We start from the raw sequence: 114800 nt of genomic DNA, 5'->3' as shown, positions 1-114800 counted from the left end.
AGGTAGAGCTTTCATAGCATGTTGCCATTATCCCTAAACTTTTTTTTTTTTTTCCTTCACTCTTAGGGCAAAATGTCACCTTTCACAACAGTGGTCTTCCAGGTGAAATCGTTCCCTAGAAATAAGCCAATTATCACAGCAGTTGCTTGGCTGAATCGGCTCCTACCAGTTTACATTGGTCACAGTGTAGCCAGAATCAGTGGCCTAACTATGAAAGGTTTTAAACCTGCTTCATTCTCCTACTGAACTAAGAGTGGGGCTTTATTTCTGTCTTTGCTTTACCTGTACACATCTCTTTGAACAATACACAGGTGTGGTCCCTGCTTTTCATTGGCAGTTGTTTTAGTGATGGAGATCTACTGTAACTTCAGCTGGATACCGTGCACTGCATCCCACGAGTGATCTGAAACCTGTAAGAGAAGGGCTGGTGGTGTGTTGTCTGCCAATCTGGGGCATGGTCACAGCAAATCTCACCTCCCAAGCGAAGGGAGAGGGCACATTGGTCATTTTCAGTCATCTAAAAGACTGAAAAGTGACAAAGAGCAGCTGTGAAATCAGTGTATTATAGGTGCTATTGGTGAGAAGTGATGATAAAAGAGTTAAAGAAGGGAATGCACTATTGTTTTTTCTGTTTGCTTTTCCCATTTTTAGGACCGTGGTCTAACGTGATGTGTGTACAGCTCAGGCTTTGCTATCTGTTGGTTTCTACCACTAAAGACATGAAGGAAATCGGCACACCTGCAGGTTTTGTAGCAAGTAATGGGAGGAACTTGGATCAAGGTAGGTACTGTGTGGGAGTTATTGCACCAAGCAGGTGTGCTAGATGCCTGTAAGCCCCCTTGGCCCCGATGCTGTTCAGCCAGCATTTCGGGGGGCACTGGGGCGTGGAAGAGCTGCTGTCTGTGGCATGTCACCAGTCACTGCAGCCAGACTTGTGCCAGGGGCCTTGCCTGTTGCCAGAAGCTTTTGACAGGCTTCCACACTAAGCAGGAGCAAGGAAGGCTGATAGGCATGGAAACAGGGAAGCAAGAGCTTGGGGAGAATTCAAGTGTGAATGCGCCTGAGGTTTCCAAAAGTGGAATGGCAGAGAGTAGGGCAACACTATTTTCAGAGTCCTGTAGCATCAGCACTGTCAGGTATCTGATAAAAATCAGCAGCTTTCTTTAAAACACTGCACCAAGACTTGCTGCCTGCATCCCCAGCTCCCCCTGGAAACAGGCTGGGTAAATTCATGTGTAAGAAGTCCATAAACAAATCTCTTCTTGATTTTTACTTTTTGAAATATGAATTATCCTAAAAAAAAAAAAAAAAAAAATCTGAGGAAGCAACAGCTGCAAGGGGGAGGGAGGAGAACAATGAAGAGGGAGATCCCAGGGCCAAAACTGTAAAATGCTGGGGAGCAGCCTTGTCAGTGCCCACTGTCTCTGTGAAGGCATCTCTGTGGCTTCTGCCTTGTGGAAAGAGACGGGCCACAGCCAAAAGCATTTCTTCCCTCCTCCCCCTGCGGCATCCTCCTCTGCTGCTGTGTGTGGCCACCATCCCATAACTTGGCATGAGGTCAGGGCACAGCTGCTGTAAATAAACTCTCCATTTATTTACCTTCCCACTTCCTAGGGGAAAGTGCACCCTGCTGCATCCCCAGGCACACGTGTGCATGAGGGAATGCTGGCTTAGGTGCATTTTCGGTTTGCCGCATTAAAGGAGTTTTTGCTGTATTTTTTGATGCTTGAGTAGGAGCTTCGTATCCTGGAATGTGTACTCTGGGGATGAGAGGTTTCTTTTTCCTTTACCGAGCTTTTCTATCTGCTAGAGTTGTTCTGCAGCTTGAGACTGACTTGAATAAATGTTACTTCAGGAACATCTGTCCTCTTGTTGGAAAGTTAAAAATGCAAAGCAATAAAATAACTTCACTGTAGAGCTATGTTTTATGTTCCAAATGTCCATAGAGCTAATACTTATATCACTGAAAACCGATAAACTACCCTGTGGGCCAGGGATGTAATGCTTTGTATGTTTTGAATGTCACATTCCAGCAGTGTCCTAAGCAGAAGATCACAGTGCATCACAGAGGTGCTTGTCCATGTACCAGCTAACCTGAGAAGCCACAGGCCTGTGTTGTGCTGTGCCTCGGGTGCAGCTTGGCCACCTGGCTTGGCCTCTGCTGCACATTCCCCTTGGCTACAGGAAAAGTTCAGCTGCCTGATTGTGATGAAGGAACCTGTAGGAGCTCCCACGTGGACTGGCAATTACACCACCTCATGTTCTTGTTGTCTTAAAGGGAAGCAGCATGCTCTCCTGAGAACCCTTTTGTTTGGCTTGAGAAGTGGCGTCTAGAACAGTTTTATTCTTTGACAATCCTATAAGAGCTCTGAAGACTTGGGGGAACCGCTCCATGATGGGATCTGCACCTTTCCATGATGGTATCTGGTGCCTGCCCCACCTCCCTGGTGTCCCATCCTAGTGCCTAACCACCCCTCCCATGAAGAAATCCTTCCTGGCTTCTAATCTAAGCCTCCTCTGGTGCGGTTTGAGCCTTTCCCTTGTGTCCTATCGCTTCAATCAATACGTTTGGGAGTCCAAACACCTTTCCAGCTGGGGTGATGTGAACGCTGGCCACAGTGCATGACGTTTGGCACAGTTGGCAGGATCCCAGTGAGCTCTGGCAAAGGGAGAAAAGGGAGAGCGAGGAACAGACTGGGTGGCTGGCTGGCACACAGCCACAGCACTCGGCCAGGATGACCTCCCTGTGGAGTTGGGAAAATAAGACAGAATTACCAGGATGCCTCACCTCAGCTGAAATAGTCTCAAAAAAAAACCAACAGGGAAAAAAAAATCAGCAAGATTTGCATTGTGCTTGGTTGTCACCAAGATGCTTGAAATGAATATGCTACTGTTTTACTGTGAGGCAAGAAGTGTGAGAGCTGCAAATACAGCAGCTCAGAGGCAGCCGGGGCTGGTGTGCCTGGTGCTGGGGTGTGCAGAGCGGGAGGGAAATCTGAGACACCAGGGGGTGTGTGGTGGGAGGGAGATCTGCAGGACTTCACGCTCAGGAGTAGGCAGACAAGTCAGATAGTGGGATGTGGTAACAGCATCATTAATCCTTTGGGGATTAACAAAGCACAGAGGACCTCAGGGGCATCACAGTGAATGTGCTCGGTTACATGGAGTCATAAAACTCTGCAGAAATAAACTAGCAAAGGCTGTGAGAGCAGTTATAGTGAGCATGGGAGCTTGGAGGAAACAGCACCCATTCGAATCCTCATGAATTAGTGTGTTTGGGTGCTGTCTTGCAAAACCCTGTGGCTGCCCAGGGGCTGAGAGCACTGGATCTTCTGTGGAAGTACTACTCCCTGTGAACGGGGCTGCAGGAAGCCTTAAAACTAGAGGATTCCTCGCCCTTTCATTGGGACAGTGATGTAGTACCTTGGAAAAGCATAGCTGAGGCTGGTTGGTATTTACTGGAACTAGCCACGTGGTGAAGCATGTGTTCTCTGAATTTTGTAAGCACTGACAGGGAAGCTGTCACCCTGGGCATACAAACCCATGTGTAAGGCAAGCGTCCCCCTTGCTTTGAAAGGACCATGAACATCCCTGCAAAGAGCTGCACTTGGAAAAGAGGGCAGAGGTATTACTGTACTAGTGGGGCAGCATTGTTGGGCTGGAAAGGTGTCCTAAAGCACGTGCGCTGCAGAGAAAGGCTCCTCAGAAAGAGCAGTTCCTGGCGCACCTAGGGAAGAGATGGATGGCAACCTAGCCCCTTACTTGCAGGGTTTGTATAAAAAAGCAAAGGGTTAAAGGCCAAGGGATGCTGAAGCTGTGCCTCTTTTACTTGCCCCCCAGGCTGCCTGGCTGGCAGCAGGGCTTGGGAAGGTGTTGTCCCTCTCTGTTGTAATAACAGGAGGCAATTGCTGGGGCTGTTGCCCCTGTGTCTGCCTTGTAACGCACTGCAGCTGCTATAATAAACAACAGGGTATAGCTATTTTAGATGACAAGTCAGGGGTAACCCTAATTTGTGGAACCCTGTCCCGGTTCCTCCAGAATAAATTAATAAATATTCAAATGGGGAAGGGGAGGCAGTTTGGTTCGTAAAGAAACTGTATGTGCCCTGGCATGCAAAAGTAGGTTAACAGCTATTGTATGCAGGTGTCCTTCCTCAGGCTGCAGGAGCTTCTGTCACCCTGTCAGGCCGGGCAGAGGCAAGCACCAGGCAAGGTGCTACCACCCTGCTGCGTGCCTTCTTTGCTGCAGCTGTTGGTAAGTCACAGGATCAGTGCTCCTTTTCCTGGGAAGCCCTTCAAGTTCAAGGGTACCCGCACAGGCACGTGATTTCTCGTGGGATTGTGCCTCAGTGCTTGGAGGACTGCGGTTTGTGCCCAAGGTGCAAAGCTGTCCTGCTGCATGGGTGCCATCCTGCTACCTGGGCTTACTGAGTGAGGGAGGTGGGGGCACAGGGTGTCGTGGGTGATAAAGCACAGCGGAAAATATGACAACCCAGCATTCTAAAATTGACATGGTCAGGTGATGAATTTAACGGGTTGCCCAGGGAGGTGGTGGCCTCACCGTCCCTGGGGGTGCTCAAGGAGAGGCTGGACGTGGTGCTTGGGGACATGGCTTAGTGGGTGACAGTGGTGGTAGGGGGATGGTTGGACCAGATGATCTTGGAGGTCTTTTCCAACCTTAACGACTCTGTGATTTATTTCCATGGGGGCAAAGCGAGGTCCCCACAGCATCAGAGCCTCATGGGGACGGGCGGTGCCCACAGCGATTCCCCCCTCAGCAGACCCCCTCAGCCCTCTGAGGCGGGGCGAGGGCAGGGCTGACATGGCACCGCGCCCAGCCAATAGCAGGGCCGATCGCGGTCCCGCCTCCGCCGCGCGGACCAATGGGAAGGCGGGAGGGGGAGCGGGGCGGTGCTGTCCGTGAAGGTGACGGGGCCGGCGGCAAAATGGCGGGCGCGGCGGGGTTGGGCCGGCGACGCGCGGCGGTGGCCGGGCTGCTGCGGGTGAGGCACGGGGCGGGGGGGGCGGCGGGAGGGGAGTGGGGGACGCTGCGCGGCTCCGTCCTGTCACAGGCCCGGCACCGCTGTGCGGCCCCGGGGGCTCAGCCAAGGTCATGGCTGTGTCTGAGGAGGAGGAGGAGAAGGAGAAGGAGAAAGAGGAGGAGAAAAAGGGAGGAGGAGGAGGAGAAGGGAGGGAGGGAGGAGGTGAGGTAGGGGTAGGGGCAGGGGCAGGGGCAGGGGGAGTGAGGTGCTGTGAGGGGCGCTGTGAGGAGCTGTGAGGCAGCTCCCCGCCGCCCGGGAAGTCTGGTTTTGTTCTTATTATTATTTTAAATAACAAGCCTTTTGTCGGCACGGAGCATGGCCGCGGCTGGCAGGAGGCGGCTGCAGCGCTGTCTCCTTCCCTTGCGGTGCGCCTCAAAGGCGGGGGCCGGGCGGGATCTGGTGAGCAGCGGGATCCAGTGCGGGGCCCTGCAGGGGGGATCCTGCCAGCACACGCGGTGATCTGGTGGGGGAGGGTCCGGGAGGGATCCTGGGGGCACGGGTGTGGGGGGGGTGAGGGTGCTGTGAGGGGTTTGGTGCCAGCGAAGCCTTCACAGCCCGTGCTGGAGCCCGGTGCGGGTGGAGGGCGCTTTGAGAGGAATTTTGTTCAAAATTCTGCGTTGGAAACCCTACGCTGAGCTGGGAGGGGGGAAAATAATGTAAAAACAATCGGAAAAAGGGCTTTTGTTAGTTGGAGCTCGTCAGGTGGAGAGAGAAACAGGCTGTGCTTTGAGCTGTCAGCGCAGTACAGCGGGCTTGACTTTGAGGTGGATGGTGCCTCTGGTGTCTGGGGGTGGTTTTTACTTTTAATTAGCAGTCCTTCAGCTCATCCAGCGGTCAGAGTGCCATCAGTGTGCTGGAATGTCATCTGAGTAAATGGCTCGACCTCTTTGTGTTTTAAATGGCTGGTTTCTGCTGGAAGATAGCTCCCAGCATTTGCAGTAACACCTGCGGGTGTATCTCTGCCCATAGCACTGCTGCTCACATGGAGCTCCCTGCCCGTGGGTCATTATGTCCAGGTGTGGTTTCTGTCCTTTCCTTGGTTTCATTGGCATCTCTTGTAGCATTCTGAGCTTGCTATTCCCATTTTGCTCACGAAATGCCAATGAAACGATGCTGTAGGTGTGAACTGCCACCATTTAAAAAGCAGTGAATTTAATGAAAGCAGTGGATGGACGGAAGTCCGGAGAAGCAGACAGACTGTTGCTGTATTGCTGTAGACAGACTAATGCTTCTCAAGATGGGTAGCTCCCTGGCTGTCGGACTGCTTGTAAGTGTACATAGCCAGGCACTAGGACGGGTTGCCCAGGGAGGTGGTGGAGTCACCATCCCTGGGGGTGTTCAAGGAAAGCTTGGATGTGGTGCTTGGGGACAGGGTTTGGTGGGTGACAGTGGTGGTAGGTTGGTGGCTGGACCAGATGATCTTGGAGGTCTCTTCCAACCTTAATGAGTCTATAACAGATTTTCCAAAAATAAAATGCTTTTTGTTTTTGAAAGAGTATCTGATTATTTTTTCAGAAGATATTTTTATCATAGATGTTATGGTGAGACTTTGTATTAGATGATATATAAAAAAGGCGTTTTTTGTGTTTTAATAGTCTTTGCTTCTAAGAGTACTTTTTGGGGAAAAATACTTCTGTGGAAATGGTACTTCACTGAAATGTATTGGCTTTCTTCATATGAAATTAAGAGGTCTTTATTTTTCAGGCTTTGAAGTATACAAGCCGTGGCTATGCATCACAGCGTACTTTAAATGTAAGTATAAAGTACCATCTGAGCACAGTAAATCCCTGCTATATTTGCTTCTTAACCTCTGAAGTTCAGAAAGTTATCACAAGAAACCTGCATTGTTGACAGCGTGTCTCTTGCCCAAGTCACGTTACTGCAAAAATTGGAATAAAGGTCAAATTTCCCAATATTTTTTTGCTTTGCTGACTGTTAATGTGGAACAGAACTGGTTAGAAATACATCAGGTAACTTAAATTTAATGTAGCTCTCTACCATTTGTTGGAGAATACAGATGATGTCAATACAGATGATGCTCTTTGAAATGATTTGTGTGCTATTCCCCCTCCTGTGCTGTTGTAATGTGAACGATTAATACATTAACAATTAACATTATTATCACTTAAGTCAATCACGGCTCCAAAGAAGGAGATACAGGAACAGACCAAATATAACTTGTCCTTTTTTTTTCTGGTTTAAATATTTTCTAGTGTTTTGTTTCTTTGCTTGTCCCTGAATAAAGAAGTCAAGGTGAGACCCTGTGAAGTTTGACCAAACTTCCATTTAAACCAGCACAGTTGGAGTTTTTGCTGATTGTTATCAGTAGCTGTCCAGGATAACCAGAGATCAGAAACGTGCATCTTTGTGGTGCCAGGTCATCGTGCTGCTCTTCCAGGGTTAGCAGGTAGTCACGCTGATGTAACATCAAAGCCAAGAGGCAAAATAAAATAAATCTGTTTCAAGAGACTACTAAGCATGGATTGAATGTCGTACCATGTCTTAAACCACTGTTTACACATAAGCAGATCTTTAATCTGATGGAGTTTTAGCAAAGCCTGGTAGGTTTCTTGCTCTTCCAAGGCCCAAGGTGGTACTTCACTAAGCGTGGGGTTAATGTTCATATAACTGCAGTGGAATCGGGAGGGAAGCTCCAGTGATGACAGTACTGTCTGTGGGGTACAGACCCTGTCAGTACACTGCTGTTAAACTCCCTGGCATTTGGTAGGACACCTTTATGCCTTAGTGCAGTGGGTTTGAGGAGCTGACCAAATGGAGGTTGCTTAAGCAGGGTCACCTTGAGCGTATTTCCCAGGACAATTTCCAGGTGGCTTCTGAGGATCCCCGAGGAGGAGACCCCACAGCCTCTCTGGGCAGCCTGTGCCAGGGCTCCGTCACCCGCCCAGCACAGCAGTGCTGCCTGGTGCTCAGAGGGAGCCTCCTGGGTGCCCGGCTGTGCCCATGGCCTCCTGTCCTGGCACTGGGCACCACTGAGCAGAGCCTGGCTCCGGCCTCTCTGCACCCTCCCTTCAGGGATTTAGGGACACGGATGAGATCCCCCTGAGCCTCCTCTTCTCCAGGCTGAGCAGCCCCAGCTCTCCCAGCCTCTGCTCAGAGCAGAGATGCTCCAGTGCCTTCATCGTTCTGGTGGCCCTGCTTTGGGCTCTCCCCAGTGTGCCCAGGTCCCTCTGGTATTGGGGAGCCCAGAACTGGACCCAGCACTCCAGGTGTGGCCCCACCAGTGCTGAATAAAGGGGATGAATCACTTCCCTTGACCTGCTGGCAACACTTTATGCAGCCCAGGTTGTCCTCAGCCTTCTTAGCAGCAAGGGCACGTTGTTGCCTCAAGTTCAAGCTGGTGTCCACCAGGATCCCCAGGCCCTTCCTCAGTGCTGGGATGCATTGCTCCTGAGCTGGGAGGAGGGGATCCTGGAATATTAACCATCTCTCTCGGGCCCCTCTTCCCTCCAGGGCCCTGGGACTCTTCCAGGTGTCGCCCACCCCAGGGCAGAGCTCAGTGCATTCCAGCTGTCCTCTCGTATAAAGGGCAACCCCACACCTCCACTTCCCAGCCTGTCCTCCCTAAAGAGCCTGTGTCCCTTCACTGCAGTGCCCCAGCCATCAGAGCCACCCTGCCCCAACTCTGTCCTCCCACAAGACTGTGGCCCTGCACCTGTGCCCAGATCCCCAGTTCCTCATGTATTTGTTATTCCTCCTGCTGCATGCATTCATAGAGATAATTCTGGTGCTGTGAGCTACTTGCAGGATAAAAGGGAAGCTGGGACATAAATAAAGTGAACAAATTTAAAACATTGCTATGTGTGTGCATGTATAATGATGCTGACTTTCACTCCATGCTTTTCCTCTTAGGAAGTGGTGATAGCGAGTGCTGCAAGGACGCCAATTGGCTCTTTCCAAGGATCTCTGTCATCACTGCCAGCCACCAAACTGGGATCCATTGCAATTAAAGGAGCAATTGACAGAGCTGGTAAATATGAATATTATTTATTTTTTTCATGAGAAAACATCAGACAGCTCTGAATGTTGTCAGTCTGGGTCTTCTGGTTTTAAGTTGCTTGTTAAACAGAAGGCTCTGGTGTCTTGTTTTGTTTTTACTTCTAGCGCTTTTATATCTTTATCCACAAATGGTATTTAAATAAACCTGCTTCAGTCTGAATTAAATGCTGCTTCTAAGAGCAGAATATGATTTAGGAATATCCGTGCTAATCCAAATCCCACTGAACAAGCTAATTGTCTGGCTGTAGTTCTGTGACACCCCTAAGCTACTTGCTGCTGAAACCAGGGCTCTGTCCTTGTCCTCTCCATTTCTTGACATGGGTACTCACACTTGTCTGACACCCCTGTGAGCCTTTTCATAGACTTTTAAATCAGGCAAAAAGTCACTTTGGAGAAGAGGAGGGTTAATTTTCTACAGATTTGGCTTCTTGAAATAGCAAATTACAAGAACTTTACACCAGGGCTGTTGCAAGAGAAGCAGTGGGAGAGCAGGCCCCTTCCATGTGGTGGCAGCTGGCTGTTAGCTTGGCTCGCAGACGTTAAACCAACCAACCCGTTTCTTTGGACATAATTCTTGGAGGTAGAAAGCTTTGTGGATCTGGGATCCCCAGTTCCTCATGTCCCAAGAATGTGGGGATCCAGATCTGGAAGGCACCAGACCTGGAGTGCTTTCAGCACACGGGTTGGATGTGGCATGCTTTGTCCCTTTACTATGGGAAACTGTAATGGGAAGGCTCGTAAAAGGGAATCACAGCTTTTGTGAGAAGAATCTCAAATCAGGAGTTTTGTTTTATAGGTATCCCCGTGGAAGAAGTGAAAGAAGTGTACATGGGGAATGTCTTGCAGGCTGGGCAAGGACAAGCTCCGGCAAGACAAGCAGTCCTGGGCGCAGGTACGCAGTGTCCTGACAGGGCTCAGGGTGGTCTCACCTTTCTGCAGAGAGCTGCTGGTGAACTGGAGGGGTTGGAGCCCTCAGCTAAGGTGGGGTCTGGATCTGAGCCCAGCCCTTCAGCAAGACAGGCTGCACATGCTGCTCTTCCTGTGGGGGGAAAGGCTCTGTTGTAGCCATGTAAGTGAGCCGACAGTGCCAGTGCTCAGGAATCAGTTTTCGCATGACTATATTGACTACAGCACAAATTTCTTCTCCCTTTTGCTGTAGGGCTGGCTTTCCATGCCTTAGTACGGTTCTAAAAAAATGTATGGGTCCAGGCAGAACTGGGTGCTTCCTTGTCTATGTCCCTGTACTTGTTTGAAAGAGAAGGAACCCCTGCTACCAGGGGCAAAGGGATGGATATGGCTCTTTTCTCTCCCCTGGCCAGTTTCCCCACCTCATGGCTGGCATGGAGGTGATGTGCTGGTAGCGGAGCCGTAGGACAGAGGCACCCATGCAGGGCTTTGGAGCCCAGCTGTAAGAAAGAGAACGCAAAGCTGTTGTCCTGAACACTCAGTAGCAGTAATAACATCTCAGTGACTATGTTGGTGACACCTAATAAGTTTGGTCGTGTTCGGTACTGCATAGGTTGAGAGTTCCTGTACTGCTGGGATAATTTCTTGTAGGATTTAGCAACTGGCAGCAGCTTGTTCGTGGCTTTTCAGTTGTGTGCTTCTTAGAGTCAGGGGTCGGGCTGTGAGGAGGAGGAATAGTGCTGTTCTCTGATCTGCTGCTGTCTGAATCCTCACTTGCTTCCTCTCGTCACCTGAGTCTGTTGCCTGAAGGAGAGAAGTGACAGAAGTCTCCAAGGACAGTAATCAGGGGTGAAGGTGGGCAGGCCAAATAATGCTAGCTGGATACCCTGGGGTTACATAAAAATTAGTCCCATATGAAATATTGTTGAAACACCAACACAGAGGTAGTCTGCCCTTAAATAATAGCTGTTTGTGTAACTTACTTGACTTAGGTCTGCCCATCTGCACTCCTACTACAACTGTCAATAAGGTCTGTGCTTCAGGAATGAAATCAATCATGATGGCAGCACAAAGCCTGATGTGTGGGAGTCAGGTATGTGAATTTTGGTGCTGTTTTATGGAAAAAACACACAACTGATGTTGTAGATCCCATCCTGCTGATGGCTGGGGTCCTTGATTTGGGGCTGTGTTTTGACTTGCAATAATGGAGCTAATTAGCGAGGTTTTATTTAGGTCATGCAACCTTAATGTTATAGTTACTCAAATATGTTTTGGTTTAAGTCAGGACAAAAAAAAAAGTGTTGTAGTTAGGGAACTGTCAGATTAATTTTTAGAGCTGTGCAAGTAGGGTAGATTTTGGTTTATGGTATTTGCATCCTCTCCTTATTGTACCTCCTTCCCCCCCCCAAAAAAAAAAAATAAAATAATAAAGGAGCTTCAAGCTTTCTGATTTGAAAATTCAAGATTTTTTTCCCCTAAATTTAGATTTTGTTGAAAGAGATTTAATCTTGCCTTTCAGATCCTTTTACCACATAAATGAATTAAATGTACATATTAAAACAATCTTGTTTCAAAGTACATTAAAGATGTTTCAGGCTTTTTATTGCTACCAAAGAAGCTGAAACTATTGTTGCTGAACAGCATTTTCATTGAAAAGCTTGTTGGAGGGGAATTACTCATATCTGCCAACTGTATTCTAAGATTTTCTGTATGAATAGGAAAAATTCTGTACTTGAATGGAAGGATGAGACAATGCACCGTTTTCACCAAGCTGCTAAATGCTCGGCAGCAAAGAATAATACAGAAGTGTGAATTAGAAACAGTTTTGCTTTTAATTCTGAATCTAAAACATTTGGCAACATCCTTTCTCTAAAGTGCAGATACTGTGAGTTCAACATATATTTTTGGCTTACAAAATAAATGGCTCATAAGTGAGAAATATACTTACCTCTGTATACATTATCCCCCATGTGAAAATAGCATTTTTTTAAGCTGGGCAGCTGCATGCTGCTTTGGGCTCGCTGTGCAGGGAGCAGCACTTCACCCAGTGCCTGCTGAACTCGGTGGAAGTCCTCCCGCTGGACTTTGAATCAGGTCCAGCTGTGGAAACAGCCACGTTTTGGATTTAGTAACGTGCCTCCAGCGAGTTCACTGCAGTGGGCACGGATGTGGTTGGTTTGACAGCCACAGGCCGTGCGCTCTGAAGGGAGCTGGGCTTTGAGCTGAGTTTGGCACTGCTCTGCCACCAGCCCAAGCAAAAGCAGACCTGCTGCACAGTTAGTGCTCTCAGAGCTATAAATAATGCCTTTTTTTTTTTTTTTTTTGGGGGGGGGGTTGTTTTTCTTGGCTGCAGACTTCGAGGTATCTGTGGTGGGAACCAGGGATAGATCCCAGAGGCTTGAGTCAGTGCGCATTTAGCATTGTACAAACAACTGCTTTAACTCCAAGTCTCTCACGTGATGGAGCTGAAATGCACACGACTCCTGTGCCTTTGCTCTATTGCTGCTCCCGTGCCTCAGCTGCCTTTCCCATTTCCCTGCCTTTCCATTTGTCTGCAGCCTCATTTGTTTTATTACTCCATGCTGCTGTTCCTGTATCCAAACCATTATTTTTGTCTCAATTGTGAGACCTAATTATTACTCTTTTGATATAAAATATCTTTTCTAGTTATATTATCAGTCTCAAAGACTAATGCTACTTTTTTTTTTTAATTTTTCTTGCAATTTTTTGTATCTCAAAATTGCCATTAATCACAGCTGAGAGTCTGTTCTTCACACGCTGAGGTGCCAGGGCTTTTACGGGTTGTAGCCTGATGAAGAGCAGATATGTGTATGGCCCTCATAGCTGTTTGTATTTGTTCTGTCTCAGCTTGGAAAATAAACTGATTTATCAACACCCACAATGATTCAGCTTAATTCAAGTTCAGTGATCTTTATTTTTTAAAGTCACTTTTTTTTTTTTCTGGAATTTCAGATGAAAAAACCTGAAGTCATCTCTCTTTAGGTAGTGAGGTGTAACAATATTACATAAAACTGCAGGTACTTCTAAACTTCTGTCTCTTGATTGATCTCTTAGATTCTGGCTGCTGCTTGTTCCATAGGGAGCTGCTAACGAAGAGCAAAAATGAGAAATTTAGAGGAGAAAGAAACTGTTTAAAGTAAAACTTACAATCTGATCTTGGAAGCTTTTGGAGTAAAAGTGCAAGAGACCAACGTGGCTCTTGCAGCTTTCCAAAATTACATTCCAGGTAAAAGTCCAGCTGCTCTGTCAGCACAGATTAGCTCTCTTCAGCTGTTGTCCCTGCTGTTTGCCTTCAAAATGCATAAGTTTTTTTTTTTCCCTTTTTCTCTAAGACTCTTCAGAAATACAAAGTGTCCACTCTTAAGCTTTTCTTAGTATCTGTTCCCAGAAGTCGTGTAGAACACGCTGCATTATTAATAATTTGAACGTGTTTTGTTTGAGCAGGATGTAATGGTTGCTGGTGGAATGGAGAGCATGTCTAACGTTCCCTATACAATGAGCAGAGGAGCAACACCGTACGGAGGAGTAAAACTGGAAGATCTGATAGTAAAAGATGGACTCACAGATGTCTATAACCATATCCATATGGTAAATATTCCTGCAGAATTCTGAATTATCCACCATATACCTCATGCTGCTTTGAAGACATTTATTATTAGGCTGCTTCATGTAGCAGACCTAGAAGTTAGGAACATTGAGGGAGGAGAATGTTTTCCATTTCTAGGCTTCCTGCAGTAACTGTGATGGACAGACTACACAGAAGGTCAAAACAGAGTAGAAAATTGTGTTAATGTTTATTTGTCTCTCATTGAAGCCTGAACAGCCTAGAACAGGGATTGAAAAAACCAACCACCCCACAATTTCTGCCACTGCTTTCTCTCTTGGTGTAGGAGAGAGCAGTCGAGTTACTTGTGTTTGGGGGTAACCACTTCTTAGGGCTTGGTGGGCTCTCATGTTTGCTTTCCCTCCCATGTACGTACCTCCTATCTTCTGTTAGAAGGTTGGAGTCAGCTGATGCACTTGGCTCATCGGCACGGTAACTTACATCAGACAAACAGCTGCAAACTGGGGATGGGTGTGGAAAAATTCTGATGTGAAGATAGTGAAGAGCAAGCATCAGGAAAGAACATTTTGAAAGGAGAGGAACTATTTTCAGCGTACCAACATTTCTGAACCTTGCCTCTAGTAATTCACAGTTGTAGGGTGTTATTTACTGCCAAGTTAGTGTTCTTGCTACTATCCCTGAAAACATCTCATGAAGAATGTTCTGCAGTCTGTAGCTGTTCCATGTCCTTGGTACAGACCTCACTGCTTTTGCTGTATTGGTTTTGCAGTAACGTGCATGCTGCTTAGGCTATTGGTTGAAAACCATTCATGAATTTCAGCTAAAATGGTTTTTGACCATGAGGATTTTTTTTTTTTTTATAGGAATGCAAACACTGACTTCGCTAGTTCCTGGTGGGCAGGGGGAAACCTCTGGGAGCTTGGTGTAATACACAAAGTTTTAATAGACTGGGACGCTATTTCAGAAATGTGTGTTTTTATTATAGGAGCTGTAGGTTGCTTGGAGAATCTTAATGGTCTGTGAGAGAAAATAAAGGAAGGACCATCCGATGGCTTTAGGAACTCACCCGTGTCTGTGTTCTGGCAGTAGGCCAAGTTGCTGGTGCTGTGAACACTTCATGTGTGCAAAGTGTGCAGAAGTGAACTTGTTTGAGGAACTGGGGGAACAGTACTAGAGGGTTTTGTGGTGATTGAGTTTTCTGCAGAAATGAGAGGCCGAACAAAATCTCATTCAGAATAAATCTTTTACGTTGACTGAATGAGTATCCTTTTTATTTATTTATTTTTAAATTTTGTTCCCAGGTGTTGGGCCAACGTTGATAACAAATAAGGATTATATAATTTTGATGGATTAATCTATTTATGATTTGATTATTTCATTCTAATTATTTAATTCCAGTTATTAGACAAAAAGTATTCAGGCAGGTATTTGTTGACCCATTCCTGTAACCTTTGGAATAGACCAGCCAGCAGTGGCATGGGAACGCTAGGAAGATGATGCAAACACACTGCTCTGTGGCTGAGCAGTGTTCTTCAGTCTCTGAAGAAGTCAGCCTAAGCACTTTAAAACTTGCTTTGCATGCAGTTCTTTAATTTACTCAAAAGCCTTGTAAGGAGTGTTCCTTCCCAGCTGGATTATCTGGATCCAGAGAACAGGTGCTAAATCTGAAGTTCACACTTTAAAGGCAGAAGCTTCTGGTTGATCATGATTGTAGAAATGAACACCAAATATTAGCCACGTTCAATTCTGAAAATCTGCTGTCTTTTTTATTTAAGTTTCTAGTTCACCTCTCCAGAAATACCAAACATAACGTGTCTGATTTTACTCCAAGGGCAACTGTGCTGAGAATACGGCGAAGAAGTTCACCATTTCACGAGAGGAACAAGACACTTATGCCATAGGCTCTTACACAAGGAGCAAAACAGCCTGGGATTCGGGAATACTCAAAAATGAAATAGTTCCTGTCACTGTTTCAAAAAAAGGTATTATGGAAAGGTGTGATAAAATGAGTTGTTTCTCATTGAAAGCCGTAATGTCTGTATTTAGTAGAAATGATGCTGCGTAAATATGCAGATCTCAAGAACATACAAAACCCCTACCTGTGTATGTATATCTATATTATTACTTCAGAAGAGCTAAGAATTTTCTGCTATGCAGACTTTCTGGTGACCAGCAGTCAATCACCTGTAATCTGATTTTATTTTAATTTTTCTCTAATGTTACATACTATATTTTTTTTGTATGTTGGATGACTAGGTATTGAATCTAGCTAGAACAGCTTGATGACATGTTCTAATTTCTCTGTAAATCACCTTAAAAATATGTTTTGTCCCTTTCATTCACCCATCAAAGAGTATAAATGGATTTGCTGTGAATAAATGGAATTGAAGAATATATATTTTTTTTTCATTTTCACACACTTTTGAGATGCATAAATTAGTTACATTTTTCAGCTAAAATGAATTGTTTAAATAAGGCAGCATTTAATTGAAGAACGTGTTAAAAATGGACTGTACTACAAAAATCTCAACTGAATTTGAATTTCAGGAAAGCCGGATACAGAAGTGACAGAAGATGAAGAATATAAACGTGTGGATTTTAGTAAAGTTCCAAAGCTGAAAGCTGTTTTCCAAAAAGAAAATGGTAAATATTGTTAAATCAACTGCTTAATTGTTTACCAGGTACACAGATTCTTTGTTAGAGTGAAGGGTACTGCTCACAAGAGCTTGATTGCACTGACAGTGAACCATTAACTTTTAAATGCCTGCGAAGGAAATATCCTACCAAGAAATTCAAACCTTGTTTTCACACCAGTATAAGCTGGCCTGAGTGAAAAGAGGTGGTCCAAGAGCCTGTAGAACAGCGAGAACCTTAAGTTGGTGTTCACTCGCAGCCACGTCTTAACTGGAATCCTGCATTAATGCTGGTGGTGCTGCTGGCGTGGAACACGTGAACTCCCATTTTGATAAAGCGTATGAATACATGGGGCTATATTTGTTCAATCAAACTCATCTGAAAAAAAATAATAATAATGAAAAATTGCTAGTTAACTCAGTGCAGTATCTATTACCAAGGGCCTGGGCGATGTACCTGGGCTGTGCCATTTTCCCGTGTTTAAACAACGCATTACCTTTTCTAGGAACGGTTACAGCTGCTAACGCCAGCACTCTGAATGACGGAGCAGCTGCCCTGGTTCTGATGACTACAGAGGCAGCCAAGAGACTAAAAGTTAAACCTCTGGCACGGATAGTTGGTGAGTTTTTTCTTACCTTTTGACTACAGCACTGGAAAATATCCTTCTAGCATATTTATACTTTGACTGAGAATCCTGTTTGTCCTGTTAGCCTTCATAGGACAGAAAAGATGAGGCCTCAGGCATATGGCTGTATCTTCTTAATACAGTCCTTGATATCTTAAGTGTCATACCAGCAAGCTGTTAGTCATAAACAGTTTTCTATGTGGAATAACATCAAACATCTGCAAAAAAATGTTACTAAGCAACTCATTTGAGACATTACACTTCAGGTGTATCTGTTTTCAGGGACCATCATATTCAGAATTCTGCCTTGACTGGGATTGCTGTTTGCACAAATGAAAATTGTATATGCTAAAAATAAAAGGTGTTTAAACATCTTTTTTGACTTTTTTTTGTGTACAGCTTTTGCAGATGCTGCTGTCGATCCTATTGACTTTCCTATTGCACCTGCATATGCTGTTCCCAAGGTAGGAATCAAACTGCTCGTTTTCTGAAAGACAGCAAAATTCCTCAGTGCTGGATCGTTGGTTGAAACCTTGGTGTATCTTCCTGAAATTAACACTGAAACTATGATTTTTTCATAAATACAAACTATAGGTGTTTTTCAGGGGATCAAGGCTAGAGTGTACATCTTCAAATTCACAAACTTAGAATTTTTCTTGGAAAAGAATATTGCTTTCTACTGCTTTCACCAACTTTGGCCTTGTTTACACTTCTGCAATTAAGCAGCTGGTGTGGCTAAAAGGCAAAATAAATATGGTTATACAGGTATAGACTAGTTCAGAACGAAACTATTGGCAGCTGTATGGCAGTACTGTCTGACTTTAAATGTACTTTGTGTATCAGTGGTCTTTGTATAAATGTGAGGAAAACATGTTCCCGTCATAGGATACTCTCCATTTCTTCCTTCTCAAAAACTAAATTTGTGCTCCAGTACCTCAGTTTTGCTTTTTTCCATCTGAAAATAGACCTAATTAGTTCTGTAAAGTACTTTTAGCTTCCTATTTTTTTCACAGAAATTATTATTCTGATAAATATTTCTAGATTCTAAGTGAGACAGGCCTGAAAAAAGAAGACATTGCAATGTGGGAAATCAACGAAGCCTTCAGTGTCGTGGTGCTGGCCAACATTAAAATGCTGGGCATCGATCCGCAAAAAGTAAACATTAATGGAGGTGCCGTCTCTCTCGGGCATCCAATAGGGTATGTAAAAGAAGCATTGGTTTTTGTTTTGCATTGTTTTTTATTCTTCATGGAGGCGCTGCCTTCTACATGCTGCTAACATACTCAATTTTATTCTCAAATTTAATGCAAGTAGGAAGAGGCGTAAGAAATTAAACAGCAAGTGCATGTGTACTTGCATTAATTCAGGTGTTAGATGTCAGGGTACTTTGAAAAGAGTATGATCACAGTTTTGTTTTCACAAGTAGCTACCACCTTTTATAAAAGCTTGCTTGTTACCACAGCTATCCAGGTTTACGAAGCTTTGAAAAAAATCACTGCTAACGTGAGAAAATAAACAGTAATAATTAATCAACCAGTTAAGCTAGTAAAATGTACAGATAAAGTTTTGAAAATAGCCTAAGGACTTTAAGTACAGGGACTTGAATTTCCTTGTATCAGCAAAGCGAAATTCCTAGTCTTGTCCCAAGTATTCCCTGCAGGGAAGCCAAATGTTGTCCATCACCTAATGCAGCAGATGGGGAAACCCTGAGGGATGTCCGTGGGGCTATTGTGTGCTCTGAAGTTCCTTCACCTGCCTGAATTCCCTGCTGTGTTCTCCAGGAGCTGTAATTTACTCAGGACTCAAGTATATCTCATTAGGCCTTCTTAAGGGCGGTGAGGCTGCAAGCTCCAGGGCTGCGAAGACAAATCCATGTCAGATCTGCTAGCTACACGTAGGTGAGAAGGAGCCACGCTGTACAGCTGGAAGCAGTTGGAGTACTTTGTGGTTCAGAAGTTTGCCTTCACTAGATCTTTGCCAGCATAATCTGTCAAGATATGCTGATGTCTCCTGTAGAATAGCAGCTTCCTCTGATAAGGGAATAGGAATTTTTGTCTTAAAACACAATTTCTACAGCCTGATGACAGCATTTACATGTCTTAACTTGGCATGAGCTGGATGAGTGTACTGTACTGTATTATAGCAAGTTGTAACCAAAGAAACTGAAATGAATCATTAGGTTTTTTTTTGTTTGTTTGTTTTTAATAGTAGAGACTTAACATTACTTTCTTTGAAAGATCTTTGATACTGGCAGAGATGCTATGTAATATATGGAACACCTAGAGGTGACTTCCTTTTTCAGAAGAAACGTGGAGGTTCTGTTTGTGCATATGCAGAAATCTTTCTGCTCGTTAATACTGTAGCTAAAGAAAAACAGCCCACACTGCTTCTAAATGTAGGTTTGTTCTTTTTGTTGGCTTTATGTTCTTAGTTTTGTTTCTTTCCAAGGAATCAGTTCTATATATTCTGCCAATGATCTTGTTTGAGCCAAATTTCCTTCAACCTAAGGTGTGCATATTCTTTCTTTTAATCAGAATGTCTGGAGCGAGAATTGTTGTTCACATGGCCCACGCCTTGAAACAAGGTCAGTACGGGCTGGCAGGAATCTGCAACGGTGGAGGTGGTGCTTCTGCCATACTCATTGAGAAGTTGTAGGCCCACACAGCTGCTGGAAACAAAGCCTTAACCATGCTGACGTGAGTGATGAGCAGCACCTGTTACATCCCACCTCTGAGTGGTGGAATTCCTTAATGGCTGTTGTAAAATTTCTAAAACATCACCAATACAGACAATGGGGCTTTTGTAACTTTGACTCAATGCAAGTTTTTATACAGCACAAGAAAAAAATAAGAAATTATGATGATGTATCGAGACCTGACAATAAAGAATGTCTATGTCAACTGTGCTCCTGTCACTTCCTTCTCAAATGCCACTGAAACTGACTTCTCTGGGTAGGTCATGTAATGCTGCTAGTAGAACAACTACCTTCTTAGAGTGCAGTTGCTTAATTTGCTATTTTAAAGTTATTAATTACTTCAAGCCTGCTTAGCACACAGCTTTCACAAGAGATAAACACTTAAACCCCAGCTGAAAGAACTTTGAAGTGTTTAAGATACCTGGAATAAGAAAAAAAAATTTCTTATTTTGCCATTAATTTCATCAGGAAGTCCTCTTTATCAGATGCTTGAAGACGTAGCAAATGAGCAATGGTGTTTAAATGCTACAAATAAAAAAAAGTGGATGAAGGTTGATTTTTATTAATCTAAAAAAAAAAAACATTCACCCAAATTACAGCAGCTTAGGCGCTGAAAAAGCTTTTTTTTCGCTTGCTTGCTCTAGCCCCTGCCAATTGCTGCTGTTACAGCTGAGTGTTTAATACTGAAGCCCTTGTTTTCAGACATGACTGGGTTATGGCAACACAACACTTCTATACAGTATCCCCGAAGTTGCTTAGCTGATGTAAAACTATTAAACGAGACACACTTTTCATTAAAACAAAAATATTTATTCAAGCTGTAAATGCTATGCAGTATTCAGTTACTGGATGGGTTTAATATAAACATCTACTGCATAATACTGGTTCCTTAGGAATCCTTGTATACTGTCTGAAACATTGCCCTGTTGCTGTACAGAACTCTTAAAAGAGAACTTGCGTTAAGAACTCAACAACTGGAGAACAAAGGGAAGAAACACCAGTAAAGGAAATTCTGCAGTACTGGAGCAAGGCTTAGAGGGGTCGTTTTCTGCCATGCTAATTCGTACTGAAAATGTAGCTCGAGCATCTCTTTATTTGAACAATCCATATAATAGCTATGAGGAGGTCTATGTTCAACAGAAGGATGCAAATTTTACTGTGTCTGATTAAAAGCATAATAACAAATGCTTTCTTAACAACAAAAGTGACGGATGAAAGAACTTGTGTTTGCAGTAGAACACTTTGAAATCCTTGTCCAGCTGCAGCTGAACTATGCATACTGGAAGTACTTTGAAAATAGCTTTTGCATTCAAAATACATCCTAAAAGTACTTTAAACATGTGGACTATACAAATGAAAAATCTTATCTCAAAGACTGGTTGGGAAAAGCTTCATGAGATCAGAAGTGCTTTTGGGTGGCTTTTTTTTTGGCCTCACATTTAGCTACTGGTGTTTTTGTTAACTCATTTTGTTAACTCATTTAAAGCCTTACAACCGGGGTTTGACAGTTCCAAGAGAACAGAATTTTAGTACCAGCCAGTTTTAGCTGAAGAGTAAGTTACTGTAGGATTCAACAAGACAATGGAAATTGACCAAGTCAACTGTCAGGTGTCAGAACAGCAAATTCCAAACAGCGCCTTCAAATCCACAACCTTTTTGTAAATCGACTGAGCAATTCATGTGGTGAACAGAGAACGCAGCAGAACACAGACAACACGGTGTAACAGGAAACATACAACCTTTCTTACATTACATTTATACAAATTTACAACTTTGCAAGTTAAATGGCTCTGTAATTATGCAAGTGCTTTTTCAAAAATAAACATATACCAACGCAATATTTACACTTAGCAACCTGCTTCAGAAAGAGCATGATTTTGCTATAAAGTGAAACTTCAGTGCACTGGAAGTGCAACTCACCCTTTAGAATTACATGTAAGTTCTCATGCAAATCCTCAGCATAACAATACCTAGCTTTATCTGGTCACAGTTCACGTTGCCTTTTTTTCATTCATCATAATGCAAAGATAACAAGAACTTGTCCACATCCATTCCCTCTGGGAAAGAATTCGGTAGCTTCTTTTTCTGTAGGAGAGGAAAAGAAGAGCTGTGTTAAATGCGAAGAACCTGGGCACGCAGAACCAGTCTGTGAGCCTTCCTTTTTCCTCATCCTTCCATGCACTTTGTAGAAATAACCATGCAAAGCTCACTCAGAAACCAGGCAGTGAGCTGTGTAAACACTCGTGTGCCCCTGGTGTAACAAGTGCCTGACTGCAGGCCAGGAGTGACTGCAGTTCTCAGCTTGAGCAGCAGCCCACCCACACTTCTGACAGGCCCGCCTCCTCTGGCTCTTGTAATGCACACAGCATGGGTGAGCGAACATTCTGCATTTGTAGTGGCTCAGGGGTATGCTACAGCTAGGTATGGCCACTACAATGCTTTACCGTGTCTCCTGTTTGGTTACTTCCATATACAACCTTCTCTTGTCTCACTGCACCTCTGCTATTTACCACTCAATCAAATCCCTGAGACAAAGGCAAGGTTCCATGCTACGAGGACTGGGAACACACAAAATGTGGGTTCACAGTCCTGGTGGGGAGTGAGGATGCAAGAACAGCCTGGAGTTTAGTAAGGCCTAGGTTGAGTTTGGTCTGATTTCCAACTTCAATCTAGAAACTTTGAATTTCTAAACTCTAACTTCAATCTTTTATGAGAATTCATTTAATTTTCATAGACATGTGCAATGCGAGTTAGTTACATGTATCTGCAGGTACACTAAGCTTAAGAAAACTGTTAGTTCAGAACCGGCTTGAGGCAAAGTTAGTAACTGACAAGCATAAACAGGGTATCAGGGACTTGGACTAGCACCTCTGAACCACTATAGATTAGATCTGTATGTCTAACATATTTAAAACTTTAAATCAGATAATGCCCGTACTTGCCTTTATTTTCTTCTTCTTTGACGGTGTGGGAGAGCTTTGAAGGTCTTTTCTGTTTGCAGAACGAGAATTCCTCTCACCCTCACTCAAGTCCTCCAGTTTCCTCTTCTTGACCGTGCTCCTTAAGGACCTGAACTGCTGCATGTTGTCCTTCAGAGGGGTCGCGGCGCTAGTCCTTGCGATGGCAGCCCGCGACAGGATCATCAGCGTGTGCGCAGCCATGCTGACGCTGTTCTCACTGCCCGTTTCGCTGGCGGGGCTGCAGGCGGGCAGGTCCGGTGTGGCAGGAGGGACCATGATCCGAGGGGTTGCGCTGTCCTCGTTGAAGCGCCGACAGGTCGGCGTCCTCACGCTGTCTGCAGGGTCATCCATGTGCCTGTCCCCAACTCCGGACGGTGTACGGGGCACTGGCAACTCTCTGTTTTCAACCGCCTTACTCGTAGGGCTGTGCCACTGGATGTCCGGCAACATCTCCACGCACTGCTTAGTGAACGGACTTGGCAGGCAGAGGCTCTGGCTGGCAGCTTTAGCTGCTTCTCGCTTTGGCTCCTTCGAGGACAGAGAAGCGGGGGCTGCAGGTTTGCTGTTCCCGTTTGAGAGCGACCCTTGCTTTTTGTTCAGGTCCTGCACCGCAGCGACCGTCTTCTCGTTCCACAGGCTGACGCTCTGCTGACCATTCGAGAGTTTGGCCGGGTCCTGGTTCTTCTGCTTCTCATCAGCATCTCTCCGCAGTTCATTCTCTTTATTTGCTGTGGTCTTGTGGAAGGGATCTAAGGGGAGCCCCGCAGCTACCACCTTCCGCTCAGGCTGCGGATCCTTTGTGGATGTGCTTCTGTTGCTTACTTCTGGCTTACACAGAATTCTCGGCAGTGTCTTATCCTTCTCTCGCTTTGCAGCCTGTGCTTTAGCCGAGGATGGTGCGGAGTCAACAGCAAGCAGGGTGTTTTCACTTCTTTCTTTTTGGGGCAAACTTTTAGCAGTCTGAACCTGGGTGTTCCCTCCTGGAGTCGGTAGGACGGTATCAAAGCAAAGCACTCTCCTGTGACTTTCTTGTCTTGAATTGGAGCTTGTGCTCTCTACCGGTACCGCAAGCAAGTTCTCCTCCACCTTCCTTCCTAGTTCTGCAGGGATAAGCTTGTCTGGGTTTCCTGTCCTGAAAGTGAGATGAAAATACCTCAGCAACACACTTGTTCCTACTGCACCAGTTCATTTCAGCTGGCTAGAAGTTGACCCCAAAATCTGTTTAAAGCCCTCCCCATTATGTAAATAAACATAGGGTTTGGTCTCCACCTGACAACAGCCCCAACAGAGTGAAAAAATTACCAGATGTCCAAAGAAAGACGCTTCTGCTGTGCCAGCTCATACCACTGCTGTGTTTGTGCCCTCTTCCTGGCTTATTCTGCATTCCCAAAAAAGGCTTATGCTTATTTAGGTGTGTGAATAATTCTCTCCCATGAAAACATAAACTCTAATGGCTTATAAGAGGAAAAGCCATACTGGGATGGTAACTTTGGGATCTCTGGCACGGTCCAGAAGGTGTGAGTGGTAGTAGTTTGATTTATTTCTATGAAATTTGAGATAGGACAAAGGACAGAGCAGAAATGACAAATTACATTTCTTTGCAAGAAACATTTTCCTCCCTCTGCTATGCAAACCATGTCTGGAGATTGGTTACAATTAACAGGAAGCTGAATTATCAAAACATTATGTCAAATCTTTTGCTTTTGTGGTTTTCCTAAAAGCGCTAATTTTCACATGCGTGAATTTCACGTGTATGCCTGGGTATGTTTATTTTTAATAAGCTGACTTACTTTAGCACGGCAGGAAAAAGAAGCAGGTTTGAATACCGAGTGCTACTCACCGCTGCGTTTGAGAACTCGTATGGTTCAAAGTCTCTGATACACTTGCTACCAGTTTTCCTGGAACAGATAAACCATTAGTAAACTACAATGTTTGGAGATTATCTCACAGTCGGTACAATTTACATTTCACCTGACAGAATCAATAAAAACACAGCAACAACACTGCAACTTTTTCATAATTTTAACATTTACAGATACCTAGCTCAGCAAAGGTATTACCAACTAAGTGTAAACGAGAAGCTTGCTGTCTACGCCTGGGTAACAGACAGGCCTGGCAAGACAAAAACAGTTAAACTGGACTTACAAATGCAGAGCCAACATTTCCAAGCAGAAGGGAAGTAATTACAGAGAACTCTCAGTTATCCATCAGCGAACCTGAATGCAGCCTCACTACGCCATCCTAGGCTTTTTCTTAATTTGTGACTTCATTCTGTTTTCATTTTTTATCCCTAAGCCCATCCTTTTTAACAAGAGGTAGATCGGCTAATATGCCGGGTGTCCTTATAACTCAATTTATTTTTTATTTTAAAGTATTTTTCTTACCCTCCTCCCAATACTAAGAAATAACTCTAACTCTAGTCTTGTTTGAATTTGCTATCAATGAAGGAACGTTTCAATAAAACGAATACGCAGAAGTGTACACCTGAAACCAGAAAGAGAAAACAGGCAGCAGAATACAGTTTTGGTAATAGATATGCAACATATCTATTAAACATTTTTCCTTAATAAATGATTAAGATAGTTGCTCTTCTAATGAAGTCCATATTTTCTGTGGCTTGGTTTCAGTGGCAGCAGTAGGCTGTACTTACAACCCAGGAGATGAAAAAGAATCAGAAATATAAAGAAAACTATTGTTCTTAAACTGCAATAGTCTTTAAACATTAAATTTCCAAAATAGGCTCGATCCCAAATCTGGAACAATCCAATATGCTGGGAGTTTTTCTTTGTAAATGCAGCAGATATAATTACTGCTCACAGGTATGGGCCTCTCTCAAAGCCATCCCAGCAGTTACTGGGCAGAGAAGCATTGACATTTACAAAAATGTAATCACTCAGAACTGACACGTTTTTGGAGCCTAAAGTTTTCTTCTGCCTTTCTCAAGAACACAAGGTGAGTACCTGTACTGGTCTTGTTTCTTGCTCCAGGAATCTTCTGTGATTTGGGAGGGATGGGAAGTTTGGGGATGCTTCTATTGCACACCGGATTAGCGACAGGCATATGCAGAACCTTAGAAGAATCAAAATATTCCACTATGATTCACCAAAAGGCTTCAGCTTTAATTTTGATGAGAAAAAGATTCCTTTATGACACAGTACCTGGCGGGCAGGGGCTGAGAAAGCATTTCCATTTTGTCCTACCACCGAGAGAGGGATCATTCCCACCATGCCTTGCAGAACCGGCTGCACTGGGGATGCAATTATGATGGCAGAACCTAAAAAATATCAAAGTATTAACACCGTACAGAAACTAAAATATTTGTGAAGGTGACAAGAAAGCAAAAAGAAAAGTTTTAAAACAGGATTTCCTAAAAGTTATGCATGGTTACACCTGTAGCAAGAAAAGCTCTGTCTTTTCAGAAGAAAAATCATTGTTGTTAGTGTATATTACTACCAGAAAACAGGCTGTGGACGAGTTATTTCTAGTTTCAACTGAATTCTTCAATTAAACTCTGGTTTTCTTTGTAAGAAATGGTTCAAAATTCAGCTTGAAGTATAACACATCTATGTTAAGGCTTGAACTTTGAATTAAAGTAACTTACAAAAAGCAGAAAAACTAACACTGAATAGTTTGTTTTGCTGCTTAGCAAAAGGAAACTATTATTTGCATCCTGTTGCATACAATTACCATGCTTGCAAGTCGTTAGCAGCATTTTTTCCCTTCCGTTGTACCCACAACACCTTCCCTGTACAAGCACACACAAGCTGGGGAAGGCTAGTTTGGTCTGCATATACGTATCTGATGTTTATTCTGCCTGGTAAGAGGTGTTACATATGGCGCATGAAGACTGGAGTCAATTAGTGGTTTAAGATCATTTAATAAAGCCCAGCAAGACTTATTTGGGCTATTTAACCTCAAGTTCCTATTTAAATCATGATTAAAATAGAAGGTATTTTGAGCAAGTTTGCTGATGACACCAAACTTGGAGGAGTTGTGGACTCGAATGAGGGTGGAAAGGCCTTGCAGAGGGATCTGGATAGGTTGGAGAGCTGGGCGATCGCCAACCGCATGAAGTTCAATAAGAGCAAGTGCCGGGTCCTGCACCTGGGACGGGGAAACCCTGGCTGCACGTACAGACTGGGCGATGAGATGCTCTAGAGCAGCCTAGAAGAGAGGGATCTGGGGGTCGTGGTAGACAGCAAGTTGAATATGAGCCAGCAGTGTGCCCTGGCAGCCAGGAGGGCCAACCGTGTCCTGGGGTGCATCAAGCACGGCATCGCTAGTAGGTCGAGGGAGGTGATTGTCCCGCTCTACTCTGCGCTGGTGCGGCCTCACCTCAAGTACTGTGTGCAGTTCTGGGCACCACAGTATAAAAAGGACATGAAACTGTTGGAGAGTGTCCAGAGGAGGGCTACGAAGATGGTGAAAGGCCTGGAGGGGAAGACGTACGAGGAACGGCTGAGGGCACTGGGCCTGTTCAGCCTGGAGAAGAGGAGGCTGAGGGGAGACCTCATCGCAATCTACAACTTCCTCGTAAGGGGGTGTCGAGAGGCAGGAGACCTTTTCTCCATTAACACCAGTGACAGGACCCGCGGGAACGGGGTTAAACTGAGGCAGGGGAAATTTAGGCTTGACATCAGGAGGGGGTTCTTCACAGAGAGGGTGGTTGCACACTGGAACAGGCTCCCCAGGGAAGTGGTCACTGCACCGAGCCTGTCTGAATTTAAGAAGAGATTGGACTGTGCACTTAGTCACATGGTCTGAACTTTTGGGTAGACCTGTGCGGTGTCAAGAGTTGGACTTGATGATCCTTAAGGGTCCCTTCCAACTCAGGATATTCTATGATTCTATGAAAATAGTTCTTTTAAATCAGTTCTGCTAGTAAGTTGTGTTTCCAGCTGCCAGACATATGGGAATTATAAAAAGTGAAAGAAAAATTTATTCCACGGTTCTTTGCTTACATGAGTATCACCAGGAAAAAACTAAAGTAAAATGCAGAAGAATTAAACTTATTTCTCTCTATGAAAAACAACAACAACAAAAAACAACTAAATATAACTAATAGCTGCATTAAGAAGCCCTAATGATTTGAAACGCCAGCAATCTTAAGACCCTGCACACCGATCAACACCTGTTGAACCGATCTCTGACCACAAGAAATGACTATGCACAGAAATAACTGGGACAAGCTTTCAGTTTTGGAAAAAAATAATAATGTGAATGTGCTGATTATAACTAGTTTATGGTTAGCTTAACATTTTTAGAAGCATTTTAAAAACGTTAAGTAATGTAGCAATACAAACGCCCACACCAGGAAAAAAAATTGATTATGGAAAGAAATAATGTTATACTTCTATTTGTATTACTTATATTCATAATTTAATCTACTAATATATATACACTATATATATATTTATTATACATTATATTATGCTTGTAATTATTATCTTTTTTTTTATACTCTCATTTACATTTATTTGTCTAAATACACTTCCACTGTATTTTAGGCCTTTGGAAAAATGAAACAATATAAAACAAGGCAGTAATTTTAGAAGGACTGTCTTCATCTAGGCAGTTACCTAAGGTAAACATGGATATCCCTAACATTCTACTTATAGCAACTATCTTATTAAAACAAATAAAAAGCCCGCTTTATTTAGCAAGTTAAGGCAAAGTTAGCAGAAAAAAAAACCAAGCATCTTATCTAGTGCAAGCCAAGGTACCCCTCCTAAATTTAGCACTGCTAAATTTACGTGATTTAAACTTCTGAAATGTGAGGATGTTTTTTTTCAAAGCAGCATAGTCAATGACACTGCCTTATCTTTATTTCATTTTTAATAGCAATTAACATACAACATATTAGTTTCAAGGGGCAGACAGAGCAGTCTTTAAAAATTCAGTTTACTTCTAATGCACTTACAAAAAAAGAGAACAGAAATGCTACATAGAGAACACGCTTCCAGTTGTTTTTACTAATGAACTTACCTTGTGGGAAGTTTGGGGAGACGGTCTGGTTTGCTGCAAAGGTGCTGCTGGATCTGGGAGGAGTCCGTAACTGCTGTACTGCTGCTGGAGCTTGGGCAGCAAGAGGCATGGAATTGCCAGGCAGTACAACCACATTTGATGGTGTTACAGCTGTGCCCAAGGTAGCTGGATCAGTCACACAGGTGGCAATATAAAGGTTGTTGGAATTGCCAAACGCTGTGCTTGTTGCTGGCATCAACTGTATAAATCCCCCTTCCTTGGAAAGATTACTTGTACCTGCAACTGAAAGAACCGTGCAGTCCTCACTCGGAGTGCTAACAGAGGTGGCCACGGGATCCTTCGGTCTGAGCACGAGAAGATTCTGCTCCGCCGAGTCCACACCTTTTTCTGCATCCTCTGAAGTGAGGCATTTGGACAGGCCTGTAGTTTTAGTTGGGGATTTGGCTGGGGAAGACAGTATGATGGTTGGCAAGTTTTCTCCTGTGATGCTGGAAACAGCATTATTTAACTCCGTGTCTGAAGAAATAAAGGGATCATCGCTGATGATGATCTTCAGGGACATTATATTAGAAGGATCAACATCCATTGGTTGGCTACTGGAAGATACACCACTTACGCTTTTGGCTTCAGTACCCGACTCATCTGTTGAGGAAGCCATTTCTGGGAGAGGAGAGTGGCATATTTCCGATGTAGTAAGGTTATTTTCAGTGGATACTACAGGAATTTCTGTACACGCCTCAGCACCAGGAGAGAAATATATATTATCAGCATCTACTTTTGTAGAAGACGAAGGTTCCTGCATTTCCACTTGTGCTCCCTCTGAGTTTGAGGGTCCTGAAGGGAGGTTAAAATCCTTCTTAGGATTATCGAGCTGATCACGTGAGTATGGTTTGTTAGAAGTGTCAACAACTTCAAGCTGCAACTCCGTTTTGGCAAGATCTGGAATTTTCACTGCAGATCTTGCAGCACAGTCTGACTGCATACTCCGCTCCTGCTGATTGGCATGGTGGCTGGAGTTCTCCTGTAAAATACTAGGCAGTGGAGCTGTCTCGTTTGTTACAGGCTGTTCTTTTCCTGCATCTGCTGACGGGCCAGAAATTGGTGCATTATTTTTTCTCAGCAGTACACTGTGACCAGGGCTTCCATCAGAAGGGCTTTTACTAAGTGTTTTTTCAGATATTGACGTATCTGGTGATAAGCAACATTTACTTCCAGATTGCATTCTGTTTTCACTGGCTGTAGAACCTTCTTCCAATGGAATCAAAGAAATCTGCGGACTACCAGAATGAACGTATTCTAAATTAGGACTATTTTGTACACTATGACTTAGTGTGCCCTTTCCAATTTCCATCGGTTTTTCACTTTCAGAAACTAGTGCAGGCAACTCTTTTTTATCATAAGCATCTCCACAGTGTTCGCTACACTCACTGTCAGGAATCTGCCTCTTGTCAGGCTCAGTCAAAACAGGCACAGAGTCAAAAGCAATTTCAAGCTCGCCAATATGTTCAGGGGTAACAGTTTTAAGTACATCAGCCTGCTTCCTTGGTCTACAACTTCCATGCAATTGTTCACTGGTTGCATTTTTCTTTGCTGTATCGTCAACACTAACGGTGTTCTTCAAGGCACATGACGCTTCTTCTAACTGAAAACCTTTACAGGATAGTGCTTCTCTAGAATTATCACCTGAAAAACAGAGACTACGTTGGTTTCATATTTATTACAACAGATGATCCTTTTACAGGGTTTTAGAATTGATTACTCACTTCAATGGAAAGATGTGTCACACAAAACTAAGTAGGTATAATGCTGCTCAACCTTACTTTTGAGCCAAGTGAAAAATATATGAAACATACAGAAAGATTACACATATTGGGCAACCTGGTAACTCATTTTGAGCATAAATAATAAGCACATACATAGTAAGTAAATGGCTCAGGTCATTAAATCAGATTTCCAGAAGCTCAAAGAGCATCTCAGGATAAAAACCTTTTGGCTCTATTTCTAAACATACCTTTTGTCCAGAGTATGACTATTTGGGGGATTAATTAACCAACAGATTTCAGAAAAGAGAGAAAATAGTTATATGGCTAGACAAAAAAACATTATCTTTGTATTTATGTGCTCCACGGTGAGAACTGCAATGTGTCTCTGTTCTGAATGAGAAAACAATTTTACAGATATTCTGATTTCATTTAGGAGCTTAACCACTTGTAAGTACACTGATGGTCTGCTGTTAAATTCAATAGCCTGAAACTTTCTACCAGACCAGGTACATGTGTATGTCCATGCAATGTAAACATTACCACTGAAAATATAAAGATTTTGAAATGTACAATCGGATTGTCTGAAAATACTCTCATAATGAAAAATGAACAGACTAAGAGAGACTCTAGGGGAAACGAGGGGAAAAAACAAGAACAGATAAACCTATACTTACTAGTTTCTTCTGTTCCTAAAGAACTTTCAAGTGATTCCAGGTTATCCTCATCCACCAGGATTGTATTTTCTACCCCACTCTGACCAGAGATACCAGCAGGTAAATTCTTGTTTACCTTGTTCTTCCCTATTTTAAAAATAACGCATGAAGAATGATTAGGAATGTCATTTTACACACATGTAATTATTGCATTTTAAATGAAGCGCATAGATTTCAAATTCAAGAAATGCCATCCTAAACTCAAAGGAAAACATTTTTCTGGATTCATTACAAATCCACCAATAGCATGGAAACTTCCTTCAATTTTATGTGAGGATATCCCTGATAAAACAAATAGAAAAAAAATTACAGTAGAATAGAAAAAACAAGTATGGACTATCAACCTTTATACCAGAAGAGTCTAAGTAACAGGAATAACACACTAAGCCAGCACAAAACCAGAATTTCAGCTACATGAAACTGTACGATTGAGAGTAATACAGCCTACCATAATCAAACAAGTCAAAGAGTGCCTGAAAAGCTGGATCTGATTCTGTCTGTTCCAGAATGTCCTGTATAGCCTCTTCTGACATATGAATTTCACCCTGAGAAAAGACAAGACAGAGAGAACTGTTAGACAATTAAAAACCAGATACCTCTATTTCATAAACATACAACTGGCTTGAACTCTCCATATGCAAGGGAAGTTGTGGGGTAGCCCCTCAGGCAGAATTTATCCTTTAAATGGGCTTAGCTGTGTTTCAAAGTGTGAGAGGGAGAAGAGGAGGGCGATCTGATACTGGACAGTAGGCAGAAGTTCAGCACAGTCCCTGTAACTGTTCATTCTCATATGGCTGGTCTTCAAAAAATGTAAATAGGGCAATCCACACCTACCTGAAGTCCAAGAATTTCATCAATTGATGTCTCTTGTTCTGCTGGGCCACTGTCTGTCTGTTTGGGTGCCTGAGTGACGCTGCCATCACTGGAACACAGCCATTGTTAGTTCAGAACTCCAAAATAAATATAATGAATGTACATATGAAGGTTGGAGGTCCTTTTTATTACCTGCCCAGGATTTTGTTGATGTTCTCAGCTAGCTTCTCCTGAAGAGATTTGTTGCTCAGGATCTTTTCTCTGGCATTTTCAATAACCAGTTGCTGAAACACAGAGTTTTAAAGCTGTCAGGTTTCACTCTTATTATTACCAGAAATTGAATTTCCAACTTACTTGTAAAATCAATCAACTCAACACACAGAACACTCTTTGAAACAGCAGACAGCGATAACAAACTATTTTAACCATTTATTGTGTTACTAGTACAAACTCCTCCTCTTTCTGAAGGAACTGACTGACTTCTGCCCGTTTCATCTTTACACTCCACCAGGACAGCCGATCTATGACTGCATGACACCTCTATGAGAAGCATCACAAAACATTCCTCTTCTTCTGCTCTCCTCAAGTGCAGCAAGTCTTATTGTGGTTTCTGGTTTTCATTTTCTAAATAAGTACTGCATTCTGACAGCTTAGAGGTGTCTTAGCAAAGCCAGTAAGTCAAGGAAAGAAGCCTCTACCTACCCATGCCACACTTGCTAGCTCAGCACATAGAGCTGGTTCAAATATAAAACAATGAATTATTTAACTTCTAAAGTTAACTCCTATAATACTGATGATAAATGACACATAGAAGACTAGTTCTCCTTTCTGAAATTAGTTCTTAAATGTAAATACCTTCCATAAGCATATACTCACTGGGAAGTTACCATCTATAAATTCTTCAAGTGGCTCACTTTCTTTTTCTGTTACTACTTCATCGGGGTCTTGAGAAGTTCTACTTGCTGAAGGAGGCCCAGAGGTCGCGATAGTTTTCCTCTTCTGAGATTCACTGAAACATTCCAAGACATTTATGGCATGTTTTGTGAGAACATAGCAAACAACAGAGCTAACAGTCACTAAATCAAGTATCTCTCTTCCTTATTAGCAAATCAAAGATTTTAATCAACATAAAATTAACTACATATTGGAAATACAATAAAGCCCTATGCTTGCTTCAACATGTTGTATGTATATATTGCGTCTGAATTCATAAAGGTTACAAGCAAACACACAAAAATCGTGGATAAACAGCACAATGGCAAATTGCATTTCATGCCCACTGGTCACTATTTTTTCCCTCCAGTACACACTACTTTAACTGGTGGCACAAGTTCTAATTTACTGGCACTTATGAAAAATATTTTGGCATCACCACTGAAAGTAATGAGGTACAGCTGTGGTCAAAAAGGCAACCAAATGTTAGTTTGCATAAGCATTTAGATGGCAAATATGGAACATAATATTTTTTTACATGAGACCTATGTGAGTGTACATGTATATGAGTGTAGACTATTTTGAAACCATCGATCAACATCAGCATTAAATCACATATAAAGAACTTAAACAGGAATCAAGAGGATACTGACAAGGTAACAATGAGTAAGGATCTGGAAAACTGATAAGCAACTGACAACCCTGATAAGATATTTTACACCACTTTTAGTATGATTATGAAAAATTTTACTGAATTTTTGTAGCCAACAGTTTTTCTAAGTACAGACCAAACATACATTTACAACAATATTTAGAATTTTCATAATTGGTAAGGATATTTTGGAGGGAGTACTAAGTCTCAGTCTTCATGTTTATTTGTCTATCTCAGAAACTAAACCAATGATCATATAGATCAACCAATGCATACAGATCAGCTATATGCAAGGAGCACAGGCAGCCTCGCACCAGTCTAGGATTAAGTTCTTAGACTTGACTTTCCTTGGTGAAACACCAGACACTGGCCACTGTCTTAAATTTGGTCTTAAATCTGAAAGAATTCACCACCTGGAAAAAATTACACTAAAGATTACAACACTACCTAATCTCTAAGTCATCCAGAAGAGCTGCTTACCTTTTCCGTCTTCCTGGAGAAAGCAAATTTGAATGGAGCTTTCGTTCCTGTGTTGTTGGAACTTGAATGTGTATGAAATCTCCTGCTTTATAAGGGAAGAAAACAACCATGATGCCAGTATTTCTTCCCGCGACATTCTTAAGGCACTGAAGAAATCTACATATAATATGTTCCAGGGAACTCCTGGGTGTTCATCGAAAATAATTTGGTATTGTCATGGAAATGAGGCACTACTTTTAAACACATCCTGAGAAGAATCACATCTTCTCTGCTAAAACAAGTGTTTTGGGGGAGGGTGATTACTCATAATACAATAACGACAAATTGATGCACTTCTGATCTCTGAACCTGCATCAGTAAGCAAGGATGCAAGAGCCACTTCTCTTTTGGGTACTCCTTTTATTTTAATCTCCTGAACTATTCTGAAGAGCCAGGGAACAAAGCAGGAATTTTCTAAAACTTTTTCAGTGGAAGATGATTAGTGCCAGTTCTGCAAAAATTCACCTATATCCATAGACTTTTCACAGAAAAATAAAAAAAAAACAAAACACATTTTAGAGAAAAATAGAGTGCAACTTACTGTTGATTTTGTTTTCTTGGGTTTGTGACTGGTGTACAAGCAACGTATTCAGTCTTGCCTGTGATATATTCTGATTTATTGCTGGCCTGTGAATAACTTGAGGAGGTACAATAGAAGAGGAATTCTGTGGCACTGACTGATGGGCTACAGATAATAATCCTGGATTTGGAGGGGCTGATTGCTGAAGCATTCTCTGTCTTTTCATTTCTACTATTCCACTTCTAGTACGTGCTGGAGAAAGTAAAGACAAGATGTAAACATATGATAAACGATCTTAAAAAGGCTGTTGGAATTCCAATAATTAGTCCTTGAATATAGTAATTTTAGACCTAATTACAGATGCTCTATTTGAACTTTTCTGTGCTTCAACAACTAGTTTATGAAACTTAACATGTAAGGAATATGTGCCTTTGTCTTCTGTGTTACAGGTTTGACATAAAATAATTCACGAAGTACAGACAACTTATACAAGCATGGTTACAATTTCTGTCACTGCTTAAATATTTACAAGAGTAAATCATGCCAAAATGACATTTTCCTACATAATATTCAACTCACTTAACTGACCTTAACTGAAATAGTTAAGCCAATAGATGTCTGCATTTATCAGACCAAATCTCACAAATTTAAATAAGAGCATGCTGCCCAACGCAGTGAACCTCAGATCCAAAAGCAATCACTACCTATATCTCACGTTCTCTTTCCCCATACTGGTTACTCAGCTGTACTACAGAGAGAAAATCTATTTTCAAGTTAAATAACTTTGCCCTTTTAACTGTTCATTTGGCAGTTTTTGTATTGAAAGAAACAATTCTAGACAGAGCAAGTATCTTTTTTGTTACAAAGAACACTATATTCATATTTTATTTAGGCGTATATTTGTATGTATATAACAGATTTTAAATTTGGCATTCATTTTTATATTCACCTTCTACAGAATTGAAACTGTATCATAAGGCCTTATGGTTATGTTTTCAGTTCCTCTGTGAACCACAATTTAAATCAACAGCTGCAGCACTGAAGCAGCAGTTTTCAGACTTTTTAACCGTGTAAATTTCTAAAAAGTTTTCAGCAGAGAAAAGAATGCTATATAGCGAATTTAAGCCCCTTGCAAAAGGCTTGTTTTTTCTGATTTCCCTTTCCTGACCATCACAGTAATCCATGAACTGTACTGGCGACAGCAGACATGTTGAAAAACCACTGCATTAGAGATTGGGCAATATTTTAAGGGTAAAGATGAGTTATTGACTGCTGCAGCATTCCCTCATTCTTCACCAAAACAGATCATTCAAACATAAAGCCTACTAATCCCATGCAATTGGTTCAGTTACTTACTCCTTTGATTAGCAGAAAATCCTGTGGAATTCTGCATGCTCCTATAAAATAAAACAGGCGATATAAATTAAAGAAGCACCATGAAAGCACTCAACTACATGTTGTGATGATATCATGCAATAAATGTCAGTCTGGTCCCAGTCAAGCATTTCTTCAGAGAGCTTCAATCTACTAGTGTTATTTTTATTATTTTAAACAATGGTCACAAATTCTTCAAATGACACTTACTGATGTGTTTTTGATCAAGTAACCACAATGGTATCGGATTCTATATGACTCATAGCATATTGCTTTATGGCAGGAAGGCCACGTATAAAACCGTACTAATGCCCTCCTTATCAGCTGTCTTGAAACATACACGCAATTACCAGCTCTCACATACCTCCTATCTCTCACCATCTTTCAGAGGCAATAAATATCAAAACCATTCTCATACAATAAGGAGAGTTGATCAACATAGGACCTCAATCTTACAGTACATTTTACTTTTTTTGGTTTCAAAATTTTATTACCTGATCTGAGAAAGTGTGTAATCTAGTTTTTTCCACAGAGATGACATCATCGCTGGAACTTCATGTGTTGTTTCTAACGCAAAAGATAAAAAACAAAAACAAATAAGCAACAACAACGAAAAAACACAAACCAAACAAAAAAAAACAACACACATTTTAAGTGTCTAAAACAGGTAACACACTCAGAAAAAGTGAAATCATAATCAAAATAATAATAATGGTGTGATTCAGGCATCATTTAGTTTTAGGTATCTTCTTGCCTTCTCAATATTCTGGTAATTAGAGAGCTCTCCTAATTTAACAAAATTAATTTGATGTGATCATACACTCATCATGCATGGATATACTTCTCAGTTTCAGAAGCCTAAATGAAACTGAGGAAAGTCTTTCAAAATAGTAATCCTCAATGGAATCTGCATGCGGTTTTGGTATCTGGACAAACACATGCTAACCTAACTTTCTAACTTAATTCTGAAAATGGGATTTATATTCTGAATTCACTTATGTGATTTTGAAAATTGTAACTTTGCACATGGCCCTTTAAAAGTAAAGGTTTCTTTTAAGTTGTCACCCAAACAAGTAAAAACACTTGGTACTTCTGACATACATAACGTTGAAGTATAAATGTATGGAAGTAAGCACATTCATTTAAGTGTTTTTCAAGGTGCCAAGTGCAAATGATTGTAAAGAAAGTGTGTTTGTGTCTTAATTGCCATTTCTATTAAACACGGTTTGAAAGGAAAAACACACTTGAAAGAAATGCAAACATGCTATTTCTTAAATTCGTCTTGAATCTAAGCACTGCTAAAAATCTAATCACAAAACATATATCAGAAGTTTTAAGATTAGGCAACAGAAGCTCAATAACCATTTTAAAAAACTGAATAGAAAAAGTTCTCTCTCTTTAATATTCAAATATAAAAAAGTTACTATGAATTCATTTTAATCAGTTTTAAAAACAAGACAAGAAGCATTTCACACCGTAGGATTCTTCCTCATTATTTATCTCACAATAAACCGTTCAACTTTACAAACATAATCTTCCATATTCTGAACACTTCATTATATTTCCGTGCTTTATTCAAATTTGAAACAAGAATACTTAGGCTGGAAACTGCAAAGAAAGATAATTTGCTCACATGATGCTGTTCTAATTGGTAATCTGCATAACAGGGAAACCTTGAACTTCAAGCATAGATGGGGGTCGCTCAAAGTCCAAATCTAGGTGGAGGTACTACCCTTTTCCTCAAGGATGTTCACAACAAATAAACACAAAGATTTTTAAAAGAATCTCACCCCAAAGACTTACCTTTTGTTTTCATGGCTACATATTCATTCAGAATAGTTGTCAAGTTTTTTCCACACAAGGACTGGAAAAAAAAAAATACAGATCTTAGAATCTTCACTTCTACTTGTACTTCAGCTGCTGCATCACATTATATTCAGGTAGTTCTTCAGAAGACTATACTATGCTGACCCTCAACACAAGAACTATGCTCTCAGCTGGTACTGAGTTGTCCCAAACTAGGCAGAGAGCAATCTATGGAGCAAAATGCCATTGCAAACACAAAATTTGCAGCAGATGATATTATTGCACAACGAAGGTAGAGCAGTCAGACCTGCGTACCCTCTGGTCATCCTTGTTATTACGGAATAAAGACACAAGCAGATGATGAAGAAGAGCTCTGACAGATTAATGAGTAGGTACCACACTGGAACACTTCACATTACGATGCAAACGTGAAAAGAACTTCTGCCTCAAGTAAAATTCTTAACAGTCACACCAAATTAACTTTTGTATCATATTTACTTATTCTGTTACTTTAAGAGAAATGAAGAGAATTAAGATTTTCATGTTATCACTGTCATTTGTTGTACCTTCTTGTCTTGTTTGCTAGAGGGAACTCTGTAGTGCAAGAAAAAAACTAATCCCTTTATTGCAAGTATTTTGAGCTCCAGTGAAACTTTTTTCTTAGACACTATTGTATTACCACTTTCCTATGAAAAACATGAAAAATCTTTCCACTGACAACAATAATAGTAATAAAACAAACAAACAAAAACACCTGCATAATCTCTATTTACCACTGTTTTCTTTCCTAACTCTTGCTGGCCATAGGTTTGTCTCCACTCCATCCCACCACAGTACAGTTGACCAAACATTTGTAAATGAAACAGGTTCAAATGTCTGTTTTGAACAGACACATCGAGACCTCAAACATCAGAAAAAACATTCCACACATTTTGAATATTGTGGATAAAACACCAGACCACAATATAACTGGTATATTATTAGAATGAAATGGAAAACAGGAAAACATACAACCATTAAAGGCTGATATGCAAAACCCACAATTTGCATGCTATATTAAAAATCTCGTTTTATATACATTAAAAATACAAAGTATCTAGTCACCCTGCAGCTAAATGCACAGATCTACATATATAGCTACCCCCTGTATTTTGATTCCTCCCCAAAGTTCCACATTTCACCTGGGACAAAACACATGATACTGAGCAAAAAGGAACATGAAAAAAACATCTGTCATCAAAATTTGGTGCTCTCAGATAAAACTGAGTTAGCTTGCTTAAATTAGTATTTACATGAAATGGCACATTACGGGCTGCTATATCTAGGATAAGAAAGCAGTCTTCAGTAAATAACAAGAGCAGCCCTGAAATGAGTAAAACCCTCACAACACCCTTATATCAATCAATCCTCAAAGCTGCAAAGCAGATTTAATGTAAAATGTCAAACACAATTTGCGTATTTTACACTTAAAAAGGAGAAAACAAGTAACTGCTGATACCATTGGATGCCAAAAAATAGAACAAATGATCATTATTTTAAATGGCATTCAAGAAGCAATTGTCACATTGAAAAATGTCAATATACTTTTCCACAGATGTAGGATAATTTAAGTTGCTGCTCTGCAAATAAAAACTCACCAGCAAGCAGGCTGGAATAAACCCATCCTCTGTACAGTGCTCCGCGTATTCTTTCAAATCCGAGCTTTCTAAAATAAATTCACGGCAGGTAGCTATAAGTTTTTCCTGTTGTAAATACCCTGCAACAAATCAGATTAAAAAAATGTTCTATTTCATTCATTATCTCTGTTCCATAGGTATCAAAACATTAAAATAACCAGTTGCGTACAATGCTGAAATAATTTGGTAAGATCTGTATGTTGGACAAGGAAAGCAGAATTAGTATAGAAGAGTGTGTATCTCACAAAATACTCCTTTAATAGTTATAACAAGAAAGGACAAAAACCATTATTGACACTACACCGTATTTACGAACATTGAAGACTGGAAAGGGGGCACTATCAACAATTTTGGATTCTTGGCTTAACAGGCTGGCAGATTAAACATTCAATGGGCTGAGCACCCACCTCAGTTTCATAATTAAAAGGAATTATACAGTACTTTACTAATAAAATGCAGTGCTATATAACAATACCTCTGCACCCACCTTCCTATCTCAAAACAGGTAAAATATGCAGTCGTTACAGTTGTATTTCATTTTTTCAAATAATCGCATTGTATGAAAATTAACAACAACAAAAAAGGCTTTTACCCCTCAATTACAATAATTTCACTTTGAATAGATGCACTAGCTGCCATTTGAACAGTATACATCCCAGGACTCAATAGTTATGCTAACAGGAAGAATACTGAAAAAAAATTACTTTTCCAAAATTACAATCCTCAGCAAATATGTTTGGTTTCAATCAAGCTTTTTGAGTTTGCTTTAATCTTCACGTACTCTACGCACTAAAAGATAAAAATAGCTCAATCTGAATGATGGATTCTAGAACAAAGACCCACAAAGAAAATGTCTTTTCTTTCTTGTCTGTAGCAGAACTGAACATGAAATGTTTGAAAGAGTTGTTAAAATACGGAACTCGTTATACAATGTAAAATATGTGTATTTATGTAGAAACCCCAATTGGTCTGCCTCAGTTCAAGAATGCCTACAGAAAAGTGCTGCCTGGAGTTTGTATGAGGACACAACATCTTTTGGAAGATCTAAGTATAGAAAGAAAAAACCATCCCACTTGAGACATAAAGCTCTTGTCTGTGTTTCCAACAAATAAGCAAACTTTAAAAGCAGTCTGGGAATAAAAACCATGAGTTTAATCATGATGTGTGAGCTGGCCTACCTGGCAAAAAAAGGTGTTTGGACCTGCAGAAATGGAAGGGCTGTCCAATTTCATTTTTCAAACCCATTTTGCTAGAAAACTCTCAAACTTGCTAAAAGCTGTAAGCATATTTTGGGGAAATACAGTTATCTGCTAGCCTCGTTCATACCCACTAAACCATGAGGATAAGGTATTAGGTCAGAAGGAGCTTTGATCTGTGCTGGTCTGGCTGTTCTTACAATCAAACTCCACTGGACAATTACATAAAAAGTTGCATTTGTTCTTTCTCAAACCTACTGCTACTACACTACGCAAGGGATGACAGCCGCATACACCAACGTCCTGCTTAATAAGGCCTTCCAAACTTTAAAAAATGTCTGTATCAATTTTTTTCTGGGCATCTGAGCTTAAACGCTTACGTGTTTTACAATTCCGTAACATCACACAGCCTTCAACACTGCCAAAACCAAATTAAAGGCACAAAAGGCTGAGTACCTTCTGAACTAGGAATGAGTCAATATTTTGTTCCATCTTAAGAAACATAAACACACGTCTAACCCATAGTACTAACTCTCTCTCACATTAATTAGAAAAAAATAGTTTTCTTCTGCATTTTTCTCCGGGTGATCTTTTCTTATCAATTTAGTTTTGTTTCTTAACCTAATATTCACCACCCTTCACAGCAACAGAAAGGCTTGGCTAGAGAAAAAAATAAGATGGAAGAACTGCACTGGAAGCCTGTTTGTCCTCTCACAACCCAGGGATGCCTCATGGATGAGGAATCCCTGTTAGAGGACAAAAATAACTACGGGGCACGTCCTGTTCTACAACTTCGGCTGCTCAGAAGCTTTCTGGGCACGATGCACACACCGTGGCACAGCAGGCACGGGATGGGATGGGATGGGATGGGATGGACCGTCCCTAGGATGTGACATTGCCCAGATTCTCTACCGAGTATGTTTGTGGGCCTCTGTTAAGCCTACGAAATAAGGTGTTTGCCCAGGCACCTGTAACTCAACCAATTTGTGATAGGAAAGCTCAGTGACAGATCTTTATTGGGTAATTTGAGTTCTTCGTTTACAATGCAGGGAGTTTATAAAAATCCTCTGTGAGTTCACCACCACAAGGCATCTCTTACTAGCCTCACTTCTCAACACATTGGGCAGCATTTATAATAAACAGAGCCATGGGAACACTGCAGAAAAGACTCAGCTTTAATGGGTTTAGATAGGAAAAACGCTGGACATCTGGATACAAGACGTGACAATGCAGACACTAAGAAATCCTAGTGACCCGTGCCAACAGGTGCTCAGAGCTTACCTACCTCATACTGCAGAGGTCTAATTTTTGGATTTCTGCCTGTTTGCTCCCATTTTCCCATTACCCAGACACCCCAAGCCATAAGGTCCTTTAAAAACCACCCATGCCCTGGCACCCTTACTGTAAGGCTCCAGTAAACACCAACCGAGCTGAGTGCTGCCTCCCCAGCCACCAGCACCGTGTGGGGGAGGAATAAACCCCCCTCATCTCCCTTTTGGTTCCCCAAACCTCCCTCAGCGGGGACACACCGGGAGCCACCGCCCCCTCTCCAGCCTGAGGGGGACCCGCCCGGTCCCCCCGAGCCCCCCAACGATGCCCCCGGCCCCGGGCGGGCGCCCCCTCCCTCCGCCCTCCCGCACTCACCTAGCACCAGCCGGGCCACGTCGGACGGCAGCAGCATGGCCCGAGGAGGAGGAGGAGGAGCAGGAGGAGGAAGGCTCGGGTCCCCTCGGGGGGGCTCAGCGCGGCTCGGAGGAGGGCAAGGCGCCGAAACTCCTCCGTCCCCAGCGCCCCGCCCGGCCCTTTCCGCCGGAACCCGCCGTCCTCCTGCATCCGTTTCCAGCTCCGCCCCGCTCACCCGTTTCGCTCCGGTTTCGCTCCGGATTCGCTCCGCGGCCGTTGCTGCCCGCTAGAGGTGGGCGCCCAGGCCTGGTGGGGGCTCTGAGGGGCAGGGGGGAGCTGCTGGGGGTGAGGGGGCTGGCGGCTCGGCCCCCTCAGGGCCCCGCAACGTGCGCGCCCTCAGCCGCCCTGCACCGCGGGGGCACGAACACGTTGTGAGGCTTTAAAGTCCTGCCTCGCTTTCTGGTGAATGCCCGGGGGGATGGATGCGGGCTAAGGCAGCAGGTCTTTAAAGTTTTAATTGCCTTGTTTGTCTAAACGGGTGTTTCTGTGCTCTCAGCTCAGGAGGCAGTGAGCGGGGTGCCCGTTCCCAGCGGCTGGGGGTGGCTCAGCGGGTCTGCCTGGCGTTCTCAGGCAGAGCTCCTCTGTATCTGGCCTCAAGTGGTAAAAAGCAGAAGCGTGAAGTTGTATTCAGCGCCATTTTCATGATCAGCATAATCTTCCAAAAAAGAGAAATACAAGATTTAGCAAATTCCTATCTCTGGTAAAGGAGATAAGGCATACTTTTAAGCAGTCACTGAAGCAGAAAGTTGTTTCCCCGTATGATTGGTACTCAAACATCCTTTGGCAAGGCAAGACCTAAAGGGCTAGCTGATATGGTGGTGTGTACCCATAGAAATGGAGGATATTCAAGAGGAAGAGACTTTTCACAGTGCTCCCCTCTCCGGGCAGCTGGTTAAGAGTGCTTCTGGTAATGGCCAACTGCTGAAAATGAGGAATTTGTCTGATTGTCTTCAGCTGTGTTATTCTATTACCCTTGATAGTTCACTCAGTATTGTCTGACCAGCTCTGCTCTGCTGTCACTCACAGAAACAAAATAAGTCAGAGTGGTGTGAAGGGGGCCTCTGCTCTTATTATCTAGGACAGTTTGCTGTGGGAATAGCCTCCATTCCTGACATCAGATTTTCTACTTCAGTCTCATGACCAGTAAGACTGACCCAGAGATGAATCACGTTGTTAGTGAAGTAACACCATAGTTGTGTTTGAACATTGAATTTTAAATATATAATATATGTTCCCACTTTTTGAACTGGTTGGCTTGGCTTTGTATTAAATAAAATAATTACTGTTTTATCCTTTTCTTTTGATTGCAGACACAAATGTTAAGCTGAACCATGAGTATTGCATTGCATGATCTGCTTGCATGCTGTCGTCGCCTTGAAAATGAGAGAGCTACAGAGCGAAGGGTAACAAGTTTTCTTCTGGTGTGTGTGCCTAAAGCAACGAAGGGAACCATTAATAATTCCTCTTCTTGAAATAAATTTTCAGAATGAAATCGAAAATTTCAAGCGACTCCTCCGTGATCCTGGAACAGTTCTCCGGCTGGACCAGAATTCTGATTCTGGGCAAGGAAACCAACTCAACTGGGATGCTGTGTTTAGGTAGTTTCCTTTTCCTGTCCAGATCAAAGTTCTCTTGCATGGAACATCGTTATTTTGTTCATCAGGCTTATATTAATACTTCTGCAGATTGATTCAGATTTCTTTTTGGTTTGTAAACAAGAAATGACTTATGTTAGTCTCTCTCACAAGGAGCTAAAGTTAAATTAGCCAAAAATTCATAAAGTGGTTCAGTGCAACACGTACCAGACGCAGACGGTGCTGCAGATCTAACCACTAGGAAACTAATCATTAATTAGGTAGTTGATTTTTCATACAAAAATAGTAGTTACTTTTGTTTATTGAAATTCTCTGTGTCTGATTTTCAGTGTATAGTTTGTATGTAGATTGGAGATAGCTCATCAGAATTGTTAGTGTTACTTAATTCTTCAAAACACAATGGAAGGTCTGTGGCTTTTCAATTAAAGTTGTGCTGTGCGGTTTGTAGAGGCCCATGTTGGAAATAGTCTGCTTTAGGTATACTACAAGGAAAGACTGAGTGGGATTTTGTTAAGTTCTTAGAGCAGTTGAGCCCAATGTTAATTTCATGTTAGAAGTACATCTAAAGTATTAGTTTTCATAAGCTGATGTCTAGGCAGCTTTCCAGCGTGTTTTTTAGTTGGACAATATTTCAATAGTTCTCATTTCTTAGATGTTCCACTAATAGTGTGAGAAGTATTTGACAATTTTTTTATGTTGCTTTTGGGATGACCAGTAACATATGAGAATACAAAACTATACTTTCAACTAAATACAAGTAGTAGGACAGAAATTCTACAGTAGTTGGCAGTAACAAAACGAGTGAAAAGTTTATTCATGCTGTATTTTAATTGCAAATGATAGAGAACTAGGACTTGAAGGGACTATTATTATTTTGTGGTATAATTTTGTATCATAAATAAAAACTTGGTATTGCATTTTTTCTAATTAAAAATGTTGTATGTAATATCATGCAAAGATAATAGGAAAGTTTGGTTCCTGTACATGTTGCTTTTGAGTTATCTTAAAAAAATAAACCAGTTTTTGTTGTTTTTAGTTTTTAATAATTAGAAATGTGAAAAGGTTAAGCGCCAATGTTCTGGCTTAAAACATTTACCTGTTTTATTAGTCATAAATTTGCAGATCTTTCACTGGTATCTCTTATATTTTTGAAGTGTCTTGAAGAAATATTTTGAGAAAGAAATGGAAAATCTCAGACTGACAAAACCAAATGCATCTGCTTCAACCCAAAGTGCCAGACAGAAGAGAATGCAAGAGATTGGCAGCCTGCTCAAATATTTCATCAGACATGCTAATAGAAGTCAGTAATAAATGGTTGTATAAAATTGTTTTGTTTTGATGCCTTACCTGAAACTTCAAATTCCTTCCCTGAAATGAGTTGCCAGGGTGGGATCCATCTTGGTTGCTTCCAGACATTTATAATTCAAATATCTTCATGTGAGTTAGCCCTTTGTGTCTCTGTCCTTGTTCATGATTAGTGGTGCCTTTTTCTGATTATTCAGTGTGCTTATAACTGGTGTATCCTCTCCTCTCTCATGCATAATTTCATTCTTAGAAGCAATTTAAGTGGATGTTCTCTAACAGAATGGTTTCTGAACTGTAGTTTTATTTTTAAGTAAACACGGAAATGTTCATTTTACAAGCAATTCATTCCACGTTTATTTGGCACGCTCTGGATTAATTAGAGTCTACCGTTGTTTTTTCCCATAGGAGGACCCAGACTGGAATGCCAGGAACTTATGAATTATGTCTTTCAAATTATAAAAGATCCAACAAGTTGTGCTGCTTATGGCTCTGACTGTAGTAGTATACTCCTAAAAGACATCCTCTCAGTAAGGAAGTATTGGTGTGAGATATACCAGCAACAGTGGCCAGGTAACATTTGCAAGCCTTCTTAGAAATGTCTTTTACTAGTATGGAAGTATGTTTAGGGGCATTCTAATTGTTTGATGCTTTTCCTGCAATGCCATGTTGTATGAAGTTCTACACAAACCTTTATTAAATTTAGTGTCAGCACTGAAGGCTTGCGGTTGAAATATACAGAGCAGCAAGGATTAGGAATTGATTTATTTCTGCTTACTGTTTGTATATTGCTTGCTGAAACATGCACTTATAACAAATGGATTTATGTGCAAGTTCTCTACAGGGTTTAACATGTATAATGATTTTATTATGTATAAAGAATCCATGGAACATGAGTACAGGAAATAGCCTCTGTAATACTGATGTTGGTGTGCAGTTGTTTACAAGTTACTAGGTACTGGCTAGTATCATTTTGGAATATTTCATGTACTAATGTCAGATTTTATTATTTGAGTTTTGTTGGCTCATGGAAGTCTAAAAAAGCATTGATTCACTGTTGTTAGGCAAAAGAAGGGGGTAGAAATTTCATAGTTTAGTATGTTGAATGTGTAATTCTGGAGAAAGTGTAGAAGTGAAGCATAGAACTTTGCATTATTTGTATGGTGTAGTGTTTTAGAGGTAGTTGTTTTTTGAGAAAATGCTCTGCTCTGTAGCTTAAATAGTTGCTTAACTCCAGGATGGAAATAAATTTGCAGAGGACTCAGAGAGGAGTCTTGTAATACTGGGAGGCAAAATGGAGGCCAAAAATTCTATGTAAGGTTGGCAAAGCTATGAGGCTGAACTGAACCAGTATGGTATGGGAGATGTGATAAGAAAATTGGAGAGACTGAGGGTGGGATCAGAGAAGCTAAAGAAGATGGTAGCATTTGGCTGTAGAGGTAGAACTGGAAATTGGAGGTCAGAGTGGAAGCTTGAAATATTTGCGGGAGCTTCCTGAGGCTAGAAGCCAGTGAGGTGGGGGGAAAAGACAAAGGGGGCTGCCAACCCACAGGTAAGAACTGGGAGCTCTGGTAAGATTGAGAATAGACAGATGGGGGAATGGGACAAGAAGTCAAGGGTGTTGGAGGCAGATATTGAAGAAGACAAAGAAAGGAAATGGAGTCTGAACGTCACTGGAAGGGTTTGTACAGGTTGCATGAGGAGCCTGTGGAAGTTGTTGTGTAGCAGTTAGGTAGCGTAGGAACACGTGAGCTGAGTCTATCGGAATATGGCCAGAAGCTCCTAAGGGAGGGGCACAATGGAATGCAGTCACTGAAGTGAGGCAGGACGGAAGGCCATAAATCTAGGGGAGGTTAAATCTGTTATATGAAGCAAGTTGCTTTATTAGAGGAGGAATATATGAGCTTTATAAAGGTTATTGTAACCTTTGCTAGTGATTCCAACTTAATGTTTGTTTATAAAATCTCAGAGTACAATTGATAAGTTTGTTTTCTGTTGATAAAATCAGTGATGTGGTACAGGAGTTGAGGATTTGAATGGAATAGAATAGTTCAGTTGGAAGGGACCATCGGAGACCATCAAGTCCAACTGCTTGGCCACTTCAGGACTAACCAAAAGTTAAAGGATATTCATGAGGGCATTGTTCATTTGACGCTTGAACATTGACAGGTGTGGGGCATTAGCCACCTCTCTAGGAAGCCTGTGTTTGACCACCCTCACCATAAAAATTTTTTTCCTAGTGCCTAATCTGACCCTCCCCAGCATAGCTTTGTGCTGTTCTCACATGTCCTGTCAGCAGTTACCAGGGAGAAGACGCCAACACCTCCCTCTGTGCTTCCCTCCTCAGGATTAGAACATAGATTCCAGCTGTTGCTCCAAAGCAGTTAGATTTGGCAAACAAATAACTACTTAATGAGGCCTTTATCTTTTGAAAGTTCTGAGCTTCTTGATGTAGATAATCATCGTTTTAAAAATTATGAGGAGCTCTCACATTGGTGTATATTGTCTGCATTGTCAAAGGACTCACCAAACTCCAGTAGAAGCAGTATTTCAGTAGAAGCTGAATGCAGCCTTACTAAAGGAAACCAGAAGACCCATGAGGTGCTCATGGGGCTGTGCACCCCATGCATCTTGGGCACTGGCTTGTTAATGAGTGGATATTTTAGAGACCCATGAGGACATCAATGGGCATTTGATATTATCACTCTAGAAATGACCCTGCAAACTTACTGAGGGTGCACTCAATTCCCTCATCCAAGTTATCAGTAAAGATATTAAAAAGGATGGGCCCCAACACTGACCCCTGGGGAACACCACCGGTGACCGGTCGCCAGCTGGATTTCACTCCGTTTACCACCACTCTCTGGGCTTGGCTATCCAGACAGTTTTTAACCCAGTAAAGCGTGTATCTGTCCAAGCCGTGGGCTGCCAGCTTCTCCAGGAGAATACTATGGGAGACCGTGTCAAAGACCTTGCTGAAATCTAGGTAGACTACATCAGCAGCCTTTCCCTCATCCACCTAAGGACCTGGCACTGAGGTCAGGCTGACAGGCCTGTAATTCCCCGGGTCCTCCTTACGACCCTTCTTATAGATGGGAATCACATTAGCAAGTCTCCAGTCATGCAGGACCTCTCTGGATGACCATGACTGGTGAGAGATGATGGAAAGCAGCCCAGCAATCACATCTGCCAGCTCCCTCTGCACCCTTGGGTGGATCCCATCTGGCCCCATGGATTTGATAGTGATAGTTCAGGTGGAGCAGCAGGTCTCTAGCTGTTTCCACCTGAACTGTGAGGGGTTCTTCTGCTCCTCATCCCATACTTCCAGGTTGTGAGGATGAGCACCCTGAGGATAAGTGGTGGATAAGAGTGGGAAGAGGAGATGGAGGACAGCATGAAAGCTGTGTTTGAAAGGATCATGAAGGGTCTTGGCTCACTTAGATGAGGCCTGATGGGGGCTTGGGAACATGAAAATCTAGAGAGGTGGCAGAAACAGAAGTTCCATTATGAAAAGACACTAGACAATGCTCTTTAGCAGTGACTCATGTGCAGCCTATTGGACTTGGAGAAAAAAGCCGAGTCAAGCAGTGAGGAGGACTGCAACTCCTCCAATGACTTGTGTGGAGGACTGGTTCACAAAGTGTCTATCCTATAAGTAGAGCTAGGAGGATGGTGCATGACAGTGGGGTTTAGAGATGATTTTTACAGTTTAGGCTTTTGTCTCTCCATGAATGGAGGTGGTGTGCCTGCTTGTTTAGTTTGGTCACGTTAATAAAATTTTGTTATTGGTAGTTTTCAGTAGACCCTGATGGCCTCCAGAAGACAGATTGTATCACTGGCTGCTATACTCCCTTTCCTATATTCAGATCTTGATTTTTAAAAAATCATATGTGGTATTTGTCTTCTTACCTGTGCATCTCTGTGTACATTATGGCTGTATTTGCTTTCCCAGGGAATCACAGAAGCAGTATTTGTAGTCCAACCTTCTTGAAGGAAGTTCAGCTATGAGATCAGCTGGTGATGTGGGATCAAATTTTTTTTTTTAAGCTTTTTGTTGACTAGCTTGTTTTGCTGCATGTCTTACTCTTCAGATTCTTGGCTTTGTGTAAATCTGTCTGCTTTCCTTCCGTGTGTGTTCTTTGAGGCTAGGTCAGCAGGGAGCACAGAGAGTTGCTATGAATAGAATTCAACCAGAAAGTGCTCTGTGGGTGTGACAGCAGGAGTGTTTTTCCAACCTGAGGACGTTCCAGTACAGAAATCCCCCCGGGTTAGGGAGCTTTGTGCTATTGTGGCCTTGACCTGCTGTGCAATTGGCAATTGTGTAGGACTCCCAGTTTTGAGAGTGTTGGAAATGCTGGCTTCAAGTTTCTTCCTGAGGGTCCATTATCTTGCAGTGAGATCACTGATGCCCATTCCACTTCCACCTTTTATGTAGAAGAGACACAGTTAAATCAGGTGTCGGCACTGTTGTCTCCAGCTTAAAGGTGTGTGACCCAGTAATGTAGGGCTATGAGGCAACCCTGACTCCCATGATGCAGTCACCTGAGCGCTGCAAATGGCCCTATGCCTGCTTGGGAAGAATGTGTTGGTATTCCTTTTGAATAAGAGGTCAGAGTCATGAAAGACCTGGTGAAGGTGGCATTTTGAGCTCCTATAGGAGACTGCTAAGATGTCCGTAAGTCTACCAAGGCCTGCACAACAGTGAAACAGTAGCCCTTGCAATTTATTTGTAGTTGTCCTGAGCTGGCTCCTCCACAGTTCAGGAATCTGAGATCAAAACTCTGGATGAAGTCATTGATATCAGCCCTTCACAGAGCATTCAAGAGCATTCATATTTTGAATACCTCAGAGGCCTTGATCTTGACTCTGTCTGTCAAGAGCTCACTCACCTTAAACTGATGAACTACTCACCCATAGAGCTGAGTTTTGTCAGACTCATCCAGGTGATAGTCAGTCTAGCGAACAGAACTACAGGCTCCTGAAGTTCATTCAAGTGTGGTGAAAGTATGGGGTCAGTTCTTGACAGAAGGCCCCAGTGGTTTCCCTTCCATTGGGAAGTTCAGTGGTAATTGGTCATTCTGAATCCCAAGGACTATATGAACTCAGAGCATGACTGTGAGCTAAGTAGTCATAGTGGCTGGGATTCCCAAAAGATCGTTCTGCCTATGTGTTTTCTTAGAGAAGAGGCCTGAGAGAGGTGGATGTACCTTCATTCAAAGTGTCCTCCCAGCACAGCTGCTAAAGTCATAGGACTGAGTCAGTATTTCTTCCTGGTGAGGATGTTTGCATTGGCTACTGTCCATCCAAGGACTGAGGGACAGTATCACATCACTTGTAGATGGCATAAAGCAAATAGTAATAAGGCTTTTGTATCTGTCATGTTAAACTCATGATGATGGTGGATCAGTAATGTGCTACTCTGATACTCGTGATGCTCATGGTGTGGTAATTCTTAAATGGGCCTTGAGATAAGAAAGCAAAAATCTGTGGAAGGGACCTTTCCTTCAGGAAAAAAAAAATTAAATGAATGCAAAGTATGGATGTGTGGCTTTGGGGCCTGGAGTAAACTATCTGAACTGCTTCTGAAGGAAATATGGTGAGTCTCAGTACCAATTGCTCTGATCCATTGACCTGTTCCTGCTGCACCAAATTCTCTGTTAATGTATTTGTAGCTGTAAATTGCTTCTGAGTACTTTTATTGTGTATTCCACAGCAAATCGAGCCCACTGTGCTATAAGCAGTCAATGTAGAGTGGAAGGAGTTGAATCTAGAAGTAGTTGTGAAAGTTGGCCATGTGGCTGTAGCCACTTTGCTCTGTGTAACACAAAACAGATTTTATCCCAGCTCAAAATGAGTATAACTTTACTTCTAGTGCCCACAAGACCACGTATATTTTCTGTCTTTTTTTTCTTCCTGGTTAACTTTAGTGGATAATGACATACAGCTGAATTCCGAAAGGTGGTTTATGTATATTTAATGTAATATTTTGCTTCCAGCATTTTTAAAGTAGTCTTCTTAAATATATGTCTGTATATGTATAATTGTGTATTTATAACATCTCTATGCTATTACATATACTTTCAAAATACATTTGCAGATCTGCTGATGCTGTATGGACAATTTTACCTTACGCCTTCTGGGAAGATGAATAGAGTCTTGGTGGCTAGGATAATTCACACACTAATGAGGGGATATTGCTTCCAAACTGATGAGTTGAAATATGATATGTTTAACTTCTTTTCAAGAGCAATGCAGTGTGCAAGGTATGTTGCAAGTGTTCCTTTTTTATGTTAATACCTGCTTTTATAGATAATAACTATTTAAAGTATTTTGGATTAAACTCGTGTAGTAGCAGGTAATCCTCTTTAGGCGTATTTCATTGTTCTGTCTTTGAACGCTTTTAATAAATTCTTTATTAACAACTTCTGCACTTAATGTTATATATACAAATAATATTCAGATTAGAGTTACATGCTAGTATTTAGTTTTAAATAATTCATGTGAAAAGAAATATGATTATTTGTTCTGGAAGTTTGAGTCTTTGGTTTATATTGCAGGCAAGACAGAAATATTGCGGGCCTGGATCATATTATTGCAGCAATGAATATCTTCTTCAATACATTTGCTGTTAACTGTCGCAAACGGATTTGTAAAATTGGAGAAGAAATTTTGCCTACAGTGCTTTATATATGGACTCAGTATAGACCAAAAGATTCCTTGAAGGAATCAATAATTGAGTTATTTCGTCTCCAAGTTCATATGCATCATCCAAAGGGTGCAAAATCTCAGGAAAAAGGTACTATCGAAAGCTCCCTGTTTTGTTTCTAGCACTGTATAGCTCAAATTATTGTGCTAATTTTCTGAATTTTGTTACCGAGTCTTGGAAATACTGATGGAAATGATGATTACTTGCCAGTAGTTTTATTTTATAGATCTACACGGAAAATAAGCTTGCAAATTGTGTGCATTACAATTTCAATTTGTGTGCAAATTGTATGCATTAATTTTATTAAGTCCTGTAAATTTTGGTTGTTGTTATCCTAAAGTTATTACTAAATCAAAGCACAAAGTCTTTGTCAAAGGGAATAGTAGTTCAGATTGAATTTAGATTGCCATGTGTATCATATAATCATGAGTGTTAGGAAATGATTGCAGTCTGACTTACTATATAATACTGTCCAGAAAACATCACTCAGTAATTTCTGTTTGCCTGTCATGGGCCAGTTTGGTTATAGCATCATTATTTTTTAAAAAAGATGGCTATTTTTGACTTTGGCTACAAATGCCAAAGAGTTTAAAATTAGTCAATACAATAGCTTACCCACAGCATTTCACTGTAGTCTTCTTAGTTAGATAAAGAATTGAATATTTCAAAATTCTTCCCTATGCTTATTATATACTATGATTAAGTTGTCTTTTAATTGTTTTCACTTTTTTACTTCATTCATTCTCCATTATAAGACTTATTCTGCAGGCCTGCATTTGTTGTTAAGTTTTGTGTGCTCTGCTCTGATTTTTGCTATATTTTGTATTGTCTAAGTAGGTTTATATATTGTATGAAGTGAGTGGCACGTGTTATCTTTTAATTTTTTGCATGTACAGGTGCATATGACTCCAAAAAATGGCAAAGTATCTTACATAACCTATATGATTTGCTGGTGAATGAAATAAATCTCATAGGCAGTAGAGGAAAGTATTCTTCAGGCTCACGAACTATTGCTGTGAAGGAAAATTTGATTGGATTAATGGCTGATATTTGTCATCAGGTAACATTTTTATCTGAATATAAATTTGTTGTATGTACTTATGGTATTGTACATTTTGCTTTTTAAGCTGATACGGCTTTAACATTTCCTCAAAATCATTTACTGAAGTATTAGTTCCTTTTGTCTGTGTTCTGTTGTTAGTTTTTAGTTTTTGTGCAGGTTAGAACATTTGGACTTCTAAGTTACACTATTTTTCACTAGTGTTCCATATTAGAATGGAAGCATAAGTTCTTTCGTAGTAAGAAATGGTAACCAATGCCACTCTTAAGAGGCTTTAAACAGTAAAAATGGACCAGTTAAGTTTGACATTTCAATTTTCCTGTAAATACTTCTCTTTATTTTCTTACTTTCTAATTTCTCTCCATTAAGGTATTTACAGAGGATACAAAAGCTCTGGAAATTACCCAGTCGTATACGGTTTCACAGTCCAGTGATGAACCAGTACCAAGCAAGCGCAGGAGGATTGAACTAGACTGGGAGGTAATTCGGGAAAACCTACAAAGATCGCAGAAGGATTTTGATGTCATACCTTGGTAATAACATCTTTACATGAACCAAATACCACTACAGACATCTTAATGTGTTAAATTATTTTCCTGCATACACTGTGCTTTCAAATTAGGTGTCTGAAGGTGCTGTAATTACATATCTAAGCAGTAAGCTTAGATTCTCACAGCATTTGGAAAGTAGTGAGTGGTATCTTGCTTTAAAAATTTGATACCTTTGGTTTCCTGAGAAATAACAAATAGGGTCTGGTAGATTGTGTTGCAGTGTGTAACATATTACAGCCTCTTATTTTTTATCTGTCTTTTGTGCTAGATATTACCAGTCATCATGTAGGTGAATGTGTCATCCAGCTCTTGAGTATTAGGAAATGAAGCTGAGGTTTACTGCTGCCTTAAGCTGGCTGGGTCACGGAACAGCAACTGTTAACAGTTTGGCTGTTCTGAACTACTTCTCGCAGTTTGCCTTAATACCTTGCCTAAAAATTGTTGAAGTGCAAGGCCTGGCATCTTAGCTTGGACACCAATGAAGGTGAATTTTTGTTGACATTAGGGACCTCTGAACAGGAGGTTCAGAAAAATCTTCCACTGGCTGCCCCAGGAGAAGGAATCTGTAACAGAAAGTAGAGAGAGATTTTTCTAGGACTTGCCAACTGTAAGCTCAAGAATGTCGAATTTTTAGCTTCAGTAGATTACACTAAATGATTTTGCTGTTACCGTTCCTCCATTTTTTACTTTTCTTGGAAATTGCTGTACAGGGTACTAGAATAGTGTAGCTGCTAGTGAATTGGGTTGTGAGCAGGGGCACGGTGTGTGTGTCTAATGCTCACTCTTAAGACAAGGTGACTGTTTAGGACCTGACTGAGAAGTTAGCCCACTGTTCTGAGGAGAGGTAGCAGTCTCCAAGAAGTACTGTGAGTACTATGGAGTTGCATCCATTGCTGTGAAAAAAATCCTTTCAAAATTCACCATTCCCAGCTTAACTTTTTGTGCATTTGATGAATCTTAATTTTCATATCTGCTGAAGTGTTGTCATTTTTATGTAGTTTCTTCCTGGAAGTCACTTCCTGAGTCAGAGTGTGTAACAAGCTAGTCTAGCGAAAGGACAAAAATAATTTTTGTCTGATTTTTTCTTTTTCATGGTCAGAAGCTAATGAAGTCAGCTTTTAAGAACTTCTAGTGATAGTGAGGCTAGACAGGCAGACTTCCCAAGTGAAAAAGTAGAACTAGTTTATTATCAAATTTAACATTTGATAATAAACAAATCAGCTGAATACTAGAAAATATGTGTGAAATGGCAATCAGAGAATACAGCGTTTATTAACTTTTGAAGACACATTTATGTATGCTTCATATTGATTGCTTCACGTTGTGTTTTTAAGGTTACAGATTACAACTCGATTACTATCAAAGTATCCCATGAGTCTTCCCAACTGTGAGCTACCTCCCTTACTCAACATACTTCACCAGTTACTGCCTCAGCAGCGACGTGGAGAAAGGACCCCTTATGTGCTGAAGTGTCTTAAAGAGGTAGCTTTGTGTCAAAGCCAGAAAACTGATTTGAAAAGCACCTACAAGTTAGAGCTCAAGAGAACCTGGGCAAAAGTTTGGTCTCTTACCATTCGTAGCGTAAGTTTTCAGCAAATTGAAGTGGAGAGCTTTGGGTTACTTGGAGCTATGATTCAAGGAAACCTTGTTGTAACAGATAAAGAACTCTGGAAGATATTTTCAGGACCTCCATTGAAACCTTCAAGGTAAAAGTGGAAGCAAAGATATTAGTTCATGTCTGATTCACATTGCATTTTACTGTGTAACCAAAACCACTGCATTATTCAAAGTATTATTATTGTTGTTTTTGTGGCTGCATTTCTAGTTAAGAACTAGCCATGTCTGTGTTTTAAGCATTTTAAATTGATGTAAATATGAGCGTAAGTGTAAAAGCAGAGGTGGAAGAGGAGAGGCAAACGTCTTCAAATGTTAAATCTGACTAAAAATATAAAATCTGACTGAAAGAGATGTGGTTTAGTTGATTTTTTGAAGTTAAAAAGTATGATTTTTTCTAAATATATATTTGATTCTGAAATCAGTGTCCGGAAACAGTCTTTAAAATAAACAGGAAACATCTGTATTAGCAAAAATATGGCTTTTAAAAATGCAGGTTCTAATAAAGGAGTTTTCTAGTATGTATGCTATTAAATTGTTTGTGCATTTGATGCTCCCCAAAAGTGCAAAAATACTGACTTTGCTCTCTCAAATACCCATTTGTTTTTTTCTCATAAATGCCCTCTGTTCCTTTTTTTATTATAGCTCTGCAGTGTGTTGTTTAGCATTACTGATGTCTGCCTATTCAGTGCCAGAAAATTTGGACATAGGAATGGATCAGAGTAATTGTGAAAGAAATCTGGTTTCTGTATTAAAGGAGGCAATAATGAAATGGGTACTGTCCTGCTGTTTGGAGGAAGAAATGGAAGAATGTGTGAAGTTGCCTCCTGTACTCTGCAGGTAGAGTCTTCATGGCATAATTTTATATGTAAACTTGCCCTGTAATGCAGAAGACTGTCCGGGGGAAAGTGGATTTGCAGACCTGTATGATGGTAATGCTTTGGTAGAGGTAGGTTTTTTAAGCTTACTGTAGGATATCATTTTTGGGGACATAGTTTAGTCATCTACCCAGAGCATAGTACATACAGGAAGTATGTGTTAGAAATCTTAAGTGAAAATTTAAGCCACTTTGAAGGTACACAGTGAATCTTGTCAGTGTTTGTGCACACTACAGGAAACCCAAGAGCATGTCTGATCGAAAGAAAAAACAAAATAATTTTCTTTTTTTTTTTTTCAGTGATTTTCCTCATCTTATGATACAAAAAATTCTTGTGAGCCTTACAATGAAGAACAGTAAAGCTGCTATGATTTTTTTCCTAAATGATGCTAAGTGGTATGTTTTTAAATCAATCATAATAAATATTTATGCTTATATTTGCTATTTTATCAATCAGAGACAATGAAATGCATAAATGTTCCTTGAGCTCTTTTGCATCCTTCTGTACAACATCTTCAATACCCCATAGAAAAAAGAGTTTTTGCAATTTGTTAAGATGCTTCAAGCAGATGTTGAAATATCAGCAGATGTTGCTGACAGAGTCAAAGATTCATGTACTGAACAAAATATCTTAGGAGGAATAAGTTTCTCAAGCAATACAGCTAAATATTTGTCTCTTTACACACAAATACATGAGATACTTTTAACTCCGTAATATCATATTTTTCAAATAATTTGTAACTTTATACAAATATATATTCGTGCTTGTTAACATTAACTTCCAGTCTAAAGGACGCATATGGTGTAGGATTTTTCATGAAGATCAGAGGAAATCTGTAAAGGTTAGGTGATTAATTTCTGTGTCCTCAGGCTACTCAGTATTTGTGGCCCAGCTACATGTTACTTGAGTCTCTTGGAGTAATTCTAAGAATGCTGTTGCGTCTTTCACTGATGCGTATGTTCAAGTTCCTGGACTATATCCAGCTTGCTCTTAATGAAATTAAAGTGTGTATAACTTCTTGTAATGAAAGATAAAACCATTAGTTTCAGGCTTCTTTTGAATTTATGCTTCAGTTATGTGAAGCAGATTGATGTCAGCTATCTCAACACAAACCAGTTGCTGGTACGTGAGCTGCAATAGAACTTATGATGCATATACAGGCTTTATTTTTCCTTGTAGTTTCTTCAGACAGAGCTGAAATGGTAAGTATCCATTCCACAGTGAAAGTCACCTCAGAAATAAAAGATTAACTAGTTTCATTAACTTTTTAACAGAAGTTAAAATTTAAAATTAAAAAAATTTATTTTGCCTCTTTTTTAATGTTTAAATAACAGTGTTAAAGACCTGTGTTCATATATTGGCTGCTAAAGTAAAAAACAATGTCTCTTCTTCAAGTGTGCAGCACTTCCAAGGAAAAGAGGAAAGCGATTTTTCTGATGTTGAAGAGCTTTATCTACAGACAACATTTGATGAAATGGATATTTTCACTAACTTTGCAGTAAACGTTGCAGATAAAAATGTGACTGGTTCAAGACTTGCCATCAACCAAAATCTTAGGGAAACACTGGAGCACTGCCTTTCGACAATGTCAGAAAAGCTTTTAAGCAGCTATGCTCCTGAGGTAAGTTAGAAATTAGTGTTTCATCCTTATAAATGTGTTCTTAAACAATATATTTTCAATGATAAGTGTAGAGATTTTCATTTCTTTCGTTGCAAAAAATGAACTGCAAACATTTTAAAAACTGTTTTCAATAATTTGAAACAGAGAGCTCTATGCTTTTGTACATCATTGGCAAACTGTAATTTCCTTAAGCACATGTATGTGGGAAGCTACTTACAAGCTGTGTAGAAGTGGAAGTATGTGTGAAGTTACCACACAGATCTTTGTTATGCTACTTTTTGAGATGTTTGCTTCAACTTCTGTGTCCCTGTAATGCTTTAAGCTCTTGCCAGTTTTCAACCAAGATTGAGGCACAGAGGTCTCACATAGGTTTTGTAAAAAGAGGCAGCAGTATAAAGGCAAACACAGGCTGTATTAACAAGAACACAGCCAGTGCTCAAGCCAAATGATTATCCTCCTCTTTTTGGTGCCCTCTAACTGTGTCTAGAATGCTGCATCTAGTTTTGGGCCTCCCAGGACAAGACAGTGAAGGCCACTGAGGTGATTAAGAGCTAAAGCCCTTAAAAAATAGCCCTTAATCTTTAAGGGCTAAAGACCTGTGAGCAGACACGGAGGGAGCTGGGTTTGTTCAGCCTGGAGCAGAGATGGCTCTGGGGGGACCTAACAGGCTTTGAGGGAGCCTCCCAGTGCCTATAAAGTTATCTGGAAGACAGCCCGGCTCATCGCAGTGGTGCATTGCAGGAGGGCCAGGGACAGCAGGCATAAACTGAAACAACAAATTAACACTGATGCAAGGAAAGTTTTATAGCTTGAGGACAGTCAAGCAGTGCCACAGCTTGCCCAGGGAGATTGTGTAGTTTTCATCCTTGAAAAGTTGATGAAGACAAAAGCAGCAGGCTTTTTAAGCTTCCCGTTCCATTGACAGGCTAGCTTTGATTTTGATACAGTGCTGTGCCTCCTTGGCAACTTGTTGTTAAGGTCCTATAATATTTGGTGAGACAAAAGAGGGAATGTTACGGTTTGAAACAAGATATGTCAATTAGGCACTGTAAAACCTCTTCCTGGTTTTGCATATGTAAACAGTGTGAATGCATGAGTTTCTTCATCTTTTTATAGGTACATGTTTTTAAAGAACGTGGTAGCAAATCCTCTTTGGTCTCTCTCCCAGAGAAAGTAAAACTATTTATCTTCTCTTTCTTCTCCTTTGATCCAAAGAAGTTAGACAGGTAAAAAGGGGTCTCCAGAATGTTCCTGCAGTAGATTTGCGGGCATTCACAACCCTACATGCCATTTGTTTGTTGAAATTTGTTGCTGCTAAGAAGAAACATAAATTTACTAAGATAGCAAGAGGCAGTGGTAGGAATGTGTTGTAGTCCATGTCTAGGCTCATACTACTGCTTGTCCTGATGTGGTGGTTTTACTCAGCTGGGCAGCTCAGCTCCACCACAGTTGTTCTCTCATTCTCCCTCCTTACACATGAGGAGAGCTGAAATTATTACTGTGATGGAACCTAAAGGACAGGGAGAATTTAAACTATTGTGAAGGAGGGAGGCATAAGGGCCACAGGAGATGCAGAGAATATTATAACATGGAGAGCCAAAAGGATTTGCTAGGGAGCTAAGACAAATGCAAGATGCAGAACACTAGAATGCAAAGCTTCATTCATGCTGACAAAATATGTATATACAAGTGTTGAAAAGAGACTAAAGAATTTGTATTTTGCTGAAAAAAAAACATATTAAACCACTGGTGCTTATACTGTGTGTTTAATTTAGTCTAAGCTTGTTGCTGCAGAACATCTTGTTCGATGTGTCAGTCTCTCAGTTGGTGTTCTCGGCTGCTATTGCTACACTGGTTTATTTACAGAAGAGGATGCCTGTAAATCAGAGTTGTTCCAGAAAGCTAAGGTAAGCACCAATGCATTTGCAAACAACTTAAAGTAGATTATTAAATATAAAATCATTAAAAAAACTCTATTCATATTAACACACCTTCAGACCATGAATATTTCCCCTGATTTATGCTTAAAAAAAAAAAAAGGCAGAGAGGTTTAAATATGTTACTGCTGCTGAAAAAGTCAATGAATTCTGTCAATATACCAATATAGCAAATTTACAGATTCTAAATATTGGTATGTTTCTCTATCACCCCTTTTAGAAAGATAAAAATTCCTTTCATTTATAGGTATTTCATGCAGAATTTTTTTAATATGGGCTAAGCCAGTATGAAGACAGTTATTGTTGTTTTTATTGTTGTGTGAGGTGCTTTTGCACTTAAATATGGAATCCCGAAACTTTGCATTATGGACAGATACCATATTTTCCTTTCATGATGAAAATATCAGTGTTTCAGGCAAGTCTGTGCCATTTACTTGTTGCTTCTGGAGCAGAATGTTTGGGGAAGAAAAGGAAAAGAAATGTGCCCAAACTCGCTGATGCACACTGTAAATATCAAAGCTGTATGAATCAGAATGTATGAATGATAATTATGTCCTTTTGTCCGTGTGTGTGCTGTGCATGTGCCAACATATAAAGGAATTTAACTGAACTATTTGTTGTATTTTTATTAGTCTCTCATTCATTATGCCGGAGAAAGCATTTCTAACTCAAGAAAGAAACTAAATGAAGATGCCCAGATCAACTCACTGAGGACTTTGATAATGCAGTGTACAAAATGCTTATGCAATTGTACCAAGGTAAAGCTTATAAAGTAATTTTTGTTTCTTTTCTCATTAATGAGATCACAAAGTTGTATATCACGTGTCATACGAGAAAAAAAATGAATTAACCTATCTGTACATCTTACTTTCTTACAGAACAGTGCTAATAAGATGCTGTCTAATATATTCCTGCGTTTGTTAACATCAAAATTTATGAATGATCTTGTAGATATTTGCAAAAATCTGGTAAGTACATTCCCTGTGTTTCTGAATGCAGAAATGATATATTTCTTATGGTATAATAGTTTGGAGGCAAACAAAATAAGACACTTAATTCTATTTAACATTTGTATATTTTGAACACAGGCATAGGGGAAAAATGAGGACAAGTAGATAATATTTGATCAATATTAGCATGCCTGTTCATATTTAAAAAATGCTATTTTGGGAATTTTTTAATACTTTATTAATGTTAAATGATATATAGATTTTACGCCATAGAAAGAATTTCTGTAACATGACATTTAACTTTAATGCATGTGGAAATGTTAAGAACTTTTTTTTTTTTTTTAGTTTGTTGGGTTTATGTGTCTTAAAAAACACTGTAGAGATGTTTTTATGTAGATGTTAAATGTTTGAGCTGTAACTGGCTCTCTTCTCAATGACAAAAGTAATAGGATGGCACATCACTGTGTTTACTACAACTTTTGAAACTTCTCATTTTGGCAGATTGTGCTGTAGTCAGGTCTAGGTAGGCAAAATCCTTTTTTTTTTTTTCTTTTTTTTTTTTTTTTCAGGTTAGGAAAACCTGAGGAATTTACCTTCTGTTAGCTTCTCATCTAGTAGGGAAAATAGTAATTCCTGTGCCCTCAAAAAGGCCCTACGCTGCCTTTTCATTTCTGTGTAATTATGAAGTATGGTGGGAAGTTTGGTGTCTTCCAGAGAATTGTTTTTCAACTACTAACAATGTCCTTGGCACCATCTAAAACACAAAAACGTGTGTCTGTCTCAGGAAGCTTACGTCTTGAAGAGAATAGTTCAAATACAATTTACATGTTTATAAGACAGTTTTATCACAAAGAGTGAAATGCATCGCTTCAGTGTAGCCCTTATTTTCTTCACCTGTTTGAGTTGACTGGAAAACTGTAGTGTCTTTCCTCGTTCTATGCTTATGTGTTTTCTCCGGTCGTTAAAAGCCAACTTTAAAAGAATATTGTGTTTTTTTCAGATGACATTTACTGGAAAACCAAGTGACTTAGGAGAAATGGATGTAGTGGGGCATGATCCTGAGGAGAGTATAATGGAAGCAGATAACCAGGTGTCTGATAATCTATTTGACGGTCATTCAGTGACTGACGTCAGTGGTACAAACGAATCTGGTGACATGCAAAATGTAACAGGTAAGCTTTCTCTCTGTCCAAAACTATCTGCAAAAGATTAAGACCCCTCTCTCCTGCCTTGTTTTTACAAATTGTTCTTTCCTTGAATGACAGGTAGGTACCATATTGTTCTGCTTTTAGTCAGGTAATAGTTGAACGAGGTACATTCTAAACAACTTTTGTACTTCAGTAATGTTTTAAAGATATTAATCAAGTACTCTAGCTCATCTGGAAATGAGAAGTTTATTTTTTATTTCACAAATAGTGAAATGCAGGAAACTAGTTAACTTGCTCAAAGTCAGAAGTTTTAGAAAAGAAGAGAAGATGTGTCTGTAGACAACCTGTCTCTGTCATTAGGTTGTGCTTCATTTTCTTAAAAGTAGTCCTCTTTCATTTCTTTTGCTGATCAGTAATTCCTGGCAAGGTCAGCTTTCTTTTATCTCTGGACCAGTAGGAGGAGGAACATGAATTTGTATTTTCTTAGGACAGGTTTTTTTTTGCTGTTAAGACCTATAAGTACTGATGTTCTCTTTCATTTTTATTTCTTTCTTAAAATGATGCGTATTTTAGTTTCTAATCAGGACTATGGTTTCTGTTTTGTTATTGGAAAGGAAATCATGGTGTTATACTACTGCAACAAAGATGGTCTGTTTTCTCCATTGTGTTGAATAAATGTGTTTAGAAATATCTTCTCCAGCCATCCAATAAATGGTTCTAAAGTTTGGGATTGCAGAAAGTTACTTTAAATGTGGCACAGCTCTAAATGTGACAGGAAATGACATTTGTAACTATTTCTTTTAGGTTATAATTGAAATTTGGATGAGGACATTAATATAGTTGTAATTGTCGTAATTTCACTGTTGGGGAAGCTTTGAATCTGTAGTTTAAAATACATCCTAAGTAATAGTGAACAGCACAAAAAAAATGGTTCTGTTGTGTTCATTGTACTTTGACAGGAGAAATAATCCATCTGTATGAGCACGTAACATTGAAAGCATCTGTTTTGAAGAGGGTCTTTTTAGATGTAGGAAGCATTCAAGAAACTACTTACTGTTGCAGTATCTGCTCAATAACAAATAAAGGTTTCTAGCACTGTCTATTATAAGAACTTAGTTTTGTAAAGACATAAAATGTTATAAAGCTTTTTTGTTGTACTTGGAGAGACATTTCTTACATGTGAACCTTATTTTCAGGTGCTGTGAGTCCATTAGCTGAAGAACAGTTGACAAAGCAGGATTTACTCCTCCTTGAAATTTTGAGGTTCTTATGTATTTGTGCAACTACAGTCCAAACTCGCACAGTGAGCTTCCGAGCCTCTGATATACGGAGGAAGCTGTTGATGTTAACTGATAGGAGTGTCTTTGACAGTGCTAAGCCATTGCATCTGCACACGGTGAGTGTGAGATTATTTTACAGAAGACTCACCTCTGTTCCAGTACTGTTTTTAAAATTGTAAATTCTTAGTGCCCTTTCTCTTGTCATCAGTCCTCTGAGAAGACCAGAAAAAAGCTACTTCTGATATTTTGAAGCGTGCTGGGATAGGCGGGGAAGGAGCAGTTAGAATTTGTTGTAAATTAGAAAATAAACGGCTGAGAAGTATAAACATCTTGCCTTTGTCATTAATTATTTGTTAAATACCTAAAAGTGGTCTCTGTCATAGAATAGGATCTGTGTTTTAGTTTACAAAGGAAATATTTTTGGTTGCCAAACACAAAAATTTCATAAGCAATATTACTGTGACAGTGTGCATAAAAAGATGGTAGGATTCTAATACATAAGAGCTGACATTAGGTATCCTTACTGCATGATGGCATTCTATGTGACAGTTACTGAAAACGGCTTCTAGTTTTTCTTGTAGTCTACTTACTTTCTTAAGAATTATTTTCCATTTTGGTTCTTTTGTTGTTGTTGTTGTTGTCTTCCCCAGTACTTGGTCCTTTTGAAGGAGCTTCCTACTGAAGAAAACCTCTTGCCTGAAGATGAAATTCTTATGCTTCTTAAACCTCTTTCGTAAGAGAAAAACTATTTTAGCATTATTAGAGCTATTTTAGTTCAACAGCTACAGGATTTGAGAACTGCTTAGTGGTTCAAGATTTTTTTTTTCTTTCTTTGTTTCACAGTGCTGTGTGTTCCTTCTACCGTCGAGACCAAGATGTTTGTAAAGTAATTTTAAACAACTTGCTGCCTATAGCAGTAAGTTTGGGCCAGTCCAGTGCACATGCAGAAGAGACAGGGGATGCTCAAGGGCAATTTTTGACAATTATTGGAGCCTTTTGGTATGTTTTATCTATTTAATGCAGAAGTCTGTTTGCTGGGCATAAGATTTTTAACTTCATTATCCACGTGATGACTGTGTGTCTTCCTATTGGTATCCCATGAGTCCATGTGCTTTTCCTTTATCCAGCATTTAACTTTCCAGATTTCTATGTCATATTTGTATCAAAGTGTCTTTATAGTCCGTAAGATGATAGTGTTATAGAAATAAATACTACACGTTTGTATATTAACAAAGATTTTACTCTCAACTGGATAAGTATCACAAGTACTGGATAACAAATGATAACTTGAGCAATCAAAAATAAATATTACTTATTATTGTAGATTACCAGGAAAATCATGAAATCCTGCCAAACTTACCTGTTAAGCACAAAAGAATGAACTGCAAGCAGCAGAAACTAACTTGTTAGACTTTTTCTCAAAATAGTTGGCAACTTTTTCATTTATTCAAATGTTCTGTATTTCAGGAAGCTATCTCAAGGAAAGAGATGCACGGCACCAGTAAGAGTAGCGCTTTTAAACTGCATGAAAGCCCTGCTTGAGGTAATCCCATTTTTATTTAAATTCATTAGCATAATACATATATACTTACGATGTGCTTGAAAACAGTTTCTAAAGATTTTTGTGCATACATCAGTAAGTATATCACTGTAAGTATTCTGTATATTTTAAACCTCAATGTTCATTTTTTTCAGGCTGATCCTTATTCCAAGTGGGCTATCCTTAATTTAAAAGATGGAGATCTTCCTGTGTGCGATGCTTTCCCACATTTTCTTGCCGATAGTCACCATCAAGTTTGCATTCTTGCTGCAAAGTCGATTACCAGGTGATAATGTAGATATATTTTCTGTTTATAAGAATAACAGTAATTTTAACTTTAATTGGGTCTTACTTCTGCTACTGTATACCTGCTGTTTCTAGTAGTTCTGGGGGAACTTGATCTTGAGGGAATATAAAAGCCTATGAAGTATTCTGTGTATATATATGTGTGTGTGTGTATATATAAATATATGTGTATATATATGTATATATATAAGTATATATATATAAAATTATGTACATATATATAAACTGCGTATAATTGTAATTTTTGCATTAGATGTATTATGCAAAACTTGAATATGAAATAGTTGTTTATCCTCTAGGAATAAGTTGGTCACATTGTGTAGCATGGAAACTATTTTAAAGGATCTTGTATATTTGAATACCATGTACAGTTCTTTCTCCATTTCTCAAAAAAAAATAATATAATGGAACTGGAGTAGGAGTGGAGAAGGGATGTTCAAAAGTAAGGAACACTTTACACACATCAGTTGGTTGTATAAATTGTAGCCCTTCAGCATAAAAGGAATTGAATTGCAGGAGATACTACATTACAAAATCTGGAGTGGGATAAAATGAAGATTGATAGTCTTTTCCAGTTTCAAGACTAGGGTACATCAAGTGAAGCTAACATGTTCATGATTCTAAGAAAATATGGTTTACTTCATACAATATTCAATTATGGTGATTATTACCCTACTATGTTAACTGTCTAGATGCCCAAAGTTTACAGGGGCTCAAAAAGTGACTGGACAAATTCATGAAAGAGAAAATCATTGAAGGATACTAAATATAATCACCACTTCTAACCCATGACTTCTAATGACTTTTAACTAGGTCCCTAGTCGTCAAATATTAGGATACATTCAAGGGTGTTATTCTACATACAAAGCAAACATATGGTGATCATTCTTAGGTATCTGTTGTTGGTCACTTAGAAATAGCTAGAATGATGTTTGGCCCAATCCACTATGATGTTCCAATTTTTGTAGCAGAGTAAGTTGGGCCTTTACCTAAACATATATATATATATATATTTAATATGTATAATATATGTATATAAACATATGTATATATAAACACATATCTATATATAAATTGTATACTGTGTGTGTGTATATATAAATATGTATATATGTATTTGAGAAACTCTTTATACATGTACATTTGTTTAGTAAATGTATTCCCAACATATTTCATGAGGTGGAATGTTCCATTGTGACAACTAATTGAAGTTTGGATTCCTGCACTGGCAGAGATTGGGGAACTTTCATTTCAGCTTTTAGCCCCAGCAGATAATCTTCCTGTTACTGAAAAAAGTTTGAGGGAGAGGAAGGAAGGACTGCTATATACAAGAAAATTAAGAAGAAAATTAGAGTGTATAGAAAAGCAGAATCTTATTATTTGCTTTGCACAATATGCACCAATTCTGTAGACTAAGTGTTATGCTAATAATTATTCTTTTTTTGAAGTTTGTTTCAAGATGTGAAACAGAAAGATTCTTCTGGATTGTCAAAACCTCTTCCCTTGAAGCTCCAGCAAAAGGCTTTTGAGAATGCCTATCTCAGAGTTCAGGAAGGAATGAGCAATCTGGTAACAAGATCTAATCATTAGTTTTGCCAAATTTTCAGGTTATGAATATGATGACTTTTGAAATAAGTGTGTTTAGCTTTCCAAGAATATTAATTCTTCATGGTTTCTGGTAATCTGAGGTGGTGGAACAACGTGGTAATCCTTTATACATTCAGTCAGTCTGTTTTGTCCATGTTAAAAATCTGTCAGCTTTTTCAGTGTATGCTTTGGACTGTATAATGCTACTTGTTGCAGATTTCACTACTGTAGCACTTACGAATCAAAGGAAAATGTAACCATACTATTCTAGACAATATATAAATAGTGAATAGGCAGCAAGGTAAATTTAAATAATGTACTTTTACAGTTCTGTTTTTATACTACATATTTCGGTAAGGTAATGTTTCCAGTGGTATTAGGACACTGATTTCCACAAAATTAAAATTTGCTTAAAATATAAAATATTCAGATGAAAATTCAAGTAAAAGAAAAGTATTTTTTTTAATAGCAGTAACTGGAAATGTAGTGGTGTATATTACTGCAGAATTTCTTTAACTGTTAATATTTCTATTAGTGTCTCATTTTTCCCTCTTCCTTGCTACCATGCCTACTCATCCACACTTTCCATAATATTTTGTTTGTTTGTCAATCATATTTCCACCTGCTGTCTCTATTTGTTGTGTTTTCTCTCTTTGTTGCACTGGGTTGCTGTCCTGTAGCTTGGGCTTGCTGTTGAGGCCTCATCCCTGTGATCTCATTCCATCTGTTGCCTACAGACTTCTGTTGCTCCAGCTCTTCGTTGTTTCATCTATTTTCTCTGTTGCCCCAGCTCTCTGCTCTGTCACCTCTCCTTGCTGTCATCTCTCATTAGCTTTTGTCCTTGGTTCAGTTTCATGTTACTTTTATTCAGTATTTGTCACTAGTCAACACTGTGCATTAGGAAAGGAAGAACTGTATTTGAATCACAAGGTGGCTCTTGCATGTATGCATTAGTGGTTTGTGCTTTTCTCCTCACATGGTAATACATATGTTATTATTAAGAAATTAATAAAAAAATAATAATTAAAAAAAAAAAAAAAACTTGAGGAAAATCCTGCTGCTGTGTCTGCTTTAGAGGAAGTAAATTTTGCAAAGGAGCAAGAGGAGACTTGTTAGTATCTCAGTTATTTATCTGCTAAGTGTGTTGCCTTTGTCTGAGTTGCTAATACTACATGTGAACTAAAGTATATGAGATACAAGCTTGTATGCTAACATGCTGGAGGCAGTAAATTCTGGTTGAGAGGTGGAGCAGACAGCTGGGGGATTTAATTTTTAAGCAACCAAAGCAATATTTTCAGAAGTGTTTGTATCAGCACCCTTTGTTCTAACTTATTAATTTAGTTCTTCAGATATTTGATTGTTTTAACAATCAGTTTGTTTTAACAGCATTAGATTATTTTAACAGAATTTTTATGTATGTTCTTCATTATTTCTTCCTGCAGGTTAGTGGCGATGCAAGTTCTGAAGATCTCTTGGATAAGCAGTGTAATAGAAAAGCAGTTTTGCTGATGTTTGTAACCATGGTTCTGTGCTGCAGTCCTGTATGCGAAAAGCAAGCCTTGTTTGCTATTTGCCAGTCTGTGAAAGAGAATGGGTTAGAACTTCACCTTGTGAAAAAGGCAAGTAAAAAAATCTGGTTTATATTTAGGTTATAAATGAAGCAAAGCAAAATTGTAATGGTGCAAAATGCTTTTGTCAATTTTGAAAGTTGTTATTTTTTTTAATGCATGGCTAATGTGAGATTTAAATATCTGAATGAGTTTGTAATTAAATCTAATGATCTGTTTAATGTTAACACAGAAGTAATGATATCATAAAAAGCAATTTTAACAGTAAATCCTGTGCCTTAAAAGCACAGATCTAAAACACGAATAGATTTTTGAACATTAAAGATTTCAGAACTCATTAAAAATTCTTTCTATCCTCTAAAAGTAAGTTGAGTTTTCCAATGTGGAAAATATGTAAAGTAAATGCAGTATATTGGAAGGTGATATGTGTCTTGATGAACTTTTATGTTGCTGTTCATAAGGGTGTACTGAAATAATTGCTGTTCATACGACAGTCTATCATGCTGGTCATTTTTTTGGTGTGTGTGTTCTCTCGTTTTTATCACTTTCTACTCAATGTCTCTTGTTCTATGTGCAGTCTTTACCCAGCAAAATATATACCAGTTTGTCCTTTCTTTGCATGCTACTTCTTCCAAGGCAGGTATAGTTCTTGATTGCCTTCTTAGAAGAAACAGAAATTAAAAAAAAAAAAAAAAAGATTGTGCTAAGTAGGAACTGAATTACATTAATAAGCGTTAAAAGGGTAGGGGGGTGGACAAGTAGTACTTTCACTATGCCATTGTATCATGTATTGTTTGTGCTACTTTATAATCTTATTTAATGCACAGGTTTTGAAAAAAGTATCTGACATTTTTGGCTATAAAAGTATAGAAGACTTCATGACATCACATTTAGACTATTTGGTGGTGGAGTGGCTGAAAATAAATGACAGTGGATACAACTTGTCTGCGTTCCCTTACGTTCTTCTGAACTATACTAGCCTTGAGGAATTCTACAGGTAAATTTGCTATGTCAAAGCAGTTTATCTAGATTTATTTACAATTATGACACAAGGTTTCAAATATCTAAATGTAGTTACGCATCAAGATTTTACTGTAGGAAAAAGTATTGAGAGTTTTTCTAATGTATTCTTAGCATCTTGTATACTATAGTTATGCTGCAAAGACTTTTTGTGTAGCAGTAGCTAGACAATAATTAACAAGCTTAGTTATAGAGGAATCTAGTGGGGGAATGATATTTGCTGTATTATGCTTGAGATTTTTTCAAAAATGCAATTCAAGGACATTCTGGAAATGTATTTACTACATGTAGGTCTTGTTACAAAGTTTTGGTTCCACACCTGGTCATTAGAAGTCAATTTGAAGATGTGAAATCACTGGCCAACAAGATTGAAAAAGACTGGAGGCAGGTTTTGGCAGACTGTTTCCCAAAGATACTTGTGAACATCCTCCCATATTTTGCCTATCAAAGCCACGGAAAGAGTGAAGTAGCACAGCAAAGAGAACCAGCTTCTAAAGTGTATGATGTGCTTAAGGATGAAGACTGCTTAGGGAAACAGGTAGCAGTTTTAAATGCATAAATTTTGTTGTATGACGTGAAGGAAACTCCTATATATATACTTTGTAAAAATATACATAATTCATGTTTATAGATATGAGATTATTGTTGTAATACAGCCAAGCTAGCTGAATTTGTATCCCAGATTTTTCAAGTAATTGGGGTTCAATAGTATCCTTCAGGCAGACAGTATCTGAAGTATAATTTGTTTCAGAACGTGATAAAAAGAAGTTTAATTATACAAGCCTGAGTTCCCCTGTTACATATCTCTTTATGTAAGTCATGTTTTCCTCCTAAAATATTTTTAATACTTTCTGAAGGCTCTCCTTCTTCCCCAGAGGCAGACTGTATACAGAACAAGTAGTAAGAATTAATCTTACTTATTTTTTTTCCAAATGCAAGGGAAGCAATTCTTCTGCCTGTGACTGTCATAGGTAAGACCTAGCCAGGTGTAATTTCTGAATAAATTGTCTGTCTTGACTAATTCAACAAATAGAGAGTCCAGACAAGAAAAGATTGGTTTTCACAGAAGGAAAAAAAAAAGTGTTAAGTTACTTTAGCTAATTTGTTTCTTACTAAAATACTGTTTTTCCTCCTCTAGGAAATTGACAATTTATCTCATAATAATTTATCAGAAATTGTGGTTGAACTGTTGATGACCTTACATGAGCCACCTAATGAGGAGGCAGAAGGGTCTCATCTCAGTAAATACATAGGGTAGGTATTTGTAGATTTTAAAAAATTTGTATTTTTTTTTTATGTATTTCTATAACATTATATATGAGTGTATTTGTATAACATTGTGTATTAAAATGTGCCCTTCAGGCATAAGAAGAGATAACTTTGAAAATGAGAATTAGTGGACTTTATTTTCATTAGTGATGATACATCGTGTGCATCCTTTCTAAATAGTTATTCCGTGATATCAGTAAAGGGGAATCTCTCTACAATATGTCAGTTAATGGAAAGAATGAATAGGTGCGCAAGAGAATTCCATTGTATGTTGATAAGCTCTGGACTATGGCAATGTTGGATTAGATGAATTTAAACTAGGATGGAAAGCCACCCTGTAAAATTTTATTTGCAGTAAAATTAGCCAGGTTTTAATGACTAATTTCAAGTCATTCTTTCAAAGGTCTGTAAATATTTAGAAGTCAGAAGTGAAAGTGAACCTTTTCTTTGCAGTTCCGGTAGTGGCTGCTCTTGTACTTGGTAAGAAAATTGCTTAAACAATGTCAAATTAACTAATTCCCAGCTAATAGAAATATTTGAATGCTAAAAATAGTTTCATTTTCATTTTTAGATTTTCCTCCAAGGTACCTTATATTAGGCATATATATATATATATATATATATATGTATATATATATATGTATATATATATATATATATATATATGTATATATATATATATATATATATATATTTTTTTTTAGCAATATGGTCTTTCAAAAAAAGAATTAAAGAGTGTTAAAGAGAAATGAGACCTTGAAAATTGCCTTATAGGGGCAACAGAGTTAGGAATAAAAAGTGTGTCACTCTGCTTGGTGTTTTGAGAGCTTCTCACTTACTGAAAGTAGAAAGGATTTCCTAGGACTTTTCCTTCTATTCCATGAGACATATGTCATTTAACACATGGGGTTTGATACTTGGGAAAAAAAAAAAAAAAACTCTTATTTATTCATTCAGGGAACTGGATCCTTCACCTAATCCTCCTCATTTTCCGTCTTACGTGATTAAGGCGACCTTGGACTATATTAGCAGCTGTCATAAAAGCAAATTAAAAAGTCTCATAGCCGTTCTTACTAAAAGCCCTGTAAGTATGTAAAGTATGTAATAATGACTTTTTTTTCCCTTTAGAATATAAAATTCATTTTATGGGTATATTTAAGTTTAGTTAGACATTTTCATCATGTATATTTGAGGAAAAAAATACAAACTTAGATGCATTTTTGTTCTCTTTTTTGCCTTGTGAAAAGGAAGAAGTCCTAAGTTCTGGGATATGGTAACCTCACAAAAATTCCAGGGCTTAGAGTATAATTGCATTACATAATGCATATCCAGTAATGTATAAATGGAATTAAAGGCTGGGGAAATGTCTGTATACAAGATACAATTTAGATGTAATTTATTTATTTGGCGTATGTCTGAAAACATTCTAAAGTAATTATGTTTGGACAGTTTTTTCTAATTACTCTCTACAATTCAGATATTAAAGTTAGCTTCCCTTAATGACAGTGTGAAATTCTGTAGTCTGTCATATTTTCAAACACTTGATTTTCTGTTGTTAATAGCAAATAAGAAGGTATATAAAATGATGCAGCATAAACATATTCCTGTTTTCTAACATAATTCCTTAGAAACTTATCTTTACAAAGATAATGCTATTTTATTGCATATGTTGTGAAGAACACAGCTTACTTTGCCCATCCATAATGAATCTAAAAATAATAATAAAAAAAAAAACTTCATGAAGCATGTTTGTCTAAAACTTTTAAGCGTCAAAGTTAGTACTGCCAGCCAGTGGAATAAATTCTTTAAATTTTTTTAACGTCTTAGTCCATATAGATATGTCTCCCTATTGCTTAGCTTTTTTTTTTTTGATATACAGTATGTATCTGTTGGCATTATGAATGATCTTTTTACTCATAGTTCTATTTATTTTTAGGATTCATTCCAGAAAATTCTTCTAGCCCTTTGTAAACATGCATCAGATACAAACAATGTCTACAAGAGACACAGAGTTCTTATAATTTATCATTTCTTTGTTACTCTGTTACTTAAAGAGATAAAAGATGGTTTAGGAGGAGCATGGGCTTTTGTCCTCCGTGATGTAATTTATACCCTGATTCACCACATCAACAGCAGGTAAATATGACAATTACGTCATGGGTGTCAATAATCCAAAAGCCTTTTTATTTTTTTATTTTGTTCCCTTTTGGAAATATATTCTTCTGTATGCTTTTTACTTGATTTTTAAGGTGTTTCAGTCAATTTGTGTATTTTTCAGTTCTCCTTTATCTCCTGAGCTAAATCCTTAGAGCCTTGATAATTTTTGTTTAGAATCAAATTTTCCCATAAAGATTCTTCATATTCCTCTTTTTCCTCTATTCTTCCATGTTGTATAATAGCTTAATACTTGAGACAATGGCAATTTGTATTTCATTAATTTAATTTTTTGTTTCCTGTGGCAGACCTGTTATCAGAGACATATCCGTGCGCAGCTTCTCACTGTGTTGTGATCTTCTTCATCACGTTTGCCACACAGCAGTTACATGTTGCAATGATGCTCTAGGGAGCCACCTCCACGTTATTGTAGGAACACTAATACCTCTTGCCGTGGACCAACCTAAGATTCAGCAACAGGTAGTTCTGAGTTGCGGTTGTTTGTACTTATTCCTTGTCTGTTAGCTTTTAAGTTTATGTTTACTTCATAAAAGGAATTCTTAAATTAGTGTTCAATTTCAGTTCCTTTTTTTCTGTGCTTCGTAACTACACAAAGCAATAACATCATAATGTTATTTGGCATGTAACTCTATACCTATAATTGTTTAGATAAAAATGTCTACTTTTGGTGTTTCTGTGTTCTGTATTTGTAATGCCTATGGCTTTAAGCAGTGATGGAGATATATTCCCTCATAACTGCTGAGGTTACTCTATCACTTACTTTCTAATTCTCTGTTTACTTAACCTATTAAACAGTTATCTTTTTTAGTTCTTAAAGAGCTTTAATGCTGTCCTTATGCCTTTCATGTCTTCTTTGAATTTCCGTGTCGGTTTCAGTCAAATATGAAAGAGGTATAAAACCTTCAAGGTAAGTTTCAGAAAAAATGTTCTCAGTAGAGAAGAGACACCAAACCAGTGGTACCAGTAAAGAAAAAGAAAGACAGAACATAGCTATATGTAAACTGCTGGTGATGGCAAGTTGGTTACAAGAGATCAAGCAGCCAAGCAGTAGCCTACAAAGCTCTCACCTAGCCATGGCCACACTGCTTCTTGCCTTGTGGGAAATTACGCAGGAAATACAATGGAGACCTTTGGAGGGGGAAGCTGTTTAGAAGACAAAGAAGAAATAGGTGTAGAGAACAGATGTCAGTGGTTCAGCTGTTTATCGATTAAAACAATACTAAAAGTATATTTAGCACTTCATCCTTAACAAAGAAATGAAGCAGTTTCTGTTGTGTGACAAGCTTTGTTTTCCTTCTGGTGATAACTTGCATGTGGGGTCTGCTGGGGATGGAAATACAGTTAGATTCAGAGACTTCTAATCTGTAGCTGAAGGTGAGAAACGAGTATGCTTCTTGCACTTGAGTCCTCACCCTTGCCTTCTAACTTACTCTGGTGACATTTTACCGTATGTTGGTCATGGTTGCAGTGTAGCTAGCAGTATGTTGACCTCTTACTGCTTCCAATTCAACTGTAGAGCTACACTGGTTCAGCTGATAATTACCCAGTAACCTTTTTCCCCAGCCCAGTGGTCACCAACCTGATGTTTTATAATATCTCTGTGCAAATAATTTTACATGCACAGCTGTGAAAGCAATATGTCAGGGCATCCCTGGGCAGAAACAAAGTGGGGAGGACAGAAACTTCTCCAAATTCAAACTGCTATCATATGAAATCTTCTAATGTTTCCTGCAGGGATGTATTTCCTTTAGTGGTGTACTTTTTAGTTTCTTCTATTTATTTTCCTTCCAGCATTGAATGGAAGATAGTCAATCATTTTCAAATAAATACAAGTGTCCAAACAAAAACCTCATCATTTAGATTGTAGATCTTCAAAGCTGCCTGTATTGAATACCCAGTTGCATTCATTAGTTAGTAAGTACAGCACAAAAAAAAGTGCATTTTTCAAAGAAAATATGTTATCCCTTATGCAAGCATTTATTTAAATTGTAGACCTGCTATGAAACAAATTCTGCCAGAGTTCAGAGGTTTGGACAGTAAATCATTATTTTAGGCATTTGTTGGGATTTCAAATTACTGACACTACATAGTAGAAATTAACAATTTGTAGATAAAATAGAAATAGTAGAAATTTTAAAAGTCCCAGTAACATCAAAAGGCCTGCTTGTGTGTAGTGTGTTGCTAAATCATATTCAATATTGCATTGCTCAATGCTTGAAATTAGCTTTATCAAAAGACAGGATAAAACTGCAGGTTGTGATGATAAACACTTTGTTACCAGTTAGGGAAGAGGCAATAGCAAAAACTCCTTTTCAGAGTATGCCTGTGATTTCCCTGTGCCTCTGAAAATTTTACAAGTTCTAATATTGTAAACGAATTATCTTACCAAGTTTTTAATAGAGTTCTCAGTTTATTGAAACTAAGAGAAATGCAGACTTTATAACCTAAAGAAATAATGGCTCCAAAGTGTTTCTCTTTCATTTACTTTTTATGTTCAGGTCCTAGGCTTATTGAAGTATCTGGTGATAGACAATAAGGATAATGAAAATCTGTACCATGCAATCAAACGCTTAGATCCTTTTCCTGAATATTCCGCTTTTAAAGATTTGCGAACAACTCAGCAGAAGATAAAGTACAGTAAAGGACCATATTCTCTTTTGGAGGTAATTACATTTTAAATTATATCTCATGGTGTAGTGGTTTTTGCAATAAAACTTTAAAAGAAAAATAGTTGTGGAACTACATGTGTAATTGAGAAAGATTTAAATTAGATGTGAATCATTTTTATTGCCAGTTTCAGAAATTGAGGTACTTCTAGTTCTCCATTCTTACTTTGCATCTCTTAATCTCCACATTGTGGACTGCTGTGTACCACTTCTTTACTTCAAGCCTTTATTTGTGTGTACCTTGTGCTTAATACAAACTGTTGTTTTGCAGGAAATGAATCACTTTCTCTCAGTTAGTGCTTGTGATTCACTGCCCTTAACACGACTTGAAGGACTGTATGATTTACGCAAACAGTTGGAACGATATAAAGATCAGATGAAGGATCTCCTGAAGACTTTCCAGGGTACAGACATCTGATTATGTGTTTTATTTCATCTGTATCTGGTTTTAGATGTGTAACAGTATAACCCTATTACAGTTTGACATCAAATGATTTATTTTGTGTCCTGTTTTTTGGTATGTTTAATAATGTAACCTTATTGCAATTTCACATGCAGAGTAGAATGGCATGTATTATTGATGCAAAATCTGAAATATCTCCTGCAGAGCCTGTTATAAATGTTCTGTGAAGTGTTATATGACAGACAGGGTAAAATGCCCATATAGTTCTTGGAGTGGGGCATGCATTATTGTGAATGACAAGGATAATGTATATTGTTATATGGCTGCTTAATGAGTTTTCTTGTATATGAGTTTCCCTGCTCCTTTACAATTACATTTAAGTAGCTTCATTACCAAAACTAGATTTTAGAAAGGCATAATATGTTAGAAAATAAATCTCACAAAAGTTTGAAAATAATAGGATTTAGTTTAGTTGAACCTTACCATATCACAATGCTTTAGCTTCCAGTCCAAACCTAGTTCGTTCCTATTTTGGATTTCAGATGTTTCTAACAAGGCCATTTCATTTTTTTCCTCTACGTCAAATCTGCATCTGCTTGTTTTACTGAATGAGTGGAATATAAAAAAAGATGATGTAATTTTCTTTAGATAAATGAAGAGTAAAATTCGAGGAAGCACAGTCGTCTGTCCTAAGGTCATAAGTGCATTATGTCCATGTTTTGAATATCATTTACGGTTTCAGTCTCAAAGTTCTGCTTGAAAATAAGGGTGTTTGTAAAAGGCCAGCAAGTTTGTGTGGGAAAACATCAGAGTAGAACTTGAACAATCTAGACCTTGTAAGCTTGGAAAAGGATTGAGTAGGAACAGAGAGATCTGTGAACTGCTGAATGGTGTGAGGAAGCTGAGTAGGGAGCAGCTATTATCACTTTTATCACAGTATGAGAACAGATGAAGTTCTGTGGTAGCATTTATAGAAAAAGAGAAAATACATTTTAATGTGTTTTGTTTTGTTTTGTTTTTCTTTGTGAATGATAGAAAAACCAGAAGATTCTGTAATAGTGAAACTGGTGGTGAGCTTACTGCAGCTGTCCAAGAAGGCATTTAATCATGCAGGTGAAAAAGCAGTGCTGGGTAAGTTAATTGGTCTCACAGATCTCCTAGGGCTGTCATTGCAAACAAAGATTTGAAACTGTGGCTGTTCTCAGTGTTACTTCCCAATGTTATTTTGCCTTTGCTGCTAGAGGTAACCATCCTTAGAATGGTTAGAATGAATCTTCTTTTCAGTCACTGCATATAACAATTCAGACTAATATTGTAAATTTAAATCAGTTTAGACCCTAGTCTCTTTTATACTCATGAAGACACCTGCCATTATACAGGTCACTTAAGTAGGTTGAAAAATAGTAAGAAAAATGGAAGAGAACTTACCTGAAAATTTGAAAGGCATATTTTAGTGGGAATCAAAATAATTATTGTCCATCTTAAAGCCTCTCATGTATTACTAAATTTATTCTCACCATTTATGTTGAACACTTGATTATTGTTTAGTCCAATGTACCAATGTCAAAATACAAATCTGCTTTTCCCAAAGTGGGATTTCCTTCCATGAAGGTGATGTTTACTGAGATTAGATGTCTAAAACAGCTAGATACACAAATCATGAGAACATTTGCCTTAATATATGTATTTGTCTAAAGTACTAATAACTGATCATTGCAATTGCAGCTCACATTGACTTCAGTATGATACAACACTGCAGCACCTCTGCAAGCTGTATGTTTCAGCCCTTTCTGCATTGCGTTTCCTTAGATGATTTGTTAAACTTAATCCAAAACACAACCTGAGTATCTTCAGTTTGCTCTGATTGTTAAAAGCAATATTGTAGAAGATGGAAATGTTATCAAGCGTGGCAAGTAGAAAGGAAAAAACAGGGAAATAAATATTGATTCCTTTCTAATGAAAATTATTATCCCCCCTCTTTTAGAAACTATGTTCAAAGTCAAGGTCATTTTTTCCTTGTATATAGTCTTGTGTTTTAGGGAATATATTCATGATTCCCTTAGATTCATGATTTCCCTTAGATAGATTCATGATTTCTCTTAGTGGCTGTGATTCTGACCTTTTGCACTTACCTGATTTGGATACAAGCAAAAATAAAATCTGTGTCTGATTTAATCTGCAAAATCCAGAGCAATATACATTTTGAGAAAACTGAATTAGAAAGCATAACTGCATTATTTATGAGGATTAAGCTGTGAAACATGCATGTGATTTTAATCATAAAGCTCCTGAGGTGATTATTTATAAAAGTTTGCAGCTTTTGACCTCATAATAATGAGCTCATAACAATGGTTTGTACTAATTGACTAGTCACAGCATTTTTTTAGGGTCAAACCTTGTTTTAGTGTGTGTAAAAATATAAAATCACCTTCATTTGCAGAGGCTGTTGGAAGTTGCTTGGGAGAAATAGGTCCCATGGATTTTTCTACCATAGCTCTTCGGCATGCTGAAAATGCACTGGATTCTAAAGCAGCAGACTTACTTGAAGATAAAAAGCTTCAGTGGGTCTTTATAATGTTAACTCAAATAAATACTGCTTTAACAGATAATTCGTGAGTATATTTACTTATTTAATTTATTCAGTCCAAAGCTTAATAGGGGCCGTTAAGCTGTATGTTGCTGATATCTGAGTAACACCTCTGAAAGTGCATTTGGTTCATACCTGTTAACACACAACCATGTGATTCCTCAAGGCTCAGATTACTTATCCAGTCAAGCTAGAAATTGTCTAATTAAACTTGAGCCAGAGAATCTCTGTGCTGTAAAGGATAGCGATGTTGTAGAGTAGATACTGAGGCTTTGCTTTATAACAAGGTATGGGATGGTATTTTCAGGTTGCAAACGAAAAATTTCTTCTCAGAGTAGTTATACATTGGAACAAGTTGCCCAGGGAAGTGGGGGAGTCACCATCCCTGGGGGTGTTCAAGGAAAGGTTGGACCTGGTGCTTAGGGACAGTGTTTAGTGGGTGACATTGGTGGCAAGGTAATAGTTGGACCAGATGATTTTGGAGGTCTTAATGTCCAACCTTAATGATTCTATGCTTCTATTCTATGATTCTATGATCCTAGTCATGAATTTTTTTTGATGTGATGCACACGTTGTTAGATTATGGAATTCATTGCCTTGTATGTTTATAAAGGTGATTTTGAAAATAAAATAGCTGAATGAAGTTATTAATAATGACATTCTATATGTTGTTCTTTCAGTATTGATGTTAGAGCTGCTGCTGTTTCATGTTTGAAAAACATATTAGCCACCAAGTCTGGCACTGAATTTTGGGAAGTTTATAAAAAAAGAGGTGATCCCATGTTAATCTATCTACAGCCTTTCAGAATGTCTAGGAAAAAGGTACTTCTTCTAATATAGCTTATTTACATGACATGAGGGGTAGGGAAAGCATAGAAATAAACAAACAAAAAAGTAAATATGAAAACATTTTTGAGATCATCTTTGTTGAATCCAAGGGTTGACCTTTTCATCTGTCTTATTGCAGATGTTGTTGCTTTTGTACGTCTGTTTTTCCTTTCTGTTTCAGTATCTGGGGCTTCTTCAGATAGGAAGTTACCAATGTGATATTAGAAAGCTATGTGCTTTCATTACTATACTGATCATTTCTGTTTGCCTGCATAGAAATCTAATGCATTCTTTCTCAGGATTCCATCATTTGATGCAAAAACCTTGTGGAAAATAAGTCAAAAAAAAGGTTACATAATTAACCATAAATCAGATATTTCCTGATTTTCAAACTTTTAATGTGCAACCTAATTGTGCTGTCTAATATGGCCTTGTTGATGCTATTTGTAAAGTTTTAATATTAATACTTTTGGATTTCCTTGTAAAACTTTACATTTGCATGAACAAAGTCGATATTTTCAATCAGTTCATGCACAGTCAGTATTGTTTTAATATGTTTTAATCTGTGGAGATCGCAGTATGCTTTTTAAATGCTGCGTCTGTTTATATTTGCAATATATGTTTTTCTCTTCTAGTTTTTTGAACTACCAACTAACAATTCAGAGGCTTCTTTAGAAATTTTGGATGACACAAACCTGTGGCTTCCTCTGGGAGAAAGTCATGAGACCTGGATCAAGAGCCTGACCCGTTCAATACTGGACAGTGGAGGTGTAAAAAACGAAGTTCTCCAGTTAATGAAGCCACTGTGTGAGGTGAGCTGAGTTATACACAGACTTCTGTGGGCTGTGATGCACAAAATTATATGATTACTCAGGTTAATAACAAATAGTAATTTCTGCTGTTAAGTTACTACTTAGTAGTAAATCAAATACTTCACAGTTAAGATACTGCACATAAAATACATTTTTGAATACAAGATTTGAGAGAGAATTGCAATCAGTTGAAGTATGTGTGAGTATTTAAACTGAATACTAGTATAGCTATATTGAGCGTTACACATTTTTGTATGTTACACGTTCATTCTTAAACATCACATGTTTGTTTTGAATAGTTTTCAGGTTTGTGTCTAAATTGATACATTTTAGTTTTTAGTTTTGTTGTACGGTAAGACAGTAGAATCACTGTTAGGCTTTTTGAGTTTATTATAACCTGAGAAAGAAGGGCTTTTGGTTCTTCTTCTTAGCAGCTGTTCCCTACTTGTATTCTAGGTGAAAACAGACTTGTGTCAAACCTTGCTTCCATACCTGATTCATGATGTCCTTCTTCATGATTCAAATGAATCTTGGCGAAATCTTTTGTCAGTTCATGTGCAGAAGTTTTTTACAGCCTGTTGCAGATTTGTCTCTTCTAGTAGATCAGCTACACCACCAAGTTCTGATTCAGGTAATGTCACAGTATTTTTCTTTCAGTGAGAAGAGGGATCCTGGTTGTGAGAAGTCTCTTCTGACTTCAAATACATGATGTGTACTTGTAGGTAGATGGAATTCGAGAAACTTCTGTACAGTTGTTTGGTCGGTGGAGGTATCTGTCATTTTGAAGCTTATCATTGAAAGGACCCAAGTGGTTTCTTCTGTTTATCTCCTTTTATTATTCACAACTGGATAATGTTTATTACTTGTTGAATTCAGATGTAATCCAGTGTTGTATGCTGCAAAACTAAAACTTGGGCTGTGTCTTAAAATCACTAATTGTGGCAGTTCAATTTCTTTCTTACTTAAAAGTGAATAAAGGCATTTTCACCTAGATTTTCCCCTTGGAAAAGAAGATTAATCCTTGCTTGAACATCATCCCAATGTTGATAATGGTCTACCTATACACTAAAAAGACTTGTTCCATTCCAGCAGAATGAAAGGAAACTGTAATCCAAAATAACTGTGTCTGAGTTTGAGTAAATGCAGTAAGTTCCATTCAAAAGAAAGTACTGTTTTGGTAAATTGAAGTAGACAGAGAGCTATTGGGCCTTCTTTTAGCCTGAGGATAAAAGTTTGAATTGCTTTGTCTGGCTGGAATGTACCTTCTAATCCAGCAGACTGGTGTCCTTTCAGATTAGATTGTGATTGGAGTGAGCAGAAATTTACGTAAAAAGATCTCTGTTATTATACAGTGGGAATAGTCTAATATGACTGAACTCAATTCCAGGAGCTGAAATCATATATTTCTCTTATTTGTACGTGGCCCTTAACACAAATACAGTAACTTCAGATTAATATATATATATATTTTGTGCAGTAGCTACTCTGCCGTATCTTCCATACCTTCTGAGACTTACTTCTTCAATAAAAAATCAGCAAGGGAATCAGTCTGTATAATGTCTTTTAGCCTCTTTACAGGCAAGTCACACACGCTTTGAGTTGCTGAAGAGGTAAGTTCTACATACTTGCAGTTAGTTCAGGGACATGTGAGCAAATGATAGAGGTCTCTTCAAGCATTGTGCTTCTATGCAACAAATCTTACTGAAGCAATAAATGCAATATAAAGGACACTGTTATGACACAAGTTCATTATTTTCTCTTTTTTGAAATATACATCCTAGAGCAAGAAAACCAGGTTTTCAGAAGTTTGGATAAAGTGTCTCGACGAACCATGCTTGCTGTTGTTAATTACTTAAGAAGGCAAAAGAGGTGAATTATGGCTTTCCAAAATGTTGCTTAACTTTAATTTTGACTGTTTTAAGGTCTGTTGATGTTCTAGATTAAGAAAGAAAAATCGGATAGAGAACATTGCTTAAAAGAATAAAGATCTAGTAGTAACCTTACATTTATTATAGAATAATATGGCTAGCTTTAAATGATAATAACTATGCTGAAAGAGTTTTCTGAAAACTTCTTGCATGATAAACTTCTTATGGTATGGGGTTGGGACTTGGGGACTAAGGTAGATTCAGTCTTTGGAAGGCTTTATAGTTGAGTTGGATTTACTTTGTTTAATGTTAACTCTGTTACAACAGTATTAAAGTCTCTATTTAATCAGATCTGTTTCAGGTACAGTTTTTGATGACTGTTTCTGGCTAGATCTGAATTATCTTGAAGTTGCTGTAGCAGCACAGTCGTGTGCTGCTCACTTCACAGCCTTGCTCTATGCAGAAATCTACGCAGACAAGATAAATATAGACAAACAGCAAGAAAGGTACAAGGCTTGAGGATTTCGGTTTCTTGACATTTCTAGTAAAATGGATCATATTTTATGTTTCCAAGTAGTATTTTGTTGTGTAAAAAGCTATGGAAATTTCAGAATAAATGCTCAGGCACGTGTACTGACCTTGAAAATACTCTATTAGTCCTTCAAAGTGATCCCACCCTTCCTAGTTTGCTGGCTATGACACATTTGAAATTGTGGCATTTTAATTACTAACCAGAAAGTGTTCTGTGTGTGTGTGTTCTGGAGGAAATTAGTTCAAGCTAGTGCTTCTGGATACCAAGAAGTATTTAAACTCACTTTCCAAATGGAACGCTTTTCAGATTTTATTTCAGGAAATTAATAGTGTACTGTCAAATTATAGTTTAGTATACTATCAAATAGTATACTGTCAAATAGTGTACTGGTCAAATTATGTCCAAAAGTGAAACAAAGGGGAAAGAAACCACAGACCCTTGACCAGAATTGTATGGTTTTAATTTTCATAATTTCATAATTTCTAGTGTATAACTGATCCTCTGCTGATCTATGTAGAGGGAACTTTCTTTTATATTGCACAATTACCTTTGTCTTCTAGTCTAACAAGATCCAAATATGGAGCTAATTTACTAGCTTTGGTTTTGCAACTCTAGTCAGTGAACATATAACAAAAGTATGGTTGTAAGCATAGATATTATATAGTTGTTTCTATTGCTTCACAGAAGAGAGCATTATTGCTTCAGGAATTCACAAGAACACATTAGCAATTTGATTTAATAAAAATCAAACATTACAGTTGTTCCCTCCTCTCCTCCCCCAAAAACAAAACAAAAACAAAAAAGCCACAAAGCATTGATGTTGAAATCCCTTGATATGGATATTCTTGGTTCTACTTTGCCATTCTGGTAAATGCCGTTCTGCCATTTTGAGTAACCTGGGAATGTGACAGGCTCAATTTTGTATTTGGTATATGTACCCCTTAATTGTAAAGTGTTTTTTCAGCATTACTTTAATTCTTTGTGTGAAATCTCATTTAACTTTACTGTTTCAAACATTTCTTGTAGGTCTTTTAAAAAAGCTAAAAGTTTGACATTTGAAGAAGAAAGTCAAAGAACAGCTATTACTATCCTGAGTGAAAAAAGTAAAGAAACTGGCATAAGCTTACAGGTATATATGTTTACGTGCTTAATAATCTGCAAACCTTCTTATATAATCACAATTAACAGTAGGTCTCATCTGAGCTGAAGGCTGTATTTGAAAGTCCTACCTATGCTCTAATTCAAAGTGAACTCAGTGGCCTTGACAGACAAGTTAAATCAAGTATTAGTTCATATAAAACACTAACTGACAGGTAAACTTTCACTCACAGCAAAACAGACTGTTTCCCAAGTGAATCGACCTTATGGTGGTAACCAGTAAAGCAGGTTTTTTTGTTGTTGTTGTTTTGTCAGAGGGAATAGCTTATTTAAAAAAAGGTAAGTAAGCTGGTGTAGAAAGTTTTATAGTAATCACAACCATAGTAGCATGGTATCTACAAGTCTTATTTAATACATAAAATCTTATTCAATAGCCTTGTCAAAGTTAGTTCTTTCCTTAGTATATTGTTCCAGAGCTGTGTTTTTTTTAATATTGAAGCAGAGAAATTAGGTGGTCCTGAAGAGTTTTGCTACACTATGGAATTTTTCTTTCTGTGGTGATAACAGGTTCAGATATCACATATAGGAAAATTAAGCAATGATAACAATGTTAATGGAAGGGACCTTTATTTATAAATTTACATCATATGTATAAAACTCGCTCGAACTAGTTCCAAGAGAGGTAATTCTTTGTTTTGTGGTCTTTGTTCTAGGATCTTCTCATGGACATCTATAAAAGCATTGGAGAGCCTGACAGTCTCTATGGCTGTGGTGGAGGAAGAATGTTACAGCCATTAGCACGGTATAACTCATTAATGGTCTTATGTTCTATAAATAATTGATTTCATTTCCTAGCAAGGAACTTAAATTGAAAACTTCTCCTTAACTTACAATAGGATAAGAACATATGAGCACGAAGCAGTATGGGAGAAAGCTCTTCTAACGTATGACCTTGAGGCAACCCCCTCTCCATCTACTTGCCACGCAGGGATAATAGAGGTAATTTTATTTTCTAATAGGAAATTAATGTAGGAATTGATATCCGTTGTACTGTATAAAGATACTCATATTAAAACCAAAATTGTTTTAGGACAAAGAAATCTCTCCAGTTATCAAGTTCAATCCTCTCTCATTATAGGTAGCCAAACTGCATGATACAAGACAAATCAGCATTTGTCTGAAAACACCAAGGCTTACTGTCCTTTTGTCACTTACCCATTTTTCCATATCTTGGATCATGAATTTTGTGAAATATTTAAAAATGTTTTTCATTTTATACAAATTTTGGATAGCTCCTAAAATGATGAGATATAAAAGGTAATACAACTGGTTATTTTTATCATCTCATTATTTAAACATCTACATTACAGTAACTGTGTTACTGAAACTTGTATTTCTTATTGAAATCAATACATAGAATTGATGTTGTCTTATTTTAATATCTTAAAATATGTTGCTTTTTTACCCTTTTTTTGCTTTTTTATGATACTAATTTAATTAGTTTTATTGTTAAACATAATGGCTGCACATGTAACCTGGATAAGTGATCACAATTAAAAAGTTATTATGGTCTTTGAATGGATAGGAATTAAAAAGTTGTAGGAAACTTTTTCAAATCTCCACTAGGAAAAATAGTTCCCTAGGAAGTAAAACCAGTTTTGGCTTACTACTCACAAATGATGGAATGGAGAAACGTCAGCAGATAGTTCATTTTGAACACATCATAGAAATTTTGTTTCCAGGAATGTCAGCCACAGTAGCAATGAAATAATTTTCCAAGGTGATTGGTATTAGTAGTGTGATTTAATAGTTATCTTATTAGAAGGGTTTTTTTGTGCTGTGTTTAGAAATACTTTTGGTTCTATCTTACTTGCAAAGGTTTCTTTGTCACCAAAGGCAAAACAAATACTTTTAAAAAACAATTCAGTTTATCAAAGGAGGAAAAGCAACTTTCAGTAATTTTGTTAATTACAGGCTTTGCAGAATTTTGGGCTTTGCCACACTCTTTCCATGTATCTAAATGGACTGAAACATGAAAACACTGAGTGGTGTGCAGAACTACAGGAAATACAATACCAGGCAGCGTGGAGGAATACGCAGTGGGACCAAATCTCTTCTGTCAAGTAAATCAATTTTTTTTTTCATAGTTCTGTAAGTGAAAGGCAACTGTTTCAGTTCCAAGAAAAAAAAAAAAAAGACAATTAGAATATCATTTCTGCAGTGCAAGTCACCTACTTTATTTTAGTCATTGAATTGAAAATTCATTGTTTTCACTTGGACCTATTTTGTTTGCACATCACTTTATCCTCAATAACTATGCAGTTGATTCTTCTTTTTGTTTGTTTGTAACTATCTCTTAATGCTCTTCCTAAGTGAAATTTTACACTTTTTACTCATATAGTAAATGTGTCTTAATTATATATGAGGGATGGATACTTTTTGATGTTTAATGTATAAACAAATGGGAAGGATAATAGTAAGCCATGAGAGGTCTTCAAAATCTGAATTAGAAAAAGAACAACAACAGTGTTGATTCATGGCTCCTGCATTGTAAGGAGCAACCTCTTCCCTTGTGTCATGTTCTATACCTAGCATTAGTTATTTCATACGAGTGGTCAGGATATAACCACAGAATGGCTGAGGTTGGAAGGAACCTCTGGGGGTCATCTGGTCCAATCTCTGCTCAAGCAGAGACTCCTACAGCAGGTTGCCCAGGCATGTTCAGGCAGCTTTTGAGTATCTCCAAGGAGATACATCCCATATCTTTCAGCATAATGCCATGAGAATTGTTAGGATTAACTTTTTATTGTGATGTTGGTTTTGTCTTATTATAATAACTGTATACACATACTCCAGCACTCCAAACATTTTGACAATTACTGTTTTTTCTTTGTTTTAAAAGAACAGATTGTGTTTATAAAATACTAAATTACTTTGAAATGTAAAGGGTTACTTTGTAATTTTCTATCACATGAAACAGCAGTTCAGCCAGCCACGGAAAAATGTACTGGCAAAATATTCATCATAAAGCTAAAATTGAATGCTTTGCAGAGAAATGCAGTTTCCTTTTCATTTTTAAGTTGTTATTTTTATTTTTTTCTTTAAGAGATGAGACGGAAGGATTGGGGTACCACAAGTCATTGTATGATGCTCTTCAGTCTTTACGAGATAAGGAATTCTCTGCTTTTTATGACATTCTTAAAGATGCAAGGTAAAAAAACAAACAAACAAACAAAAAAAAACGGCTGTGTCAACATTCTGCCCTTACAGAAAGGGGCAGGGGTAAGGCAGAGGGGGAAGGAGAGATGGTAGTCACAAGTTACATAAAAAAAGACTTGGGGTGGTTCTGTGGGCTTAAATGAAGATTCATTCATAGAATAATATCAGTTCTTCTGGTCTGCAACTTAAATTCTAGTTTTTTTTTTTTTTTAACATGGATTTATCTTTTGTGCATATACAATTTGCGTGTTAATTGAGATTCATTTCTAGTATGCATTTTTTACTGCCTCTGAAATGGATTTGAATGCTTACTTGTCTTTTTCAAGTCAGTTATAACACATGCCTTGGAGTTTATGTTTATCGTGTTTTCACTTACTGACAAATTTAATTTTTTGAACTTCAATGGTATTACAAAATAATTCCAGACAGAATGGATTTGCTGTTTAATTTCTTCTCACTGTGGAAATTGTTATGGATATTTGTAATTCTTTGTGGATACTGGAAAAAAAAATCTCTGTTAAATCCATAGGGTGAATGAAGTGGAAGAGCTATGCAGAGGCAGTCTCGAGTCTGTGTATTCTTTATATCCAACTCTTTGCAGACTACAGCTAATTGGAGAGTTGGAAAATATAGGTCCGGTATTTTCCAGGTATTTTTTACGCATTGTTTTGTACTGCTTTTTCAGTTTTCTATATGTTTGATAATCGAGTCTAGCACACAAATAAAACGACTTCATCAAATTTTATTCCTGGGCATCTCATATTCCATCTTAAAAACTGTATAGATTTTATCTTTAGGACAGGAAGACAAATCCAGATCCTCTTTATTTCCAGACTGGATTTATTCCTGGTCTAGTTTTAATTACTTGATACTATGTCAATATTGTATTTTAAGTAATTGCTTTCTTTCCTTTGTTTGAGTTCCCTGGTGCACCCCAAGGCTGCAACCATATCTCTTAGCCTTTGGTTTGCTAAAATGACTAAGTCAACCTCCACTAGTTTCCTTTCTGACGCTGTTTTCTATTTCCTTGATCATCCCCATGGATCTATTGAATGTTATTTCAGTTTGTATCACTTTTGTAGTGGACCAGTATTACCATCAGTGTTCTAGCTGAATTGTTAACATTGCTTTTTAATAGTGCTATTAACATTGCCTTTTTCTGCCATAGTTGTATCAGTTTGATAACTTATAGTCATTCTACAGTCATCTGACCTTATGAACCTTTGGTATTTACAGTTAATGAACTAAGAAAGTCATACATAGAATGGCAACCTATATGGTTGTAATGACACAGTTTTGAATTTATTCTTAGTTTGATCTGTATTTAACTTATAGAACAAAATAAGAATCCTTTTGATGATTTTTAAAGCTTAATCAAGAATGTTTACAGCAGGGTTTTATGGACTCTTTCTTGTATTAGAACTGCAGATTGTAAGCTACCTCTGTACTTTACTGTTGTTATTCATCTTGCGTTTCACTAATATTTAGCAGGAATTGATAACAGATCTTTTCCATTTTGGTAATAACTGCAGATCTTCTACTACTCAACAACTGAATGATATTTATTTGAAATGGCAGAGACAGTCCCATCTTCTCAAGGATAGTGACTTCCGTTTCCAGGAACCCATCATGGCTCTGCGCACTGTAATTTTGGAGATCTTGCTTGAAAAGGAGGATGAAAATACTAAAAGAGATTGTATTAAAGACATCCTTACCAAGCATCTAGTGGAGCTTTCTAAATTGTCAAGAACTGCTAATAATACACAGGTAACAAATTCCAGGAAAGATCAGTGATGGAGGCTTAGGTTTTTAGTGTGTAAAATAACTTGATTTTTCAACAGTACTGAAGTTTAGCTATATTGTAAGTTTATTCAATGAATCAATTTTTTGGAGATTTAAAATATGTAGAACATACTCATTAATTGTATTTATTGTCATGTTTTCTAATTTTTTCTCATAGTTATAAGCCAGTCTCTGAAGCAGATAATACTAAGATGAAATTGTTTACAAAAGAATGCTCTTACAGCTCTAGTAGTTCATTTTAGTACACTTTTATATATCCAGCTTTCACTTGCATCATGTTGTTCTAGTGTCCCAGATTAAAGCTGCAGAAAGAACTCTGTTGCATCTGTATATTGAGTGTTGTCTTTGAGGATTTGTATTAACACCATTGCGTTGTGTTAAATATCTCTCTGTGAATGACTTAATGGGATTTGCAGTAACAGTGGTTTCTGCAGCTGCTAATGCTGAAAAATCCATTTAAGATCCAGAGTCAACCTTGGCTCATTCTTGCTAGTGTGTCTGCAAGTAGTATCACATCAAGAATTTATAGAGCAACAATATCCTCCAAGAACCTCTGAATGAAGTAATTCCAGATAAATATTTAACTTGGAAATGTGTTCAACACTTCAAATACGTGAAAGTACATTAAAATTTGATTTCAGGAAGTTTCCAACTCTCTTTGTGCATAATGGTGTCATCAGTAGGAAGTTGCCTTTGATTTCATAAACTGAGAGGTTTACTCAGTGCCTCTGGAATTATCTGGGAATTTTTCTTAATTTTTTTTTATCTCATGCCTGCCCATTTGGGATGGCATCAGCCATCAACACAGTGCTGATGACCAGCCTGTAAGAGCCTAAACAGAAGTTCATATTTTTTCACTTAGGTTTTCAGTTCCAGAAAAAGATTAAAATTGAGGTGCTATATTTGGGGAAGATTAAAAGGTTCTGGAAGATCAAGCCAGTGTGTTTCTGGAAACACTATAATTCCAGCCTTTTCAGTGTTGTAGGGCATGGATAACTTTTGGAACATACTTCTGGACCTTACCAGTCTTTCAAACCACGTGATGATAACTCTTGTGTTTTGGCATGCCACTAGCTGGCAGCGTGAAGTGTCTGAATGTAGGAAAGTTTTGGAGGAAGCGTTCTTCACAATTAATGGCTTTTCCTTGTCTTTGTTGCCACTACTATCCATTAGGAGGAGGAGTAGAGTGCCATACGGAATCATCACACTGACCACTAATTGAAGTGCTCAAACTTAAATTTTCATTTACAAGCATTCTTACATTTTAATTATTTACCTTATATAAAATGCTTATTTAAAAGTTTGAATGATGTGGTTGTTAGTTGCACAGCTTGTGAAAATACGTGAGCCTCAATCTTCGACGTGGTTAAAAATAGTTTGGTCTTCATGCTATCGTGTAGTGATGCTTGATTACTGAATAATAAGGATGTTATTTCACCAGTAGTATGAGTAAAGAGGTAGATATATAAGCAGATTAATATATGATGGTCACGTTTTTTGCATTATTTGCATTTTGCATTATTTTTCTTAGGTCTCTTTCAACATAATAATTGTGTATATATCATTTTAGCTTAGTGATTATTTCAGCAGATATTGATTGTAGAGTTTCTGTACCTTATATTTCCAAGTAATCTAAAATGTTAAATGTTGATAGTTCATTTTGGGGTTTGTGAAGTTCAATTCCATATTCTCTTTTTGTTGCAAGTCGGGATTGTCTGCAAATTTGTAGAATGATGACTTCATCTCTTTCTTCAAAATACATTCATGCTGCACATGTAGAGCAAATTAAGATGGAGTTTAAAAACAAAATTTGCTTTAAGATCCATGTATTTGACTTCAAGAATTGTTGATGATCATGTATTATTTTTTCAATTTCAGCTTCCAGAAAGAGCTATGTTTCAGATCAAACAATATAATACAAAGCAATATGAAGTTTGTGAATGGCAACTAGAAGAAGCTCAGGTTTTCTGGGCTAAAAAGGAAGAGAGTCTTGCACTGAATATTCTTAAAGGACTGATAAAAAAATTAGATGCTGATTGGTTTCAGGTATGTCCTATATGGTGTGTTAATTTATGGCAATTAAATTATTGCAAATTGTATTGCCTGTTTCTGAAGCTTTTCCTTGAAACTGTAGTAGTGTACATGTTTCTGTTACAGGAAGAGTTATGTAAAGGATTTTATCTCTTGTCTTTATTGTGCAAAAAAAAAAAATGTTTATATATATATATGTTTATAAATATAAATATAAATATATATATATATATAAAAAGAAGACACTAATGATACATTTTATGATAAAGAAACACTCCTCCATTGCAGGCATTTCCCATACGTCCGTAGGGAATCTCTGTGAAAAGGTGGGAGTATGATTTGGGACTTCAGTTTCAGTGGGAGCGAAGCTGTACCGCAAACTATACAGAAATTCCAGGCAGGTTTTTGGCTGATGAACTTTAACTACTGTACCTTAGACTTCTTGAACTAATCCAGTATCAAGGAACATAGATGTGATCTGGGGCACTGTTTCACATCTTTGAATCCTTCCCCGTTTACAAGCACCCCTGGGCTTTTTATTTTTAACTTGTACCTCTGAAAATGGAATCTTACCTCAAACAGGGAAGTGTTTTCTCATCAAACTTGACTTCACCAAGTGCCTCTGGATCTTCGTTATTTTAGATCCCTTCGACAGCTTCCTGAAAAATCATACCACTTGATGTGAAGCAAAGACTACATGCATATCTCCATATCAGAATACAAGGATTTAAACAAAAAATCCCTCTCTCTTGTCTCAGCAATGAATAATAGGAAGTTCCTAAGAAAACTTGTAAAGAATAGTTGAGCACAATAGCCAGAGTACTCCTCCAGACTAATTTGTAGCACAAGAACTTCCAGAACCAAAGGTAGTTTCTTTGTGTATAATTCTTTCCTTTTTTTTTTTTTTTTTTTTTTTTTGTACCATAAATGTCCAGTCACTTGCTGAGTTTGTGGAAGTTTTTAATATCCAGGTGTTGTGGTTTAACCCAGCAGGCAGCTCAGCACCACACAGCTGCTCACTCTCTCTCCCCCCAGGTGGGATGAGGGAGAGAATCAGAAAGGGAAAAGGTGGTTGAGATAAAGACAGATTACCAGGTAAAGCAAAAGCCATGGCACTCCAAACGTCCCCCCCTTTCCTCCTTCTTTATCCCTACTGTTACTGCTGAGCATGATGCCATGTGGCATGGGATGTCCCTTTGGCCAGTCTGGGCCAGCTCCTGGCTGTGTCCCCTCCCAGCTCCCTGTGCACCCCCAGGTACCTCGCTGGCAGGGCAGCACCAGGAGCTAAGCAGTCCTTGGCTCTGTGTGAGAGCTGCTCTGCAACAACTGAAGACATAAATGTGTTATCACACTATTTCATCAAAAATCCAAACACACAGCATCATACAAACCTCTGTAAAGAAAATGATCATCCCAACCAAAACCATGACACCAAAAAACTCTGTGACAAGGAATTCCACAGCTCAGTGCTCAATGTCTTAAGAGCTGCTTGCTTGTGTTCATTTTGAACCCCTATCTTCATTTGGGGATAGTTCTGATCTTGGAAAAAACAATAGCCTTATATTCCCTGTCACCATTCTCCATAGCGAGGTAACGCTTTATAGTTTTGTTTCTAGACAGGAATAGCCATCTCACAGTCACTGCTGTATATAAGCCATGTATACGTTCTCTGCCTGCCCTCTTCATGCATCATTTAACATTTATATTTTGCTGGTAGCTTCATCTGCTTTTTTCATTCAATTTATTTTCTTGTATTGCCTGTCATAAGTTTTTCCGTCTTTTTATCACCTTGAATACCTCAACATCATCACCAGATTTTGTTCACTATGCATTGCCTTCCCCACATGTGCTGTCTTTTGAACAGCACAGATCACTGAGTCTTTGGAGCATTTTCAGGGGTGACTAATGACCCTGTAAAAAGTGGCCCAATTATTTCTCTTTCTGCTGCCTATCTTACTTTTTTGCCCCTCCAGGAGCCATGCTTTTTGTTTCTTGAGGCTTTGTTTCTTTAGCTTTTTGTTGAGGAGCCATGTCACACAACTGCTGGAATCTCTTGGAGTAGACTGGTATCAGACAGTTATTCCTTATCCTTGTTGACTTCTTCTAGAAGTCCATTTGAGCTGGGAAATGTGATGCATCCGAGGATGCTAAGACAGCTGTTATTTCAGAGCCACTCGTGTATCACCTCTGAATGATCATGGAGATCAGGGGAAGTTCTGATGACACCAAGAGGCAATCACATCCATATGCAGAAAAGGCAAAAAGCAAGGTCTGAGAAACTACAGAGCAGGCAACCTCATTTCCATCCCTAGGAAAATTCCAGAACAGGTCTTTAGGGAAGTTATTTCCATGCACATGAAGGACAAGAAAGTGATTGGGAAAAGCAAGCACAGATATACTAAGGATAATCAGGCTTGACTAACCTGATCATCTTCTGTGATGAAACAGTTTGCCCGGCAGATACAGGACAAGCTGTGGATGTCGTCTGTCTTGATTTGAGCAAGGCATTTGCAGCAGTCTCCCACAACATTGTCCTTGACAAGCTGGTACGATACAAACTGGGTCGATAAGACCACAAGACAGGTGGAAAACTGGCTAGACAGCTGAGCTCAGAGGGTGGTCATTGATGATGCAAAGGCAGCCTGATAGCCAGAAAGAAGCAAGTTTTCCCCAGGGTTTGCTACAGGCTCTGATACTATCTTTATGACAGAGATTTATGTGACAGGACTGAATTCCTTCACCAAGTTTGCATATAACAGCAAACTGGAAGGAAAAGTGACTGGTGAGTCAGACAGACCTCAATAGTCTGGAAGATGATACCTACAGAAGTTGCATGAGATAAGTCCTTCACTTGGGACTGAATAACCTCAAGCAGTGGTACAGGTAGGGGTCTGACTGGCTGGGGTGTAGATTTGCCAAAAAAGGACCTGGTGGTCCCAATGCTAGAATGAATTGACGTTGTGCCCTTGTGGCAATACAGGTGAACCGTGTCCTGGGCTGCATCACCAAGAGTTTAGTCAGTAAGTTAAGAAATGTGATTGATTATTCTGCCTGGCACTTCTTAGCCCACACCTGAAGTACAGTGTCCAGTTTTAGTCCACCCATCAACAGAGGCACTGAGAAATTGGAGACATCCAACAAAGGGCCATGAAGGTTATTAGAGGAGCGGGGAGCTTGGCACAGGAATAAACATTTTAAGGACTGGTTTTATTCAGCCTTGGGAAGGCTCAGGGGGCAGATCTAGTCACAATCTTCCAATACGTAAAAGAGGATAAAGAAGATGGAGGTAGCTACTCACAAAGATGCACAGCGAAAGAGCAAGAGACAATGGGCACAAGTTATTTCAAGAGAAATGCCATCTGGATACAGGAAAAGAAAAACTCTTTACCACTACCACTGTAACACATTTCCCAGAGAAACGGTGAAATCTTCCTTGCTGGAATTCGATAGTTCAAGTCTGAGTTTAGGAAGAGTCCTAGAAACTTAATCTAAAGCCCTGTTTTCAACATAAGGTTGGGTCTGGTATCTCTCCAGAGGTTCCTTTCAGCATCAACTTTTCTGTCATTCCATGGTTTACTTTTACAAAAGCTGTTCTGGCTTTTCTTTATATTCATCCATCGATTCTTTTTGTGTTGTTGTAAAAACAACTCCTCATAGTAATAATAACTTCTAATAATGTTTTAAAATGCTTTCATAGTATTTGTTTAGTTGTCTTCATATTGTTGTGTTTTTTTTTTTTTTTTTTTTGACAGTCTGTTTTGTGTGTTTTTTCTGTTTGATAAAACTTCGTTGTTTTGCGCACTGATGTGGTAGAAGTGTCTTCATCTTCCTTACCTTTCTGTTTAGCCATGATAGCTTTCTTAGAATATTTTTTCTTAGAGTGTTTTTGGAAGGTATTAGGCATTCATGTTGAATCTCTATACATTATTAAGGAATATCACACTACTTCAGAAGATTGGAGTATTTAGGGCGAAGTTCTACACATATCACGACAAAATCAAGAGTTGCTTATCCGCTTTTCATTTATGTGATTGTTTCATATATCAGTTGATAAAGGCTTCAAAAAAATAGTTTGAATCTCACCTTCCAGTGTTACGTTTACATTGTCTACATGAGGAGGTTTTGTGTTTTTGCAATGTATGATATTCATCAGCATTTCACAGTCAATGTTGCCATCTTGATCAGGTGGTCTTCAGTATATACCAAGTATATTGGAAATTTGTCCTGCTGTAGAATTCAAGTTGAGCTTCCAGTCTGGAGGCAAGTCCACTGAAAATCTACTCCATCATCTTCTCAGAGCACTTTTAACCAAGTTTCCATGGAGAAATCTGTCTGAAAAATGTGATGATCACACAGTTATAACAATACCTGAATGTTCCCTACAGCGTGCACTATGGTACTTCAGATTAAAGGGGGATGTTAGAAATAACATTTCTGGAGACACGCTCTGAATTTACTTTATTTTTATTAACATTTGTTATTTTTTATTGTGTTTTTAATTGTTCAAACTGTCAGGTATTTTAAAATAGGCACTCTCCTTTAGTCTCATAGAGAAAGTAATTTAAGGTTATTGCCTGCTGTTTATGTAGATAGTAAATGACGTTGTAGATGCATTACATGTAACAGGCCTAAGTGATTAAATTATGCTTAGAAGTAAAAAGTTTTATAAGTAGCCTACCTACTATGTTCAAGGTATTTTCATTTGCTGCCTTCCTCTTATTTTCTTTTTCCAAACATTTTCTTTCTTAAAGGTGGAGAATAATCCTCATCTGAAATTGATGTATACAGAGTGTCTGAGGCTATGTGGAACCTGGTTAGCAGAAACGTGCTTGGAAAACCCTACAGTCATCATGAGGAAATACTTAGAAAAGGTGAGTCTGGTCTGTGAAACGCACAGCCTTTGAGATAATGCAGTGTTAAAATGTCGAGTGAATTTTACAACGTAGCCTTCTTTTTTTTTTTTGTGGGTTGAAAATACAGGTTCTTATAGAAAATACAAGTTTTGCATATTATTATATAACACTGTAATATGACTACTATTCCTGTTTTCCTTTTTCCTTCCATCCTATCCCCATCTTTTCACCTTCAGGATAGATCACTGACTCCTTTGTGTTTACAGTACAGGGATTGCATTCATTTACAGTCTCATTCCAGGTGCTGGAAGGTCTTACAGAAATGTTTCAAAGTACTGTATTTTTTTTTTTTTTGGGTAAATAATCTTAGCCATAGTAGAAACATTTTTATTAATATTTGTCTGTTCTGCATTTCTTTATTTCTAATTTATGAAATTGTACATAGTTGCCTTTTGTTACTCTCTACATGGTTTCTCTGATGATTTGAATCAGTGACTTGCACATGCAATTTCCTTCTCTTTTTGGCACTATCTTTGTTTTTTTTTTCCTCTTCATCTTATGCTGTAAGGTAAAACTAAGTTGCAAAGCTTCATGTGTACTTACTCTGAAAGATAGATAGTGGTAGGAGATTCCTGTATAGTTGTTAAAGCTGTTTCATGTATGATATTTGACTGTTTGCACTGAAAAACACCTCAAAAATTAAATTCACTTAAAAAAAATCTGTTATAAATCTGTTAAATCTGTTATAAATCTGTTAAAAAAAATCTGTTTCATATATATATGAAATATATATATATTTCATTAGAGGCAACCTTAACTATTCTGAACAAACAAGTGTCCCTGCTTGAGCATGGATTTGGACAAGATGACCTCAAGAGGTCACTTCCGTTCTGCTATTCTGCGATTATTAATAGCGTTTGGTCAGGTATTATGCAGTAGTCACTATTCACCTGATTATCAGGCTTTTTATTATTGTAACTTCCCTTTTAGGCTGTGGAAATTGCTGCAAGCCACAGTGGAGACAGTGATGAGATGAAGAATGGAAAGATGAAGGCTTTCCTCTCTTTGGCTCGTTTCTCAGATAATCAGTACCAGCGAATTGAGAATTACATGAAATCCTCAGAGTTTGAAAACAAGCAAGCATTATTGAAGAAGGCCAAGGAGGAGGTTGGCCTCCTGAGAGAGCACAGAGTTGAGAGAAATAGGTGAGTGTTCAGACAGAGGTAGTTACTGTGGAGCTATTAAAGGCTTTGTCTTTTCTAATTCTCTGTCTGGCTGGGCAAGTGGTACAGCATGGGTCACACCTCTACAACTGAATTTTTACTTCTTTTCATAAAATAGTGCCTGAGCCCATAATGCTTGTTGCATAGAGTTTCTTTCTTAACTGGGCTTGGACATCATCTAGGAGAATCGCTAGTTGATGTGGGCCAAAATTAAGGAGCTTTACAACAACTGAACAGTATGGATGATTTCATCAAGACTGAGATTTTATCATTAGAAAGGAAAAAGACACTGACTGAAGATTTACGTAGAGTGGTGGATTTGCATTGGACATGCACCAAAAGAATAGCTCCTGCAGTTTTGTTTTGTAGATGTTTATTTTACTGGGCTTGTTAATACACAAGTTTGAAAGAGGTAAAAAAAAAAAAAAAAGGTTAAATTGCAAAGCAACAGAATTTGGACAGCCTAATCCATTCATTGAGAAATAATGTGTTGTTTAAAAATAATGTCTGTTCACATAGATATACAGTGAAGGTTCAGCGAGAGCTTGATCTGGATGAATGTGCCATACATGCCCTAACTGAGGATCGTAAAAATTTCTTGTGTAAAGCAGTGGAGAACTATATCAGCTGTTTGCTAAGTGGAGAAGAACATGACATGTGGATCTTCCGACTCTGTTCCCTGTGGCTTGAAAATTCTGGAGTTGATAGAGTCAATGAAATGATGAAGGTATGTTTGCTGCTTTTTTTTTTTCCTTATTATACTTTTACATGCAATTATCCACATCCTCCTCCTCCTCCTGTTTGTAAAGGATGAATTACAGTGCTGTGATGTACACTTTCTTGTATAGCTCCTTACCATTTCCATCAAAACTTTCCTTTTTCAGTCATTGCTCATAAGTTAGTTGCTCATCAGTAATGCTCTAATTCTCACTGCATTTTAATTTAATGTCAACGTAATTTAGCAAGTCGGTAAGATTTAACATACCTCATAATCTTTCACCATTGTTACCTTGTTCTTTACATACCTTGAATGCTGCCCATATCCTTCTATGTCCTTTAGTATGTTATTCTAGATATATTCTATATACTTGTGGGTGAAAGGATGTACTGTTAGACTATCTGTAGAACACAGCAACCATGGACCGGAAAGGTTCTCATTCTGAGGTTGGTTCATTCATTTCTGCAGTGATGCGGGCTATCTGTTAATTCTTGCATGAACGATACGTATTTATAACCGATATCTGTGTAATTTGTAATTGCTTCATTTTGTGTTAACTTTGTATTAACTTTCAAGAGTAGGAAGTGTTCCTTTTCTCAAATTTTTAACACACGGTTGTTTACACGGTTGTTTATTGTCTTAAAAACAAGGTTGTAATTTTTTTTATTAGGAGTGTTTCTTGCCACAGTGAATCTAGAAATGTGGGCATTCTGAATTAATATATCTAAGCTCTGCTCTAGTAGAATAGCAAATAGTACTTTCCTCATGAAGGACATTAAAGAGGCCTGAACCAAGATGATGTGATACTCACTCGATCACTCAGCAATAGTTACCCTGTTACAAAAAAATGCAAAATCAAAATTTCTAACCTGGTATTTTATGATTACAGTCTTTGTTTTGGTGTGTAATGCAGCTTTCTTGCTGAATTTTCTCTACTACAGAAAAATGCAGAGAAAATCCCTTCATACAAGTTTTTGCCTCTGATGTACCAATTGGCTGCTCGAATGGGAACCAAGATGATGGGTGGACTAGGATTTCATGAAGTTCTGAATAATGTAATTTATGCTTTTTTTTTTGTATCTAAAGATACCTTGATTGGCTTAATGGTGCATACTCCTAAATAATATGTATCTTTCTTTATGCAGATGTAGCACAATGAGTTACGGAGGTGGTGATGCAAAATCAATATTGTGGGTGGAGGGAGAGAGAGAATTGGGGAATTCTCATTGCTACTTTGTTGTTTTTGTTGTTGTATAAGAATAGTCTTATGCAGGTATAGAAATGTACCTTGAATGTATTACAATTCTGGAGGTAATGTCTAATTGATATTACTACTCTTTATTTCTTATAAAGAGCCTTAGTAGCCCAAAAAAATAATTTTGTTAGTTAAGTCATTTTATTTCTTCTGTATAATTTTCAATAATGGGATCTTTTTCTTTTCCTTGACAGCTGATGTCTAGAATTTCACTGGATCATCCGCATCATTCTTTGTTTATAATATTGGCTTTGGCAAATGCTAACAAAGATGATCTCCTGACAAAACCAGATTCGATAAGAAGAAATAAGTTAATTAAAACTGCACCAAAAGAAATCTCCCAGCTTGATGTGGTAACTATAAAAACTTACATTTCTATTCAGTTTTGTAATAAAAAATATTTACTTACTTATTTCAAGGGCTGTTTTAGTGTAGAATTCAGCAGCAGAAAGAGTGGAAAGAAAGAAGTACTTTGTGACAAAAAGCTTTCTTTTGTGTGTGAATTGATAATTACTGTTGAAATTGTGTTTTACTGAGGCTAAACAAAACATAACGAACATTTCCTGCAACAAATACCCCCAATTATTGCATAGAATTTTGTGGTGAATGTCCTTGATGAATTATTCTCTAAAAGGCACTTCCGTTGCAGTAAGTGTTTGACTAGGTTTATTGTTTATTGTTAAAAGTAGATACTGAGCATCTTTCTGCTTTAAGTGGTAACATCTGTTCTAGGTATTTAGCCTGGCGCAGTATACCTTTTGTTCCTTTGTATGACTCTAATTTGTTAAAAGCCATGATGAAGTGTAGTACTGACCTGCAGTTTCATGTTAATGTTGTCAGTGTTTAATTTTTGTTGGAAACTGCCCAGGGAATCATCTCGTATCTGGATTTATGTCCTTTTTCTGCCCCATCATTATAGTCCTGGCATGGTTGTTACTATGGTCTCCTGTTTCCTTCTGGAGAGGACCCATGATTTCCCATGTCATCTTGTTGTCACCAGTGCACCTATAGAAGCCTTTCTTGTTGCCCTTGATGTCCCTGGCCAGATTTAATTCTAACAGGGCTTTGTCTTTTCTAACCCAATCCCTGGCTGCTCCGACAATGTCTCTGTATCCCTCCCAGGCTCTGTCCTTGCTTCCACTCTCTGTAGGCCTTCTTTTTCTGTTTGAGTTTGCCCAGAAGCTCCTTGTTCATCCATGCAGGCCTCCCGGTGTTTTTGCCCAGCTTCCTCTGTGTTGGGATGCATCACTCCTGAGCTGGGAGGGAGGGGATCCTTGAATATTAACCAACTTTCGTGGGCCCCTCTTCCCTCCAGGCCTTTTTCCCCATGGTACTCTACCGAACACAGAAGAGGGCAGAATCTGCTATCCTGAAATCCAGGGTAGTGAGCTTTCTGTGCTCCCTCCTTGCTGCTGCCCTCTGGATCCAATGGTGATCTTGAAGGTCTCTTCCAACACAAACCATTCTATGATTCTAATTGTACTTAAATGACTGCATGTTACTATGCATCCTTAATCTTACAAGATGTAGTTTGCAATTGATATTTTTATTTTATTTTATTTTTAGGACAGGATGGAGGCTGCTAGCAATATAATCAATATCATAAGAAAAAGGAGAGCTCGTATGGTTAGAGATATTGAATCCCTTTGTGATGCTTACATCATATTAGCAAATGTAGATGCTAGTCCATGGAAATCTCAAAGAAGTAAGTCTTGAAAAAAAGATTTTCATTTTCAATATTGAAGATATATGTATATATATTATACATATATATATTCTTGGATGAAAAAAATATGTAAAAGAGATGCTGTGATAACATTGTGCATTTTGGTAAATGTAGAATTTAGTCTGGATTAAAAGTTGTAGTAGTTGCTCGTACTGTAAGGACTTCGTGACTATGAAACTCCAGAAAACCCCAATTGTGCGTTGGTCATCTTCATCAGTTCAGAAGACGTATGCAGTAAGATTTTGTATCTCAAAAACTGTTCCTGTGACCTTCAATGTGTGTTTATAATTCTAAATGTAAAGCTATGAATTCTATTTAATTACAGAAGGCATAAGTATTCCTGCTGACCAGCCAATTATTAAACTGAAGAACCTGGAGGATGTTGTTGTCCCTACCATGGAAATCAAGGTGACTGAAGTTGAAATAGTTCTACATTATAATATTAAATCTTAGATTCAGGTTTCTCTAATGACAGAGCATTTCTCTCTTCATCAGATTCCCATGTTCTTCACAGACCAGCCTATCTGGGCTACTTTTCCTGTGAGGTGGGAGATGCAGGGTGAGATCCTTGCCTTTGGAAGGCCTTTAGAAATTTTTAGAAGACCATGACCCCAAAGTATAGGATAGCAACTTATCCTATGAAGATGATTTTGCCACTGTTAGCACTAACTAGTCTTTCATCATCGAAAGGGGTGATGAGGCACCTAAACAACAGAGAGGATGTGGGAATCTGAATCTCTTATTTTATAGGTGCTAGCTCAGAGTTTTAAGGAGGCGTTTCATGTACGTAAAGCTGTGAGATTAAATAGATCTGCCTCTTCTGCTATTCCCAGTTGGCCAGCTTGTGTGCTTTAGCTCAGTAATTTAGTAATGGTAAATGATCCATTCCCACTAGCATGAGTTTTCGATTGGATGGGTGCATTGGCACCCATTTTTATATGCCTGAGTATGTGGGCATGCTTCCTCTACCTAGGAAACGTAGCTGTTTGAGGAGTGTGGAGCTGTATTTTGGGCCAGCTGCCTAAAATTTAAGTTTTTGAAGCTGAGCTTCCATACATTGAAGTGCCCCTGGCTATCTCTGTACAGCTGAATAGAACAGCCCAATGGAATATTTTATGCTGTTTGACTTCAGAGATCAGAAATTGCCACCCATGCTAAATAGCACTTGTTTGTACGGCTCCTATTGGTCTTGGGTGTTGCTCCTTGTTAAGATACAATTATTATTGTCTTTGCTTCTTCCCCTGTACAATTTATCTAAAACAGTAGGAGGTCTGTAGTGTAAACAACTCAAATGCAATTTCCTTACAGCTAATTTAGTAGGGTTGCTTTGTGGCATGGGGATATCCAGGATGGTTTAAGAGACAGATCATACAGATTTGGGCAGTTTTAGAATAGTAGATTGGGTCCGTTTGCAGGCTAGTGTAAATCTGATGTCCTCTGACCATACACGAATATTTTTTGGGAGAACGCTAGTTGGCACAGGCTGGAATTGAGTCTCGGGTTGTTTGGAAGCAGCAGGTCCCCTCCACCAAGGAGGCAGACAAGCAGGAATCAAACTCATTCCTTTGCTCAGCATATTCTTGTAGATTTTATGGTTGTTATCCTTGTAGATGACAGAACATTTATATTAATACTTAGAATATAGTTTCCAAACAAATCATTAATGCTTTCTCTGAGGCAAATGGAGATCATATTTCTACTAATTTTAAACTAATATAATTTCAGGTGGATCCCACTGGAAAATATGAAAATTTGGTGACAATAAAGTCTTTTAAGCCAGAATTTCACTTAGCAGGAGGCCTGAATCTGCCTAAAATAATAGACTGCATAGGATCAGATGGTAAAGAAAGGAGGCAGCTGGTTAAGGTACGTTCTGTCTGTTGTAGGGGCATCTCAGAGATTTGGCATGTTGGAATTTTTAAGTTCTCATGTCAGTTTTCTCTGGTATCACTCGTGTACTATATGCAAAATTTTCACAGTTCGGTGTCAGTTTTCTCTGTTCAGGGCTTTAATAAAGGAAATCACAAAGTATCTCATAATAATTAATGTTATTGTAAATATTTTCAACAATATACAATAGCTTACCTGACAATTACCAGACCTGCTGACTTGTGTGGTCATGTGACAAGTGACCTGCAGCAAATAAAAGCCATCAGCATTTTCTGTAAAATACCTCCCTTTTTCTTTTTTCCCTATAGAAAAATAATTATGATTCAGAGACAATTGAATACATGCACGTAGACACACAAGTCTCTAAACAAAAAAAAATCATTAAACTCAGTTCATTACATTCTGTCTGTCCCTTATGGCCTTGTAAACATTCATCAGCTGCTCTAAAAATTCTGATTTGCTGTTAAGTATGCAGTACTTTTGAAAGTCTTGAAGGGAAGCCTGATGTACAATCCTTAATCAGAATTGCAGTACCAACTGATGCTGCTTCAGCTGTGTGCTGGATTGCTAAATACAGTAAATGAAACACCTTTTAAAAAAAAAGGTACCTTAAGGAATGTAGATTCATTGAAACCTTAATTGAATAACATTTGTGAAAAAGGAGAAGAAAAAAGTGATAAGTTAACGATAATACTGCTTAAACAACTGAGTACTATTAGAAAACCAAATATAGATGAAAACCAATTGTTAATTACATTTTATTACAGTTGATTATTGTGGAAAAGTAAGTTGTGTTTTGTGGATTTATTTTTTTCTGTATATTTTAAATTTGCAAAACAAGAAGTTGTATGCTGAAAAAAGTGCTCTTTAACTGCTTTTTCTATTTATGCTACAGGGACGTGACGATCTGAGACAAGATGCTGTTATGCAACAGGTTTTCCAGATGTGTAATACATTGCTCCAGCAAAACACTGAAACACGAAAGAGAAAATTAGCTATCCGAAGATACAAGGTAACCCTGAACAGATGCTGCAAGTGGAGGAATTAATACTAATGATACTGATAAAGCATATTTTCCTATTCTCCTCTTCTTAATCCAAAGACAATTTCAAAGTATATTTATTTGTGTGTTGTTAAGTGTTGCTGTGATGGTGACCTGAGTAAGTGCTCTAAAAGTATTAGTTCTTGTCCTTGATAAGTGAGATTCGTGTGTTCTGGAATCTCTAAAGGAAAATATGTGAACTGCTAGCATAGTCTAAGACACAGTTTGATTCACATTCTTAAAATAGTTTTCAATGAAGATGCATGTCTGTACATGTATAAAAATGAATGAGAGCAGGGAGGAATAAAATGAGGGGTTATATTATGAGATAAAGAGACTTCCATAAGAAAAAAAATTTAAGGAAACAGGCAGTAGCTATTTCCCTGAGGCCTGGAGATTGTTCATTCTCAAGGAGAGTTCTGTCTTCTAGAATACTGATACAAACAAGCAAACTGAATAGACTAAGATGTATTGAAGTATGTAGTGGAAGGTCCTCTGGGCTAAAAAAAAATAAAAATTGCAAGGATATACTAGAAAAACCTTGAGTTTATGTTATATATGCATACCCATACATTAAAATCATATATTTTGGCCAGCTATATGGTTTGATTTTGTGTCTTTTTAAACAAATGCAAATATCCATCGAGGATCTGCAGTATGTATTTGTAGCTCTGTGTGTGTTTCCCTCTCCCATGCAGCACTGGTTTTGTTTTCATAGGTAGTTCCCCTTTCTCAGAAAAGTGGTGTTCTGGAGTGGTGCTCAGGAACAACTCCCCTTGGGGAGTTTCTTGTGAATATCGAGGAGGGAGCTCACAAGAGATACAGGCCTAAAGATTACTCAAGTTACCAGTGCCAAAAGATAATGATGGTGAGTCAAAATAATTAAAGAAAAATACCTAGCTCATATTCTGCTACACAGAAAAGGTTTAAGTATATAAGGTTATACTTTTAGTATATAACAATTGTATTAATATGTCTTCAGACTAATCTGAATGCAGTCTGGGAAGTCTTTACAACATAAAAATAGCGGAATGTATGTTTGTTGTAGGAAAGATTTGAATACAGTTAAATCTCCAGGAAATCTGTGAAATGTTTTCTAGAATATAAGTACATCAGAATACCAGAACGATTGTTACAGAGACCCAACAGATTCAGTATAAAGTTATCTTATAAAATTAATTTATGCATGTAATTTATTCATGTTTCTCATTGCATTGAAAAATAATTTTATTTTCCTGAGTAAGCCAAAATGCTAAATATTAATCCTTGGGAAAAAAAATGGGTTTAGAATGCAGCTGAGATGAACGCATGGTCTTAACTGTCGTAAGACAGTGTGAAGAGGTCTGGCTCCTGTGTGCTGACAGCCATGCACAGAAAGAAAAAAACAAACAAACAAAACAAAACAAAACAAAAAAAAAAAACACTAAAGACTAAAAGGAAGACTAAATAATGACCACTACCATATGTAAAGGACAGTAAATAGACTCAGCAGTCACTGCAAACAGTTTTACCTGTTGCTTTACATAGACATGAGATGCAAGAAATTAATTTCTTTTAAATCTATATAGAATTAACAGGATAAAAGTGTGCTTAAGTGTGACTTTGTACAGCTCTTGCATTTGAATGAATGAGTGAGAATGAGTTTCTCACAATTGTGTGAAGCCATCAGAAAAGCAACAGAAGAGAGTGTGGGGGAAGTATGTCCCAACAAGATGCATTTACCTTTATATAAAATATGTGCAGCCACTGAACCAAAGGAATGGGATGTGTTTTTCACATGTAGCCCATGAGTTGTGTATGAAAATATAATCTTTTAGTAAAACAGACAAATAGGTGCATTAATGATTGCTGTAAAAAATGCAGTTCATAGCTGAGAGAAACAAGTGAGAACAGCATTTGGGGAAGGGGAAAAGGGGTAGGAGGGGGGGGAAAAGGGGTAAGAAGGGAAGAGCTATATTTCTTTCCAAAACAGTCAGTCACAGGGGAAACATTTCTTATGTATTTAAAGGATGCACAGAAGAAACATTCTGAAGAGAAATACAACATCTTCATGAAGGTCTGTGAGAATTTTCAACCTGTGTTTCGTTATTTCTGCATGGAAAAATTCCTGGATCCAGCTGTGTGGTTTGAAAAACGGTTGGCATACACTCGCAGTGTGGCTACTTCTTCTATAGGTATTGTATTGAACTACGAACATGGCTTTTTAAATTATGTAAAAAAAAGAATTTATGCCATTTCAGATGTAATCGTTTTTCAGCTTTTGTCACACGTCAGGAGAAGGTCGGGGGTGAACAAAAACTTTCATCAAGAACACCAGCACTATTTTTGTAATTAAAATTTCTGGCCCCCCAACCCCTTTTTCTGCAGTAGAAACACAGAATGAAATTATGTTTCTTTATTTTCTGTATATGTGGTTCATATATTTAGGTTCTGGTAGTTTTTACCTGACTAATTCTGTTACTGTGCTTTAAGATTTTTTTTCATTGCTTCTGTAGTCTCAAATGTAGTAACTGATTTGAAAGGCTTAATCTTCTACTTTCCGTTTGCTGGCATCTTTAGGTATGGCCAAAATGGTTATCTAAGCTTTGGCATTTTTCTTTGATTTTTCTATTTCAATAAATAAGGGTATGCACACAGATTCTGGACGACTTCTGGATGGCTCAGATTCATATTGTGTCTCTGGAAGATATTTGATAGTATATTGTACCCATTACAGTAGACTGTATCTTATATGTTAGCATATTGTTTATACACTCCCTTTTTGCTGAAAAATTAAGTAAATCTACAGTCTAGCAGAATTCAGATGAAAGAATTTTATAGGAAATATTAATCCATGTCCATTAGATAGGGAAAAAAAAGCATCAAGGTTTCATTTGAAGGCTTTCTGAATGTGAGGACAGTAAAGCACTGAAGTAGGCTTACAGGAAAGATCTTATAATTTGGAGATTTTTAAAACCAAATTAGACAGGAATCACTTAGGAACAATTTAGTGGTAGAGCTGCCCTGACTGAATTATGATTATATGATACTGTGGCTTAAAAGGTTTTCTTAGAAATAGTAATAATAAGAAACCCCTCACTTTACTGTGTACTTTTTATCTTTTTTTTTTTTTTTTAATTCAAAATTGTGAAATTGTTTGTTTAACCTATCTACAGAGAGAAGTGGGCAAGAAGTCTGTGAAATAGATAATAACCTTACGCATCTGGATCAGAACTGCCATTTTGCAATTGCATTCAGTCAACCTTTTTTTTAATTTGTGGAATGACATTTTCTCTTCACTGGAGTAACACATTTACATGGGGGAAGAAATAGTCTCACTTTAAATTTGTTTACTTGTGTTAAACTGATTTAAATAATCTTCTGTTTGTTAAATGATCCCTGTTTCTTACGGCATGTAGATAATGGTTTCAGAACTTACATTTTTCTTTTAGTTGGCTACATACTTGGACTTGGAGACAGACATGTTCATAACATCCTGATAGATGAACAAACTGCAGAACTAGTGCATATAGATTTGGGTAAGTGGGACAGAAAAGACAGCTTTCGTTTTTACTTGAATTTATTTTTTTAAAACATGTATTATTTTTTCATTTAGGAGTTGCTTTTGAGCAAGGTAAAATCCTTCCCACACCAGAGACTGTTCCATTTAGATTAACCAGGGATATTGTGGATGGAATGGGTATTACTGGAGTGGAAGGAGTCTTCAGAAGGTAAGTGATCCCATACGGCACAGGGGTAAGGAGGCAGCAGTGTACTTACGGCATTACGGTTGTTTAATGTTGAGTAGTCTCAGTGCTTGAGGGGAGACTTAATTTCTGTTGATAATATCCAAAACTAAATGCTGTCCTCTAAATCATGCACTGTAATTCATGTAACCAGATAAATATTCCATTATTGTTACCCAATGTCTCATATTCTTCACTAAATAGTGGGTTAACATCACCCTCTTGTGAATCTCAGGGTTGGCTCAGTGCTTCTAAAGGCTCCACAGCTAAATTTCATCCCTCAATTTACACTGCTAGGGTTTGTTTTCTTCAGAGCTATGTACTTCCTTTAAAACTATACTATATATCCAAGCCATGAAGTTTCTTTAAATTGTTTTGTTCTCTTATTTCTGTTCAGTTTTATTTTATTTTTTAAGTAATTTGTTGTCTTTTTCCTCTTTCGATTCATGTTTTTGGTATTGCTTTGCAAGTGCAAAATATAAATCTCACAATAGATTTGAGCTGCAAGACAGAAAACTCCCCAAAGGGATGAGTTTCTGTTAACTCCCATCTTATTTCATGCTAATGACCCAAGATGGCCCTAAAAAGCAGGTCATTTCTCTCATTGGGGGCTTTCATGATATTAATGCTCACAAGTCCTAAATTTCATGTCTCTAAAAAACATGTAATGTAAGCATTGTCTTTGTAAGGTAGCATTTAATAAGTCCTACTGTACATTTGTACTGTGAAGGAACAATCACTGCCACTTCTATTCTAACCACGATGCTCTCAAATTCACCGTTTCTTGTTATTTCTGAAACTTTTGTCCCATGATACAGAAAAACTTGAATTGTTTGGCTCTGGCAGAAGGAAATACAGTTTCTGGTGCAGATTTTGTTTCTGCCTTAGCCATACTGATCTGTAAGTAACAGAACAGGTGTAAGTGTACAAACAAGGCATCTCAAGATTGGGTGTGAACAGTCAGTTAACTTGTAGTGTATGTTCTGATCCTGAAGTAGGTAAGGAGGCCGACTCTTTCCCTGAAGAGTACCTGTCTCATAAGGAAAGTTTCTTATGACTTTCAGACACCTAGTTCAGTGGGGAGTGAGTGTAAATAGCAACATCTACATCTAAAGCTGTTGGAGAGATTTCAGAAATAGCTTAATGTCTCTGGCCACTGGATCTGCTCGTTTCATATGAAAGTAGCCTGCCAAGATTCTCTGATGTCTTGCAGAGAACCTCTGGTACGCACATTTTCACCCAGCCAAGCAGTACTGCCATTGTGGCATACCACAGAAATCGGTGGTGGCTCGGTGCTTAATTCTTAATAGAAACAGTTCAGACAGTGAAACGGGTGATCTCTTTCCCACAGGGAGTTAATCAGTTCTGTATATATTCTCCTTATGGTCTTAGAGTTCTCAATTTCTCCATTTTCTCTAAAATGGAAACAGACAGGTTACTCATATGTTAGAAATTAGCCTTTAATAAGGGTACAAATACCCATTTCCAAAATAATGAAAATACAATTTAATTTATTCCAAATAATCTAAAAATATGGTAAAATATTTTCTAGATGCTGTGAGAAAACAATGGCTGTTATGAGAAATTCTCAAGAAGCTTTGCTGACCATTGTAGAGGTAACTATTTTATCATTCTTTCCGATAGCAAGCTGCCATAAAATTTCTGGTCTTTGTACACATTACTATGCTATTTAAATTTATATTTATGGCTTCTCTTTTATTTTATTTTTTTTAATTTTCATTTAGTAACATTGGTCCGATTTGTCAATTCATGTAATCTTCAATAAGATAAAGACCAGTCTGTACTTTCTATGGGAACTATTTGTTTCAGGCATACACACTTCTCCCTGTTCAGTAACTAAAATATTTCTGGCTATCTTCTAACTGCAAAGCATCATTCCTAGCATGAGTAGTGCCAGGTGAATTAAATCCTCTTTGTTTAAGTCACAAAGAAGTGAATTAAACTTCAGCATTTGCTATGCTTTAAAAATAAACAATGTTTAGTGTCTGGAAGTTTATTAAAAATGATCTGTTCATTGCTGTGAATGTCAAAACTGAGTCAAGTATGCAGAACACACACACCTGCAAATGATCAGATGTTCTTTCATCATTACACTGTCTACTAACCATTTTAGCCCAATTCTATTTGAATTTTCAAAAAAAAAAAAAAGTTTAATCTGGTTAGCGTGAACATCACCAACTGACCATTTCTCTTCCTGTTAGGGTACTGAGCTAGCTGTAATTAACAGTTAAATTAAATAGATGTTTGTTTACTGCGTAGGTGCTGCTGTACGATCCCCTCTTTGACTGGACCATGAACCCCTTGAAAGCTTTGTATTTGCAGCAGAGACCAGAGGATGACGCTGACATGAGCTCCACACTCGGTGCTGATCCACAAGAATGTAAAAGAAAAGCCAGGTGAAAAATTTATGTATTTTTTATTGTCTGTTGCTGTGCTTTACCTTTTTATTACCAAAATTGCTCATTCTGGTCAGGACCATACCTAGTGCCACTGTTTTTCTGTCTTTATTCCTCCAGCAGTGATGACCAGAGTTTTAACAAAGTGGCTGAACGCGTCCTGATGAGACTTCAGGAGAAGCTGAAAGGCGTTGAGGAGGGAACGGTGCTTAGCGTGGGAGGACAGGTGAACCTCCTCATCCAGCAGGCCATGGACCCTAAAAACCTGAGCCAACTCTTTCCTGGATGGAAACCCTGGGTGTGACTTGGGAGGTTCTAGGATTCTAGTATCTGTTTTTAAGCAGCAAGTGTCTAAACATTTCAAGTTTGTATTTCCCAATGAAACATTGGATCAGGTCAACTCTAAAGGTTTATACCTATTAGTATTAGGTGGATGCTTTGGGAGTTTGTTTGTTTTTTTTTCTAGAGAACCTGTTACCAAGAAAGCGGTATTTTTTTCCCTCCACGTATGTTCACCATACAGTATAAAACAGCCAGTGCTGTGACGTTCCTTGTGACTTGCAAGGACTTTGCTCAGGCACACTGGATGCAGTGTTCTTTAAGCCTGAGATTCATTTCCTTTGTCTTTCTGTTAAATAGTCTGGATTATGATAATCCAGTATGGTGACATGGCTGGTCTGAAAACCAGGAGTCATGAAACAGCCAAAGTGCATTTCAGAAGGGAGGGGGCATCCTTTAAAGATAATGCTTTAATGACACTTGCCAAAAGTGTAAAAGAAAACAAGAGAACTTCATGTTTAAAGACTTGAAAGTTGTTTATTTTTTTTATCTTTGTTAAATGGACAATTTTTTATAGAGGTAAGGTCATTGAGTCAAATGTAATACTGCTGTTTTTTCATGTTGAAATTATGCTTGTACCTAATTTCATAGTATTTCTTTAATACTATGAAACAAAAAAAAGATCATAGTTTTTGTAACTCTAACTTCTGTGACTGACTGTACAGTGAAGCCTAATATACGAGTTAACCCCTCTGAAGTAAACAGTCATTCTGTATCTGGAATACCTTTCAGAAACATGAAAGTTTTATTTTGGGCACACACACACAAAAAGATTCTGAATGTATACATTTTTACAGAAGGCATTGCTCCTTTTGAAATAAAAATAATGGAAAGAATAGTCTGTGAATATTGATCATAGAAGAATCCCCTCAAATAAGTGTCATTGGTATATTTAATAAATCTTTCTGAATCATCTTTGTAAAAATATGAATAAAAATTGGGGTACTCTCACATTATCCTAGTTTACACTTTATGCATTTTTGCAGCGGTGTAAGTGAGGAAGTTCTGGTCTCATTAACATTTCACTGGTTTTTATTTTATTCTCACAATTTTGATGCTGCTTCTTTGTTTTCTATGTTATTGTCAACATAACAAGATGTATCTTTTGTATTTTGTTTCTATCAAGTTGGCATAAATTTCTGTTTATGTTCAGAACCAAGTGTGTGTCCTGTTTTTTCTGTGACATATAACTCCCATGCAGGAATACAGTGATGTGTTCTCTGAAAATTAAACTTATGTGACAAGCTGGAAAGGACTGAACAAAAAACACTTGAAGAGTTTATACTTTTAAGCATGGATTAAAAAAAATACAATACTGTTACTGATTTTTTCCTCATATGTTTTATAGTGGAAATTCTATGGGCTTTTTTGTTTGTTTTCCGTATTAAAGCTCTAGCTATTCATACCAATGAATGTTGCACAAAAGCATTTGTCAGATGCTGTCCTTCCCTCATAAGTTACAGATGCTCCACTTGAATACTTTCATCTTGCTGAGCTGCAATTTAGCTTTGTTATTTAAAATAAGCATTGAAACCATTAATATTAATACAGGTGTCTAAGGAAAGTGTAACGTCAGAGGAAATAATTAAATTAATTATTCCTCTGCAGTGCTCTTAACTTGGTACTTAGTGTCTAGATTTTGAATGCCTTTATACTTGCAATTGTTCAAGGTGAAAGAAATGCAAATAAAAATGCAGGGTAAATATGGTAAATATAATTGAAGCCTGCTTACATTCTTTGTAAGCTCCTGTAGCAGTCACCACTTAGCTGACAAACGTGTAAGCAGTTTGAATGATTAACAAATTCTGGAGTCTCCAAATCACTGTCAAAATGAAGGAGTTACAACACTTAATTATGAGATCTGTGTTCAACTAATCTGATGTTCTTGAGCGAATTGCCAAGTTATCTGCGCAAAGAAAGCCTCATGGAGTCAAACAGTAGCCATCAAAGGCTGTGCTTTCTAACTATTTCTGTTCCAAGGATTCCTTATTTTTTAAACATCAAAATTAGAAAGTGAATAGTTGTCAAAAATGCATCACCTATAGGTACATGCTTTGCTTGTTTAAAAATAGGAAACGGTAAGCCTGGGAGGAAATGCTGTTTAATTCTCAACAATGGCTGTGTCAGAAACGCTACTTCTGAAGATAAGGTGGGTGAGTGTTTGAGAGTCTGATATACATTTACTACATTAGCAAACTACAAGTTTAGCAAGACAAGTTAAGTTGCCTGTTGATGGTTGGTTTGTTTGTTTGCCTTGGAATTTGTTTTAGTAAATTGAAACCCATTTAGAAAAGATCATTTCTAAGGAAAATGAGCCCATGATCTGACATGAAGAGTTTTTAATAGTTTTTGTTGTTTTGTAGAAAGCAACATCTTTGTTTAAAATTAGCTGTTTGTGGTGTAACTTCTGTTGGACAAATGTCCTCAAGGGTGTGAACTGTAAGTGTACCACTGTGTTAGCAGGTAAATCAATCTGAGCAATATACCCTGACTGAACCTCTCTGTCAGCAAAATGGTCACTTGGTGAGATGCATCCTGTTTAGATAAAACAACGATTTGTAAGTGAAGATCTGAGAACATCCATTGTTCTTACAGATGAAAACAAATGAAAATAATTTTCCCAGTAACTGTGAATTAATTAGGTCACTACTCTGTGTTACTATGAAATTCTGAGTTCATAGTATGTATTCACTGCTGCTATTTTTTGAGTGTACTAAAATGTTAGGCTTTGTAATTTTCAGGGAATAATTCACTTTTACACATTACCCCTACTTTTTCAAGTAGTGTTACTCCATACCTGCACTGTGTGGTAATGCTTCAGCGATAAAGAGTTGATAGAGATACATTTTGTAAACAGGTGGTTCCAAAATCTGCTTAGTTGCATGACAGGTGAATGATGTTGCAATAAATTTTTACTGCTGCTTTCATCCCTGTGAACTTAATTCGAGTGTTGTCTCGTGTAATGTATACAAAGCCTGAAACAGGTCTGAGAGACCCTACCTAATAGTAGCACTTTAGGGTGACACTGAAACCTTAGCATTAAATAAAATCGTCCGTTTCAGCAAGGAGGTTGAAGAGTGGCTCCCTGGGAGAGCGAAACCACAGTGAGAAAGCTGGGAGCTAACTGGGTGAGGGAGGGTTTAGCTTCTCTTCCCTTCACACTTCAAAATCTTACCTGTATCCTGATGGTATGAGAAGGCTAATGTGGTCTTCACATAGTGCACGTTTTCATCATGTGTCCTGTGTGTTAACACCATGAAGCACGCCTGTACTTGAGCATTCTGAGCTGCATAGCGAACAATGTCAGCGATACCTTTACAGGCACATACAACTTCGGGTTTTCCCCTTCCCTCCTCCTTTCCCCACCCCTGTACATGTGCCCAAAAAAAAGTGTGGTGCAAAGTGATTCTGCCCTTTCATGCCCTGGAGAGTTCCCTTCTCAGCATTGTAGCTGTTGTTCCCCCAACCTGTTCTTCCCCCAACGTGTGTTGGGTTTACGTGGCAAAGGTTTGGTCTGCATTTTCTGACTGTGCCTACAGGTCAAGTCCAAGGATGGCTCCCTGCCGGTGTCTCTTCTGGGTACCGCATGCACTTCTTGCCTTAGGTCACAGGGGTTTCGTGCAAGGGTTTGGGTCAGTTCATTAAATAGCACTGTTGCAGAACAAACAGCCAGCAGTTGTTTCAGGATGTTCTGAATACTGTACTGCATGGCCAGGTTGTAACACGAAGTTATCTGGGGGTGTTTGAGGACGTAAAGCCTGTTGGGAGGAGCCGAACCTCCAGCAGTGCTATCTGCCGTCCCTTTTGGACATTGTTCCTGGAATGAACTGCCTTCCAGACCAAGGCGGAGGGTTGCTCAGAGAGAGCCAGCTGGTGCTGTCCAAAGGCCAGCCCAGAAATTGGATTATTAAGCACTTGGGAGAATTGGGGATCCAACTTGCTTCATATGTGGCAGGCTTCCTATCCCCTTTTGTATTCAGCATTATAGACAGACCTTAGTTAGAGCCAAATCCGAGACGAATTACACAGCTCTTTCAGGCTAATTCTTCAAAAAGTTGCTGTCCTTAGGCCTCTTCTTCCCTAAATGGGTACTGAGTGCAACAAAAATAAATAAATAAATAAATACATACATACATACATGAATAAAGAAATCCCTTCCTGAGCAGTGCTTCTGGTGCTGAGATTTTCTAATTTGGCAGGTCAGTAACTCCTACACTAGCCAGCATTGGTTTAGTTGTCTCACTAGACTGCTCCAGCTACACTTAAGCTGAAGTTAGAAGGAAATCTATCTGTACCATAAAAATGGATTTGCTTGACAAGCCTCTGCATGTCAAAATATGAAGTCAAATAAAGCTATTGGGGAATTCTGTGTGTGGCAGCACCGACATCCTGAATATGGCTGAACTGGCAGGGAGGAAGGCTCAAGGAGCCTGGTGCGCTCCAGCGCTTGAACAATGCCTGCGAGAAGTAAAGGAAAAAGTCTTGGAAGGAGGAATAGAGCAACTGCAGCTTACAGGTGAACTGTGAAAGGCAGTTCAGTAAATGTTTTTGAGACAGGTTAAGATAAAAATTCTTGCTAGTGATGAGTCACTCTGAAGTTTGTGCATTGATCTACAGTATGGAAGCCTTATGCTGTGCTCTGCAGAAATGTGTTCTGAAAAGGGAGATTATTGCAAATGATTTAAAGCAGAGCTCAATTCCACTGTCATTTGTGTTTCTAAACAGCAGAGCCCACTCTTGAGCAGATGACGTGGTTTTTCAGTCAGGCAGTACTTGTTTAGTCAGCTTCCACCACTGAAATTATAACTATATTCACATTGCAATGAAGTAGAGCAAAATACAAATGAATAGTAGCAAACTTACCATATAGGATTTGTATAAATTAGAAAAATTTCTTCCTCAGAGAAAAGGTGAACTTGGTAGTGCTACATTTGGTCTTGAAGCAATGTCTTATGGGATGCTCTCTTACAGGAAAAGGAGTAGGAGTTTCTCTTCTTTCTCAGTTAAGGTGCAGAATCTGAGACAATCGGTATGGATAATGTTGCAACTTAAGAAAGTGGAAGTCTAGGCAACAGAGTGGAAATGAAAGTCATGATATTTAGGTATTTAAAATAAATATGTCTATACATGCTTCAAGTCTTTATATACATGTATATACATATTTTAAATCAAAGCCAGAGACAGTTATTTTCTGTGCTACAGAAATGACGATAGAAGAGAATTAACTTTCTTTAAGATTCCACATCTAACTATCTAGTTTCTGTAAATATGAGAAACAATCTGATGGCTTTGCTCTTTTTTTTTTTTTTTTCCTTTTTTTTTTTTTTTTACTTTCTATTGCTCTATTGTTAAAAAATGTTTTTCATAAAATAGTTTTCATAAAATCAGACTATACTTGGCTTTTAAGTACAGCTCACTGGAGGTTTTGTCCAGACAGCAGCATTCATATTGAATTACATCACTTTCAATTATGTAAGTGTAAATGAGAACAGAACCTGACTCCTAGATTCTGTTTTGTTTTGTTGTTTTGACTCACTTCCCTAATCAGTCGATAATTTATG

General features: G+C 38.4%; 3 protein-coding genes across 10 annotated transcripts; 2 read left to right on the top strand and 1 right to left on the bottom strand.

Moving 5' to 3' along the window:
- Positions 1–4872: 4872 nt before the first annotated feature.
- Positions 4873–19709, top strand: ACAT1 (acetyl-CoA acetyltransferase 1). 2 transcript variants are annotated; one of them, XM_038175714.2, is made up of 12 exons: positions 4873–5002; positions 6746–6793; positions 8912–9029; positions 9855–9950; positions 10957–11057; positions 13430–13573; positions 15382–15532; positions 16098–16193; positions 16690–16803; positions 17209–17273; positions 17851–18008; positions 19344–19709. In XM_038175714.2, the coding sequence occupies exons 1-12, from the start codon at positions 4883–4885 to the stop codon at positions 19462–19464; spliced, it is 1332 nt and encodes a 443-aa protein (XP_038031642.2). In that variant the 5' UTR covers positions 4873–4882; the 3' UTR covers positions 19465–19709. The 2 variants fall into 2 exon arrangements, with proteins under 2 accessions (XP_038031642.2, XP_038031648.1); XM_038175720.2 differs by lacking the exon at positions 4873–5002 and adding an exon at positions 5245–5440.
- A 583-nt stretch (positions 19710–20292) lies between these two features.
- On the bottom strand, positions 20293–42248 carry NPAT (nuclear protein, coactivator of histone transcription). Of its 2 annotated transcripts, none has more exons than XM_027468490.3 (18): positions 42059–42248; positions 39180–39298; positions 37540–37600; positions 36231–36303; positions 35719–35759; positions 34384–34614; positions 33804–33888; positions 32615–32747; positions 31931–32022; positions 31760–31847; positions 31374–31470; positions 30887–31012; positions 28450–30132; positions 25623–25738; positions 25425–25533; positions 24305–24362; positions 22447–23596; positions 20293–21589 (listed from the first exon to the last, which is right to left on the bottom strand). In XM_027468490.3, exons 1-18 carry the CDS (start codon positions 42093–42095, stop codon positions 21512–21514), a joined length of 4377 nt encoding a protein of 1458 aa, XP_027324291.2. In that variant the 5' UTR covers positions 42096–42248; the 3' UTR covers positions 20293–21511. The 2 variants fall into 2 exon arrangements, with proteins under 2 accessions (XP_027324291.2, XP_038031636.1); XM_038175708.2 differs by having other exon boundaries at positions 33804–33885.
- ATM (ATM serine/threonine kinase) lies at positions 42190–110398 on the top strand. 6 transcript variants are annotated; one of them, XM_038175687.2, is made up of 63 exons: positions 42190–42329; positions 43408–43500; positions 43583–43695; positions 44847–44992; positions 45403–45567; positions 51092–51257; positions 51552–51790; positions 52597–52760; positions 53130–53293; positions 54646–55017; positions 55571–55765; positions 56103–56198; positions 57199–57424; positions 59200–59331; positions 59994–60119; positions 60240–60329; positions 61312–61483; positions 62656–62855; positions 63390–63472; positions 63583–63738; positions 64207–64282; positions 64435–64565; positions 66034–66154; positions 67615–67791; positions 68568–68737; positions 69052–69298; positions 69899–70014; positions 70987–71113; positions 71966–72165; positions 72492–72663; positions 74703–74867; positions 75142–75274; positions 76309–76404; positions 77714–77885; positions 78541–78682; positions 79324–79500; positions 79957–80131; positions 81282–81369; positions 81719–81874; positions 82927–83029; positions 83712–83800; positions 83895–83997; positions 84973–85121; positions 86105–86209; positions 86747–86866; positions 87750–87984; positions 89899–90066; positions 94803–94922; positions 95895–96109; positions 96647–96854; positions 97787–97900; positions 98295–98453; positions 99667–99805; positions 100152–100234; positions 101552–101692; positions 102612–102728; positions 103477–103626; positions 104767–104932; positions 106190–106276; positions 106354–106468; positions 108036–108099; positions 108764–108900; positions 109024–110398. In XM_038175687.2, the coding sequence occupies exons 2-63, from the start codon at positions 43429–43431 to the stop codon at positions 109202–109204; spliced, it is 9186 nt and encodes a 3061-aa protein (XP_038031615.2). In that variant the 5' UTR covers positions 42190–42329; positions 43408–43428; the 3' UTR covers positions 109205–110398. The 6 variants fall into 6 exon arrangements, with proteins under 6 accessions (XP_038031615.2, XP_038031605.2, XP_038031607.2 ...); XM_038175677.2 differs by having other exon boundaries at positions 109021–110398; XM_038175679.2 differs by having other exon boundaries at positions 42233–42346; positions 109021–110398.
- Positions 110399–114800: the final 4402 nt, after the last annotated feature.

Source organism: Anas platyrhynchos, chromosome 1 (genome assembly GCF_047663525.1).
Source record: "Anas platyrhynchos isolate ZD024472 breed Pekin duck chromosome 1, IASCAAS_PekinDuck_T2T, whole genome shotgun sequence".
NCBI lineage: Eukaryota > Metazoa > Chordata > Aves > Anseriformes > Anatidae > Anas > Anas platyrhynchos.
This window is presented reverse-complemented; position numbering and strand designations above follow the sequence as displayed.

Excerpts from the sequence above, each read along its gene's own strand:
- ACAT1 (XM_038175714.2), top strand. The coding sequence starts at position 4,883 with ATGGGAAGGCGGGAGGGGGAGCGGGGCGGTGCTGTCCGTGAAGGTGAC. Across the intron at positions 6,794-8,911 it reads CATCACAGCGTACTTTAAAT|GAAGTGGTGATAGCGAGTGC; the intron begins GTAAGTATAAAG and ends TTTTCCTCTTAG. Across the intron at positions 15,533-16,097 it reads TGTCACTGTTTCAAAAAAAG|GAAAGCCGGATACAGAAGTG; the intron begins GTATTATGGAAA and ends TTTGAATTTCAG.
- NPAT (XM_027468490.3), bottom strand. The coding sequence starts at position 42,095 with ATGCTGCTGCCGTCCGACGTGGCCCGGCTGGTGCTAG. Across the intron at positions 32,023-32,614 it reads TTATAGATGGTAACTTCCCA|CAACTGGTTATTGAAAATGC; the intron begins GTGAGTATATGC and ends TCTGTGTTTCAG. Across the intron at positions 21,590-22,446 it reads CAAAGAAGAAGAAAATAAAG|AAAAAGAAGCTACCGAATTC; the intron begins GCAAGTACGGGC and ends CCTCTCCTACAG.
- ATM (XM_038175677.2), top strand. The coding sequence starts at position 43,429 with ATGAGTATTGCATTGCATGATCTGCTTGCATGCTGTCGTCGCCTTGAA. Across the intron at positions 81,875-82,926 it reads ATAGACAAACAGCAAGAAAG|GTCTTTTAAAAAAGCTAAAA; the intron begins GTACAAGGCTTG and ends CATTTCTTGTAG. Across the intron at positions 85,122-86,104 it reads GACCAAATCTCTTCTGTCAA|AGATGAGACGGAAGGATTGG; the intron begins GTAAATCAATTT and ends TTTTTCTTTAAG.